This window comes from Artibeus jamaicensis, unplaced genomic scaffold (genome assembly GCF_021234435.1).
Source record: "Artibeus jamaicensis isolate MK-2021 breed Jamaican fruit bat unplaced genomic scaffold, CSHL_Jam_final contig_76, whole genome shotgun sequence".
NCBI classification, from domain to species: domain Eukaryota; kingdom Metazoa; phylum Chordata; class Mammalia; order Chiroptera; family Phyllostomidae; genus Artibeus; species Artibeus jamaicensis.
The window spans coordinates 18823537-18955420 of NW_026521954.1; the positions used below are offsets into that span (position 1 = coordinate 18823537).

Here is a 131884-nt window from a genome sequence, read left to right on the forward strand (position 1 = left end):
CACATACCTGGGTTGTGGACCAGGTCCCCAGTAGGGGGCGCATGAGAGGCAACCACACACTGATGTGTCTCTATCTTCCTCCCCCTCTCTAAAAATAAATAAATAATTTTTAAAGAGAGGTGTGTACACACAGATGGAAGAACAAAATTTCTGATCCCCTAATGCCCTTTCCCAGTCTATTTATTCCTCCCCCCAGAAATATCCACTCTTTTAAACATCAATTAGTTGTACTTGTTCTCAACTTCATGTGAATGGGATCGTGTATTGTTTTATGCTTGGCTTCTTTCATCAACATATGTGATTCATCGAGGTCTTTGCATGTATCAGTGGGTCCATTTTTTATGGCTGTAGACTGTTCCATTGTGTGAATTCCATGCTGCAATTCATTTATTCATTCACCTGTTGACATTTGAGTTTTTTCCAATTTAGGCTGTTATACCTAAAGCTGCCTTAACTGCTCTTGTCCCTGTGTTTTGGTGGGTATGTGCACTCACTCCTCTTGGGTATAATACCTGGGAGTCGAATTGCTGTGTCATGGGGTAGGTTATGAAGCAAAAAGACATCAAGGGAACTGATGAAGCTTATCTGCACCTTGTAGCAATGTGGGGTCTGGTACCATCCACAACAGCATCACTGAAGGATTATTTAAAATGCCTTTCCCAGACCTGACTGATTTGACTTAGTTGGTTGGAGTATTGTCCTATAGACCAAAAGGTTCTGGGTTTGATTCCTAGTCAGAGCACATAACCCAGGTTGCAGGTTCCATCACCAGTTGGGGTGGGTATGAAAAGGCAATCAATTGCTGTTTCTCTCTCACATTGATACTCTAGATGACACTTACATTTGTATTGTAGATACACCATCAATGATTTAAAATTTTTTTTAAAAAAAGTTCAGTTCCAGAAAGGGAAATTAAGAAACGGCTTTGTTGAAACACTGGTACTCATCCGTACATAGATCATCCACATTACAAATACTTAAGTTAAAAACGCTGGACTTTCCACTCAGTACAGAGCACTCTGCTGCTTTGTAAAAAATGGAGTGAAAAGCTTTAGTTCCTTCCTTTTTCGTGCGTTGGAGAGTTCTGTTGTTTACTTTGACTCTGAACACCAGAAAAAGACTAGAAAGACAACAGTATCCAGCTGCCAGATTCATTCCCTGCCTGTTTACCCTCAGGCGAAGTCTAATGTTCTTTGCAAATGGGTTGTTCAATTTTTCAGGTGTTGGGAAGAACTACTTCCTAGTGCCATGGACTGCTCTTAGCCCCGTACTCTCTTTTCCTTGTTTTCCACCTCTGTTACCACTAACAATTTTGGGTGGGAATAATGACTATCAAAGCTAGGATTCCTAGCCCCACATTGCCCCCAAACTCTTTTTCCAGAAACAATTTGTGGAGCTCATGGTGATCATACTACTGTTTACTGTAAGCTGGCTGTAGTTTCGCCACACAACATTTGACTCCAAGCTGTCGTGTTCCACTACATTGATGTAGTGTAGTCTCCGTGCAAACGTTGCTGGGTTTTGTTTTGTTTTTTCTCCTGTGGGGATGAGAAGAAGCCTTGATAGCAGGCTACCATCAATGAACCGCCAGGACTAGTTAATGTGGGTTAGATTATAATATAGTGCCAATTAAAGCTATGTGTTCATTTCTTGAATCATTCATTAAAAAAAAGAGATGTTTAACAGAAAACTGTAGCTTTCAAAAGTGACATAGGTACTTCACAGGAATGCAGAGCCATGAGACCATGGGCCATGCTGACTAGTCTGAAAGAGGAGTAGGACAAAGGCAGAGAAGGGAAAATAGATGCCTGGGTGCAAGGCATAAGTGAAATACCCAAGAATGTGGTCTTATTTTTAGATTAGTAGAAGTATATAACCAGGAATAACAACAATAATGGAGTTACTCATGCTGCTTAACTGATGAGGAAAAAAATTACTAAGCAAGAGCTAAAAGATGACCTTAACAGATTTCTACTAAAGAAATCACCTAAGGCAGCGCTTGGGCTATCAGTCTGGTAAAGGTGAATTATTCAGTACCTGTGGGGACAAACGCTTAGCCATCTGGAAAAACATAAATCTGGATACCAGCCTCACTCCATGAATCAACCGAAATCCCAACTATATAAAAAATGTAACTATTGTGTCTTTAAAAATAAAACCATAACAGTGCTAGGAGAAATCGGTCCTGGCTAACTGGGGGAGAGGTTTGCTTGTATATTACAGGTAAAGTGCCAAAAGCCCCTACAAAGAAAGATCCAGAATGTGTTAAAAGTGATTAAAGATCATTTAGGGCATAAAAACAAATTTTACTTATTTAGCCCTTCATGAAGGGGACAGTCTCCATTCAGAGAACTGCAGGATGGGGCAGAAGGCAGGCAGCTTTTATAGGATAAAGAATAAAGAACAAGGGAGAGACAGAGAAAAATGCCTGGTTGCCTGGGGTCACACAGTCAAGCTTGTTTGGGGTGAGAAGAAACAAGGAAGTAAGTGTAGAACCCAGAGTTGGCTTGGCGTTTGGAGATGGGCTGACTGGGTATGCAACATTTCTGGTCAAGCAGAGGAGTTACAGAAACACAAAGTTATCTACCTTTCAATTTGCTGACCTGGCACCCTGGGCAGGAACAGCTGCATCTTAGGTCTAGAGAGTTATTTCAACAGAAGGAAGAAAGGCAGCTGAAAGCAGTGTACAAAAGGTTTGATTCCGATAACTGGTCAGTTTGCAGAAAGGCGTTCCAGCAGCCCTCCTAGCAAACAGAGGGAGACATTTATCACTTATTGAAGATGTTTGAAGATCAGTAGTGGCTTGTTTGGGCAAGGACATGGAGAAATGTACATTTTTGTGCACTGTTAATGAGTGTGAATTGGAATGACATCTGGAGAATAGCATAGCAAAATATATCGACATTTAAAATTTACTTCTCTTTGAAATTGGTTAACTTTAGGATCTATTCCTATGATAATACTTGCACATCTGTGCAAAGATCCGTGTGTCATGTCAAGTAGGAAGTTGTCCTGATGCAATAATAACCCCCAGATACACTCAGGCAGGTCATCCCAGATGTCTGAGCCAGGAAACTTGACATCCCAAATTAAGATGCTCAGATCACTTGGTGTATTGAATCACTTTTAAGATGAAGTCCATTGGAAAGCATAGTGAAGGTTAAGACATGGAGGTGAGAGGTCCACGTTACCTGAATCCTGTGTTACTCAATGTCACGTCCATTCTGGGGCACCTGCCTGCACTTCTGATGGTGTGGTTAGGAGAACCACAGCTGAAACCGGCGGGGGGCGGAGCGGAGGACGGACGCGTAGATCAGTGGTACATGCTTGCGCTGTCAGAAGCGCACGGGGGCAAGCATGCCTGGTTAGCAGCCAGCTGAGAGCCACGCTTCACACCTGTTTCTGGGGCAGAACATGCCTGGGGCCCGCATGGGTGTCCACAGTGAATGGGTGCCCACAGTTTTAGGGGTGATGCAGCTGTCCGCCTGAAGGTGGCATTGTTTCCACCTCACAATTTATTCTTCCCATCTTTTTCGGTTAGTAACACTCTTGGTTCTTCCATCCTTTTTACGTAAATTCCATTCTATCTTTATCATGTCTCCCAGTGTACTGTCTGTACACATCTGAAGAATTCTTTCTCACGTGTCTCAGATCTTTTTCATTATTCCTGCTCTTTAAAACAATGGAATATTCTCATAATACAACAAACACAAACTATAAACATATGTTAAAATGTGCTTAAAATTTTAAAAAAAGAATTGTTCAACAGGTGATAGGCTAAGTCATCGTTGTGTATGATAGAGTACCAGCTGTTAATAATAGCAATGACCTTTATTGGCAAAAGAAAACAATGTATGTCAGTTTTTATTGAATGAATAGTGTTCAAAAACATTTACAGCACCCTGTTTACATGTTAAAATACATATTTGTATATAAAATTTTCTAGGTTGTACACTGAGATTCTTCCAGGATCTCAAAATATTAACAGTAATTTTCTTGGGGTGATTTTTGCTTTCTTGCATTCGTTTTTTATGTTATTATAGGTGAGATGGGGAGGTACTACAAAAAAAGCTTATGTTTTTATAAGCTAAAGAAAAATCAAACCAGTTTTGGTTTTTAAAAGTTTCCCATGGCCAGCATTTTGCTCTGGGGAGAATAGCTTTTGAAGTTGTACAGACACAGATCCATTTACTAGCTGCATAAAACTGGCTTCATAGCCTCCCTTAGCTTCGGTTTTCTAGTCTGTAGAATGAGATAATGATGCCTTAGTGGAGGTGAGAACACTTGCAAAGGGCATAGCACAATGTCAATATTACCGTAGCGCGCTAATAAATGCTCTTCCACCCCTGTACTTGGTAGAGTGCTGAATCCTCACCTTCCCCTCGATTTCATGCCTGATAGTGTGAAAGGACCAACTGAACGCAGTGCTAGAGAGTCCCAGCAGCTGCAGGGACTCTTCTCCAGCCGGGTCAGTTATGGTACCCAGACTACAGTAGATGTGGCCCAATGAAGCTGGTAAGGGAATCCAGTTCCCCACTGACTTCTGGCTTCCCCACTATAAAGCTGAGAGTATAATATACTGTTTTCTACTGGAAAACACTTTGGCCCCTGGATCTTATAACGTTGTATTTAAGGGAGTAAAACTTGGGGTTGGACTGCAGTTTTACTAAACTTCGGTGTGCACACGGTCATCTGGAGCGGTGGTTCTATGCAGACCCAACATCACCTTTTTTACAATGTTCATGTTGCTATCTTGAAATTCACAGATAATTTTTAAATTATTACACACACTTTTAAAATCAGTATAATTTCTTGACAGTAAATAAAGGAGAAATAAAAGGAAAGATTATAGCCATGCATTTCAATATAGAAATTCTCTGGGGTGATTAACTTTATGGCATCATGCTACTCAGATGTTTGCACATATAGGTAGACTCACCATGAATGTGGCAGTTATAATACAAATGTGTTGGGTTAGCAACCAAATACCATGAACCACATGGCCACTAATGGTCTCTTCCAGAATGGAGAACAGGGTTTAGTCAAGTTCTGGACCAAAACGGCTCATTTCCCTGTAGTTTATACACTGGTTGAATTCCTGTAAAATTCAGCATGTGTTAACACTCTGCAGAAAATACTCTAAATATGCAATTTGGAATTTATGAAGTAGAGAACTTGTGTAAAATATAGATCCCTGAACACCCAACTCCAGAGAGTTTTGATGCAGGGAGTCCAGGATATTTCTTTTAAAAAAAAACTTTTTTTTAGGAAGAAGGAGAGAGAGAGAGAGAGAGAAACATCAATCTGTTTCTTGCCCACAACCTGGCAGGCGGTCCCTGGCCCACGACCCAGGCATGTGCCCTGACTGGGAATGGAATTTGCAGAGCATTGCCCAGCCCACTGAGTCACACCAGTGAGGGCCAGGCATTCTCTTTTCTAAGTGAATTGGGGGAGGGGACTGTTCTAGAGAGGACCCTAAAATGATAAACTGGGAACCCAAAACTCAGATTGGTCATTCCTATGTAGTGTAATGTACTGAGATGAAAATAGGAATTTAGAATAAGAATATCTCAGTTTCAGACATAAGTCTGCTACTTGCAATTGCCTAACTTGGCACAATTTTTTGTGTGTCTATTTCCTCATCTATAAAAATAGTTATTGTACCTGCAGAGTGGATAGATGTGTGGTTTCTGAGACTCTCTGAAGCTTGCTTGCTTTATTTATCAAGATTATTAAAACTCAATGACGCTAACTCCACTTTAGGAAAATCTGGATGGGGTGCTGTCACTTTCCTAAAAGCCCACTGAAACCAGAGAAATTGAGCCATCAAAAAAAAAAATTGCGGGGGGGATCAGCCCGCTCACCTCCCCACTCACCAAACAAACTAACAGACACAAACTCAATCTGGGAGTGTGGATGAGGACGAGTCGCTTCACTTTCACTGGCCTTGGTTTACTTGGCTTTCAGCTCATCTGCTACTCAATTACTCTTCAGTTCCTCCTCCTTTCCCACACCTGCCACTGTCCTATCCACCTTTCTTTGAGCTCCTCCTCCTCCCCTGCACTGCGCCGTTGTCGCCCCCGGTTTCAGGCACCAGCTCGTGGGCCACCCCTTTGGCTTTTCCCTTTGGTGATCCTGGGCAATCCTCCCGCTACGTCTGGCTCCTCTCCAAGATGGGGGAAGTGGGGACTCCCCTTTGCAGACCCCACGGGGCCCACACTGCGTGCCCTGGGCCCCCTCACCTCCTCTCGTCCTGGACACTCGCTCTCACCTCCCTGCCCCGCTCTCATCATCTCACCCTCCCACCCCAAACAGTGGGTCGGAGGCTCCTGAGCTGCCTGCTGAGTAAGCTGGCGAAGGTGCCGGGTTCCCCGTCACTGCGTTCACCCTGAAGCATATCCCAGGGGCTCCTCCCCAGATCTTGCGCTCCGGCTGCGGGAGGCTGAGGCCGGCTCCTCTTCTTCCCTAGCCAGGGATGCCCACCACGGGCGGGGTCCGTCGCCACTGGGTCTAGAGCCCGGCACCACCCACTTGTCGGAGAGCGCCGCGCGGGGCCAGCGCAAACCTCTCCACAGACAGTGGCTCCTGCTCTCGTTAAGCCCTATCATTGCAGGCAAACACTCGCACCGGCCAGGGAGCAGGGCGTAGATCTCGAGCAGCACGTGCGGGTCCTCGCCCCCTGGCTGCAGGGCGCGGGTGCCCGCAGAGCCAGCGAGAGCGCCAGAGGGGGGAGAGTGGGCGCACGGGCGGCCGGGAGGCGGCCGTCCGGGGGGAGCAGGGGCCACGCGGCAGTGCGGGCGGCGGGACTGCAGTGCCGCCTCTCCAGAGAAAGCCCACACGCTCCCACACCCGCGCGCGCGCGCATACACACGTGCACACCGTAAGCAGCGAGAACACGAGCCAGAGCCCATAGGCTCCGGACGCGTTTTAGCGATGGCTTCTGCCCTCAACAGCAAAATTCACACACCCGGGACTTGCCTGGGCTCCAAAGCTGAGGCCCACGGCGGCGCCTGCTGGAGAATGGACTGCGACCCCGAGATGCACGTGAAAATGTGCAAGAAGATAGCGCAGCTCACCAAGGTAAGGTGAGGTGCAGCGAGCAGGCTAGCTGCACTCCCGGGGTTCCCGGGGTGGGGAGCGAGTGCGGACGTGCCCAGGGGAGGCCCAGGCCAAATCCAGGCTGAAACTTTGCCTCAGAGGCCAACCCAGAAGGAAAGCGGTCCTGAATCTTGGTGACTTGACCTTCTGGAGGCACCGTCCTAAAGCAGCTGAGCAAGAAGATCCTTGGCAAGAAACTGCTACAGCCTGCGTGCTGAGCAGGTGCTCTGTGCTCCCCAGGTGCGGATGCTAATCCAGCTGAAGCAGTGCGTGTGTGTGTGTGTTGGGCGGGGGTGGGGGGTGGCTGCTGCCTCTGCCCAAGTGTTTGGAATATTGTGGTTTCATTCATCGAGGTACTTGACAGTCACGAGGTCATGCGCACTCTCTGTAAACACTTGATTCATTTATTCCTTCATTTAACAAATATTTGAGTCATTTGTTCAGTGTCAGTAGCTTGCGTGGCACGGTACTAAACCTGGAAGGCAGCCCAGAGGACTTGCTAGCAAATCGGGTGTGGACGTGTGCAGGAGTGTAAATAAGCAAGTGCAGGCTTCACCATTTAATTGTGGGTTACAAAGGACCTTGGGAGGTCAGCCAGCCCGTCTCCTCACCTCATCCCAGGGCCCAGACTGAACCTCCAGAGACTGTGCTGTCCTCCTGAGGAACATCAGCAAGAAGACACCACTCTGCCCTTTACTGACCCTCTGTGGCTTCCCAGTTAGGAGCGCCTTGGGTAGGTTCCCCTGCTGTGCCTTGCGGGGAGATGAAGGACAGCCTCCCTCTCTGCCTTCCACCGTGGATCCCAGTGCCTGAATCTGGTTGTTTCCCCTGGGGCTGCCTTTTGACGTCATAATAAACTCCAGGCCCTGGTTTTGTGCAGTAGTGTGTGAGACACTCTCTCTCCCTCCAATTCCCCTGCCCTGGCCAGCTGTCTCTGTTGCTTGGAGCACCATCCCACGCACTGAGAGGTTGTGGGTTCAATTCCCAGGCAGGGTTTGGTCCTGGGTCTGGGCACTATGGGAGGCCACGGGTCGATGTTTCTCTTTCACTCTCTCTAAAAATCTAGAAAAACATGTCCTCGGCTGAGGATTAATAAATAAAATGAGGAATTCCTTAATTTATTTACAGTGCTGTGCACCTGCTAAACAGCTAACATATGTTAGTATAGTAAATAAATATTTATTTACACAGTGGTCCAAAGTCCAGGACGCATATTAAATCCACCTGGAGAGCTTTTAAAAACACACCAGTGAGAAGAATATGGGGACAGAGGAAATACAAATACTTGTATCAATGTTAAATCCACAGGCATTGACAACTACACTGAGGCTATGTGAGGAAATCTCTTTATTCCGAAGAAATGCATGTTGAAATGTGTCTTTTAAGAAAGTAAGTGTGGTGTCTTACTCTCAGAGCATTTTCCTTTATAAACAAAGTAGAGAAAATAAAATAGAGAAGGGGGAGCAAATGATAAAACAAGGGGTGCACAATGGTAAGACTAGATGAATCTGGATAAACAGTTTGCAGATGTTCACTGTACTTCTTTTTTTGGCATTTCCCCTCTATGCTTGAAAATATATCTAAATAAAAAGCTAAAAACAAAAGGCACAGGAGGCCCAGGTCCCCATCTCAGAAGGGGAGGGCAGAGTGGCAGGGGGGCTTCACTGTGTTCCCAGAGCGTCTGGAGAGCTTTTGACGTGAACACAGGTTCAGAACCGCGTGTTAGAAGCCCTGCAGCGTTCAGCCGTGGAGAGGGAGTTCGTCAGGACGGCGGCACTTCCACGTCCATTCCCGCCCATTAGCCACTCGGGGGCCATGGGGGTGTCCAGATGGACCGTGCTGGGGGTGCTGGAGTTCAGGTCACCCTCATGTTACCTAGTAACGGCCCACAGCCATTCACATAACTTTTATTACAATATACTGTTGTTATTATTCTATTTTATTATGTTATTGTCATTAATCTCTTACTGTGTCTAATTGATTATTTAAAATTTATCATAGGTATGTATGTATGTATAGGAGAAAACACAGCTTGTATGGAGTTTGGTATTGTCCTCGGTCTCGGGCACTCAGGAGAGGCATTGGAACGCCTTTCTGTGGATATGGGCAGGGGGGGCTCCTGTCTCTGTACACACTTCCTTTTTTTCATGGGGAGGGAGTTCTGGAGGTCAAAGCCACTGCTTCCAGCACAACTCAATCAAGGGAGCTGTTTCTCGTCATGTCCCAGAATCTGACCAAGGTCTGTCAAGACACTTAAGCAGAAACAATGATACTGGATGGGAGTGGGTAGGACTGGGTGGGGAGGTGGCAGGGATGGGGTGGAGGGACGTTGTCCTGGAGGACAGGACCGAGGATAAAATTAGAAGTATTAAGGAAAAAGAATTATACTTTCTACATGAAGTGATCTTTGAAATGAGTTTGAACTTGATATATTTCTAGATGGATACTTCTTACTCTTATTTGTACGGATATGTATAGATTTAAAATTAACTGTCGGTAAAAGTGAAGACACCTGCAGGACAAATGAACAATATTGGGGTTACCCTTGGAATGCTCTTCCTCCTGCTGAGGCGCCATCTCTTCAGAGAAGCCTTTCATGACCTTCTAGCGGAAAGGGACCAACTTTGCTCACCTTGTAATTGGGAAAGATAATTCCTCCTTCCTTGGTGATTTGCTCTGAGGTTTCGCTAATTTAGCTTATATCTGTAAGTGGGGCACCTCACCCAGGGCCGGACACAATGAGAGCTTGACAGATGTTGCTTTGCCTTTGCTTCCAGAACCGGAAGCCCTTCGGAGGGATAGAACTGCTGCCCGGTTGTCAAAACCAGCCCCCTAGGGCAAAGCCAGCCCTGCTGTGGGGCTAGAGGCCAGGGCAGTGTCCGAAGGCTGCAGCAGTGAGGGCTGTCGCCACAGGTGTCCCCAGCAACCAGCTGCCACTTGAGCCCTGTGTTTACAAGGCTTGAAAGCAAGGACGTTTTACTGCACCCACTGACTCCCTCAGATTTTCTGGAAAACCCTGCTGCTTGCAGGAGCTTGTTCTGGGAGCTGGTTAAGCAGTCTCTCACCAGTTTGCCTTAGGATTCTAGGTTTGAAAACTGCAGATCTGTTTTAACAAGGCCTCTCCATTGGAAGAGGTCTTTTAATTTAACAACATGATTCATGATGTAAAGGCAGCTATCTTGCAAAAAATCGTTTTGCCATAAACAGCAGGAAGAACACCTTCAGTGGGGTATCCTTGAACCCTACTGAGATGACGCCACTTTTCCATAACTGTTTAGGTCTCTGCACTTCTCCTTGGCCTCCCTCCAAACCATCCTACACACAGCAGCCGGAATGATCTTAAAACTGACTCCAACCCTCAGACACCGTGGGTGGGAATGTACACGTTGCAGCCACTTTGGAAAAACAGTCTGGCCGTTCCTCATGCAGTAAACACAGTTGTCATATAAACCAGCAGTTCCATCCCTGGGTGTATACCCAAGAGAAATTAAAACATACACCTACACAAAAGCTGCTACAAAGTATTCGCAGCAACATTATCCATAATAGCCAAAATGCAAATGAACTAGCTGTCCATCAGTTGAAGAATGGGAACGTAAATGTGGTACAAAGTGCAGTGGGGGTTAGTGGTTAAGGGGTGCACAGCTTCTCGTGGGGCAATGAAAACATTCTACAGTCAGGCATAGTGGTGGTTCTGTAACCCTGTGAATACACTGAAACCTGTTGAATCACACACTTTAAATGGACCAATTGTATGGTAGAAGAATTATATCTCAATACATAGAATTAAAACACAAAAACAAACAGGCTGAATCGTGTCTTTCTCCTGTTTAAAGCCAGTTCTGGAGCCAGTTCTGGAGACTGAACAAATCAGCCCACCTTCATTCTCCCTTCCCACGTCCGCCCTGGTCCCGGCTGCCTTCACCCCCACCCCTGCCGTGACCTCCTGGCAGGCCTTGCAGTCCACCCTTGCCCCTCCCACAGTGGCAAGAACAAGCTTTTGACATATAAACCTGAGCATCTCATTTCCCCGTCTACACCCACCGACCTTCCCCATTTCACCTGGGAGAACATTGTTCACGTGGAATGAATTGTCTGTCATGGTCACTGGAGGTGGCTGCTGCGGGTTTCTTGGCGTCAGCTCCGAGGCCACACCAGCTTCCTTCAGGCCTTCAGATGTGACTGGTCCGTGCTGCTTGGAACCTTGTCCTCTGGGTCCCTTCTGCCTGATCCTTGCTCACATGTCCCATCAGACAGGGCCTCCTGCTCCTGGATGCTGCTGTCCCGCACCTCTCAGAGGTCCCCTCAGCTCCATCTGCCAGTCACCAGCTCTCCCTCTATCTGCTTATTGCTTTCTCTTCTCCCCACAGAAAGGTCCGTGTGGGCAGGAAGTTCTGTCTGCTTTATTCTCTCCTGCAGCCCCAGCGTCTAAACAGTGCCTCGTTCCCGATGGGGCCCAGGTCACAGACAGACTAGTGAACACAGCGCTCCCTGGACCTCCTTCTCTCCTGGGATAAAATGTCACATTTTGACGCAGGCACACATGGTCCTTTAGTGGGAGAGTGGGGAGGCCCCTTTCTCAAGGCCAGAACTCAGGAAGTGCTGTTGTTGAATTTCTGGTTTTCTGAGCACGGTGGAAAACTGGACTTATGTGACAAGTGAGTGGACTTCCCCGTCCCCTCCCAGGCCAACATCTGCCTCAGTTGTCCCCAGCCCCTCACACCAGACACAGGGTTTGACCAAGCTTGGTGCTCATATTGGGTCAGATGCAAATTCCTTCAGGACACCAGTGCTGTAAGGAAAAATAAAAATAACAATGACCTGTTATGCAAAGAAAATGCCTATTTTAGAAAAATCAAATATACAGATAAACAAAAGAAAAAGATTTAAAAACACCCCCATCTAATTAGAACTCTATTAATATAATAAATTTCCACATATTCTGTATTTTTACATATTCTACTATATTGTTACCCATACAAATATAGACACATAGTTTTTAAAATAGAGTTATAGCACAAATACTATTGTTACTTGCTTTTTCCCCTTCACAATAACTTTTGAACTCTCTGACATAATTTTTAATGGCTGAGTTAGTACTCTGTCATAGGAATATTGCATAATTTCACTTCATTCATTTAGGAAACGTGTATGGATCACCTATTATGGGCTAAGTAAACCCTTTATCTCATGGGCCTTACAAGCAAGAGAAGTAGAAAGAATATGAACAAACAAAATAGAAGCCTCTCATTCAGTGTCATTTGGACATTTTAAATGATTAAAAAATAAAATCAGAAAAGAAAAAACCTAACATATCCAAACACAATACACAGAGTCTGGCACAAATAACGCCCCTTGTTCTTGCATAAAAATCTTTTATTACAGAATCATAAGCATGTAATCCTGTAACATAACAATATCACACTCAAGCGCACCCTGTGACCTGGTAGGGGAGATGCTGTCAAAGTGCTGGCCATCTCGTGCGAGGCAACCACGTACCTGCCAACCACACTCAATGGGTCCGGTGCTCCTTCTGCCGGACCCTGTATTTTCTTTTTAACATAAAACAGTGTCAGCAAACTGTTGCCTACAGGCCAAATACAGCCCACGGCCCATTTTTGTGTGGCTGTTAGTCAAAAACAGTTTTTACGATTTCAAATGCTTTGAAAAATATCAAAATGCAGAATATTTTGTGACATGTGAAAATTACATGTAATTCAAATCTGAGTTCCAGGTGCTAAACCTTTAAAAGTTTTCAGCTCCCTGTCATACCTAATTTGATGCCAGGTTTTTTTCTTTAGCAACTGGCCTTTATTGCTAAAGAATTGCTAAAGCATCTAGCCCAGCATTCATAGGAGCCAGAACTTCCTTTTGACATTAGTATATAGCTGACTTAGTGCGGTGTAAAATTGCATAGTTATAGTAGCAAACACCACTGGCGTTAACAGGCAACGATTAGTGAGAGCAGAAGTGTGGTGGATTTGCAGTGGAAGCATAGAAGGTATCAAGTAATCCTCGTGTTGGCTGAATAGAGACTGGTTTAAAGAGCTTCTACGGTTTTTATACAAAAAGTGAATTGCCATTTTGATACCCTACCAAGCGAGAAGTATGAAAACACTGAACGATCTTGGGGATTGAGGGAGGTTCCCTGAGGTAGGCAGGGAATATTATTGGTGGACATCGACGGATTCCAGCTTTGCACCAGTATCATCAGTGTGGTGATGGCATTCTTGAGACTGCATCCCCGCACACTTGCTGGATTATTTCCTTGAGATAGATTTCTGGGAGCAGAACTCGCCTGTTACAGGTAGACGCTCATGAAAAAATGTCAGGAGGACCAGGGGAGCGGAATATTTAGCAGCTGGTTGAGAGCAATCTGACAGACAAGATGTCCCGAGGTCCTGGCTCGTGAACTACAAAGCCTGCCATTTTAAGAGCCATTAACTACAACTCCCTTCTACAGTCCAAACACTGGCATGGATTCATGGGAGCAACCCTCATAGCTACAGAGACAATGGCATAATTATTTTCAAACTATAGTGACATAATCATGGGCTCAGGCTGTCAGCTCACATTGTGACGCTTTAATGGGCCTATTTGAAGTTACACACTCTATTCTGAGCCTCCAGGGCAAGAGGATGTAGCTGGGAAATGCTCCCACATTGCTCAAGGCATCAGGGACACCAGCAGCTCTCACAGCCCAGGGTCCAGGGTAACAAATGGCACCACACCAGCAGTTCTCCCGGTCTCGTCCCCACCCCACGAGAAGCCTTTTTCGTAGCTGTGGAAACTTCCTCACCCAAAGCTGAAAGACCTGCTGTGAACCTTTGATGTCACCGTCACACAGACTGTTGTTCCCAGTCTTCCGAGGCAGAATGGGTGTCAACTTTTCCTGGAAGGATGTGTCCCTGCCTGCAGAATCCTGGACGGCGACCATAATAACTTTACTCCTTGCACTTCAGGCTCTTGTTTTGTTAAAATTGCAAAGCTCGAGAGACTGTTCAGTCTTTCACTGCTTTGTACTAATTGGCAGATGCTGTCTTCTCTCGATAGTGGCTGTGATAGTCCAAAAAATGGCTCCTAAAAGTTACCAAACCCCCAGAACCTGTAAACACTGCCTTCTTTGGGAAAGCAGTCTTTGCGGATATGAGCAAGTTCAGTGTGTTGCAGTGAGCGTGCCTTGTGTCATGTGGATGCGCCGTTAATAAAGAGAGAAAGGCAGAGGGAGAGAGAGTTCAGGCAGAAGAGAAGACACAGAGAGGCCACGGCCGTGGGAGGCGGAGGCAGAGGTTAGAGGGACGCCATCAGCAGCCATGGGACACCTGGAGCCACCAGGAGCTGGAAGGGGCACAGAACAGATTCTCCCTCTGAGCCTCAAGAGGAGGGAGTGTGGTGTTGCGGTCACCTCGATTTTCGACTTCAGACCTCCAGGACCATGAGAGGACCCAGTTCCATTGCTTTAAACCACGAGTTTGTGGGGAACTGTGATGACCAACACAGGAGACAAACACACTACGTCCCTGTCACGATGCACTCTTGGTCATTACCAAAGGCGTCTTTCTTAGATCCCTGCTGAGATTCTTCCCTGTCATAATTGACAGGATCAACTCAGGAGCATTTTTAACAAGAATTAATACCAGTGAATTGCAACCTTTCAGTGGAGCTCAAGCAATAATGCATTTTTAAAACACCACTGGTAGCTATGGCTTTAGCCTCAAGCTGCTGCAGCAGGCCCGTGGCCTCTGGTCGGCATGATGGGTCCCGGTCCATTGTCCTCTCTGCTGGGAGAGAGAGTGTGTGTCTTATTTCCTCAGCTTCTCTAGAAGTTCTACAGCCCAGTTCCACCCACATGTTAAACATGAACGGCTGGGTCCACCTGCGGCATTTGTCCTTTAGTCCATCAAGGGTGAGGCCCGAGGATCTGCATTCTAAACAGCTCAGGCGACGCTGCAGACTACAGCTTGTACATAAGATAATCCAGACTCTGTTTTGCCTGCCTTGTTTTGGAACTTCCAACGGCTCTTCCCATAGTGCCCTGCTCTCAATAACATGCAGTCATATGAGATGGATTACTTTGAACTGTTAAACCCTTCGGGACAAGGACCTCATCTTATACCCAATTTATATATCTTTGGCACCTCCATTAGTGCCAGATTACAGCGGGCAGGGATGTGGTTGCTGGCAGAAGACATATTAGAGGGTGGGTGTGCCTGCAAAACTCCCATCTGTAAGGCTGCTAACACATCGCTGGGTGCCAATTCATCATAGGAAACGCCAATGTGCTTCAGTGAGCCATTCCCAGTTGGAGGTGCGACTTGGAAGGGCCTTGCAAAGTAATGAGATGAGCAATAAAGTGCTTCGTGAAGGAGAGCACCTCTGGTTAACCAGAAAGCTTCTGTTTTGCCGAGTTTGGGGCCAGAGCTGAATGGCTCCGGGAAATAAAAGGAAGAGTAATGTGCGGAGAGCGGTCTTCACGCTCCCACCCTCCCTCCGTGCATGCTCCTACTCTGCTGTCCTGCACAAACGCTCCTGGAGTTCCGCCGGGAATGCAGGCGTCAGCGGAGCGCAGACCACACCGTGACAAGCGGGCAGCCGGGCACGCTTCCCTGGGCCACCCTGCCAGCCTGCGATTGGCCAGCGCCTGGTAAGAAACTTGAGTGTGACGTGAGGAAACCCGCTGTGGGAAGATCAGTCTGTCTTTTAAAATTGGTCTACATCACAGTTTCCGTTAAGCCAGACCAGTTCCAAGAAAGTGAAAAAGAACCTGTTTCCGGTTTTTGTTCATTTTCCTGCCGCCAGTCTACCCTTGAGAGGCACGCCCCCGAGGCGTCTGCGGCTCCTTGCCCTTGCAAGCTCATTAATGGCATTTTCTCAGAGAACCAGAAATAGCAAATTCATTAAAAGGCTTATCCTTAAATACAATACAGGCCTTTATGTGGGAGAAGGATGGCGTCTGAATAAAGAGTCCATTAGAGCTGCGGGCTGGAAAAAAAATGGGTCAGCTGCCTCTCCGAGGAGAAATTAATACAGCAGGCCAGAGCCGGCAACACTGCCCACATTCATCCCGCCACGCTCTTCCTCCTCAGGCTGCCAGAGCGCTCCTGCCCAGACTCGCTATTCCTGTCCTCAGCCCCCTGGAGCAGGGCCCATTTGTCCCAAGGAAGGCTATCAAATTGGCGACAACCTAAATAAATACGAGGGAGGAGATTAGAGCTGAGCCTAGGGCTGCGTTTGCGCATGTGCATGCCCTCTGAACATGAATCTAAACCAGACCACAGGAAAGCAAGAGCTAATGGGTGACTCATTTGCTGACCTCTTTTCCCTTTGGCGGGTCCTAATGTCAGTTCCCAGGGAGGTGGCTCATGGCAGAGTCTGTGCTGTTGTCCCCAGAGAAGAGCCGGTACAGAGAAGCTCGTTTCCAAAGTAGGAGCAGAGTGCTCCAAAGGACTGTCCAGCGTCCGGTCTCCTCTTTGTGCCCTAGGCGAGCTGCAGCACAGCACATGGTGGGCCCTGGGCGGCGGGTTGAGAGTTGGGGAGAGAAGCAGCAGCAGACCAGCAGGAACTGGGAAGCGGATATTCCCCGGAGAGTAGCCGGGGCCCAGTGTGTGACAAGCACAGACAGCACAGGACTGAAGTAAGCACAGGTTTGCAACGGGAGAGAGCTCCGCCGTGCGGGCAGAGCAGTGCGCCGTCCAGAAGGCGCGTGATTCTGAATGTGAGATAGTTGGCAGTTAGGAGTAGGTGTTCTGTCCAGTTTCAGTAGGATCCCCTGCTAGTGGGATGTGGACGAGAGGACCCAACTCCACAGAAAGAGGGAGTTGGCAGAGGGTCAGGTTCGTGGCAAACAACATGGAGAATTCAAGGAGTTTGTAAGACATTCAAGCAGGAGGTGCCTTATAGAAAATTTGACGTATAGTTGTGTTAGCTTGGAGTTTGCATTATTGTTCTGCAAATATTCACTCACTCCTACCCCCCACACACACACCATAAGCAGAGAAGACTGCCTCGTCCCATTGATGACAGGCTGCTGCTGGACAGTTGCTTTGGTCTGCGGAATGTTGGAGGATGTGAACATGAGCGGAGGCCTTCACTGTGTCGTGCAGTTGGGCCATCACCAGGAGAAAAGCACAGGCTGAGTGGTCCCTGCCCTACAGCCTGGCCCTAAGGGAGCAGACCCGGATCCAGCTCACAGCCTGGAGCCAGGCCCAGAGGACCTGAGCCCCGAACCGTAAGCAGATCTCAGCCTTGGTCAGCTGCAGCACAGTTAACCTGCATGAGGATGCTTCTGGTTGTGAGTCCTCAAGTTCTGGAGGCAGTTTCCAACACGCCATTATCGTGGGCAGTCCCTGACTAAGACAGGGGGTGAGATATTTAGACTAGAGATATTTAGTGCTAGGAATTCTCAACTCATAAAGGATCGTTTGTTTATTTGTTCACTTATTCATTCAGCAAATATTTAGTACAAGCAGACTCTACCCTGGGTACTTCCATTCATTGGTATGGAGGAGATTGTCCAAGATCCTTATGGAAATAAGTCTCTTGGCAACTTTCCCAGGGAGAATTTACAGAGGGAGAAAAGGCGGCTGTCAAAAACTGAACCTCAGGGATGGCCAGCCCATGAAAAAGCCCTCAGAGAGGTACCGGGAGACACAGGTGAAGGTGGTTTCAGAAACCAAGGGAGGAGAGCCTTCAAGGGTGTTGACTGGTGGCAGGTGGTACGAAGAGGGAAGGAGTGTTGAGCCCTGAAAAAAGTCATTACAATTAGTCATTGATGCCCTGGGTATCATTAGTGGTGGGCCAGGATAGGGAGCCACAGGCATTGGCATCTGCATTAGTCAGCTCTGGCTGCTGTAACAAAATACCACGGTCTGGATGGCTTAAGCAACAGAATTTTGTTTTCTCACAATTCTGGAGGCTGGAAGTTCAAGATCGAGGCTCTGGCAGTGTTGCTTTCTAGAGAAGGGCCTCTTCCTAACTTGTAGACACCGGCCTCTTGCTGTGTCTTCATGTGGCCTTTCCTCTGCACATGCGTGGAGAGAGAGAGAGAGATCGCTGGTGTCTCTTCGTCCTCTCGTAAGGACACCAGTCCCATCAGATTAGGGGCCCATCCTTATGGCCTCATGTAGCCATAGTTACCTTTTTAAAGGAGTCACATGGTGGGTAAGGCCTACAACACATGAATCTGTGCTGGGGCACAGTTCTGTTCATAACAGCATCGGAAGCCTTAGTTTGGGTTCCAGCTCTATCAATGCCTAGATCACCCGTGAACTTCCTGCAGGGCTCCCTGTCCCGGTCTGTCTAGTAGGCACAGCGCCCTCCCCACAACCTGCCTGCCTCGGGGTTGCTGTAAGGAGACAGTGTGTCCAGGGCACACCCAGGAGTACAGCCACGGTTTACTTAGCCAGAAAAGGGTACTGGGTAACCACCTCACCAAACTCTGTTCTCTCTGTCTCTGTGGGTCCTGGCTGGGGCACCTGCTCTCATACTGGCTTTCCGCGCCACCACAAGGCTACATCTGGTGCCTGCTCCCCGCCCCTCCTCAGGAGGCGGGGCTCCTCAGCTGCCCTGCCTGTGCCACTCCCTGAGCTCACTCTCCTGAAGTGGGGATGCATCCCTCCCCTCGGGCTCTCAGCTGTCCTGTTGGGCCCTGGGGGCAATGACACCCTTTCGTTCCCTTTAGGGTCCCTTCAGTGGGGGAAATAGATACTTGGGTCTGATGTTTGAGGTCAGAGAACATCGAGGGATGCCACCCTCGGGTCACTTCATACTGATGATCAGCCCAGCGCAGGACGGAGCCCAGCACCACCTCAGGCTCCGGGCAGAGTCTCCACCTGGGCACTGGCGACGTTTGGAGCCCAATAGTTCCTCGCTGTGAGAAGCTGCCCCGGGCGTTGTAGGATGTGTACCAGCATCCCCGGGCTCTACTCACTAGATTCCGGTAGCCCTGCCCTGGTTGTGACGACCAAAAATATCTCCAGATGTTGCCAGATTTCCCCTGGAAGGAGAAGGATGCCAATCAGCCCTTGTTGAGAATTGGTGACTTAAAGTGAGGCTCTTGTTCATTTAAAGCTGGAGCAATAGTTGGACATTGACTTTGAAGAGCCTTCAGTTCACTTTGTCAAGACTCCATGGGAAGTCCCAGAATCCTCTGGGGAAAAGACGTTTCTTCCAGGAAGCCCAGCAGACTCTTACGTGGGCACGCAACAGGGTGGTGGTGCCAGCTGGAGTCTCCTAAGAGGACCTAGGGATTAGACCCCTGCCCCATTTTCCAGAAATATTTTAGGACTCTAAAGCGCCCTGACAATTAGAAGGACAACTCTCACATAACTAGCAATTTCTAACAATGTTCCACGCATTGCCTTTGCTTGAGAGATGCATCTTTGTTTGTTTGTTTGTGAAGACAGAGACAGACAAACTAGGGGCAGCCTAGAAGGTCACAGTTGCTTTGAGGATCTGGTTGACCTTGAATTTTCACCTCTTTGGAGCGTTAGTTCCTCATCTGTAAAGTGAGCATTTTATTTTATATTTTATTTTTTATTTTTTATTTTTATTGTTGTGCAAGTAGAGTTGTCTCCATTCCTGCCCCCCACACCCCAGCCATCCCTCCCTCCCTCCCTCCCCTGATCCCACCCCCACCCTTGGCTTTGTCCATGTGTCCTTTACAGTTGTTCCTGAAAACCCTCCCCCCTGAAAGGATGTGAATTCTTTCTGAACTGAGCATGTCATGAAAATCTGAGATGTTTGCGGGAAGCATCACCATGCAGGGAAATGAAAGATCCATAGCAGTGCAGTCCACTCACACAACACGCCTGCCGCAGACACCCCCCCCCCAACGGAGCCTTAGACGTTACCGTACTGATTGTTTAGCTTCCCTACCTGACACCTATTGGAAGCAGTACCCACATCGGCCTGTAGAACTGGGACTAAATGACAGCGGATGTAAAACATGGAGAACGGCTGAGGATTTTCTAGAATTATCTTTAAGAACCTGGGCGCTTACAAACTTTGAGCGCTTACTGAGCTGTGATATTCTGCAGTGTAACCTCCCCCTCCGCCCATGAGATGCCTCAGGCAAGTCTGCTGGCCCCGCCCCTGGCCAGGCGTCCTGTGGAGAGTAAAGGGGTCTGGGCAGTGATCACTGCTCCACAGTGTTTGCCCAGAAGCAGGACAGCACATCAGGACAGTGTGCCGGTCCCTGAGGAAAGGAGTCCAGCGGAAGCAGGAGCATGGAGCTAGCAGGGACTGAAAACCCAAAAGGTGGATGGCGATGGGATTCGCACCGTGTGTTTAATGCAGGTTCAAGTCCCCTTGCCTTTGAATCTCAAGGGCAGGACAGGGTGCCCAAGCAGACGTCAGACTTGGACCGCCTCGAGGACAAGACCGACTGAATTTAAAATGCATGATCTTCGAACAGTTGTAAGTTCTGAATTGACAAAAACATCTCATCCTCCTTTCGTCCACCTTTTCCCGATGATCTTTTATTCTCATTTAGATTAAGCTTACTCAACTTTTGTGCCCCCTTAAATCAGGTGAACCGCGTAGGCAGAAAGAGAAAGTGAAGTCCAGCACCACGGTCCGTGTGCCAGTGCCGAGCGCGTGGAACGAGAAGCGTGTCGCTGTGATCCCGAGCAGCGCGCGCCTGTCACTGGGGCCTCCCTCTCACTAAGTGCCATTCAGTGGCCTTCAAGGGTCTTATTCATGACCCCTCCTGCTTCGCCACGGGAGCACCCTCACTTATGCAATAAAAGTGACAAGTCGCCCTTCAGCAGATGCTTCAAGAGATACGTGAGGTCAGAACCCTCTCTTCCTCTTGCCTGGAAGAAAATTGCACCCGTCACAGTTCTGAAACAGACACAAACGCCCAGGCCCAGAGGAAACGGCTGTCGAATTATCTCCACAACAACAGGCAGCTCCTTGGCTGTTGCTACAGGGAGGCAGGTGGTCAGCCACTTGACTTGTTGGTCTTAGGACGCACAGTCCCAGACTGAACACAATTGTGGGCTACTTGAAATTTCAGCCAAATATACTGCAGCTGTCAGTATGGAATAAATAATCACTGATGGCTAAACTCGTGCAAATATTCATCATGAAAAGTTACTGCTTCTGAAAAAAATGTAGGCTAGGTCCCTTTTAAGGTACCTAATTTTTATTTATTTAATTTTGTTCTTTTTAAAAAAGATTTTATTTATTTTTAGAGAGAGGGGAAGGGAGGGAGGAAGAGAGGGAGAGAAACATCAATGTGTGGTTGCCTCTCATGTACCCCCAACCAGGGATCTGGCCCACCACCCAGGCATGTGCCCTGACTGGGAATAGAACTGGCGACCCTTTGCTTCATAGTCTGGCACTCAATCTACTAAGCCACACCAACCAGGGCTTAAGGTAGCTACGTTTTAAAAAACAATCTGTAATTAACATGGACAGAAGATACAAGTTTTAGTGCCATAGGTTCCTTGAGCTGGAAGTAGTCTAGAGATAGTTCAGACATTCCTTTACTTCACAGCCTGGGGACTAGAGGAACCAAGAGGTTACTCTGAGGTCACCCAGCTAGTTAGTAGCAAGGCAGGTTTAGTGGGGGCGGGGCGGGGTGACAGGGTGGGGAGGGCATGATCAGTTTTGTTTGGGGCATGCTGAGTTCGGGGGTCCTGTGAGACATCCAAGTCCAGATGTCAAAGAAGCCGTTGGATAGTTCTGATGGCCCTGTAAGAGGGAGGTCAGGGTTTGAGTTGTAGATTTCAGGGTAGACGTTATTGATCGTCTCACTCACACATATTTCGAACTTGATTCTAGCCTGCGGCGGCAGAGGCTACAAAGTGTAAAATTGCATCTCTCAGAATTCCTTGTAGCTGCGTTTCTCAATGTTATTCCAGTCATGCTCTCAAGTAAGAGATTTGTTTGTTGTCTTTATGTTACTTTTTGCTGTATAGCAGGTCCTCAAATAACATCATTTCATTCATCAGTGTTTCATTTGAAAGTTAATGAGATACCTAGGAACTTAATTCTAGTTTATGTCAATTAGCCTATAAATAAAATTGGCTTTATTATAGGTTGTTTTGCTTAAAGTCACAGAACCCATCCATGATGTTAAGTGAGGATATACTGTATGTACAACATCACAGAGAACAATACAATGTACCCCGTTGCCCAACTTCAGAAATGACCAACGCATGCTAATCTGGCTTCATTTAGACCCCTATCTAATCCCCACCTCTGGATTCTTTTAAAGCAATCCATTAATATTTCAGTGTATCTCTCCGAAAGATGAGCATTTTCACAGCATATCCATAAGACCATTATCACACTGAAAAAAGTGACAGTATATTCTAGTATCACGAAATAGTTGGTCAGTGTTTATATTTAATCTGTGTTTTCTTCTAGTACTTGTATTGTTTCATAGTTTTGTCTCATAAAATTTTTACAGTTTTCTTTTCAAATCAAGATTCAAATAAGGATTCATATATTGCGACGGATCGATATGTCTTTTTGGTGTCTCTTAATCTGCAGTTTCACATAGACACACACACCCCTTTTATTCTGCTTGTTTAAGAAGCTGGGTTATTTTTCTTGAAGAGTTTCTAAGAGTTTGGGTTTTGTTGATTGCATCCTACTGATGTCTTTTAACGTGTTCTTCTGTCACTTGTATTTCCTCAACATTGGTAATTATGTCTACAAGACTGGTTAGAGTCAGGTTCCATTTTTTAGGTAAAGAAACTGCATAGAAAGTGTGAACTTGCATCAGGAGGAGCGTACCGTCTGATGTTCTCTTTCAGGGATGTTAGCAGTCCTTGACGGCTTCTTAATTCTATCATTCCATGTCCATTGCATAGTTAAAATACTTCTATACAGAGAAACTCTGCTCCTCACTTTGTAATCAGCCCGTGCAGTCCGTATTGGAAAAGCAAAATAAATAAATGCTGGATTGTATTTCTTAGATTATCTACCTTAAAAATAATGCTTCTTTTCCAACACCATCCAAGGATGACTGATGTAGTTTTTTATTGCGGGAGGATACCATGGTGGATTCAGTGGAATTTATGGATTTAAACGTATTTAATATGTCTCCATTCACTGCTGTTATGATTCCTACTGAGAAGTTCATATTGACCCATCTTTGGGCTCAGCATCCACAGTATAGGGAAGACCTCCGTCTACATGCCTGGACCAGCAGCCTCAGGAAACTTCTTCTCTGCTCATATAATGTGTAAAAAAAATGTACTTAGTTACTTAGCGAATCCTTTTAAATTTTTAAATGAGGATGAACATCCGTTGGTTTGATTACTGCCTGCTTGCGTTTGTTTTTCTGTAAACTGTGCGAGTTCCTTGCCAATGTTCCCATTGGGCTCTACATTCTTCTTTTAAGATTTATATAAGGTTTTGCTGGGTCCCCAGTGGGTGGTGCGTGAGAGGAAACCACACATTGATGTTTCTCTCCCTCTCTTTCTCCCTCCCTTCCCCTCTCTCTTAAAAAAAAACAAAAAACATTTATACAAACTTTTGCTAAGTCAGGAAATCAGGTTTCTTGTCATATGTATTGCAACATTTTTATCAATTTATCATTTGTTTGTTTTCTCGGTTTATTATTTTACAGTCTTGGTTTTTTCACATAGAAGTTTCAACTTTCCTGGAAATGTCCATATTCTTCTTAATGGCTTCTGGGTTTTATGCTCCAGTAATATATTATTTGAAGTGCTCTTTAGGCAACTCATGGAAAACCTACCACAACGTGGTTTAAAGAGTTAGAACATTAATTATCTTCTTTAACAGACAACCTCCACGTAAAAAGAAAATCTAAAAGTAGGGAAGACTTTGGTAAGTTGATTGAACAGCTCAGCGAGATCGTCAGGAGCTGAGACCCTTTCTGTCCCTGCTGTGACATCTGTGGCATGGACACAATCCTGGGGCTGGCCCCTCATGAGACGGCTGCTAGCAGCGACTAGAAGGGCGCACTCCCTTGTTTGTACCCAGTGCAGGGGGGCAAGGGAAGCCTCTTTGTCTGCCGTGGGATATTAGTTCCCGCTTTCTCGACTGGACCACTTTAGATCCCTGACCGTTCTGGATCAGTAACCATCACTGGAGGGTGCTGTGGATCGATGGCCTGAACCAGTCAAGAGCCACCGCTGGAGTGGAGCTGGACACGGGGTCAGCTTACTCTGAGCCTCCCGGCCTGTAGCGGGTGGGGAGTGGCTGCTGGAACATCACTGGGTGCTGCTAAGAAGGAAAAGGGCAGGAACCTCTGTTGGGTAGTTTAGGTAGACCAAATAATCACCCCCCAAGATGCCCACAACCTCATCTGCCTTCTGGGGTATGAATCTGTTAACAGTGGCATCTGTTATTGACTGTCTAGTGTGATTGAAGAATTCAAAAATACATTATTTTAAATTTTTTATTTATTTTCAGAGAGAAGGAGAGAGAGAAAAAGGGGGAAAGAAATATCAGTTGGTTGCCTCTCGCACACTCCCAACCAGGGACCTCGCCCGCAACCCAGGCATGTGCCCTGACTGGGAATCCAACCAGTGACCCCTTGGTTCACAGGCTGGTGCTCAATCCACTGAGCCACACCAGCCAGGGCCAAAAATACATTTTGATGAGGACAAGAGGAGTACAAGATAGCTCTTGGTTCTGAAGTGGACTGGGGAGAAGATCGATGAAGGAACAAAGAGGGGGAAGAAGAGAAGCCTCTGGTGGAGGACGGCGCCTGGGCATCCGGACCCATCTCCATGCAGCCGCCAGGGCAGCCTTTATAGAACGTGGGTCAGGCCATGTTGCCCTGCTCAGAGCTCCCTGGGGCTTCCCATTGCACACGGGGTAAAACCAAAGTTCTTCTGTGACCAGCGGGACCTCCTGACCTGGCCCCATCACCCCATCTCCTCCCAAGGGGACCTCTCCTGCCATTGCCACTGCTCACTCTGACCCCGCCACACTGGCTCCTTGCTGGTCCAGGAACTGACACACACCTTGCACCTCCAGGCCTCTGCTCTTGAATCCCTGCCAGGCATGCCCCCCTTGCACACCTCACTGCTCACTCTTTTGTTTCCCTCAGACCTTCATTCAAACGTTAATTTCTCAACAAGACCTTCCTTGAGTGCTCTGTGTACAATTTTACTCCACCCCCTACATCTTCCTTCTTGCTTTATTCTATTTAGCACTTATCACTACCTAACAGATTGCTTGCTTTACTTGTTTAACATGTTTATTGTCTGACTCACCAGAATCTTAGCTTCTTGGGCACAAGGATTTGGGTCGACATTAAGCATGCTGGTGCCCCCACTACCATGAACAGTGCCTGACATACTGCAGGTTCTTGTTGAATAGTCTTTGAATGATTGAGCCAAAGGGGAATGTATGCATAAGAGAGAGAGGTTTTACTTCCTAAGGGTCATTTCTTTCTTCTTAAAAGAAATTTTTGGTGGGTGTATTTTTTAAGAAAAATAGCGAGTTGACTATTTATTCCCACCAGCTACAAAAACCCAGGGCAAGGGCCAGCCTGGTTTTGCAGCCTGTTTGCACGCAGAATCAACAGTGAAGACCACTGAGTGGGAAAGCATGACATGATATGAGACATAATTCCTCCACGAGGCTCTATGTTACAACCCCCCCCCGGGGGGCCTGGAGGTTGGCCCCCAGGGACAGTTACCTTTTTTTTATATATATATATATTATTGATTATGCCATTACAGTTCTATTTCCCCCCTTCATTCCCCTACACCCTGCACACCCCTCCCCCACCATTCCCCCTCCTTTAGTTTATGACCACGTGTCTCAAGTTCTTTAGATTCTATATTTCCCCTACTATTCTTGCCCTCCCCCCTATCTATTTTCTGCCTACCGTCTATGCTACTTATTTTCTGTACCTTCTCCCTTCTTCTGTTCCTCCCAGTCCCCTGTTGCTAACCCTACATGTGATCTTCATTTCTATGGTTCTGCTCCTGATCTAGCTGTCCTCTTAGTTTGCTTTTGTTTTAGGTGTGGTTGTTAATAACTGTGAGTTTGCTGTCCTTTCACTGTTCATCTTTTTTATCTTCTTTTTCTTAGATAAGTCCCTTTAACATTTCATATAATAGGGGCTTTGTGATGATGAACTCCTTGAATTTGATCTTATCTGAGAAGCACTTTATCCGTCCTTCCATTCTAAATGAAAGCTTTGCTGGATAGAGCAATCTTGGATGTAGGTCTCTGGATTTCATGACTTGGAATACTTCTTTCCAGCCCCTTCTTGCCTGCAAGGTCTCTTTTGAGAAATCCGCTGACAGTCTGATGGGAACTCCTTTGTAAGTGACTGTCCCCTTATCTCTTGCTGCTTCTAGAATTCTCTCTTTCATTTTAATCTTGGCTAATGAAATTATGATGTGCCTTGGTGTGTTCCTTCTTGGGTCCAACTTCTTTGGGACTCTCTGAGCTTCCTGGATTTCCTAGAAGTTTATTTCCTTTGCCAGATTGGGGAAGTTCTCCTAAATTATTTGTTCAAATAAGTTTTCCACTGGTGGTTGTTCCTCTTCCCCTTCTGGTACCCCTATAATTCGGATATTGGAACATTTAAAGATGTCCTGAAGGTTCCTAAGCTTCTCCTCATTTCTTTGAATTCTTGTTTCTTCATCCTTTTCTGTTTGGTCATTTTTTTTCTCTTTCTGGTCCACTCCTTTTTTTGAGTCCCAGTTTCCTTTCCATTACTATTGGTTTCCTGTGCATTTCCATTCATTTCAATTAGTTTAGCCTTCATATGTTCCTCTAATTGGTGGCTAAAATCAACCAGTTCTGTGAGCATCCTGATCACCAGAGTTTTGAACTGTGCATCTGAAAATTTGGCTATTTCTTCATCGCTTAGATTTATGGGCTCTGGGGCTCCGAGTTGTTCTTGAGCCATGTTTTGGTCTGTTCGTGCCTGTCAGGTATGAGGAGGTGTTCACCAGGGCAGGTGGTACAAGTCGCTGGTTTGTGACACTGTATGTGGGGCGGGGTCAGAGAGGGATAATGGCAGTCCCCTCTGCCACTTTCCGCTACTGGGGCCTGCACGGCCTGTCTCAATGCTTGCTCCTTCACCGGTTTATCTGAGCATGAATGTGTGTCTATGTTCAGCCCTCAGTCCACTGCCTTGTGCCCTCAGTGGGTCCACCTGCTTCTCCACACCTGGGATCCGCCCACAGCTGCTGGCGCACCTAGGCTGCGCTCCCAGGTCAGTCAGGTAGGTCCGGTGGATCTTTCCTGCCCGACCCCGCTCTGCTGCTGGCTCTGCCCCTCTTACCGGTTTGGCTGAAGGGTTCGTTGTTGTGAGACTTCCGTGTAGTTCAATTTTCTGTGGTTTGGCTGCGTTTTTGTTGCTAAAACTTTGTTGTTTTTAAACTTGGTTGTGTGAGAAGGTGCAGTGCTTCCACCTACACCTCCATCTTGGTGGAAGTCCAACAGTTATCTTTTATAAATATTAAATAAGGTTATTCTTGAAGCCACTCACTCCCCTGCCCGAGGCATCTCCCCACCTCCACTCTGCCTTGTCTGTCTATTGTGACTCGAACACCAAGGCCAGCCCGGAAGCGGGGCCCTCTCAAGAGCAAGGTCATGTGTTATTTCAGGAAGTGAAGAGTTAAGCAACAGCCCAACTGGGTCCTGAGAGCCACAGTGAAAAATCCCTAGCTGCCCCCCAAATATTCCCTGAACTGTAAATACCTACATATGTTTTACATATGTATGCGTACTATTCATTTTCTCTTGTCTTCATGCTGTGGGCCATTTAATGCATACTCATTTGTTGACAATTCATCAGGCATCTTTTACCAGCACCAATTCTGTGTCAGACACTATGTAAGATACAGGATATGCAAAAGAAAGCAAGAGAAAACATGGACTTTTTACTGTATACTGGGTTTGGCTGCGTGTAACAGCAAAACCCAGAACACATGTGAAATTTATTCCTCTCTTACATAAAAGAGGTGAACAGTGACAGAGTAGGATGGGAGATGCGTGTTTTTCCGTCTCTCTGCTCTGCCATGCCAGCTGCAGGGCTTCATCCTCAAGGTCACCTCATGGTCCAAGATGGCTGCTGGAGCTCCAGCCACGGCAACCACTTTCCACACTGCTGGAATGAAAAGAGTGAAGGGGGGTGCACCCCTCCCACTTAAGGAGACCTCCTGGAAGCCCACATAATACTTTTCTAAGATTTCACTAAGTAGAACTTAACCACGTGGCCATAACCAGCTGCAAGAGACTCTAGAAAATAGAGTATGTTAGCAGGATACCTACACAGTATTGAGATTCTAGAGACAGGCACCTTGTGGAGTGGAACACGGTTCACTGGTTACCAATACCAGGGGAAGACTCCAACTCCATGAGGGAGAGCAAGGATCATAACTATGCCAGCTGCCAGGAGTAGCAGTCCAAACACTTCTGCCCACTACAGCTTGGTGTTGGAGTTGCCAAGGGAAACACAACATGGTCAAGCACTGGGTAGAACAGCCAGCGCTTTAGCCCCGTAAAGAAGGGAGAGCAAGGTCAGCTCCAGTAGTGCACGCATGTCCCTCCCGGCCAGCGACGCTCCAGCAGCTGACACAATTGTGCAGCAGGAGGAGGCTCCCCGCTCCCTTGTGGGGTCTGAAGTACTGACAGCTGGAAGCACGCCTGAGCGCCTTTGACACGCAGGCTTCGGCAGAACACACGAACACACACCGACCCTAAATTGGCAAAGACCTTCTTGCACGAGGTGAAAAGCCTGGCACAGGCTGTGCAGGCCCTTTGTCTTTAGGGGAAGAGGGTTTCAGGCCCAGGGCCCTTCCTTCAGTGGTGGAGCAGAGGTTGAAAGATTGCGTGCCTGAGACTGCCTTTCCCGCCCCAGTAGTCTCTGCCACAGAACAGGATCTGTGAGGCTCTGAACATGTCATAGAGGCTCTGAAGAGAAATGGCCATGGGAGAGCAGAGAAAGAAGCCATAAATTTACCCCGACCTGTTTGAGAAAAGAAAGTAGGACCCATAAAACAGTGCACATCTCTTTCCCTGCCTTCATACCAGGAGAGACCTGTTCTCGGGTTAGGAGAAGGTAACTCATGGGGCCAGCTATGCGTGACTCAGTAAATGCATGAATCCTTGTGGGGGCCCCAGAGGAGCTCTTGGAAAGCAGATGGCATTGGCTCTGGAACTGCCAATTGAGGAGGATTTCCCCAGGGAGAGAATGGCAGGGGAGGCATTCCAGACAGAGGGAGACGTGTGAGCAGAGGTGGCAGGGTCTGAAAGCATGCAGCTTGCTCAGGAATCAGTGTGTAACCCAATGTCGCAGTTGCTTAGGGTCTGAGGGGGCGGTGGCAGGATTTGATGCTGGCTTGTGTGGAGCCTTGAATGTGGGCTGAAGAGCTCTGTGGTACCCAGTGCACAGTGGGCCCGCCCCCCCCCCCCCCCCGCCCTGGGCAGCACTGTGAGCAGCTGTCTTCAGTGCACTGACACGGAGGGCAGCGTCAGGAGACAAGGCTGGAGTGGGGAGGGGAAGAGTGGGAGGGACACAGCGAGGGGAGGGAGGGAAGTGAGGACTTTCCGGCGGCGAGCCTATACAGTCTCCAGTCACTGAGTGCGCATGTCTTGGGAGGAAGAGAAGAGGCTGAAGAGGACTTCTGGGCTCCCATTCAGGTTGACCGTCTCACAGCATCAAGAAGCAGGTTGCCGTAGCAAGAGGAAGAGAGTGACTTTACTGTGCTGTGATGCCTGGGTTACTGTCCTCTAGATTAGTGCCTCCTAATCATCTCTCTGCTTTGACACTGGTCCCCTGTGGTTTATTCTCAACCCAGCAGCCAGGAAGATCCCCTTCAAGTCAGATCACGGCTGCCCTTCTGATCAAACCCACTAGTCACTCTCATCTGTGGGTGGAAGCCAAAGTCCTAGACTCTACAACTCAGGCTCCTGATGACTTTGCTGACCTCACTCCTATGAGTGTCCCCTTCGCTCACTCTGTTCCAGCCCCACAGGCCTCAGGGCCCTGGCCCTGGCCCTGGCCCAGAACTCTTGGCCAGATGTCTGCCTGGCTAACCTTTCAGCTTCTTCTCATCTTTGCCCAAAGCTCTCAGTAAAGCCAACCTGAACTGTTCTGTTTCAAGTAATGTCACCCTCTCTCCATATTCCTGGTCTACATTTTGTTTTCCACTTTTCAACATCCATAATGAACTCATTTACTATATCTATTATCTGTCATCTAGCTCCCTGCTACTAGAATTCAATTCCAATGAGGGCAGATATTTCAGTATGTTGTATGTGCTGGCATACCTCAAGAAACTAGAATGGTGCCTGGCACATAGTAAGTGCTCAATGATGACAACCCATTGAATTCATGAACTCCTGTGGAGATGTTGCATAAGGGTCAGAAATGGTGGTCTTCTGCTCTGGACAGAGCTAGGAACTGTGGAGGCAAAAGGTGACTCCCACAATGGGGCAGTAGTCCTGGGGACAGGACCTGAGGTTTCCCTAGCTGGAGGTAGACTTCTACTCATGCTGCTCAAGGAAGGGAGGTCAGATTAGGTCAGAGACCCACCAGGAATCAACATAAAGGAGAAGCCATGCCCACGGTCAGTCCAGCCTGGAGGACCACGTGGTGTGACGACTTGAACCTAGTTCTGCACAGGAAAGGGAGGCCACCTGCCTCAAATCCAAAGTCTTTCAGGGCTCAGGGCTCCATGTTGCAATAGAAAGAAGTAAGATTTTAGAGTCGGACAAATTTGGGTTCATGGGCTCTCTCTTTAGCTGTGTGACCTATGGCCAATCATTTTTCTTCTTTGTTCCTTAGTTTACTCTTCTGTAAAAGGAGGCTAGTAATACCTTTGCATTTTATTAATTATCATTATCATTATTAAATGAGATAATGTCAAGTGCCTACATTTCATATAGGTAATGTTCCTGGCATAAGGTGAACACTAAAAATGTTCATTCTGATGATGATGGAGGATGATGCTGATGGCGGTGGTGGTGATAAGGATTTCTGCATGGTTACAGCTTGTGAGGATGTGATGACAGGAATGATGATGTAAGGCCCCAGATGTTTCTTGCTCTTGGACAGGCCTCTTTCACTCTTTCTCCCACTTGTATCTCTGTACTGGTCTGTGGGGCAGTGGCAGAGGCATTCATCATTTCCTACTAGTTGGGTTTTACCATGTCATGGAGGCCAAGGTCACAGGTCACTCTGTATTCACATCCTTCCAACCTTCAGACCCAATAGGCTAGAGATATTCTCTCCTCACTCAATGAATAAAGTCCCAGGGAGAACCCTGCCTGGCCTGGCTTGCATCTCATATCCACCATGTGCCACTCACTTTGGATAGAGGGATGGGATTCTAAGCATCAGCCCAGGCAGAAATACCTACTCACCCCTGTGGATGGAGAGCCCATCACAGACAGTGTATGGGATATTGCTTCCTGAAAAACTAAAAAAAGTAGCCATCATGCTATAGCCAGCCACTATGTCATTTTACACTACCTTGCTATTGTTTTTATGTATTTGCCACCAAATTGTAAGCTCCCAGCAAGGACCATAACTTTTGTATTTTTGCACCCCTCTGCCCCTAGCATGGTGCCTGATGAAGGGAAAATTGAATGGAGATTGAATCCACTCCATGAATGGAGATCGTTGCATTGAAACTGGCTTGTTGAATGTGAGCCAGATGAGAGAACAACATTCTGTAGCTAATGCCCAAGGAAATAGAAGTGGGATTTCCCAGGAGTCTCATGGGCTGCAACTGTAGGGGCTTTTAAGTCCTTTTATCCTTTTCATGAGGGTCTTTGAGGTTCAGTGGAAGGAACACTGAAAATAAAGAGGTAAAGGACCAATCATGACTCTTTCACATAAGCTGTGTGACCATGCAGAAATCAGTAGACTACTGGGGCCCAAGTTGCTTTATTTACAAAAAGAGGAAGATATGGTCTTGGTGATATCATGCTTACAATCTTAAAATTCTATGAATATATTCACCTTTCTTTTTGACATTTATTGACTCCTTTTGGGCAATCTCACAACCAGGTATCATTTTTTAAAGGTCGTCATGTTATTTTGGCACAAGTTAGAAATTTGATGGTAACTTTGGTTTAATCTGAAGACTCAATTTAGGAAGAAAAAAAAAAACAAACACTGGTCTAGAAATCAGGGAACAAGCTCTAGATTCAGTTCTGCCCCAGTGAGATGAAGGATATTGCTTAAACTCTCCGAGCCTTGGACACCTCCTTTACATATAATACAGCTGGAGTAAGTTGGGTGAAAAGCAACATCTAACTTTAACTTTCTAAGGCACTGGAATGGGAGAAACAGCCTGTCTCCCTTTTTGCTTTCAGTAATAGAACCATCTGTGCTTTCCTTTGTCGCATGGCAGCCTAGCCAGAAACTGCACCTCCCAGCCTCCCTTGCAGCTATGGAATTAAGTGCAGGCCATTGGGAGGTGAGAGAGGGGGTATATACACCAGTTCATTCCCAGCCTAAATGCAAGCTGCTTACCCTGGACCTCCTCTATCTCTCTTCTTACTGATGGGAATCGCAACAAATGTGGCAGTGGCCTTGGACCCAGACAACAGAAGCTACAGTTTGAGGATTGATGAAGGTTGAAGGTGGCAGAGCTGAGTGATCATAGACCAGAGCCTTCCACCCACTTCTGACCACCACTGGCCTTGAGACTGTTATGAAAAAGAGAGAAATAAATTCCACCATATTTAACCCTCTGTGTTTTGAGGAGTCTTTTATAGTAGCCCAGCCTGTACCCTACCAATCACAGAACTAGAATTCACTTTTACCTAACTGGCATTTCTGTTTTTCTTCAATGGTTTGAATGGTGGTAAGACCACAGGCGCTAGAGTGAGAATGGAAAGAGTCCCGGTTTGGATGCTGTCCAGTCCCGTAACCTCCATCACCTTATCCAGCCACTCCTTGACTTAGTTTGTCAATCGATAAAACTAGACAATAATGAGGCCTACCTGCTGTGGGATTATTATGGGAATCAGATGAGAGAGGGTGTGTAAGTCTATGACCCTAGCACCTGGCACCTTGTAAACTCCTGGGGAGTATTTCTATTATCAGTGTTGTCAGGATTGCCTCACTGGTAGCATAATCATCATCAACATCATCATCATCGTCGTCATCATCATCAGCATTTACGTCCTTTTAAAAGTGGCTTGTTGAGCACACCATTTTTGGAGACTGTGTAAGAATAGGCAGGCATCCTGAATCCAGCGCTCTGGGACCCTCTGCGCACCTGTAGGACACACAGTGGGTTCAGTACCGTGCATACATATGTGTCCTACAGACGCCTGCCGCTGTTGCATTTATGCTGCTTGTAATGTCACCCACAGGTTGATTGAGCGTGGCACTCACTTTGCCCTTGGTTTTGTCAGTTCAGCAACCTCTCGGGGGCCAGAGCATCTGAACTGAGATCAGGAGCAATGAGGAAAAATGAAATGGGTGGAGAATGGTTTATTTTTTATGATCATCATCCTTAGGTTTGCTTTTTGATTATTAAAAAATGCCAATGACAGGTGTCTAAGGAAGAAGGCTTCAAAGTTACCATTCGTGTGAATAATTTTCCCTTTGAATCAAACACAATGTTAGATATACAAAAGTCACATGGTTAGTTGGTTCATATCCTTTGGGATTTTACAAATATTTTATATTTTTCTTTTCCTTTGATCATCTTAACTTACCAAGTAATATGTACTTTGTAGGAAATGAGAAAATGCAAAACAGCAGAAAATGTTAGCAATTAAAATCCCCTCTAATCCCACCACCTGAAAATAACTGAGTCTTACGCCGGGATTTCTCCCAGCTGTCCAGGGGCAGCACTTGCTCCCCCAGTGCCCCTCGGCCCAGACTCTCTTCCCAGAGCTCTTGCTCGCACTGCCCCCAGTGCACACCCCCTGCTCCCACAGGTCCTGCCTGTCCTGACTGTACCTGTACAAGGAGCTGTGAGCCCTGAGCTCTTCGTCATTTGTTCTCACGTGCCTTCGACACTTTAACCCACAAGGGACAAAATCTGAAGAACTCCCAGCCTACCACATCCCAAAATAAGTGATGAGGGATATTAATTGGCATTATAATTAGAAAAAAGCTCAGTGGCCAAATGTTGGGGTAAAACCAGTTAAACAAATGTCTTTATAACAAAGGTGCCTAAACACTCCTCAGGCCCATTGGACCTTGACCTCTCTTGTTCGCATCCGTCCCCTTTGATAATATCAGTTTAGTTGGACCATTGCATTCCCAGGAGAGGATACTTAGTTTTCTCTGAGAGATTAAAGGACTTCTTGTCTCACTTAGGTCCCACTGCTTGAGAAGGGCTGAGCTGGGCCTTGGAACTCAGGTCCCCTGTCATCAGCCCTGCACTTCCTCCAACTTCCCACAGGCCATTCGTCCTGCATCCTGTTTCCACCTGAACATTGTGCGTGTGCCTGCGTGTGTGCACAAGAGCTTCTGAGAGTCGAGACCAAGTCCTAACCCGTTGTTCTGTTTCCTCTGGTGCTGAAGTTGGTGCTCTGTGAACCTTATTCGGCTTCCTTAGAAGGGTCAGAGTAGCAGCTGTAGTGGACTTCGGTTCTTGCTAACACAGCATCCATTCTTCTGGTACCAGATTTCCAATTTCCACTGAGATGCTGCTGTTTACCCCACTCCATTCCTCTGTCCTTGTGGTTGAGGAAGGTCAACCCCATTACCTTGGACCCCACGTGACCTGAAATTAACCAGTGAGTGTATTCTACCCCATTGACTGCAGGAATTAACATTAGACCCATGACCCTGCTTGGATGAGTAGAGTCAACTTTGAGACTTGTCAGAACTGTTGAGAAAAGGCAGCTCTCTTTCTGGGGACACACTAAGCTGCTAAAATTTAACCTTGATGCTTGCTGCCTGTGGCTACTTTGCCAAAAACTTGCTGGAGCACAAAGCGGACTCAGGGAAAAGCAAAACTGTGAGATGGAAAGAGACGGTCAAGGTGACATGCTTTAAGAGCCGAAGCTGCCACTGGCTCTGGGCTTCTCAGGCACATGAGCCAGTAAGTTGCTTTTTTCCCAGCCAGTGGATTTGGGTTTCTGTTCTTGTATCTAAAAGAATTCTGATGAATAAATCTGTACATTTTTTTAGGATGTGCTTTCTAACAGATTTTGTATATTTTTACTAAACAGGAAGATCAGGCCAAGAAATGCTGAATTTCGTAACCTGTGGAATTTGGTTTTTTTAAGCAAAGAAGGGACTTTCAGGAGTATGAACTAAATACACTTTCTACCCTCTAGAACAGGCAGATGTTAAAAGACTAGCTAAGGGAACTTGGCCAAAATAAAGGACAGTGTCACCATAAATGAAAACGGAAGTGACTTTATACATGATTTTATTATCAGAAGCCACCCGGCAACCCCCCAGATTTCACCTCCAGGATGTGCTGACAGGAGTTTAAGAGCCATTGGACTTGAACTGAGTGAAAAGAGATCTGGACTGGGTCTGACACGTATTAGGTGCTCACTCAATGTTTATTAAAGAATAATTCCTAAAGAATAGTTTCTGGTTTTATTGCCTGGGATGAGTAAAATCACCAAGTGGCATTTTTTGATCAGTTGGATGGGAACAATAACTGCCTGCCTTTCTCCTGACACAGCCCGGCATCATTTCACTTGCATTTAACGCGTCTGAATGGCGTCGGTCTCCCCTCTGTCACATAAGTTCTTGCTCGTTTCTTTTTTCATCACTTTCATTTGCCCTCTGATGAATTCCGGACCAGGAGTTCCGCTAGATGGGGAGGATACAGTGGGGTGTGGCAAACAGTCCCTGCTCATTCAACTCAACAGCCTCTCCCGCAAGACCTACTGTGTGCCTCCTAGTTTCCTGGCCCAGTGTTCCCCATCTGGACACAAAGTTGAGTTATATCCTGACTCTCCTCACAAAGCCAGTGGGTTCTGCAGTGGTGAGTCCCCCTAGACCGTGTCCTACCCTCAGGGACACTGGGGCAAAAGAAGGTTGACTGCCACCGCTGTGGGCGATGAGGAGCCTCTGAGCAATGTCAAGCAGGATTGTTGTATAGTTGGCTCTTGGATGTGCAATGAACACGCTAGTAGACAAGGGATGAAGGGACCCTGAAGTAGAGGAGTCATAGGCAGGGGGGGTTGGAAGAAGAGATTCCAGAAAAACAGAAAACAGGCTTTCCCTCGATTTTACAAAAGCCAGCTGCTCCTAGTCTTGCATGCCACAGAGATTCCCAGGAGCGGTTGATGAAGGACGAGTTCAAGAGCTTCCTTCTGAAAGTAGAGTAGCTGCACCCAACATGGTGTCTGTTATTTGTCAGGGGTCTGTTCTTGCCTGACTCCTGGATCGAAGCTTCGGACAGCATCTGTTGCACTTCATTCCCCATTCCACACCCATAGCAGCATCAGGACTCTCAGACTCACGTCCCCTGAAGAACTGAGGTCCTTAACGGAAAAGACAACACATGCATCATGGGGCTGCTGAGACATAAACTTCTGTTTCTCACTAGCCCAGTGGAGGCTGGACAGACAAGCCCAAATCTCCCAGGGAGGCCTCCGGACTGGCCCTTCCTGTCAGAATCTGTGTCTCAGGCTTAAATACTTGTGGATTAACTGATGCAGAACTGATGCAGTTAGATGGTATGGCCCTATCCCCCCCCCAAACTACATTTTTTCTGATTACAATTGAGGTATATACTCATCATAGAAAAAAAATGGAGAATGCACAAAAGCAAAAAAAAAAAGAAGAATCAATCACCCTTCCGTTTTACCATCCAAAAATAACTCTGCTCATGTTTTGGCATATTCTTGACCCTCCTCTTTGTTGATATGTCTGTATGATTTTAAAAAAGAATTGGGACCATGTTTTATCTTGAATTTTATGTTGTTTTTATTTTAACTTAAAGTAATTGACTTCCGACTTGCTGAGGTCCCCACTGTGTTGGGCTGGCATAGACTCTGTTCTTCCATGGATGCTTCTGGTAGCACAAGTCAGAGACAAAAGATGGGCTGGCCCATGAACTTGACCCCCATGGCCCTTCCATTTCTGGTATAGAGATTAAGTGAGCAACACCACCACCCATGAACTGAGAATAGGACTCCCTTGTGCTTATTAAAGGACCACATGTCACCAGAGCACAGAAATTCAGCCACGACTGGGAACGCAGTCTGCAAAGGTGACCAGACTATCATAAATGGATCTTTGGGTTTTGTTAAAGTGTTACTTGGACAAGAATATTTAGCTTGAAACACACTGTGTGTCTGAGGATTATGCAGAAGATACAATAAAAGATACAATAAATGGATTGAAAAACGTTTAAAGAGATCCCTCCCCCACCCCCCAAGAACAGTGGACAAAGTAAAAGTTCATAATATGGGCCTTCAATATATTCGCCTTTCATGCTGTGGGGTTTGCGTAGTAAAGCTGCTCTGAGCTTGGAAGAGAGAGTAACAGCCCTCAGGGTCCTGTCATTGATATGGAACAAGCGGACGTGCATGTCTACATAGACCTGTCCACAAAGCCTGCTTTCACAATTTAAATTTGCAAAGTCACAATCTGAACAGGTAGACTCGAAGAGTGGCCATTTCTGCTTTTGAGTTTACACAATTTTGTTTGGATGCATGCTTGCAAGTTTTCATGTTCCTACCTGGATTTCTTCTCTGTTAAAATATTTCCTGTGAGAGCTATTAAGATTTCTTCATACTGGCTTTATTCAGAGAAGAAGCATCATGCATGCATATGCATATCTACTGACCAGGTTGGCTGACCAAGGAAGCTATCACTGGTGTTCACTTTCCAAAAAGCTGTAAATGAGTCATTGAGATCTGAAAGACAGACAGGATGGCCTCTTTCCTGGTCCCGCATCTCATGCAGCTGGTCAGTGGTTCCCATGTGAGTGTTCGCCTGGGCTGATGAGAGTAGGGGCTGGAATCAAGAGCCCTCGGGGAGAGACTGCCCTTCCCTTTCAGCTAAGTCTCCATCTAGATGGGTTTGGGAGACAGTTGGGCTTCAGTTGCTCAGAAGCATATGCCTCTCAGCACAGCGCCTTGTGCAGCGAGGTGCCTAGCAACAGCTCTCTGATGCATAAGGGTGACATTTTTTTTCTGTCATAATCACATTTATTTGATAACCAAGAAAAACTCTGAGTTTTTTTAAAAGAAAGATTTTTTTCTTTTTTAAATATATTTTTTATTTAGTTATTTTTCAAGTACAGTTTTGTTTATTTCTCCCATCCCAGCCCACCCCACCCCATGCACCCCACCTCCCTCCCCTTTCCACCCCCCTTAGTTATTGTCCCTGTGTCCTTTATACTTGTTTCTCTAAATCCCTCCCATTTTTTCCCCTTAAATTCCCTCCTCTCTCCCTCTGGTCGCTGTCCCCTTGTTCTCTATTGCAGTATCTTTGTTTTTTTTTTTGCTTGCTTGTTTGTTTTGTTGTTCAGCTTCCTGTTAAAGGTGAGATCATATGGTATTTGTCTTTCAACACCTGGCTTATTTCACTCAACATAATGCTTTCCAGTTCCATCCATGTTGTTGCAAAGGGTAGTAGTTCCTTCTTTAAGGGTGATATTTTAATTAGCGTCTTACACTCCATCTAGAAATCCATTCCTCGGAGCCCAGGAGCCCAGCCTTGCTTGGGCCCTGTTCTGAGCCATTTCCATAAGGGAAGGGACAGCAATTGCGTGTCCTTCGCACTTCCTGGGCACTTCCACACCCAAATTCAGGGCTCTGACTATTCCTGAGTGCAGTAGGAATCCATCAGAAAGTTTTGAGCAGCGAAGGGACATAACTTTACTAACTTTAAGCAGATTCTGGGTGGCAAGACAGAAACTAGGATTAAGAGGCCGTTGTGATCCAGGCGAGAGGTGCCCATGACCCGGGCTAAGGGGAATATGAAATGATGAGGAGCGGAGAGGTTGGGGATGGGCCGATGGGGTAAATGTGGGATGTGAGAGACAGGGTGACTCCAGTAAATTTTTATTTTCCATTTTCTTATGGCGCTAAAATATAAATAACAAAGTCTACCATCTTAAGCGTATAGTTCTGTTATGCAACTGTTGCCACCACCTCTAGAAGTTGTTCATCTTTCCAAACCGAAACACAGTACCCTTTAAACAATGCACCCTGTTCCCTCCTCCCTCTGAACCCTGGCAACCACCATTCTCCTTTGTGGCTCCATGAATTTCCCTACCCTAGGAACCTCATGTACATGGAATCATGTGGCATTTGTCTGTTTGCAACTGGATTCTTTCACTTAGCATAATGTCTTCAAGGTTCATCCGTGTAGTGCCGTGTGACAGACTTTCTTTTTAAGGCTGAATAATATTCCTTTGTATGTGTATATATTACATTTAGTTTATCCATTCCTTTGTTGATGAACACTTGGGTTGTTTCCACCTTTTGGCCAGCGTGAATAATGCTACGAGGGTGCCCCTTCTTCCAGTTGTTTTGGAACCAAAACTCCAGAAGTGGAATTGCTGGATTATTGGTAAATCCACAGTTACGCCTTTAAGGAACCACGCATCAGTTTCACAGCAGCCGCACCATTTCAAATTCCCACCCGCAGTGCCCAGGGTTCTAATGTCCCTACATCCTCGCCAGTGCTTCTGTCCTGATTATTTTGTGCAATAACCATCCAAATGGATGTGAAGTGGTAGCTCACTGTGGTTTTGATTTGCATTCCCCTGATGATTAGTGATGCTGAGCATCTCTTCCTGTGCTTATTGGTCTGCTCTGAAACTTGACTGACCTGAGCAACTGGAAGAAGTACATTGCCATGCAGTGAGATGGGAAATATTGTAGGAAAACAGGTTTTGAAAGAAAAAGAAACAGTATAAGTTGACTTGCATGTTAGATATCCAAGTGGAGATTTTGGTAAACAATAGGAGTTTGATGTTCAGGTGACAGGAAGAGCCTGAGTCATTAGCAAATAAAGCAGAAAATCATGAAACCGGATAAGACCCCCCAGGGAATGTTTGTAGAGAGGAGAAGCAGCCTGAAGCCTGCTCTCTGGGCACTCCTATCTGGAGGAAGGGTGATGAGGAGGAACTAGCCCAGGAGATAAGAAGGAACATTTGGTAATCAGTAGGAGGGTGTTATATCCTGGGAGCCTTGAGAAGACACTGTTTCAGAGAGAAGGAAGTGATTTCTTACATCAAATGCTGCTGAAAAGGGGAACAGATGAAGAGTGAGAAGTAGCTATTGTTTTAGCAGTGTGGAGGTGTTCGGTGAAGCAGGGAGGAGCTGTTTTGGTGGATTATTGAGTTGGCTTGAAAGCCTGATTGGCAAGTGTTCTGGAGAGAAGGGGACGTGAGGAATTAGTGACAATGGCTATAAACCAAGTATTTGAGGAGTTTGCTCTAAAGGGTTACAGAAAAATGGGAGCATGGGATCAAAAGAAGGATTTTTGTTAATGATAATGTTACAGAACATCTCTGCATGTTGATGGGAGTGATCCGTTAATGATGATGCAGGAAGCAAGGGCGAGAATTACTGAGCAATACCTCCAAAGGTGTTAGTTGGCTTCCTTCTCTCTCTCTCTCTCTCTCATAATGTACATTGCTCACTCAGTGTTATACTCTGGGTACTCAACAAATATTGTTTGTTTGTTTGTTTGTTTGTTTTCTTTTCCATTTCATTCCTGACTCCTGCTGCCAGACTTGATGGGAAGTTTCCTCAGTATCTGGTGCTCAGAATCCATTCATTACAGCTTGGCTAAGCCTGCAGTGCTCAGCCCCTAAGACGTGAAAAGGCCCTCATCTGAAATTTTCTCTGAAATCAAACCAGTGTATTTCTAAAACCCTCAGGAAGTCTTGCTGACTTGCTCAGTATTTCTCTTGGCTGCTGAATTATCCATGTCCCTTGATGGATTCTGAACTCAGCCTCCTCCTGAGAAGGTGGATTTATAAATGAATCAGGGCCATGTGCTTTGATGTTTCAGTTTAGTAGGTGGTGAGCAAAAGAAAGCAAAGAAAGAGGTGGCAGGAGAAGGGTTGCCAGGTAACCTGTGAGGCACCAACCCAGAAAAGGGTGGATCCACTCAAAATCTGCTCAAAAACTTCAGATGTGGTATCTCCGAGAACAAGGGATGCTCCCTTTTGAGGGGCTAATGTGAGAGAGAAGGAAGAAACATTTAGTAAGTTCTTACCGTGTAGAGTACCACTATGTAATGAGTAGCTACTGTGTATGAGTACCTACTATGTAATGAGTACCTACTATGCACAAGTACCTACTATGTAATGAGTACCTACTGTGCACAAGTACCTACTATGTAATGACTACCTACTATGCACAAGTACCTACTATGTAATGAGTACCTACTGTGCATGACTACCTACTATGTACAAGTACCTACTATGTGTGAGTACCTACTGTGTGTGGTACCTACTATGTATGGGCTCCCACCATGCTCCTGCCTTCCTTCATTCTCTTCTCCACACTAGCAGTGCATCCCTGTCTTGTATCTGAAGTTATGGAGAAGAACTCAGTCTTTCCCCATGGAATACAACGTTAGATGTGGATTTTTCATAGATTCCCTCTATCAGGTTGAGGAAGTTCCCTTCTGCTTCCAGTTTGGTGAGTGGTTTTTATTATGAAAGGGTGTTGGATTTTGTTAAATGCCTTTCCTGGGTCTGTGGAGACCATCATGAGGCTTTTATCCTTTGTTCTATTCCACTGTCCTCTATTCCCTTCCTGCAGTGCATTACAGTAAGCGATTTTCAGATGTTGAATTAACTCAGCGTGCCCACTTGGTCGTGGTGTGTAATTCATCAATAGCTGAACTCCATTTTCTAGTGTTCTGCCTCCCAACATGTTCTTTTTGAACAAATCAGAGCTTTAAACCCCTTGCTGGATTCCCATGGCACCTTGCAGACGTCCCCTGGGGAACAATGCCACAGATGCCGTCTGGAGGCCTTTATATGATCCCACCCCCTTCCTTGCTTCTGCCCTGTCCTGCTTCCCTGTTCCCTTACTCATTCCTCTGGGGACAATCCCTAATAAATCATTTCCACACAAACCCTCTTCGCACGTGCTCCTTGTGGGGGTCGGCCTAAGTCGCCACCACTGAGGAGCGTCTCTGGTCACATCGTCCCTCCCACGTGCCTGCACTCCTCACACACACTGTGGCTTTTCCTGCAGGTGATTTATTCCCTGAACACCCGCCAGGATGAGGCCGAGGCCAGCATGGAGGCGCTGCGGGAGGCCCACCAGGAGGAGCTCTGGAATGCTGTGGCAGAGACCAAGGCGAGGTTTCTGCAGGAGCAGGCACAGGGCCGTGCAGAGGAGGAGGAGGCCCTGCTCCAGCGCATTCAGGCCCTGGAGAGTGCACTGGAGCTGCAGAAGAGACTGACGCAGGAGGCACTGGCCCAGTCGGCCACGTGCAGGCTGGAGACCAAGGAGAGGGAGCTGAGGGTGGAGGCGGAGCATGCCGAGCGGGTCCTCACCCTCTCCAAGGAGATGCTGGAGCTCAAGGCTGACTACGAGAAGAGGCTCCGGCACCTGGTGGGCCACGAGGTGCCCCAGTGGGGCCAGCTGTCCCAGGAGAGCCCTGACCCAAAGGCAGAGCCAAGCACTGGCCCCGAGATACGAGAGGTCCTGCTGGAGGTGGAGCGGCTACGAGCAGAGAACCAGCAGCTGAGCAAGGACTACGCCCAGAAGGCCGAGGAGCTGCAGGTGAGCTACGAGCGGGAGAACGAGGCCATCCGGCAGGCCATGCAGCAGTCAGTGAGCGAGGCCCTGTGGCAGTGGCAGGAGAAGGAGACTGACCTCCGCAAGAACTTCCAGGTGCAGGAGTCAGCCCTGCAGGCCCAGGTCCGGAAGCTGGAAGGGGACCTGGAGCACAGAGGCCGCAAGATAAGTGACCTGAAGAAGTACGTCCAGAAGCTGAAGGAAAGGATTCAGGTAATGCAGGATCCCTCCCTACCTCTTCCATGGGAGAAGCACGACCCCTAATTTTGAACACTGGCTATGTGTCCGGCACTGTGCCAAGCACTTGACTTCTACCAAAGTGAGCTCTATTATCTCCATTGAGTTAAACCACATTTATTCAGCATGCATTTATATAACATTATCTACCGTGAGCCAGGCCAGGGCTGGGGGGAGGAGACATGTGGTGAGCAGATCTTGGTCTCTGACCTCAGAGAGCTTAGACTTCCAGTTTACAGATAGGAAGACAAGCGTGACATTGAGAAGCTTAAGGACTGACCCAGTGGGGCACACTGCTGGTAAGTTTGTGAACTCAGGCCACCCTCATTCTAGAGACCCTGCTCATTCCATAACAACTCACCTGTCCTGATATCCTTGGGGCTTTGTATTCGTGGAGAGCCAGACCATCAAGCCAGTATGTGAGCCCCATGGACGCCCAGAGCCCCATCCCTAGAAGCAGCAGTGGATAATGCTCCCAAGACGCCCTGAGCATCCTTTTCTGTCCCAGATACGTTATCTCATTTTATCCTCACCACAGAAGGATTCAGTAACTTCACGGAGGTCATACAGCCAATCGGAGGATGAATGGGGAATTTGATGAACCCTGAGCCACTGAATCACAGAGACTTAAGGGCATATGCTTTGCATTTCCGTGCCTTTTAGATCTGATGTTAGTTCTGTGAACAAAGGATGTCTCTGCACAGAACTGTAACCAGAGGCATGAGACCCTGTCTGTTTGTGTAGGACCTGGATGTGCAGCTCAAGGAGGCTCGACAGGAGAATTCAGAGTTGAAAAGCACTGCAAAAAAACTTGGGGAGAAGCTGGCCGTGGCCAAGGACAGACTGATGCTACAGGAGTGTCACGTGACACAGAAAACCGGTGAGATGCCCTAGAACGATCTCCTTCCAGATGGGAGGTTAGACGCCAGGCGGGAGGCTGTGGGGGTGGGGCAGGGTGGAGGGGCAGGCCTGTTTGGTCCGACCCACCCAGCAGGCCAGTCCCGTCCATGGGGGACACAGGTGGCCAACACCTAGCACTGCTACAGGCCAGATATCAGAAGACACGAGGGAGGAGGACCCCTTTGTCCCAGAAGTTGCCCCATCAGGCCACCGTAGTGCCCAAAGCTCTCAGCACTGGTCTCTATCCCACACTTAGCACCTCATACTTTTTGAATATTTAACTCACTGAGATAACACTGGTTAATAACACTATATAAATTTCAGTTGTACAACTTAATTCATATGTCTGTACACTCTGTTGCCTGCTCACCACCTGGAGTCTGGTTTTCTTCTGTCACTGTATTTTGACCCCTCTGCCCTCCCCCCGCCCCTTTCCCTCTGATAAGCACCATACACTTCACACTTTTAACCGTATTGCATACGGTGCTGTTGTAGTAGGGTCTTCCCAACAATTTTGTGAGATCGGTGGTGTCAGTATCACGGGTTACAGATGAGGAAATAACTCTGAGAAAGGCTACATGGCTAGGTCAAGGCCGACCAACCTGGTTGTCGATGGAGCTGGTGTTTGTGTCTAAGAATATCTGACTCCAAAGTGCCTCCCACTAGGCTCCTTCATCAGGAAGTTCTTGATTACCTGCAGTGTGGCCAGCTTGCCACTGGGAGAGAGAACAAAGGCACGCGACCTACGCTCTGCCTCCGGGAAGCATCTAGCACAGTTATATGACAGAGTCCAGCTTGCTTTGGTGTCCTGGACGGGCCCAGGCAGCAGGAGAGTGATGTGTCAGGTAGAGAAGGAATCGCCGAGGGCTGGAAATGTGCAGGGGAGCGGAGGTTCAGATTGGAACCAGAGGCGTGTGGAGGGTCAGAGCAGTGGACTCAGAAGCAGGGAATGAGGACCTTGGGGAATAGCGGAAGAAAGGGAGCAATTTTAGTAATATTTATTTCTTCTCTTATCTTTTAAATTCCCTTCACTTTGAACCCTTTGAATGTACACATCTCCAGGAACATGCTCAATTTTTTTAACCTATGGAAAACACGATCACAAAATTAGAGGTGAGCAGTGTAAGAAGGGAGAGCACTCTTCGAACTCAGGGTGCTGCTTGAGCAAAGACAACAGTCACAGCCTTGACTGTGCTCGAGGCCCAGGGGGCCACAGGACAGGGATTGCACAGGGGAGTGGTGAGCAAAATCATTCAAAGCAGAATGGGGACCTGGCTGCAGAAAACCTCAGACTGAAGCCAAGGCCAAGGGCATTCCAAACGAAGTTGAAACTTTTGCTTATAGATGACATGAAGACAGAGCGAATTGCAGAGAATGAAATCTTAGGGAAAGCGAATGACCTGGAATCCCGCAGTCCTCGTGCTCAGCAGGATCGGAAGTTCCCCAAGGAATGTCTGTGTACGAAAGGAGGCACAGATGCACAGGTAGTGTGTGACCCGGCCCTGGGGGCGGGGAGGGCACGGAGGCTGTGCTGCGGTGCGGGTCGGGTAGAGCTCCATCTGCAGCCGCAGCGGACTCACCTGGGAGCAGCAGGTGCCGTGGCTGCAGGGGTGGTGCGTGGGTCTGAACTCCAGCTGACTTCCTGCCAACTTCATGTCATTTGAAACTAGGAGGCTGAGAATGTAGCAGAATTCCCCCAACTCCTTATCTTTGACTCCAGGCAAACTGGAAACTTGCGTAGGGTCCCTGCTGAACGTTCCCAGCCAAAACTAAGAAAGCATTCTTTAGCAACCGCTACCATATCTGATCCTGTGACAACAGAGACACTGTTCCAGAGGGCCCTTTTCCGATGGTGCATAAAGTCAAGTCTCTGACAAATTTCAAATGTACAGTCCTATAAACTTTACTGCACCTTGTGAGGCAGGCTGTAAACCAGCACATAAACTGTAAAGGTTGCACAGAGGAAAAACGGTCATTCCCTGCTCTTTTTATAGGCCAAGAAAGAGGCTCGCGTGGAGACGGAACACGTGAAGCAGCAGTATGAAGAGGACCTCCGTAAAATCAAGCGTCAGACAGAAGAGGAGAAGAAGCACCTCAAAGAGCAGCTGGTGAAGCGCCTGGAAGACCTGGTGAAGACACACACCGCGGAGATCAAGTCGGTCCGCTCGTCAGCGGAGGCCGAGAGAAAGAGGCTGCGGACGGTGAGACCCACGTCTGCGCTGTTCTGCTTCCTTTTCTTTACCTCCCTTCGTTCCTCTCTCTTCTTTCCTCCCTCAAACCTTTCCTGAGCTCCTACTGTGAACAGGTGTAAGTTAGTTCTCTGTCCAAAGGGAGTCTGGGGTCTTTGGAGGAGAGAAGGACACCCAAAGACCGCGGGCTGGGGTCATGGACAGGAGGCGGAATTTTGTCACCCGAGCACTTACCTTAGGAACATGCAACTGCACTCAGCACAGTCAGGGAAAAGTGACGAAGCAACCACTGGGGCCTGGCCCACTGCCTGGACTCAGAGCCCAGCCCTGCCTGCCTGAGCTCAGCGCCCACAGCACTTATCTAACCTGGGCCGTCCAAGAGAGCCTGCGGAAGCCCCGGTTCCTCGGGCATGAAACACGATGGTAACAGCAGCTCTCTGCTTAGCTGCAAGGATTAAAGGAGGTGATCCAGGTGAAAAAGCAAAGCACATCCTAGTGCCTGGGGCTTTCTAAGCACTGCGTAGAGGCGGGCAATGAGTCAGCTGCCTGGCGGTGTGGGACAAGATATTCAGCCTCTGGGTACTGTTCCAACCTCTCATAGAAGTGGGGGCTTTCTGCTAAGGGGGAATACAAAGCCTCATCTGTCCTATTTGCTGGGGAAAGCAAATAACATATGTGAATGTTTTAGGAAAACAATGAAGCGTAAATATTATTGCGAACATAGGTGATGCTTGAATTACAATCATTCCCCTTTATTCATGAGGGATGCATTCCAAGACCCCCCAGTGGATGCCTGAGAGCGTGGATAGTCCTGAGTCCTGGATGCACCGTGTTTTTTCCTGTGCGTACAGACCGATGATAAAGTTTAATTTATAAATGAGGCATGGTAAGGGATTAACAACAATAACTAATGATATAATAGCACAGTTATCATAATATACTGTAATAGAAATTATGTGAGTGCCTTCGGAGCCATTATTAAGTAAAATAAGCATCACCTGATCACAAGCCCCGCGACACCATGACGATGGGTCTCGTACCCCAGACGGCTACCAGGGGACTAGCAGGTGGCACTTGCACAGTGCGGAGACGTGGGACAAAGCAGTGGCTCACGTCCCAGCAGAGAGGAATGGGGTGGTGGCGTTTCCTCACACTACCCAGGAAGACACGCACCTTCAAACTGGAATGGTTTATTTCCGAAGGTTTGCATGTACTGTTTTTGGAACGCGGTTGGTGTGGGTGTCTGAAACCACAGACAGCAAAGCTGCAGGTAACAGGGAGCCACGTCTCACAGGAAAGCCTCTTCATAACTCAAGAGCCCACGTGCTCCACTCTGAGGGTTCCTGGAACACAATCATATGTCACTTAGGAACGCAGTGTTGTGTGATGGCTACGAGTGGTCGGTACTCAACGCATGTGTGTTGGGTAAATAAACAAACTCATGGAAGACCCAGGCTAGTCCTGGGTCCAGGTCCTGACTCTCCTACCAGCTGCATGACATGGACAGGTCACTTACCCTTTCTGAAACCTGACTCTGAAATCAGGATACATACTTTGAGGGCTTATTGTGTGGACTGAGTATGGTATTACCTATTAACTCTTAGCTCAGTGCACAGCTTGTAATAAAAGTTCTATTAAACAGTGGCTGTGATTAGTTACCATGTGCATTGCATGATATCATGTCTGATAATATTTTTAGTAGCCAGTATACTTGATACATATAAAGTACTTTATTCTTAGCAACACATTTAATCCTCCCAGCAATATTACAAAAGTGGGCATTCATATTGCCATTTTAGAGGTGAGAAAAAGGTTTCGTGTCAACTCACACAGACAGTGAGTGGTGGAGGTAGTATTAAAAATGGACAGCCTGACTCCAGAGCCCCTGGTTTCCCGCCCCTGTGCTGAGCAGGAAGCAGCCGAATTGAAAGCACTCTTCTCCCCTTGAGCTGTGGCTGGTCGCACAAATCCAGTTCCCAGACTCCAGCTGAACACTCTTTCCATCCCAAGCCACAGGCAGTGGGAGGTTCAGTAGCTCTCCCACAGCTGCAGGTTGCCCTGGTAACCTATCAACCAAGCCTGACTCGGTGTAGAAATCCCACTTCAGCTTTAATCAGGGCGCATGAGTCTGTTTGGGAGAAGAATCTAACGGACGTACATTGTGTTTCCTCCTGGGTTTGGGGGTTGCAGCCATGTGGTTGGTTTTTTTACCTTTTGGTAATTTCTATAAACTGAGGATATAAATTATATAAATTAGGCCCTTGAAGAGGCCCCAAATCTAGGGTTGTGGGCTAAAAATAGGCAACACTTATCCCTCTAGAGTTCAGAGTGCACTCTTCCTTTGAGTGCTTTGCTGTAGGTATTTTGTGTACCATCCACGTTACCTTACACTGAAGAAGACGCTATGGTGGATGGGCTGGAGTTGACCCGGGAGGCCTGTCTGTGTTCCCTGTCCATGGGATTAGATGCTATTATCACATAACCTTGACAGACAGAGCAGACTACACATGCTACAGCAAGCACTTGCCTACACGGGTTCCTAGCGAGAGCGTGGGAAAATGTACTGAGTCCCTCCCAAGCTGGGCTAATGCTGCTGCATCCCTGTCTCATCTGTATCACTTAGGGTTCTGGGTGGCAAGCATCACACACCCACCCTGGGCAGGTGAGGTAGAAAGGGAATTTAGTAACAAGTAATAATGGGTTGTTTTCTGGGAGACCAGGGAACCGGGCAGCTACCCAGTCGGGAATGTCCCAAATCTATTGCAAGACTGATGGGGACACCTGGCTGCCACCTCTGAGGCCAGACTTTGCAGTTTTCATGGCTGACACCACCAGTACTGGGCCCTGGACACGGCCTGGGGAACCACACTGTCTCGTATGGTGATGCTGACTCTGGCCCTCCAGAGCCTGTGTGTTGTGGATGCGGTACGTGAATTCACACGGACTACCAAGTCCTGTGGAGGAAAAGGGACCGCACAGCCACTCTCAGGGGAGAGCACCTCTGAGTGCCTCAGCCATTCTCTCAAGAGGAGAGCGCTCCGACCCTTGCCTAGACAGGCTTTTTTTGCTTTTCAGTCACATTACATCAAAGAAAGTTCTCATTATTTCTAGATTTAGTTAAGTGATTACTTCTTACAAATAACTAAAAAGGAGAAAGTTGCAAATGTAAGGTAACAATAAAGATGATTGATGTGGTTACATTTCATCCTTGGGACATCTTAGCACAGACTTTCAGGAGTTGCTTCAGAGATACAGATTAATTATCTGTAGTCTCAATTCGGGGTGAGGGAGTTTTAGCAAAAGCAAGCCTCATAGCAGCCTAGGTACCATACAGACCTTATTCCCCACAGGAAAGCCGATCTGTACACCTGACTGCTGTGTGCCACCTCGCATTGATCGGTTTTCCGGATCAGTACTGGGGTACATTCGCCATTGCCATGCTGATGGGTTCCCTATAGTACGGTAGCTACAAGACACACATGGCTATTTACAATTGAATTAATCACAATAAAATGTAAAATTCAGTGTCTCGGTGGAGCTAGCCACATTTCAAGTGCTCATAGATATGTGTTGCTGGAGACTCACATGTTGGGCCATGGTGCTGCGCGATTTCTCCCTGTTAGCTACAGTAGGTTTAGAAATTTCCAGCATCGCAGATTTCTGTTGGTCAGTGCTGCTCTGGAATGACCTGTCCTGCTGCGCTGGGAACTGAAGTCGTCAGATCTGCCTGCCTCCCACTTGCACATATCCATGGCTTCTGATTCACAATCTGGAATGGGAGTGTCCAAGGGGTGGGGCCTCAGCCACAAGCCCAGGCCTAGTTGCAAGGGAGTCTGGGAAAGCAGGTCTGGTGTTTTCAGGTTCTGTGGTGGAAGGAGGACTCTGACGTATTAGGGGGAGGGTTTCTCAAACACTTAGAGGAGGACCGGATGCTAGGAAGCCAAATGGAAGGACAGCTTTCCACTCCATGATTTGATCCTTATCTCAGCCCTATAGGCAGGGGTTTTCCTGTTCCACAGCTGAGGAGCCTGGGGAGGCGAAGTCACTTGGGTGTCACACAGCTAAGAGATGACACAGTTGGATGTGAACCAGATGTGCCTGACTCCTAAGCCACTGAGATTTGTCCTCTGTCTGTGCAGTGCAACAAAATCCCCATCCCCCTGTGCCTTGGAGCGTGGCCTGCAGATCCTCACTGCCTCTATCCATCCCCTGTTTATTTACCACGTACTGAGGGTGCCCTCGGCCTTTTGAGCAGCGCGGAGGCAGGAATCATGCCTTCAAGGAACTGGAAGTCTCGTAGGAGGAACAAGACAGGCCCTCAAGCACCAGACTCCAGCGGGTGTGTAAGAAGCACTGTCTGGGGAAACGGACTTACTGTCCGACCTTAAAGAAGTCGCCCCAAACCATTCTAGGCCTCCGCTTTCTACTTTAAATAATTATAAGTGGGAATGATTTTCTAAAAAAAAATGTGTCCAACTTCTTTCTATCAACTCCAAAAGTACTCTTGGGTATCTAGACCTATGTTGGTTAATATTGGGGCCTTTTCAGATGCCTCTTTGCTACTGATTTCTAATCAGTTCCCTGGTGGTCAAAGGGTGGGTTCTATAACTTCACTCCCTTTCAATTGTTTATCCTGTTTTATGCCCACATCTTGTCTAGCTCGAGGGATGGTCCTTACACACTTGAAAAGAACAGGCGTCTGCTGCCGTCAGGCAGAGTGTTCTGTAAATGACGGCTGGGTTGTGCTGGTTGGTAGTGCCCTTCAAGGTTTCGTTTCCTCATTCATTTCCTTCCACTTGTGCCGTGGATGGTTGGGGAAGGAGTGCTGAAGTCTCAAATTCTCCATTTCTCCTTGGCCTTTGCTTTATATAAATTCAGACTTGTTCATTAGATTATATGCACTTAGGATTATTGTGTCTTTTTAATGAGCTGGCCCTCTTTAATCCTTTGTGAAAATTCCTGTCCTGAAGTCTACTTTCATAAAAATATCAACATTGCATTGCTTTTATGGTTAGTCTTGCAGGTGCTTTAATCCATTTCTTTACATTTAATCTACCTGTGCCTTTCTAGTCAAAGTGCTATTCTGGTGTGTCTAGGTCTTACCCTTTCATTCATTTGGACACTGTTAGAGGACATTTAGACCATTTACACTTAACTCGATTACCATTGCCTACCATCTTGCCGTGTTTTCATTTGCCATTTCTATTCTTTTTTGTTCTTGCCTCTTTTTCTGTTTACTTTTGATTTATTTAATATTTTTGGTATTCCCTTTCTTACTCCACAATGACTTATTGGCTATTTTTTTTAGGAGAATGTGTTAGCGGCTGCTCTAGGATTTATCAATTTAACATGCAGCTTTCACTTATCACTGTCTGCCATCAAATACTATTATACTGCATCTACAAATACTGTTACATTTCATTCTGCCTTTAATGTGTCCCTGAATCTGAGAATGTAGTTGGCCTTTTGACTGATGGGACACAGAGAATTGTGTCAGTAACAAACATTCTCTTTTCTTATCTGATGCTGTAAAACTGAGAGCCAAGGGTCTCCCCTGCCCTCCCCATGTGTATCAGATCTCATGGTATGGACTTAACCCCTCTTTGACCTTCTCCTGTATCTCTAGTTCATGTTTGTTTGTACTATTGTGCCACCCTCTCTGAACCCTTTTGGGGACAAGGCAGCTTGTGCCCTGTCCATGGCCCGTGCCTTGCATGCCTGACTCTCCTAATCGTCATTTAGGAAGTAGAAGCACAGTTGGAGGAGGTGAAGAAGAAATCAGAAAGTGAAATAAAGCAGCTGGAAGAAGAGAAAGCAGCCCTCAATGTGAAGCTCCAGAATTCTCGGCTCGAGGTGAGTCCCGAGGCAGCGAAGTGCGTGGGCGGCGGGGCTCTGGGCCCCCGGAGTTCCTGGTGCGCCGAGATGCCAGCACTCAGGAAACTGCCCCGACCTTATCACACTCATTATCCTGGGGCGAAACAAAGGACTTCAGCGTGACAAGGGAGCTGTCTCAGGAGGCGTCAGTTTAGCTGCAAGTAGCAGAGAGCCGGGTCTATAGAGGCTTATCAGAGAGGCACTTATGTCTCCCATGAAAGGACCGGCGGGCAGGAGGCTGCTGGTGTTGATTCTCTGGCTAAATGGTATCAGGCCTGGTAAATCTGGCTTTTCCCAATCTCCTTCTGCCGGCTTCACTAGCACTTCTGTGGGCATTAGATACATTTGTCATCGCAGGGCCCCTTTCCTTTATAAAAAAAATTAGAAATTGTGTATGATGACTGAATTCATATAAAGATGAAAAGAGCCAGGTTGTATTTTTTCCTTCTGATTTTAAAATAAATTAAAACTTTCCATGGCCTCTAAAAGTATCGTGGGCCCTGGGCACTAGGCCTGCTGCATCGAATGGAGAGGCCAGCTCAATTCCAAGTGCCTGTTGCCGCTCCAGTTGTCAGGTCCAAGTATAAACCAGGAATCAGGGAGGAGCAGGCATGACCAGACCTGCCCACTTCATCAGGCATCCAAAGGCACTTGCGGAAGCCCAGCTGACTCCTACTTGTGTGGCTGACGTCGCTGTTGTGTGGCCAGCCTGGGAAAGCCAGGATTTAGCTGTCAGGCCTCCATGGTGGAGACAGACAAGGGAGAAAGGGGCAGGCCTTGGCCGTGGACCAGAACAAGAATTTGCCTCATGGGCCCACCTGTCCAGGCCACCGAGAGACCAAGGTCGAAGTTTCAAAGAGCTGTTGTCCATGTGACTAGGGAGAAGGGGCTGGAAACAGGGTTAACTCCTGAGCCTGAATAGATGAAAACAAAGACATAGAGGCGTCCTTGCTGCCCTGCCATCCCTCACACCTTCCAGGGGAGCCCCGCGCCTCCTACTTCCCAGGAGCCCACGAAATCGGTTCTGGGGCAGCTTTGAAAAATACAGAGCTGTGCACAACACAGTAATGATGCTCAGGAATGCGTGCAATGAAGTTCCACTCAGAGACACGCGGGAGAATGATACACCCAGATTTGAGCCTGTGGTTATTTCTAGAAGGGAGAGAGGCCGACGGACCAGGAGAGGCACAGGGGCCGCCACCGCCACCGTACTTGTGCCGTTGCTTCTGCAGCTGAGGGCTGAGCGCACACTTTATGTTTTCCTCCAACCTTTTGTCTATCTCACAAATTGCCATTTAAAAAGGACAAAGGTGAGCAGGCCACACCTTACTCTCCATATGCAGGGGCTCTACAGGCGAGGTCTTGATGGAAAGTCCCTGCTGTAGAGTTTTCTGTCCCACCGCAGCCCCAGGCGGCTGCTCAGCGAAGAAGCCGTGTCCGTCTCCGGCCCCTCTCCCTCCCTCCCCGCCCTTCTCCCTCCCGCCCTGCTGACCTATATGCCAGTCTTCACAGGGGGTCCAGACCACCCGGGAGGCTTCCTGTACATTTTGGGACCAACCCAGTTCTACTTCTGACACCTGGGCCATCCCCTCACTATTTCTCTGAATAACCCTTAGAACCCTCAACTTAAAAATAACAATGGTGAGCCTTCGTTAAGCACTTACTCTAGTTAAGGTGCTGTCTAAGAAGTATTAAAATATATCTGAAAGTATTGACAGTTAATATTTTTACACACGTTAACTTTTAATCCTTACAATCACTGGACTATCAGTGTCTCTGGTTTACAAATGAGAAAACCCCTCAGTGAAGTTTTCTCAGTGAAGACAGAGAAGATGAATCACTTCCTCAAGGTCACCACACAGGCACCGAGAAGCGGATCTGGGGTCCAGCCAGGTCATGGGCTCTACAGCTCCAATGCTGACCAGTGCGCTAACACTGCCCCTTCGATGCCTGGGCGTCATTCGGGACCCTGGTGTCTACAGATGGCGGGACAGACCGGAGTCCGGCCGTGGACAAAGTGCCTCAGGCCTGCCCTCCACCCCCATTTCTTCTGCCACCTTCGTGGTGTCCTTCCACCTGCTCACCGACGCCAGAAGTGGAAGCATCGCCCTCGACCCCCTGCCCTCTCCTGCTCTCCTGTCCTCAGCCCGAGTCCCCGCCCCCCCCCCCCATATCCCATCAGCCGTCAAGTCCCATGAGCTTTTCCACTTTAAGCCCCTAGGTCCTCTCCCCTCTCCTTCAACTGATGCCTTGGTCAAGACCCTCAGAATGGCTCTCCGAGACACATTTTCTTTTTACCTGCTTGTAAACAACCTCACAGAACTCATTTAAATATTTCCTCCACCTTAGCAAGATGCAGTGTACGTAGCCTCATGATCTTTGGGTGTTCCTTCCCCAAGCGTTCACTCTGTAAAGCTGAGAAGCCCACATCCTCAGGGCCTCGCTCTTCTTCCGTGACGGCCTCTGGAGCCTCCCGAGAGCCTGCCCATTCTCCCTCGGTCGGCTGACTCCAGAACTAGTGATCTAAACCCAGATCTGCCTGGGGCCCCACCCCTCGTTCCCTGAAACCTTCCCCTCCCGTGCTTTTCACGACCTGGACTGCACCTAACTCACCACCACTGCCCCGCAGGACTCTGCTGCCTCCTGCCTAGTCCTTCGTGATGGGCCCCCGGCAAGGAACCTTCCTCAGTCCTCACACACATCCTTTCCACCCTCCGCCACTACACCCGCTGTTCGGAAGGCCCTTTCTCACCCTGACACTGACGGGCCCCCATTCATCCTTCCGTGCCCTGAAGCTGCCTCGGACTCCCCGGGCAGAGTTGACTGCTGTGAGCTCTGCAGTAGCACCCAGTGGTACCTGCCTCGTAGCTGCCGTGCAGACTGGAAGGGTCAGTGCGGTGAAATGCTTAGGGCCTGGCCTGGCACGGCGCAGAGGCACCGTTAAGTGTGCTGTTCTGTACGTATGTCTGTTGAATGTTGCTGTGTGCCCGTCTTCTCCATGAGACCGCAGCTCCTTGAAGGCAGGGACGGTATTTCATTGTCTTACCATTTTTCTCTAACCCACTCCCTTCCCAGGCCCCCCTGATACCTAGCACGGTGCCTGGGGAGTATTAGCTTTTCTACAAAGATCTGTGAGTATCTACGTTTCCTCTGTGGTTACAGGTCTTATTCTTCCCCTTGTTCTGGAGCAGGGAAGCCAGTCTGTCTAACTGACACGTGACAATTAGTTGGTGAATAACAATGAGCATAATTAAGGCATTACAATTAAATAGCACCTGCTAGCTACTCTTCTCTCATATCTGTATAATTATTAAGTGTTGTTTCTTTTCTTTATCAATTAACTTTTTACAAAAGAAACAGTGCCCTGGCTGGTGTAGCTCAATGAATTGAGCACTGGCCTGCAAACCAAAAGGTCACTGGTTCGAGTCCCAGTCAGGGCACACGCCTGGGTTGTGCGCCAGGCCCCAGTGGTGGGCATGTGAGAGGCAACCAATCCATGTCTCCCTCGTGTCTCTCTCACACATCGATGTTTCTTTCCCTCTCTTTCTCTCTCCCCTCCCTTCTCTTTAAAAATAAGTAAATAAACATTTTTTTGAAAAAAAAGGACGAAGTAGTGGATGATGGTATGAAAGCCAATGAAAAACACCACCACGGCTCTAGTGGTGACACACAGATGCAAATAATCTTAAGGGAAGTGTGGACTCCTGCAGACCAGCCAGGCCAGTCTTCCTCCGAAGAGACGCTCACCAGACGTGGCCTTTCTGGAAGCAAGTGTGGAATTTGCCTGATGGGCACCGTCCCCAGAACTGGTGGGCCCAGGAGAAGGGGTTGCCAGATTAGTGACCACACCCAGGAGACGTGACTTGGTTTCATCACTGAGCACGTCTATTCTTCTGTTCTAGGTTTTAAGGCTGGAAGAGTTTATCCAACAGAACAAGGCCTATCCCCAAAGAGATGAGGAGCAACCCCAGGAACTGAACCACCTGCACCACCGCGTTTTAGAAACCCAGGTGAGCCCGAGCTCTTTCCGTTTTAGTTAAGGATACTTGTCCGTTTCAACACTTCAGCGTCCCCAGTGACACTCGCTGGCATTAACAGGCTTTTTATGTTCCACCTCAGAGCTGCCAATAGGCCTGGGAAAAGATCACCACAAAATCCTTCCGCAAAAGCCACGAACAAAACAGAGTTCTAAGTAATTATCCACACGGTCTGAAAAAGAACAGGGCTTGTCAGATGCATCTCCCCTCCCTCTCTGAGAGCAGCCTGCCTGGCAGATGAAGGGGCCCCGGGCTCCGTAGGGGCCTTTGGTCCTGTTCAGCACAAAGCATAACATCATAATAGCAACCCCTGCCACCTCCCTCCACATCCCCGGTCTCAGTTTCTCCCACACTGGCCCCTGGCACCCTGCCCTTCCAGGGACGCTGCTCCAGGGCAGAAACCGGGGCCTGTGTGCCTCTCGGTTCAGCTCTGCTAGGCTGTATGATCTTCCGACATTTGTCGTGATGTGCACATCTGGGAACTTACACCACAGACATGTGTGTAGTGTCTCACAGTTTCAGAGGCTAGAAGTCCAAAATCAAGGTGTCAGCAGGTGTTGGTTTCTTCGGGAGGGGCTGAAGGGGGTCCTGTTTCCTGCCTCTGCCCAGCTTGTCCCTCACGGAGCTCAGTTTCTAGAAAGAAGTACGGACCCTCGGCTGAGTAGGGCTGTAGCAGAGACCTCGGTGAATATCAGTTTCATCTGATTCAACTTAACGTCCACGTTATTCATTCCCGCACTGTCACTCATGGAATCCTAGGGTGTGCCGGCCTCTGAGCAAGATGTCACAGGAAAGAAATACACCTAAACAAATAGCTTTCAAACGACGAGCACACTCAGTAACAGAATCAGTCATCTGGTGCTGTGAATTCTACCAGGCAACCAGCGTGCACTTTGCAGGTAGAGTTCTTTTAAATTAAACTTCCTTTTCCAATAAGCCATCTGCATACCCAGTGCAGAATATGAAAGGCGCAGCCAGTCAGCGTGCAGTGAAAAGCAGGCTTGTCACCCCGTTTCCTACTGTTCGTTCTGTTCTGTTTTTATTTGTTCTTTGTTTTTATTTCTCCTTGCTGAGCCATACCTTGTACAAGCAGGCATTTTCCCCACAAATGATAGTATACTCTCCTCCATTCTGCTTTTTTCTGACTTGAATTTTTATAGCGTAGAGATTGTAATACGTCGGTACATTTCCATGTCAGTTTTATTATTTTTTTAAGGAACAACTGCCTGGCATCCTTTGAACAGAAAAACCGTAATATATTCAGCCTTCCCTGTTGGCGGACATTGAGGTTTCCCTATTACAGACAACACTTCAGTGATCATAGCTAATACAGAACTCCAGAGGGTTGTGGTGTAGTCCGGCGGCTAAGCGAGCTCGTTCCAAACTAGATGCCTGCGTTCGTACTGGCGGGAGACTCCTGGACAAAGGACTGGAGCTGCCTCATCTATAGATGGGGATGATGATACCACCAGCTTCCCCGGGTTTTCTGGGGACTCAATGAATTAATATGTGTGCAGTACTGGGAACAGCACCTGGTACTTGCAAATGCTCGACAGGTGCTAGTTCTTCCCGTCGTAGAACTTGCTGGGCCCAATGCGCATGCCCTTTTTTCTTTGTCACTTACAGCTGACCCTCCGTATGTCTTCTGTTACCTCCAGGTGCTGTGGGTGCAGTTTAACTCGGATGGACATGCCACACTGCCTCCCTGGCGGCCCAGCCAACACCAAGTCACAGTGTTGTAATCCCTGAGCTTAGCCAACCGGAGAATGTTTGTAATTTAGTTCAATATTGGTGGCAAGCCAGCTATTTTATACGCCAGCCCAGTGAGTCGAAGCCTTGCCTAGGTCCTGGAGATACAAAGTCTCGCAGGAGTTCCCAGGGTCACCTGGGTGGTGTGTGAGCAGGCCACTGCCACACACAGCACGGGACATTGCAAGGGGCAGGTCAGTCTGAAAGGAGGAGGCCTAGTGGGGCCTGAACAGTCCTGGGCTGACCTGGGGCTGGACACACGGATCTCAAATCAGGATGTAAATGGCCAGCTTCCCCAGTGACATTCTGCCTGGATTGGGCGCTATTAAGCTTGTTCAGGACTTGGCAGTTTTAGTTTATACCCTTAGCTGTTCTGCCAGAGCATTTCAGTGAGTCAAAGAAATATAAATAATAATGCCAACTGAGAGCCAGCTTTTTGCTCCACTAGCAGAACGGGCCAAGGGAAGGCTGCCAGAGCTGGGTGTGTCTCTGTCCCCACCCAGGTTAGCGGGGACTTTCCTGACCCTTTTGTCCTGGTCTCTTCTGCCCGGTCTCCTCGAGTCTCTTAGCAGCAAGCTTTATTCACCAGTTTCCAGAAAGCCAGTTCAGCCCTGGTAATCACAAAGGGAAATGTTGTTCCGGAAGACTTCTGGTGCCAGGGTCACCCTGAACTGGGGGCAAAGAACGCTGACATTTTCATAGATCTTCTTGCTTACATTTGCTACCAAAAAAAGAGAGTCGTTTGTGCTAATTGTTCTCCAAGGCTTCCCACCTCAACAAGTAGGTGAGGGCTGTTCTTCCACAAGGCACAGGGCTGAGTCCTGGGGCGAGTGGGGCCCAGGCCTGGTCCTTGGAGAACTCCATCTCACGTGGGAGAAACAACTACGTAGGTGACCGGCTGTATGAGAATGCTGAGATAATGACAAGAAGATGCCTGTGCAGCTAGTCGGGGAGAGGGCCACTTCTGCCCAGGGCAGTGACGTCTGCTGCCACCTGCCTGGATACTGAGGTTGCATGTGACTTTACCAGGAAGGGACATGGCAGAGGGGAGAAGCACAGTGAAAGGTCCCAAGGCAGAAGCCCTGAGGCCAGTGGGAAGGGAGACAGGGGTGTGTGGAAGCTCTCCCAGACCTGAGAAGTGTCCCCTGCTCTCAGGAGACCCGGCACGGTTTGCTGTGCGGCCGTCACCCTGTACCAAACCCGGAGGATCATATGAATCCCGGGTCGGCAACACCTGGGGGTGGGCAGACAAATGATCACTAAGCCCTTAAATACGTGATGTCCTCAGAGTCATCAGGCCACACGGGGCTGCTGTGCTCCATGTGGTGTGAGTTGAGGGGTCCGGTTCCATCCCACACGAAACAAGGCAGGCTGCCCTGGAGACCTAGTCCTTGGAGAGGTTCCAGGCTGAGACAGGCCAAGATCTGCTGGAGCCCAGGGAGGCAGCATAGGAGGGCAGCCACTCCTACGGTTGGGACTTGGATTCCACCCCAGCTGCACCCCACACCCCACCCCTGCATGGGGGCCTCAGGCAAGTCCAAGGCCCTCCCGGAGTCTGGTTTCCCCCTGACTCCTAGTGGCAGCGCAGATAAATCCCTGACCATGAGCCAGGGACACCACGCTTTACGCAGTCCCACAACATTCCTGTCCGGCAAGAGTCGTTATTGTTCTCGTTTCACATATGGGGAAACTGAGGCCCGGAGAGCAGCGCCCGGGCCCATGCTATCGGCCCCGTCACTCTAGTGCATCTCATTGGTAAAGTGGCAGTGACGATCCCGCCCCCACACCCCAGAGACTTGTGGCGATCGATGGAAGAAAGCACAGGAAGGCACTCTTCAAAACTATTAAACATTCTGTAAGTGTGGGGGGACTTTGTAGAATCCATTACAGTCCCCTGGAATCATTTCAGCAAAACCCCATTGCATTGGGTATTCTGTTTTCAGACCTGCATAACGCACCTTTGAAAGGCTGAGAAGGACTTTGAAAATTCCCTTCCAGGAGATTTCCTGGGTGTGGGGGTTCCTCTAAAATGGAGAGAATCCGGGAGAGGCCAACTGCCTGGAAGGTGAAAGACGAAGACTCAGTGTGAACACAGGTTGCAAATAATCAGCCGTGTGCTTGGGAGGAGTAGGGAGGAGGCTTTTGTCGTGGGTGGCTGGAGAGAAGGAGGACTATTTATTTTTCTGAGCACAGTTTACACTCAGGTCACTTTAACACTAGAGAGAGCGCCGAGCTGAACCTGAGAAAATGCCTGACGGGAAACCCGAGAGTGTGAGTTAGGGGCAGACCACTCAGGATACACCCACGTGGGTCGGGGTGACACTGGGAGGAACTCGCTGGGATGGATCCGAGTGGATGAGCATGAGCAGAGAAGAGTGAACCAAGTATCAGTGGGCTTCAAAGCCTTCTTTCAGCCAACTCTTGATCTCCATGGCCAAGTCCATTTGTGAAATGTTTAAATGGCACCCCAGCTCCTTCTGAATGATGTGCTTTGATCCAAAGCACAGGTAAACAAAATGTAGGAGAGAGAGGAGGGGACTGCATGTGTTGTTTACAAGGTTTGTTGGTCTCCCAACTGAACTGTAAGTTTGTTGAAATTAAGAACTATGTTTCATTCATCTTTATCCTTCCTGCACCTCACACACCTGCATGTGGCTGAAGCTTAGCGCTTTCTGGTACATAAACTGATACAGGGCATGCCAACTGAACAAGTAGACTGTGAGTACCATTTTGAGTCCTGGTAGTTAAAAGGTTAGATTAAGAACTTCAGAACTTTGCCTTGGCTGGAGGATGACTTAGAAGAGCATGGGGGCGTTCAGTTACTTGTGGGAGACCGTGGGTGGTGAAACTCATCTCCTTTGGGAAGAGCGCCCCTGTCCCTGGGGTCCTGGGGCCTGAAAACGGTGAATAGACACAGGATCGCTGAGTTCGCCTCCCTGTCGATGTGGGAAACAGCCTTCATCTCTCAGGTTGATTCTGAGTGTCAGTTGTGCGAACACTTCTCAGCAGCGCATTTGTGACGATGTGGTTTGAAATCGCACTCAGTTAGGTCCTGATTCCGGCAGCAGGCGATCATGTTAACACGGCACAGCCAAGTGCCAGACTGGTGACGTGGAATGACGAGGATGGGAGTCCCACGATCCAGGGGTCCGGTCCTGGTGCCACCTTCCCGTGGCCGTGAGACCTGAGAGGAGCCATTGAACTTTTCCCGTCCTTGATCCACATCAGCAGTCCGAGAGCAGCGGTGCCTTCCCCGCCCTTTCAGAGAGTCACGGCATCCACGAGTTGCTGTGGGGACATAGACCAGTGCAACGCCGCACGGCCTTTAAAGGTGGTCGATGGGATGGCTCCGCAGTCACACCGCACATTCCCTTTGAGGTCTGCACAGTGGCTTGGGGTGCGTCTGAAAGCTTTTTCATCTTCGTGATAACTGACATGACATCTTTGTCTATTATTCATGTCGCTTCCAGTTCCTTCTCTTGTTGGCTCTGACTAGACTTGCCAACGGTTTGATGCATTTTTCAAAAAGCCAGCTTTGCGATGTGTTGGTCAGATTTATCTTCTCTACGTCCTTAATTTTATCTTTCATATCTCTTTCCTTCTACTTTAGGTTTATCCTGTTATTCTTTTTCTAGCATCTGAAATGTTTTTTTACATATATATTTAAGGCTATAAATCTCCCCCTGAGTGTATCTCTTTAGTTGTAGTGCAGAGTTTTGAACTTTACCATCTTTAAAACCTACTTTCTGTTGCTTTCTAATTCTATGGCACTGTCACCAGATAGCTCGGTCTGCAGACTGTCAACACTTTGAACGACATTGACATTGCCTTACAGCCTGCTGTGGGGTCAGGTTTGGGGTTTTTTTTAATGTTCCCTACATAATAGAAGAAAGGCATGATCTCAGTTGGTGGTTAAAGTACACATATTTGGATTATAGTCCTGTGATATGCTCACTGTGTGACCTTGGGCAGGTCACGTACCCTCTCCTGCCTTTGTTTGTCGCCCTTGAAATGGGACAACAGGGCCCCCCTCATAGGTGGAGAACCTGGCACATCATTTAAATGTTAGCAGTGATTAGCAGGCTTTTTTCAGCTATTTAGTTTTAGCTTTTTAATCATGTCCAAATCTTGCATATGCTAGTGCTTCGTGTCTGCCTGATGCATCAGTTTCGGAGAGGAGTGTATTAAAATCTCCCCTTCTAGTTATGAATCTGCCCATTTTTTCCTTCAGTTCTGAACATTTCGCTGTATGTTTTCAGGCTGTATTTTAGATGCCTACATGTTCATTATTAGAGTGCTTTTGCTAAACTTTATTTATTCGGGTTTTTTTTAAAGATTTATTTATTTATTTATTTATCTTTAAAGGGGAAGGGAAGGCGAAAAATATCAATGTATGGTTGCCTCTCATGGGTCCCCTGCTGGGAACTGGCCTGCAACCCGGGCATGTGCCCTGACTGGGAATCGAACTGTGATCCTTTGGTTCACAGGCCTGCGTCCAATCCACTGAGCTACACGAGTCAGGGCCTATTTATTTGTTTTTATTTTGAGAGGAGGAAAGGGAGGGAGAAAGAGAGGGAGAAAAACACTGATGCAAAAGAGAAACATCCATCGGCTGCCTTCTGTATTTGCCCCACCCAGGGACCGAATCTGCAACCTAGACATGTGCCCCAACCGGGAATTGAACCGGCAACCTTTTGGTTTGCTGGACAATGTCCAAGCAGCTGAGCCACCCAGCCAGGGCTATTAGAGTGTTTTAATGAGTGATTTCTCTTATCACAATAGCTATCGATGATAAAAGAAATTAGCCAGTTCACGTGTTTCGTGATTGCTGCTACAATTTTATTTCTACCAACATATTTTATGCTTTCCATTTACCAAAATGTCCTTATAACTTTCAGTCTTCCTTTTGAAACCTGAACCTCATTAACTTTAATCATCATTTACTTGCTGACATTGTAGTATTATGCCATCCTGACTCATGGTGGTGGGGGTCCCACACATACAGTGCCATTTTGTCTGTATTGCACCAAACGTGTGTTCATAACTGTGTCTCCCAAAGCTGTTTTGCTCAGGCTGTGGTGTTTGCTTCTGGGTTTTATAGGAACCAGAGATCTCTGACATACTTTTGATGCCCAAAATGCCTTTTAGCCTCAGCTCCACACGAAGGAAGTAAGCTGGTCAGGAACATCGTTTCTGAGAGTACGCAGCCCTGAACCGAACTCGCTGGGCCCTGCAGCTGGGGACAGGGGAGCCACCGAACAGAGAAATGTGTCCCTAGTCTGTCTGGCTCTGCTGTTTCCATGGTCAGTAGTTACCTGACAAGGGGAAGAATCAAATCAAGAGAGTCTTTCTCACCTCCACATCTGTGCAAAGGGCCGGATGACATGAACCAATTGAATTCATAGAACATTCCAAAGCCTCGGTGTTAACTCACAGTTTCCATATTCTCTTCCCTCCACACCCCACTCCTCTCGGCAGGTGCATGTTTTCTGATTGTCTGTAATGAGTTGTCACAGACCGCCACCCGTAAAATGGGTGGAATGACAGTGAGCATGACTGTTGCCGGCACCCTTCTCTGATCCCCGCAACAGCCGCGCAGCAGACCCATCAAGGCCTGCGCCCTGCGGATCATACACGGAGTGCGTCACAAGGGGGATGGGCATGCAGGCCCCAGGGGCCCATTGCCTGATGGCACATCCCATTTCCACTACTCACAGATGGGGGGACCCTGGACATGTTCCTTACACTCTCCGCATCTTGGTTTCCTCAGCCCATGAAGTGCTCGGTCACCTGGAAAGCAGGATACGAGGACCTGATGCGGCTCCAAGGCCAAGCCACTGAGCTAGGTGCTGCTGCGTCACGGGCCTTGTCTTCCAGGCCTGCGAGCCCTGCTCCGGGACTGGATTGCGGGGGCTCTTTCTCCTCTGCTCTCTGGGTGGAGGAGCCATGGCTTGCATCAGGGAACTGCACTTGGTCTGATCTCGCGACTGTTTTTGCCTTAGGATCCATGCCTGATGCTGAATGAGCCTTCTCAGACCTTGCCCGGAGGAGAAGAGTATGAAGATAAGTTAGCAGCTAAAGAAGGAGCCAGCAGTGACGAGGAGGACAGGTACAGGAAGACATGCTCACTTCTGAGGACCCCCGAGAATGAGGACTCAGATCGGGAAGGATTTGTTCATTCATTCACTCTGTCCTCAAGGAATTATTGCTGCCCTTTGCGTCATGCTTAAGGAGGGGACAGGCATATCTTGTACATCTTCAGCACAGCTATGGGCTTTCCCTGAACTAGCATATGTAGTTGTCACACCAGCCCAGAAAGGCCATTTTATAGGTTAAGAACCTGAAACTTGAAATGCCAGTAAACCTGACCAAAACTCATGCATGGACTGGCCCAAACCTCTGCCTCTTGTCCTTCCAAGTGTCCCTTAACTAGGGTAAACAAGGGATCCTTGTCCCCAAGGAGATATCCTCCATCTGTATCACCTGAATGAGTCACCTTTTGCTGCGGTAACAAGCATTCTCAAAATATCAGTGATTTTTAGCTCATAAGCCGGCCACCTTGACTCTTGGCTCTGCCGGGCTCTACTGGGCTTATGTGGCTGAGGGTCAGGTGTAACTGCCTGCCTCGGACCATGGGTAGAGTCCTTCTGTTCCACGGGTCTTCTCACTCTGGGATGGAGGCGAAAGGGTTAGTTCCTGACCAGGGAATGTTGTTGTCATGGCAACGGGAAGAGGCTCAAAGGGCTGATGGAAATATGTAATCCCTCTTGAAGCCTACATTCAGAATGTACTCTCTTGTTCCTGCCCACATTTCACTGGCCAAAGCAAGTCGCATGGCTAAAACTAATATCATCAGGCAGAGAAGAATATGCTCCTTACGTGTCTTAGCTTGAGCTGCTATAACAAAATACCACAGACTGGGTGGCCTAAATTGACTTCTCGAAGTTCTAGAGGCTGGAAAACCCAAGATCAAGTTGTGGGCCTATACACTTCCTGGTGAAAGTTCTCTTCCTGACCTGCAGATGGCTGTCCTCTTTCTGTGACCTCACATGGCAGGGGGAGAGAGACAGAGAGAGAGATGTGTCTCTTTCATGTCTCTTCCTATAAGAACACTAATCCCATCACGGGGGCTCTGTTTCATGACTTAACCACTTTTTAAAGGCTCCATCTCATTGGACAATAGGTTAAAATGTATAACTGTTGAAGGACCACAAACATTCAGACCCTGACCCTGGGGAGCAGAATCTACACCTATACACCCGTCAAAGGCTGTGTTGGGCAGCCTCTAGTCAAATGAGCACTCCAGCTAACGATACTCCCATAGCATCCTCCAGACTCCAGGGCTGGGTGTCCAGGCATGCAGAACACCAGTTAAAGAGGGCAGCCTCTGGAGTCGGGCCTCCTGGGGAAGTCCTAGAACCGCTGCTTTACCAGTGGCAGCCACAAACACTGTCCTGTTTAGAACTCATGATTCCAGATGGAAGGATCTTTCTTCCCCTTTCTTTTTCCCAAGAATATCAGCAGCAATTTCAAAGAGGTCTTTAAGGAGCCCAGCTTGGGTCACATGTCCATTCCTGAGCCAATCATTCCCGTTTAGCAGATAGAGTGCCCTGATTGGCAGGCAGGTAACACATGTCCTTCCCTGGGGCAAACTGGGAGTGGGGCAGAGTTAGCCGTACCCACACCCTGCGGACTAAACAGGATCACTGTGGAAAGACTTTCCCAGGGAGAGGATGCTGGGCAGACCAGGAGAAGGTGGAGATTACGATAGCCTTGCTTCTTCTCCCATGGTGGCCATATTGGTGAGGGGGCATCCTCAACTGTAGAAGCAAATGAAGAGATGGGGCCCTGGAGGTTGCTCACACAGGGTTTTGGTGGGAGTTGAAGAGCTAAGTAGTGAGAGGAAGGAAGAGAAAGTCGTCTGAGATCTAAAGTTAGGGACTGCGGGACGAAACCAATGCGGTGGTTCCTTTGGGGGTGGGGTCGCATAGTCCCCAGTTGCCCCCATGAAGGATGATGGTGGCAAAACTGGGCTTCTTGTCATAGCGGCTAAAAGGGAGGCAGCTTTTCCATTGGCTGTTGACTTAAGGTAGGGGAGAGCAGGTCAGGATCGGTTGTCTTTTTTGCCTTTGTTTATTTTAATCCTCACCCAAGGGTGTGCGTATTGATTTTAGAGAGAGGAGACAGGGGAGAGAGGGAGGGAAACATCAATGGGTTGCCTCTCATATGCACCCCAACAGGGGACCAATCCTGCAACCGAGGCACGTGCCCTGACCAGGACTTGAACCTTCAACCTTTCAGATTATAGGAGGATGCTCCAACCAAGTGAGCCACACTGGCTGGGGCAAAATTAATTTGAATGGGTGCGGAAGGAGGAGGTCAGGAGGGTCAGCTGTGACTTGCTTTATGATGGTGGATGCAGGATGGGATGGGCTCCTTAGGATGTGAGGGAATTGGGGGCAATGGAATGGGATCATTGCAAATATCCTTCAAAAACAGGGTTGAAATAACAGCATTTCCGGGCACACAAAAGCCAAGATAAGTTTTCGCCAGCCAACCCGTAAAATGATAAATGGTGAAAGGAAATTACACCAGATTTAAACTGACATCTACAGGCAAAAATAAAGAGAATCAGAAATGGCAAATGTGTAAGGAAATATAAAAGACTACCATTTCTCCTCTTAATTTCTTTGAGGATGTCATTCTTTGAACGGCACTGAGCTGCTTCAAAATGATAATAGTAACACTAACGCTGTGTTCTGGGGCTCACAGTGCAGGCACAATGGTTGGAAAGTACAAAACCGCACCGGCCCGGAGCCAGCGGTGGGAGTGAAGGAATTATCCTTTGTAAGGGATTTGCATTTGACGTGAAGAGGTACCACATTAACATTACATAGATTGTGGTAGGGTGAGGATACAAATTGCAGAAAAGAAAGAACAGAACAACAATAAGAAAAGGGACTGAGCAAATGGAAAATAAATGGCAAGAGTTAAGCCCAACCATCTCAATAATTAGAATGTAAATGAAACAAACCCACCATCTCAAAGAGATTGTCAGAGAGGAGAAAATGGCAAGAGATTACTGTACATTACCCACAAAGAGACACTGAAATACAAAGACATTGTTATGAGCTGCATTGTGCCCCACCCCATTCACATGTTGAGGCCCGAAGCCTCAGCACCTCCAAGTTCAACTGTATTTAGAGATGGGGTCTTTTAAGAGGGGACTGAGTTAAAATGGGGTCACTGGGATGACCCTACTCCAATACAACGGGTGTCCTTATGTGAAGAGGAGAGTGGCACCCAGGTAACACGAAGGGCCACCATGTGAGGACATGATGGGGAGGTGGCTACCTGCAACCTTCAGAAGAAACCAAACCCACTGACCCCTTGATCTTGGACTTCTAGCCTCCAGAACTGTGAAAAATAAACTTGTACTTTTTCAGCCCCCAGCCAGAGGTGTTTTGCTATGGCAGCCCCCATGCTGGCAGCACACACAGGCTTGAAGGCAGGAGAGTGGGAAGAGTGGTACCAGGCTGACATCAACTGTGAGGAAACTCGTGCGGCTAGACTAACATCAAAGGAGGCTTCAGAACCATGAATAGTAGCAGGATTTTAAAGGGGCTGCTTCATAGTGGTAAAGGGACAACTCATCGGGAAGACGTAACTGTCCTATAGAGGGGGAAACTTGGGCCCAGACAGCTTAAACATCTTGCCCAAGGTCACATAACTAGTAAGCAGTAGAGCTTGAATGTGAACTTGAGCAGTCTGGCTCTAGCATGCATGCTTTTACCCATGTTGCTGGGCTGCTCCTGGCATCCTTCCAGTCCTTTCAGAGGTCCCTTAACCCCCAGCCTGTGCTGTGTCGCTGAGCCTTCTCGCTCCTTTCAAGTCAGGTTCCCCCGCTCCACCCCCACCTTTTTTATGGTCATTCTTTGTCGTCCAGGGCCCTGCCTTCCTTAGCTCTGGTCCCCTGGCCCGTGTCCTTGCCAGAGGAAGCAAAGCACCATTTACATTTCAGCGACCTCTGCCCTGAGACGTCCACCCCGTGGCCTCCTTTTCCATTGTTAGACGGGATAAATACTTAGCATCACAACCTCAGCCGGTTACATTTGAATTTCTCAGCTGGTTCTCAAGTTCAGAACTGGGGATCAGAAAGTCTCTCCAAAGACATTGGTGGGCATCTGTTCCAGAATGCAGAAATTACTTCAGTTTTAAATCAGCATCGCCCTGTTCCTGCTACATTGTAAAGGCCTGTTTATTATTCCCCTACATTTACTTGAGGATAGCCGGTAAAAGTTAAGAGCGTGCTTTGAAAGGCATAAAGTACTAGATTCAAGGGAAGCATTATTGTTGGGTCTTCTCATAAGCAGGAAGAGCTGTGCAATTAAACCATGGAGACCTCTTCCTCCAGAGGGGGGCCCCCAAGGACCCTGCATAAGAGACTAAGCTCCGTCACCCTGTCAGGTGATCGTCATGTATTAAGCACCCACTGAAACAGCTACCAGGAGGGTCCAGCTGTGTCCTGACTGTATCCCAAGGGCAATAACACTTCAAGTTTGTACATCAGGCTATTTTTAATCCAAAGAAGGTGTTTTTCACTCCACCAACTGCCGTGGGAGCTCCCTCAGCCCAAGTGGTCGAGATGTCGCCGGGGTGGCCATGCCATCTCTGGCCTAGGACCTTCTGTGACTTCGGCTTCCCTATCACCGAAGGATCACGGTGCCCCTGGAGGAAGGAGGGAGTCCACAGTCTCCCCTGGGCTCTCTGCTGAAGGAGAAGGCCCCTGAAATCCAGCGCCTGCGGGAGGAGTGGCAGGGCCAGAAGGCCAGACTGCAAGCCCAGGTAGGAGGACGGCTGTGATGGGGATGTGCCCTCGCGCCAGGCGAGACCTGCCTGCCCCTCGTCCTTCCTGACAGCCGTGGACACGCGTGCGGGGCCCCACTCACGTCCGTGCTGTGGCGGACATTCTAGGCCCCGGGCCAGGTGGGGTTCTTAGTTCTACTTATTCATTCCTTCCACACCTTTGTGGCTCCCGCTGTGAGCACCCGCTGTGAGCCAGGAAAGCTTCTTGGTGAGCAAACCAAGAAAAAGCGCTACATAAAAGTACCTGTATTTGAGCAGAGGACGTGGGTGCAGACCATACGTAATAGACATAAGAAATAAGTAAAGCCTGTGATATATGAGCACATGAGAAGGGCTCAGGACAAAGGACAAACAGCAGCGTGAAGGGGACTGGGGGCTGGCTGGTGATGAGGGAGGGGGTGTAATACCAGATGGACTTGCCGGGGAGGCTTCAGTAAGAGGCAGAACTGAGCAAGCAGCTGAAGGAGGGGAGGGAGGCCACTCTGCTGCCCCCCTGATCTCTCCAGGATGGTCTGTGTCCTAGTCCTGCACCGTTGTCCAGCATACGTGGCCCCAGGTGGCCTGACAGTCCCCAGATTCTTCCAGCTCGAAGTTCCCACCCCTCAGAGCTCCCACAGACAGAGGAGGCCCCGCTGGGTGGGGCAGGCATTCAGAAAGCTCCTCTCAAGGCGATCCCGGAGGTGGGAAGGGACTCAGCTGAGGGCAGGCTGCCCGGTGGGCAGGTGTCGCAGATGCAGCAGGCCCTGGAGCAGTGCACCAGCAACTACAGGCAGGACCTGCAGGAGCTCCGGCGGCTCTCGGACCAGGAGAGGGAGAAGCTGCAGCGGGAGCTCCATGAGACGGTCCAGCAGAACCAGGCTGGGAGGGCCCAGATGGAGGCGTCGCACCAGCGGGCCCTCCGCCTGCTTGAGAAAGCCAAAAACCAGGAACTCAAGGTAAGGGAGCTGATTGTGACGTCCACCAGTGGCTGAGCCCTGGCCACACAGCCTACGGGGGGCCTTTCCTACGTCATCCCAACCCTGACAATCACCTTCCAAGGTCATTATTATCATATTCCGTTTTCCAGTTGAGGAAAGAGGCTCAGAGTCAATCGTCTCTCTGGGTCACACAGCTAGGAAGTGGCAAAGCAAGGATTCAGGCTTAGGTCTGTTGGGCTTCTTGTACTGTTTTCCCAACCTGCACGTGACCTGGATGACGTAAGAGTAGCTTTCTTTCCTAACTTGGGCCGTGCTGGGCACAATGCACGCTGGGGGTTCAGGCTCAGCCCGGCAGCTAAAAAGGGCGAGCGCAGTCCAGAGCTGAGAAAGGCCAGCTCAGCAGGAAAGAGCTTCCCAAAGGCTTGGAGAGTGTGGTGAGGGTCAGGCCCTCCACGGGGAGGCTCAAACACAGTTCATCTGTCACCTCCTACCTTCTACCTTCTCAGAGGGCGAGGCAAGACGCAGCTGCACTCAGTCAGCTGCCCCAGGCCCCAGGATGCCTCAGTCCTCCCCGAAGGCGGGCCTCGGGCATTTGGTGAAATCCGTTTCTCACTGTTCCCAGGGGCTGCACCAGGGAGTGGAAAGGCTTGTGCCTCAGACAGTGCAGCCCCTGGGTCACCGTGAGGCCTCCACCGTGACTGCAGTTAGCAGGTCACTTCTCCTTTCTGAGCCCAGCTCCTCCTCCGTGTAAGGGAAAAAAAGGGGAGGGGAGGGGAGAGGGATTTATGATTTCTGCACCTTTTTTCTGTGTGACCTTGGAAAAGCAAATTGATCTCAGCCTCTGTTTGCTCATTTTAAAAGTGGGGCTATATATTAACTGAACCTCTCTTCTGGGAAACCAAAAAAAAAAAGAGAGAGAGGAAGGAAAAGAAAGAAGCCCTGGCTGGTGTGGCTCAGTGGATTGAGCACTGGCCTGCAAACCAAAAAGTCACTGGTTCGATTCCCAGTCAAGGCAAATGCCTGGGTTGCAGGCCAAGTCTCCAGTAGTGGGTGTGTGAAAGGCAAGCACACATTGATGTTTCTCTCCCTCTCTTTCTCCCTCCCTTCCTTTCTCTTTAAAAATAAATAAATTAACTCTTGAAAGAAAGAAAGAGAGAGAGAGAAAGAAAGAAAGAAGAAAGAAACTCTATTAGTTTCCTATTGCTGCTGTAACAAATGACCACAATGTTGGTGGCTTAACACAACACAGTTAAACTACAGTCCTGAAGGTCGGAAGCCCTGACATCAAGGTACCAGCAGGGCTGTTTCCCAAAATGTGTTAAACTCGAAGACATGGTCAGTGTCTGTCTGTTTCTCCCTCTTTCTTGTTCTCTCTCTTCCCACCTCCTAACACCAAATGGTCCAGCTTGGAAGAGGGGTCCACTCTGGTCCAGTCAGCTGCAGACCAGGGTCATGTTCACATGGTACAAAACGGCTGCTGTGGCCATGCCATCACTGCCATCCCAGAGAGGTTGGGGAGGAGGCTGATAGGCCCTTCACCAGGGAGTGTGCTCAGCTGGGCCCCAGTGCAGAACAGGAGCTTAGCAGAGGGGACAGGTCTCCCCTCTGTGGCCACTTTTATGCCTCCTTCCTTCCACGTTTTCCCACAGGCCACAGAAGAGCTCCTAAAAAAGGAATCCAGCCACAGCCTCCAGAGGCAGCACCAGGCACACCAGCTAGAGCTCCAGGCCTTGGAGGAAAAGGTCCGGCAAGAGCTCCAGGGGGAGCAGGAGAGGACGCAGGCTCAGCAGGCTCTGCTGTTAGGTATGCAACCAGCCACACCAGTCGGGTCCTCGGCGTGGCCAGGGGCAGCAGCGCGGGGCCCAGGGATCCGGAGGCACGCAGGCCAGGGCGACTCTCCTGGTTCTGCCACCAACTAGCTGTGAGCCCTGGGGTGGGTCACTCTCAGCCTCGTTTCCCTTTTCTATAAAATAGAGTTGCAATTGCCCCTACCTCATAGGGGCAGACTGTGGATTTGATGAGATATTAAATATAGAACACTTAGATTATAACATGGGCCCAGTGAATGTAGATCATTTTATCACCATCATTATTATTATTATTATTGAACATAAACCACATCTCTGGGCCTTCATTAGAGTTTCGTGGGATTGCCTCAACGACTCATTTCCATTCTGGAGATTTTTGCAAGTTCGGGGCGACTGAGGCCTCCAGGCTCCTGTGTGTTCTTTGCCCCCTTCGCCTGCTGCCTCGTGATCCCCAGCACAAAACTCACCTCCTCTGCAGTTCCCACACCAAAAGCCATTCACACACAAATCTGCAGAGCCAAAGTGCCTTGGCCAGAAGCCCGGCCCCAACACTCACTAGCTGTGTGGCCATGGGCAAGTTGCTTCACTGCTCTGTGTCTCTGTTGCTCAGCTGTAAAGTGGGAATAATAACAGAACCCGCCCCACTGGGCTGTCAGTAGATTTCCAGGAGTAAATACATGGCACACAGACTATACAGATGCTCACTGTCACTTTTCCTGCACATTCCAGCGTTGCCTGGCCACCCCAGGGGCCTCTCTCCATTTTGTACATCATCTTCCTTCTCACCGTTCAGAGCAACACAGCTACCTCTCCTTATTTCGTGCCTATCGTTCAACACCACGCTGGCCCCTTAGATGTTTTTTCAAACCCAGACAGGGACCCCGTAAGAGAATTATGAGGAAAGCAATGTCTTTACCTGCATAAGAGAATACGATCTACCTGCTGCTGGTTGAGTTTTCATTAGACAGTGTGTCCTGCTGGAGGAAGCGATGTGGGAATGGAAGGAGGAGAGTGCACAGATTCCCCGTTAACAGCTCCCCACGAGTGGAGGCAGCTGTGGTGGAAATGCCACCGCTAGCAGAATCTAAAGAAGACTCATTATAGAAGACAAAACTCAGGTTGTGCCACATGTCCCAGGTCGAAGACCCCCCCCAAGTTTAGGTCGGGACGCCTGGCAGCTGTTGGCATAGGTGTCCCTGCTGTCCCTTCTCGGGCCCTTCCGATTGCACAGCAGTTCGGTCCTTTCCTGACAAAAAAATTAGGAGAGGCCCTGGGGACAGGCTGGGATTCTCAGCCTCTCTCCGAAGAAGAAAGGGCTTTGTGGGGGCCATAAAGAAAACAGCAAATCGTAGGTGTCCTGGGTGGTACCAGGTGGGTGGGAGCACCTCCCATACAACAGAGTGATAGTACATGTCCCTGGGCCCACTTACTCCTGCTCCACTGTCTGTCTGCGTGAGACACACCTGACCTCAGGGCAGGTTAGTGTGAGGGCAAGAGGGTGAGTGTCCTGGAGATGCTGTGATACGCTGGGGCGGAGACCCAGACGTGCTGGGCGGATGGGTGGGTGGGTGGGTGGGTGGGTGTGTGGATGAGTGGGTGGGTAGATGGGTGGGTGGGCGAGTGGATGGGTGGGTGGGTGGATGGATAGATAGATGGGTGGGTGGGTGGATGGATGGGTGGGTGGGTGGATGGATGGATGGGTAGGTGGATGGATAGGTGGGTGGGTGGGTGGGTGGTGAGAGAAGAGGGGAAGATAAGGAATAAATACACTACAGATCATGCTTTGCTAAAGGGTTTTATTGCAACTTTGTGATAAAGGATATCAAAAATGGGGTTGTGTCTGCATTTTTTTAAGGAAAAAAGCTTCTGAAGTTACTTTATTAAAATTCTATTGGGGAGAAAAAAATGACCAAATACGTTTTTTCAACATAACGTCAACAGGATATATTAAGCGCTCACATGCCTTTGATAGACTTTGCCTTTGAGAGCAGCAGCACAGTAGGCGTATGGGAAATCTTTCACAGCTAATACACTTTTACTACATCACTGATTTTCACTCTAAACATCCTTTGTCTATTTCACAAATGTATACTGAGTACTTGCTGTGTACTGAGGCCCATATTAGGTACTTATTTTATGGCTTATGGAGTTACTGGAATAATATTTCAAGTTATTTGCAATAGCTAAAATATAGTCTCAAAAGTCCCTAACAGAAAAGCATTAAATTTGCTAGTCCTTCAAAGGTATCTTCTTTTTAAAAAATAGCTCAGTGAATAGCATGTACTCTATCAGAAAATACTCATTTTGAAATGATTGCTTCCTTCACCTTTCGGTCCTGCGAGGACACTACTAGAAATCGCCCGCCATCCTCAGAGGAGAAGTTCCGTTTCTGACCGTACTCTCCCCTGAGTACAGGGGGTGGGGCTCGTCCATTACTCCTGGATGATTCCGATTTCAATCCTCATTCTGTTCGGATGATGTGCCATCTCCTGCCTTCACAATCCAACCAACCTCACACCCAGGGAAAGGAGAACCTGTAAATGTTTTGTCTCCTTAAGAGTTGGCATAAATGTCAAAATTTCCAACTCGAGACTTGCAGCCCCAGAAGAGGCCTCTGGTCACTTGATAATTCCCTGTTCGCCGGGGTTTTGGACTTGGTGCTGAGGCCCAGACTGTCTCAGGGTTCTGCCCTGACTCAAGGCCGTCCCACCGAAACTCACTACTTTTCCTAATCACCTGGAAAAGGCTAAGGGCTGCTTCAGAGTGAAGAAGAACCACAGTTGATGTCGAATCCTGGCTCCACGACTTACCAGCTGTGTGTCTCTGGGCTACTTACTCAGCCTCTCTGAGCTCAGGTTCCACAGCACCAAATGGGTTGTGGTGATACTGGATAGGATGGTTGTAGGGCTTCAATAAACATTTTTCCAGGGTTTTAAGCACATTTAGTGTGCTGTACATAGAACTCTGTTATTTTGAAACAAGCTTGGAGAACGGGATCCCAAGCCTTCAGCAGCACCCACACCAGGGCAGACTTCAGCCTTCCCCTTGCCCCTTTGCCTGACCTTCGCTGCCCTTCCTTCTGCAGAGTCTCTCAGGCAGGAGCTGCGGCAGCAGCGGGCCGCCTGCTCGGAGCACCAGAAGGACATGGAGGCGCTGCAGGCTGAGCTGCGGGCTCTGGGCAGCTCTGACCGGCCGCGGGCCCTCGCCCAGGGTGCAGGAGACAGCGAGGACCACGTGGACACCACCGAGGTGTGTGCCCCAGGCCGCCCGCGCTGCACCCCTCTCAGAGCAGGCAGGGCCGCAGCCATCTCTGCAAGGGGAGGCCCTGGATACTCGATCCCAAACGGGAACACCCTTCTCCTCTGCTAGGGGACACCGGGCGGGCCTGCAGGCTGACCTTTTTGTAAAGAAAACCCAGGTTTTAAGTTCTACATGTTCTTTTTAATTTGGACACAACAGCATCGCAGGGTGTTGGTACCAGACAGGGCTCAGAGACAGCCAGACCAGGTCACTGCTTCAGATCCGCAGGAGACTGTCCGAGTCCTCCCCTGTGTCGGCCTCCCCGTTCCCAGGAGTCGGGGCGGCCTTGTCGCCGGAGCTCAAGGCCCCACTCCTTGAACTTCCGGGTCGGACTGGGCCCGTTGGCCCCTTCCTTGCACATCCATCATTCCTACCTAGCCGGGCAGCAGCCCGACCTCACAGCCCTGACCTCTGTGCCCCAGCCCGCGGCCCTGGGTCAGGTATTCCTCTGAAGTGCCCGTGCATGCGGCCTTCGGTGGCTCCCTCCTGCGGCTGCGGCTGCGGCTCCGGCTCCGGCGTGGGCGGCGCACACCTGGGGCCCTTTGCGCCTCCTGAAAACACCGCTCCTGGCTACCTTCTTTCCAGGAGGGGCGCGGCCCGAGCCCGACTGGCTCCCCGAAGGGCGCCGCTGAGCCTTCTCCCAGCAGCGACGGGGGCCTCCTCCGGGAGAACTCGCAGCTCAAGGACACAGTGCGGCAGCTGCGGGAGGAGGTGGAGCAGCACCAGCAGGAGGCGCTGCGGCTCCACGACCAGAGCAGGTGGGTCTGCGGGATCCCAGAACTTTCCCCCTCCTTCCCCTTGCTGCACCACCGCGCGATGAGCCCCTGAGATCTAAAACGTGCCTCCCCTGGGCACCTTCCCAGAGAAAAGACTCCCTGACATGCTAGCACTTCACTGAGGTTACTCCCTGGTCGCAGGAAAAGTATCTAGGAAGTCGAGGTCAAAACTGCAGGCGAGTGGTCAAGAAATAGAAGCGGAAACCCAGTTTCAATACAAATCAGGGAATTTATGGCATCAGGCCAAATGACACCGAAAGAATCCTCAAAAATAGCCTCGAAGAGACAATGCTGTGTACCTTTAGCCAGTGAAGTGGGGCGGCAACTACCCTCTCCAAGACTGTCTTCTGCAAAGTGGGGACAGTACCACCCGGAGCGGCTGCGTTCTGGCGCAGGGAAGTGACCCCTGGCCCGGAGGAAGCGCTGGGGTCACTGTTACCTAATCCAGGCCGGGCAGCTCACGATCAGTCCTGACTCCACAGCCTTGCTCCTTCCCCCCACTTCTTGGAAAGGTCACAACTACAATTTTAATGTCATTAGTAGGTACAGGACTTTTCGGGCTGTTTCTTGTTGACTGAGCTTTGGTAGTTCCCATCTCCCAAGACTGTGTCCGTTTTATCTCAGCTGTTCAAGTGAAAGTAGCTGTTCTAGTGAAAGGTTCACGTAAGAAGCAGCCCGCCTGGCCGAGGTGGAGACCTCAGATTCAGTCAGGGACTGGCCAGGCGGGCGACACTGGAATAAGGACATGGACCAGGGTGGGGACTCCTAACCATTTGGGTTACAGCCCCCTCCAGTTCAGAAAAGCAACGGTCCCTCTCGGGGGAGAAGGAACAATCACACAAAAATATGCAAAGCACTTGCCCTGGCTGGGTGGTTCCGCTGGTTGGGGCATCGCCCTGAACACCAAGAAGGTTGCAGAGTCCATCCCTGGTCCAGATGCATTCAGGAGGCAACCAACCGAGTCTCTCCCTCCCTCCCTCTTCCTGCTTTCCCTCTAAAATCAGTAAACATGGCCCTGGGTGAGATGATATCTATCTATCTATATGGCTAACTCTCTGAGGGTGACACACCCCGACACTTGTCTGTGGGTCGCTGAGGCCCCACACCTGGACTCTGACAAATGACAGCTGATGGTTGGACACACACTGTGTGCTGCGGACTGTCCTGGACATGTATGAACACGAGCTTCCTTGCAGTAAGGCTGCGAGGCAGACACTGTTGTCACCTCCGCCTAAAAGAGGAAGCTAAGCAGGGCATACCTTGCCCAAAGTCACACAGCTAGGAAGTGACAGGGCAGGCCAAGGACAGAGGTGGCAGCCTGGCTCAAACGCTGCTCTCCTAACCTGCCCACCCTGCCCCATCTCAGGGTCCCAACTTTCAGTGATCCTGCTACAGACTCTGTCTCCACCTCTCCCACCTGCCCCAGGTGAAGGGAGTGTGTCCCCAGACTCCCCTCCGGAGCTTCTATTCCTCCCCCGAGGGGCTGCTCTTCAAGCAGTGAAGTTTTCTCCCTCGTGGAATGCTGGAGTGAGAGGTGCTGAGAAGGGGTCCCACCAGCAAGGCTCATCGGGGACCTCACAACTCAGACACCCCGGGTCTCCTTCCCACCATGTTCTGACCTCCGATTCATAACCTTCCCTCACCCATTATCTCCAAACACGGCCACCCAGTAGAGTGAGGAGACATCCCAGTGCCCAGAAGGTGGGTCCCCAGAGCCCAGGCAAGCCTAGCTGTGCTTCTGTCCCCCCACAGGCAGCTGGAGGAGGACCAGCAAGCTCAGCGGGCCCGGGAGGTGGAGACTCTGCGCCAGGAGCACCGGAAGGAGATGCAGGCCCTGGTGGCAGACTTCAGCAGCGCCCAAGCCCGGCTCCAGGCCCGGCTGGCTGCCCTGGAAACCGAGTAAGTGAGGCCCCGGCCCCAAGTGAGGAGAGACGAGTAGATATACCGTTTTCTGAGGTGAATGACTTATCTGTGTTCCTGGGACCCTGCCGGTTTTATAACTAGAAGACCTGAGTTCCAGGAAGCTCCTCAGTCCCAGACAAACTGGTATGGTTGGTCACCTGCCATACTGTGACACTGCTGTCCCCTTTCGTGCAGGCCCTGGGAATCTGTGAGGAATGCAACTGCCTCTTGGGCATGGTTCTCCCCCCACCCCCAGGGAAGAAATCAGAAGGATCAAGGCTACCTTTTTATTAGCATTGGCCCTCTTCTAATGTGCAGCATCTCATTTAACCTTCGGCTGTCCTCTAAGGTGGAAGTTGGTATTGCTGTGGGCAGTCAGCACCACCAAGGGTCCCTTAGGCCAGTGTATGTGTGTTTACCTACCCATTCAGCAAACGTTTACTGAGGGCTCACTGTTTTTGGCTCTGGGTTGCCGTAGAGAACAACACAAAGACTGCGCTCTCATGGAACTCACAAGTTCTCATGGCGATTCTGACAAGAAACGAGGAAACAAATAATTTGATATCAGGTAGTGAAAGTGTGCAGGAAGAAAAATAGGATCTATTTCTAGAGAGTGGCAAGGGTGGGCAAGGAGGGCTTCTTGGTGACATTTATGCACAAGGAGCCAAGGGAGTGAGAGAGCCACCTGGAGAGAGGGCGTCTCAAACAGAACAGTAAGTGCAAAGGCCCTGGGGCCTGCTTCACAAGACTGAACAGCCTGAAGGCTCATGTGGCTTACGTGGAACGTGGGAGAGAGTGAGTATGACTCGGAGGGAGGGGAGAAGTCTTACAGTGAACGGGCAGCAGTTGGGAGGTAAAGCACCAGGAGGCCATAGCAAGGCCCCGAGCTGAAGTGACAGTCTGATCTATTATTTGATGGGGTCCACCTGGCTGCTAAGAGACTGGAGGATTGGAGTTAGCGTCAGCGAGACCAGCTCAAAGCAGAACTAAGTGAATTTAAATATCACCTGTCTGACCCTTAGCTTGAACTCTTAAAAAGTGTCCACTCTCTCTAACACAAAGCGAATCATCCAAAACCTGGAGTGGAAGCTTTTATTATCTCCTCTTTCGTGCATACTTACCACGTGCCAGGCACCCATTATCTCATTGAATCTTCACAACCACCATTTTCACGCCCATTTTAAAGGCGCAACAGAAGGTCACAGGTGGAATGCCACACCCAAGGTCACAGCTAGGAAAAAGCAGAGGTGGGATTAGAGCCCAACTCATCTGACCTAGCCTCCAACTCAAACTCCTAGTCTCCTATCAGTGGCAGTGTGGCAGCCGTAGGTCATCTGCAGTCCTAACTCTCCCTCTCACCCACCACTCCGGGAGTTCTTTCTCCAGCTACTCGCTGAAAGGGCCCTGGGTACCTACCACCTGCCCTCCCTGCTCAGCCCTCGCAGATCTGCCCAGGAACTAGTGCCTGCCAAACGTTATGTAGGCCAGCAGATGGCGCCAGAGCCACGTCTGTATCTGCAGAGCCTGTGGGCATTGGCTGCTGAGGCCTCTTCTCCAGAACATCCCTGGTTCTTGACCCCACTGGGTGCAGCATCTGCATGCACACACAAGCTGTTGTTTCCTGGGCCATAAGTCATCGGGGAACTGACAAAGGTCACAGTGGGGGGTGGGGGCCTGGGCTCCACCCCAAGCTCTGCAGCCAACTGTCTGGGTGGCCTTGGACAAGCTCTCTGGGCCTCAGTTTCCCCTTTTGTGAACCAAGAGAGTGGCTGGCCAGGCTGACCACGCAGGGGCGTCTCTTCCCCATCATCACCTCGTCTCCCTGCTCGCGGCTGAGTGCGGTGAGGGGCTAACGGCTTGTCTGCTTGAAACAGACTGAAAGAGTCCGGAGAGAAGCCAGGGAAGGGGGCGCCCAGGCCGGAGGACGCGCAGCTCATAGGCCGCCTGCGGACCCGCTTGAAGGAGAGAGAGGAGATCATCAAGCAGCTCACGGTGGGGCTGGCGGGGCTGGCGGGGCCGCTGGTGTGGGGAGTGGGCACCCGACATGCTACTGGTTCCTCCAGTAATCCTGATAAGCATAAAACTACCTTAGAAAAGACCCTCGGTTATTTTTTCTATTGTATAAAGAATACATACTCACTAAAGAAAAGTAACACAGGAACATAGAAAGCAAACAAGCCCCTCTACTCCCAAGCCCCACAGCATCTCCCCAGTACTGGTACTGACTTGGTTTTTTTAACCAACAGATTTAGGAAGACCTAGAATGGTTCACCTTCTGACTGAATCTTAATGGATTCAAGCAAGACAGTTATTCTTTAGTGATCTTCCTTCTGTAAACATGACCACTAATTTTCCTGTTGGCAAAGCCACCCCCTGGACAGCGCCCCCCAGGTCATTCTTTGAAACGCCCCTCCCCCACCCACTCCTGCCAATCCACACAGTCCACGGGCCACACGCTGATGTCCCCTTATACTTTGACCATTGCTTCAGGCTCTAACCCAGCCTCGCTGTGTTCCATGCTGTTCCACTGGACAGTTTCCAACGCCTCACAATCAACTCTGGGGACAGGGGTCATATAGAGTCACTCCTGTCAGTGTGGCCGGCGGGAGAGAGCTCGTCAGCCCCATCAGACGTCCAGGCGCTTCCCGCCATCCACCTCCGCAGCCCTGATCCAAGGCTGCACAGTGGAGAGTCCACTGGTCTCCCCTTTACTTGAGCCTCACCCCACCAGAGGGGTAACCTCAGAGCTACCAGAGGGGTCCTATGAAAATATTGGGTCACAGCCTGCTCTGTCCTGCACCTCCCGAGGCTTCCCGGCCCTTTCAGAGTAGAACCCACGACCTTCGGTGGCTGGCAGGGCCTCGCCTGTGTCTCGTCTCCCAGCCCCGCCCCCTGCTTTCTTCTCGAGACGTTAATGAGACCATCGGGAAAACTTTACCACTCACCGAAAATTATGATACTAATAAGGAGTCTTCATTTGCTAAGTGTGACGAAGATATTATGGTTTTACTTCATTTTTTTAAATTGTTCTTCAAGTATAGTTTTCTGCTTTTTACTCCCATCCCCCCCCCGTGGTTTTATTTTTGAAGAGTCCTTTTCTCTTAGAGCCGTATATTGATGTTTTTACAGATGAAAATGTACAATGACTGGAATTTGCTCTAAACACAACACAGAAGGAAAGAAAAATGTGGAGGATGGCACATATTAACAAGATTGTCCCTGGTCTCCTTTCTTTGCCTCAATTATTAACTTTCTACACCTTGATTACTTTCTTCAGTAGACTCTTCTCAGATGCTGAGGACACGGATTTCTAACTTCCCTTAAGGCATTCCGAATAAGCTTGTTCTTTGCTTTGTTACAAAAGGGGCTGGGGACACAAAGACCCCAGGAGTAAATGTGCTTCCTCAAAGCTTGGACAGGTGGCAGCTTGACTCCCACTGGCCGCCCAGGGCCCCCCACACTTTGCCCCACTCCCTGCTGCCCTGGCCCAACCCCAACCCCTGGAATTGCCCTGTCTTTGTATTCCACCCCCGAGCAGCAGCTAATCCAGGGCTGTGTGGCTGGGCTCATGAGGCTCAGCTGGACTGTTTTTCCAGGAGGAGAGAAGATTTCACTACGCAGCGCTCCCCAGCGCCATGTCGCATCGGAATCGGTCCTTCTCTTTCAATCCTCACCCGGGGTATCTGACCCCTTCCATGAAGGTACATTGGTTCTTCCAGTTCCAGTGCATTGCACGATTCTACTGGTTTCATTTTTCCTACAATAACCACAGCCTATTCATCAGTGGCTGGGATACATTCAAAGGGAAACTCATGGAAAATAAGACCCACAAAAAATAGTCCAAATGACTAAACAGTGTTTTTATTTGGCTAGGAAGATGATGTGTTTTGTGGGGGTTTTTTATGGATATTTTTGTATTCCCCCAGTATTTGATAAGTAAATGTGTCACTAGTAATAGTGGCTATAATAGCAATTGATGGTGGGAAGGAGAGAGAGAAGAGCAGAAGCAATCTTCCACTTCTTAACTTTTTCCTTAGATATTTTGGAATTCGTTACAATGAGAATATTCACATACAAATCTCTCATCTGTTCTCACAAATCCTAAAAGCACTTAAAAAGTTGTGTTTTTTTATAGCTCACAGAATAATAAACCTGAGCTGAACAGATGAGAAGTTATTTATCATCTTTTACGTGTCCCTCCCAGTGTGAGAAAATGCAAGTTTCATTTCAGAAACACGCATTTGTGGACAGGACGGGTCCTGGGTGCTGTGTGGCCTTTTAAAACCTACAAAGAGATTCTGAATTGCAAAACGGAAATTTAGAGAAGTGTGACCATCTGTGTTTTCTAAAACACAAAATAGATTAGAGGGAAACGTGCTTTAAAGAAAAACATGGAATTGTGTAAATAAGAGCATCGCCTCCTCCCTGCCACAGTTCTGGGTGGTAGACGTGGTTTGCTGTTACCGCAGTGCCTTCTGGGCGACGCTAAGAGGCCTTTCCTTGAACACAAGCAGAAAAAGAAGATGGAGGAAGTGCCCAGCCGAGTGGTCAGCGTGCCAAACCTCGCCTCCTACGCAAAGAACTTTCTGAGTGGGGATCTGAGCTCGAGGATCCACGCCCCGCCAATCACCAAGTCACCCAGCTTGGACCCGGGCCCCAGTGGGGGCCAGCCCTACAAACCCACCCAGTCTCCGGACGTGAAAACTGCCACAAGGTAGGGAGCAGAGGCTGCGACGCCAATTTCCCATAATGGGGGGGGGGGGGGCAGGGCGGGCGGGGGGGCCTGGGATTCCGATCTGGCACCTGTTCCATGGCCAGCTTTGGGGCCAATATAAAGAGTTGCACATTGGGTCCTGCCTTGGGAAAATTACAGCCCAACCAAATGGGAAGATTGTGGAAAAGCAGAGAAATACGCCATCCTTTAGAAGAGGGACTATTCCTGGTACCAAATTCCAGAAAGCCTTTTTTTTTTTTTTCCCCCTCCCATGGTTGATTAAAACAAGGGACATTGAAATCACCTAGCTGACAACTTAAGTATGGCCTTGGGATCTGGATTCAAGTTCTAGTTTTCACTTGGAGCTGTGTAGCCTTGGGCAGGTTACTTGACCTCTCTGAGTCTCCATTCCCTTGCCTCTAAAGCAAAGCTAATACAGCACCTACTTCATCAGGCTGATGTGACAGGTTAAAGGAATTAACTCATAGGATGTGCTCAACACGGGACCTGGCATAGAAGCAGTTAGTATATTTCCACTATTGCCATTAAGGGTATTTTTCAAGATTTATTGCATCCTCTTGGCATTTTGAGGCCTCTTGATGGGGGGGGGGGGTGGTCACGCATGACGATGTCAGATTCCGCCTTCTTACTCCTCCGGAAAGCCTTGCAGCACGCCTCTCTTCCACAGCAGTGCTTTTCCCTTTCACTAGTTCCCCCCTCTCATCCAGTCTTTACTTAGAGGTACAAGTTTACATTTTGGCTGTGAGTTCGCATTTCAGAGAGGGCCGCTGCTAAAACATTCTTTTTCCTGAGGCCCCGCCTACCCGTGGCTCTTTGGGCAAGTGGGGCGGCACAGGCGCAGATCTTCACAAGCACTGAGCTGCAGGGACCCCTGGCAGTTAGTCACAGGAGCCCAGCCCTTGGCTTCGCAGCTGAGACGTCTGAGGCCGGGGTGCCCAGCACATCCGAGTTAACTGCTGGAGCCGGCTCAGGGGTTCCTCTGTACTCGTATATTCCTGTTTACAGCTGCCTTCCCACTGTTTTACACAGAGCTCCAGCAGGGCAGATAAGAGACCATTCAGCCAGGTGCACGCCATACTTTCTTGCTTACTGTTCCCCTTTTCCCATTTATTTCGCTAATTTTATAGCCTCATTGTGATGCTAGAACACAGTAAATAACTTTTAAATTGTAACGCTGTGTCAATCAACCATTTCTCTTGCCTTTTTTTGTTGTTGTTGTTCCTTGTAAGAGTTTATTTGAGCCAAACTGACAACGTGTGCTGGGGAGCAAGACCTCAAATGCACCTTTTACCTTTTTTTGTATCTTCTTTATAATTCAATTTGTGCCTGAAATAAATTTTGCAAATACACCTCACTGTCTTAAGTGAAACAATAGAAAAACTTCCATTTTCAAAACAGGAATCAGACGTCCCCTCCCCACCCGTCCTTCACCCCTGGTTTGCAGATCCTGACGTTGGCGGTCATTCTCCAGTATGTTTGGAAGCGTAAAGAAGCAGTTATTTTTCCCTGAAAAGAGGGTGGGGCATGAAATGGTTTATTAAGTAATTTTTGAAACCATGTGAACCTTTCTGCTTGTGTTTGTAGGACACAGGATGACGAAACGGCCCCGCCCAAGGAAGTCCCGCAGAAACAGGGCTCTGCCCACCAGGAGTGGTTCACCAAGTATTTCTCTTTCTAAATTGATCCTTGGGATCCATCACAAAGGGGACGTTTGAAAAACATTTAAAACGTCTGATGGAGAGAATGAACTGAAAAAAACAATCAACCAAATACCTTGCTTTGTAACATGGTTTGCACACAATGGCTAAAGCAGATTTTGGCCTTGACATTTCATACTGTTTCATTGTGACACCAGTTCATTACAAGATTCTTGACCTTAGGATAAAACGAACTAGTGTTGTCCAAAAGCATCGTACGAAGGTGTTATTAATGTCACTAATGGCCTCGCCACCGTATGCCGGTGTCTCTGAGATCACCCTCCACACAATGCTAGCCATAGTCTACTTTGAAAGCGACCTCATTTCCCCTGAGGATGCAAAGCAAATGGACTGAAAACTGTTTTTGTGTAAGTGATACCATTCAAAATGCATATCCAACCTCAGTAAGAAGATGAATAAAACGAAGTTCCAAATAACCAGGAAAGCCAACTAAAAAACAAAACAAGCAAATCAAGACCTTGACGTACTTGGATTAAGTACTTTGACTTTCCAATCCAGGACCCGGAGTCGATAATCAAGAGGATAACACCTACCTCAACGTGGGGCTTCATGAGGATTAAGCAAAACGACCTGGGCGAAGATCCTGGCCAGGCACTGCCAGGATTTTCCGTGAATAACCAGCCCTACCCCGTCCACACCTCAGTTTTAGTGACTGCAGCATCATCAGTTTACCATTTGTGAAGGTTTCGAGATTATCTGTTCTTTCAAGTCAAAGATCTACTGAACCTTTGGGAAGTGGGAGTGGCCCTGCATGGTGCTGACCTCACCTCTGAGGTCACCTCACCACTATCTGAGCCTCTGAGGGAGCAGTGCGATTGGACGCGGCTTGATTCATCTCTGAAGGGGCGAACGATGCTCTGGGTCCTTTGGTGCTGGCCCAGCCAGGTGGCCCACAAACCGCCCTGTATTCTATGCATTGTCAGGTCTTTGCTCTTTGAATAAAACTTTTAAACACCTGGGTGATAAAAATGGTTGTGACTTGTGTTGATTTTCCAAAGGGTGAAATTAGATGACAACTGACCTTGGAAATAGTAACTTCACAGTGACGGCACTCAGATCTTCAAATGAAAAGTGGCTGCTTACATGCTCATGTCATTTTGAGAGAAATGCAGTTACAGCTCGAAACGCGTAATTGAAAGGTAAGTTTACTGTCAAATCGAAAACACGTGGCCCCAACATGATACTTTTTAAAATGCAAATACTTGTTACCGTACATGTAATATGCTGTAGTTTTCCAGTGTCAAGTATTTTTTAGTTGTCTGTCTCCTGCTTAGAGCAAGCCTTGTGATTGCGCCCGTATTTGGTGTTTTAAAGACTGCAGACAGGCAGTTCTATTGTGCTTTTATTCGTCGAGACATTTTCCCACAACCAGCTACCCCTCGTGCCTACCAAAGCAGGCCTCGCCGCATTCTGCTGTCCCGCGGCTCGCGGTAACAGCTGCTGATGGAGAATGGGATCCACACTCTGCGTCTGTTTGGACTCCTTCCCTGTTGCAGGTGAGTGAAAGATCTTGTAAATGTCTAGATTCCACCCAGTCATTACGTCTTTGTATGTGTCCACCATGTTTTCTGTAGGATGTATTATTATTTGAGCACTGGAATAGAGCTTTTTCTTTGATAAGACCAAATTTCCCATCTGGAGGGTTTCTAGCAATTTACACCTTGAGCAGTGAAGGACATCCCTTTCTGCACCCTAGATAAGATTAAGAAATCCGGTTTGAGATAAACACTCTCCTTGGTTTACCTTGCGTAACTTACTGCACCAGTCTCCTGAGCCCAGAGTGGCCATGGGATGGTGGTGCTGCTGGGGAGGGAACAGCAGCGATGAAGGGAAATGAACGGCCACTACGTGCCGTGCACCTGCGCCCTCGTTGACTGATGTGACACTGATGCAAATTCCACCAGAGCAGGTGTGGCTGCAGCTGTTGGAATGGTCTACACTCCACCTCCAGGATCCATCTGGGTTCTGCAGATTAGATGGAGCTAGGATAGGAACAGCCTCCCCTCAACCTTCCTAAGGTTTCTAAGGGCAATACTAATTGATCCCCATACTCATTGATCCTCATCACCACCAGGATGTATTATTTTGATCAACCTCCTCCTAGGAGCTACTCAGCAGTCTGCTCACCCCCTGCAGGAGAATGAGTTCAAGTAAAGGTTAAGTGTCCATTCAATATGGCCACAGTGAAGTGACTGGCAGCAGTCACCAGCACAGTGGTGGTCAAACAGGAGGGAGAGATGGCAGCCTGGAGTAGAAAGGAGCGGAGGGGAGAGGGTGGAGTCTGCAGATGACGGGCAGGGAGGGGAGGAGCTGCAGACTGCTGACAAGGGGCAGTGCTCAAGAGTAAGAAACCGGGCTGGGGCCAATCCTCGCAGGTAAAAAGATGCCGTAATGGGACTGAGAAGATGAGGGAAATTCCAGATGTTTTCTTGTGATTTTTCCCACTGCAGGAAGGTTTCCTACGATCTTCAACCAGCAAGATGTCATTAAAAGTTAAGAGATATTTACAGACAGACAAGATTAAAAATATTTATTTCCCAGATTTTTTGATTTAATAAACAATGGCAGTAACTGATACATACATTAATTCAAACTATTTTCACTAAGCACCAAGTGAAACACCAAGAACCTAATTATTGAAAGATGCCTAAAACTTAATCAGTTTATTTAGGTTTTTAATGAAGAAATCTAAAGCTGCCAATCAAGCTTGTAATTAGTGTGAGATGACCAGGTTAACAACCTTGAAGTCATAATGTGAGAAAAAACAATTCTTAAAAGCTTAAGAATTGAGGGAGTTTGGGGCTTCAACCTGTGACACACACACACACACACACACACACACGTAACACTCTAGGTAGAAAACAACAATCCCGATGTATTCAAGGGAAAATAATGCTTAATTCCCATGAAGGGCACAGAGACGGATGCAAATGACTAACCCTGGAGGGAGCACCGTGCGAGGTTGGTAGGAGACAGGACCCTGTGTCCTGGGGTGCCGCGGAGAGCATCTGGGAGCATCAGGGACCAGGCAGCAGCCAGGCCAGACCACATCATGAGTTGATGTGTGTGGGGAGGGGTCTCCAAGGCTGGAGAAAACAAAATGAGCCAAGAATCCAAGCCCCAGAGGTACTGCTTGTTCAACAGACAGGGGAGTGTAAAGGCGTGTAATTCAGGCAGGGACTAAAGCCGCTTCAGGGAGAGCCAGACACAGTAGCAGGTGAGTGAAGAATCGTGTTTGCCCTGTGTGACCAGCAAGAAGCTAAAACACCTTCCCAAACATGCTCTTTGTGGACAGTAAGCCACTCGAGGCCACGTTGCAGGCCACTGCCCACCCCAAGGCCCTGGCCCTTGGAATCACTGCCATTCATTAGCAAGAACCTTCCTTAATGGGAAACTTCTGCTCCTAAAAAGTAAAACACAAATGACACCAGCTAACAAAACCCAAACGGAAAGAGAGTATCACAGTGAGCTCTAACCCTCACACTTCCCCTCTGCCTAGGTCGCGTTACTGAGGGCAGGGTGGGTCTGTGACGTAAACGGATTCATCACTGCAGAACAGAAAAATAATCAGCATATCACAGCTCCGACACCGCCCAAAGTAAGTAAGACACAAAATATAAACTTAGCCCAAAGAGAAGTCAACATCGACTCAAAGACCCCACTGCAGTGTGGCTACCCTAACTTAGGCCACCGCACCCCCCCTCCATTTATAAAACACCCCCGTCCCAGGAGCTCTGGAAGCATTGCAAACATAGCTGCACTAGATACCTCCTCTTGAGGTAGTTCAAAGCCTTAAGACACCCTTGGCAAACTTACGTAGTTTTCCAAACTAGCACAAAGGTAGAGTGGTAATTAACACAAAAGACTAATAACCCCAATCCTCAGTCTCTGATTCACAGATTATATCATACAGTTTTCTCCTCACATGATACAAGTTCATCTAAAACTGGTAACACAGAGATTAAAGGTTAAACACAAGAATTAAAAGAATAAAAAAAAAGAAAAAAGAACAAAAAGGAATGTCGGTAGCATCATACTAACTTGCTAAAAACAAAAACATTTACCAGCTTTACAAAAGCTATCGGCGTTTTATGGAGTAATATAAAAATAAGAGCTTATACAAACGGGGGAAAACCTTACTGACGGCATGCAACCAGGCACCTCACCCTTTGGCAGCGTTCTTCCCAGACGCCACACCGCCCAGACGTGAGGCCCGGCACGAAGAACCCTGTGTGTGCGGACTCCCACGCCAGCTCACTCTGCAGCCGGCTCTGCCTCAGGTCTGCTTCATGGGCGCAGGGATGTTGGCAGACGCCTGCTCCAGGTAGGCCAAGGAGCCCTGGGGGATGTCAGCCGGCTTCTTGTGCTGCCCGTTGATGTCCTCCAGCACCTGCTGCCAATGCCGCAGCTTTGTCAGGTGCTTCTGGACCAGAGCATCTTTCCGCTGTAATTCATTCCTCAGCTCTGAGACATCCTGCAAATGAAGGCGGTCAAGTCACAGCAAACTCATGGAAAGTGAATACAGTTCCTGAATAACTAAGAACACTAAGAAGTAAATTCAAAACAAAATCTACTACACCATTCTAAGCCCATTAATCTGCTTGGCTCCACTATTTGAATAAGCCAATGCAACTCCTCCAATGGCAGACATCTGCCTAAAACTGAGAACTTTCATTTTAATTCACTTTCTTTTAGTAAGTGCTCAAGTTCCGACATTCCAAAGTACCCAAGAGCAGCCAAAAGAAACCGAAACCCGTCTCCCTCCCACCCTGCCCCAGGCACTGCGTCCACATCTCGTCCAAGGCCACTGCTGAGGACCCAAACTAGTGGGAATCTGAAACGCACGTGACAAATATGTACAAGCACCCACACCCACTGTCCTAACGGTTCAGACTATGAAGTGTTAAGACCTCACTTTCAAGAGCTTTTTAAATGAACACCAGTACTGTAATTCTTTATCAAGACCTGCCCTGAGCACACCTATGTTACTGCTCAGGCATTCAAACCAGGACGTGATCTGACAGGATGAACCGTGTGAATACCACCTTCCCACCATTCATTCACCTTCTCCCTGGCTGACATCACTGAAGAAGAAGAACTTTTACACTGGTCAGCTTGTGGGAGTAGTTACTGCAAAAACTGGCCCCAAACCATCATCTCAGTCTCGTGTTTCTCAGCAGTGGCACCACCGGCCTTTTGGGTGGATGCTTCTTCCCTCTTCCACATGCAGGCACAGGCCTGGCCTCACTTGGTAAATGCCCCTGAAGCCTCTCGTCGTCCTGGCAACCCCAACACACTTCCAAATGTCTGGGTTGCAAAGGACTGAGAGAAAGGAAATCCTGAGCTTCAAGGAGCCTGGGACAGAACATGAACTTCGATTCCTTGAACAAAGTCGATGAAGCCCTTCCGGTGTATACAGCACTGGGTAAGGCGACTGGGAGACGCGGGTCCTGGTTCCTGTCCGGAATGAGCTTATCACCTACACTAATGGCTTTTCAATGCTTTTCAAGCAGTGGAACCCTTCCTCTGAGAAAAACCTTCCATGAAAGCCAGCACGTGGAACTGCCGTTGGAGCCTGCTTCGGCCACCACCCATGCCTCCGCTGCGTGACCAGGTCGTCATAAACGCGGACAACTAGCGACGTTCTGTCCCAATCCACACCGCCCAACCGTAACAGGAGAAGGAAGGGCTTTCACTGAAAACCATTTAAAGCACAGACGGAACCCTGCCGACATGGGCTCTTCTGAAAGCTGAGGAGAAAGGGGAGCTCATACCTCTTTGATAACCTGCTCTGGTTTCTGGACAGATAACTGCAGCCTTTTCTGTAGAAAAAAACATTCTGTCTGTCTTGCAATATCCAGAAATTTCTGGATACACTGATCGACACCTTTAAAAAAAAACACAAAACATTAAATCAAGAAAAACCCTAGACACAAACATCTCTCTCCTTCGTACGTGAACAGTCCAACTATCACAACCGCACTTCCTCACAGATGTGATCTGGGACTCTGACCCCAGGCTCCACGTGTTCACCAGCATTAGACAGCAAATAATCTGTACTTGTATCAGGTGAAAGCGAGACCTCACTACACCAAGTTCTTCTGAAAAAAGACAATCGAATTCCAGCAAGTAACAAGATCTCAACTAAAATGTAACACTGAAAACAAAGTACAATGAAATCAAAAGTGCTGGTCACCTCCGAGGATAGAACTTGGGCAAGGAGGAGGAAGCATAAGAGACTGTTACAACCTATTCAAGAAACAACCAAAACTTATTTTGAAAAGCAGTACACACACCCTATCGGTCTCCCTTGTTCTAACACTGCTATGAAAGGTTCATCAGAAGTGGTTCATCATGAATGGTGTAAGATGTCAATTAACCAACCCAAGAGAACCAACAGCGTGGAGACCTGATCTGCAGGGATCTTACCCCCCAGGACAGTTCTCTCGGAATACAAGCAGGACTGAAATGTATCAGGTGCAAGTGGGAATCTTGCTCAAGGCAAGAACCCTGTCTAAAAAAATGGAATTCTTACCAGTTCGAATTTCTTCCTGATCCGTGCCATTCACATAGTCCTGACTCACCAGAGAAGCAAAGCAAGCCTGTTTCATGAAAACAGATCACAAAAGAAAAAAAATGTCACTTGCATGCCAAAAATCTTACTTCGGGATAAGAAGTAACTTCTCTTGAAGTCATTCAATGCGTCGACAGTATCTGGGTCTGCACCCCAGACGTCACGCCAGTGAAGAAACCTGGCGACCGACTCCACGAGGCCCACGGAGGAAGAACAGGGAGCGAGGCAGCTGGTACTGCCAGCACCCCCACCTTGTGCCACCTGGTCAGGTCTCCGGCCAGTCATCACCCGCTCAGAGAGACCGTCGCTCTCTGCTCCTTTGAGATGGTACCCCTCCTGCTTGTGCTCTATGCCCACACCAAGCTTTGTGGTTTTGCACACGTAACTGACATCATTCCACTCTTTCAGTCCATTATCACCTACTAGCAGGTGGGAAGTTTGCCTGTTCGTTCTGCGCCTAGTGCAGGAACACTGCTTGGCACAGACTGGCTGCTCAATAAACACACCCTGGTAACTGACTGGATGGCCCAAGAGAAGGTGGTAGGTGTCATGTGGATAAACAAGTCCCAGAGAGGGAGTCCTCTCTAAAGGGACAGTGATCCAGGTATATATGTGACTCAGTTGGGGAGGGGGGGGGTTCTACAAACAAGAAGGCCTAACACAACAAAGGGCAGTGGGGCCAGAAAGAGGACGGGATGGAAGCTGGGGGAGAGGGTCAGAGAGGAAACCTCACACCTCGGGAAAGCGGAGCCGGCAGTGGGCAAACCGCACCAGGCACGAGGCAAGTAGATCTGGGCCCCAGTCGGGCCATCGCCTAGGTTTGAGGGCCCTCCTGCCTACAGCTGCCACCATTTCATTTATCCTGAAAAACCACAGGATTCCCCAGTAGTTGCAATCCCTGCAACTACTTCATATGTCAGGAAACACAGGCTTCCCATACTGTTAAACAGTCTATAAAGTGGCTCCTGTTGGATGTGGGGTATAAGGCGGGCAGCCCTGCTCCGTGAATCCTGTGGCTGCTGGACAACATCCCACCCAGGAGGCCCACCAGCCACACACTGGCCAACACAGCTGGGCTGCTCCGCCAGAGCCAGTGGGCCAGCAGGCAGGGTGGGAGGAGACCGGGTATGGGGAATTTTAGTATCCTCATCTCCCCCTTAAAAAAAATTAAACACATACACCTTTGTAGAGAGTTAGGTGGGTGCACGGAGAAAACGCGTGGTGGTCCACAGGAAGAATAAGGTTTTTAGAGCCTCTGCCTGGAGAGTCGGGAGGCTCAAATGCTGGGCTCGTTCCCACACACTGAGGGTTGGTGAGCTCTCCTCCCTCTCCGAGCCTCTGTTTCTCCATCTGTAAAAGGACAGGATGCTCTTCAAGGCTCCCTCCCACAAGAGTGTGGGACCACGGTAAGCTCATTCCACCAAAGAGCATTTATGAAGCAACCAGAACGAGCAAGTCAGAGACCTCGTGGGTGGCACCAAAAGAGAAATGAACAGTGGGCGGGCAGGTGCCACCAGAGGTTGTGGGAGGCCCACACAGAATGAAGAAAGGGAACAGGACATGAACATGTGGCCTGGGAGCTGCGTCTCGACAGACGACTAGGGAATGCTCGCCCAGCACCAGAGGGGGTCTGAGCAGCATCTCCCACCCCCACATGGCCACTAAATCCCAATGCGTGTTTGGGATTCATTTCTCTGGACAGCCACGCCCTTACAGAGTCCCAGGCTTTTTCGATCACAGCACCGATCCCACAGCCCAGCAACTGCCTGCCATTTTTATCTGCTCCCCCACACTGTGCTGTCCCTTGCTCCTCAGAAACTAGGGCTGGTTTTGTGTCCTTAGCACCCAGGGCAGGGCCTGATACATTAACAGGCTCCTTTAGAGTTTAACAACATGCATAAGCATTTCCTATATACTAAGCTGTGTTAGTACTACCGATAAACTGGGAGGAGAAGGTGGGGTTCATGGGGAGCATGGCTTCTGACTTCACAGGGCCTGGTGAGTGTAAGTGCCCTGAAGGGCACCAGGGAAGGGCCACTGAGGAAGCCATGTGTGAGTTGGGGGATTGAGCCTGGAAGCGTGCAGGGAAATCAAATGGCCCAGGCGGAAAAAGGCTTGCATGGCCAGAGTAAGACCAAAGGATTTTTAAGCACGAGAGTGCTGGGGGTCAGATTTGGTCAGGGCCAGTCTTTCCGCAAGCACCTTAATGAGTGAGAGCTGCCTCACCTCAATGGTAGATGCTGCTCTAAAGCCCACCTGTCCCTCTCCTTTATGGTTTGTTAGTTTTAAGTCTGTTATCTCCAAACTTTTGAGTGTACACTTCATCAGCAAAGGATTTCTGACCATGCATCCCCAATAATACATTCATTTACAAACTTACCCGTGCACTACTGTGCTATCATAGAGGTACAGTACAAAACTCATGTGACTAGGATTTTAAAAGTTGAAAAGGTTACTCCAATTATCAGTTACTTTATTTCCATACACTAAAGGCTCAATTTCCCCTTTAAACAGACAGACCACGGGAAGCAACCAATGCCCTTATTTTTACCTCTCCTTTGCCTACTATCATTCCCCATCTTCCTAGTTACAGGCTACACTCCTTGGGGCAAACTATTTTGGGTCCGCTCTGCCTCCTTCCGCCCTGAGCCCCGGCTTTCCTCTTCCCTCGGCCCTTAGTATCAAGGGTCGCACAACTTTTAAGTCCATTTCAGCTCCAAGTCCCATGACTTCAGGACCCCGTAAGAGCGGAGCCCAGCGGAAAGGTGGGCTCTGGAGGGGAGGCCGAACTCAACACTGAGATGCGGCAAAAGGTGGTCAAGGACGGGAAAAGAACGGCCTGGGACCTGCTCAGTTGGCTGGGAACCCGGAACGGTCCCAAAGTCGAGGGTGTGCAAACTGCAAGCCCACACGCCACCAGAAACGTCAAGTTGACGCGCCTCCGCCGCCAGAGTAAACTGGGGGCCGCCACTCACTGTGGAGACTAAAGCAAGGCATTCCCTCATTCTTTGAGCCAGTCTCCTCATTTGTAAGCCGGCTGCGGGATCACTGAAAGAGAGAACCTGCGCGTGCGCAGCTTACAATTCAGGAAAGAAGGAAGGCTGGAAAAAACGCCCCCTCACTTTTTACCTCGAAAGATGACTCCAACTCATCCACCAAGGTGCTCGGAGAAGATCTCGGAGCCCCTGGCGCGGCCTGAAGAAGCGAAGCCTGGCCTGGCAGTCCCGGCGGGGGTGGCGGGGGCCCAGGTGGCTGCCCGGAGAACATACCGCCCAGTTGAGCGGCCATTTTTGAAATGGCGCGTAAAACCTCATTGCGCCTGCGCAGCAGCTGGCCCGCCGCTCCGACACGTGACATTACGTGACGTTATTAATCACGTGACGGCCCGAGAGTCTGGAGTTTGTCTATTGGGCGCCTGGGAAGCCCGGTTTGGTAGGTCTCCTCCTTCTTCGGGCGTGCAGCGTCTCTGGCTTTTCCTTTTATTCTTCTTGAGACTTGAGCACTTTGAGCAGCTTTGATGCAGTGTGTGGGAGAAAATCAGTAAATGCGTTTGGACCCAGCCCTCCCTGGGGAGGCAGGGTACTGTTGCGCGGGCCTGATTGTTCCCTTAACGCTCAGAATGAATTTGGTTGAGCCTTTCTCCAGAAGCAGTGTACCCGCTGCACAAGGACGGAGGCCCCGTTCCTTCCAACAACGTTAACTGACAGCTCACGGTGCACCGATTACTAATCCAGTCACTGCGTGTAATTCCCTCTGGGGAGAAAGGTAACAAAAACGCTAACATTGTTGAGGCTCCATCTGCGTGCCTGGCACTGTTTCTGTTAGATGATTGTTCTATCCGAGAAAGAGTAACTATGCTAATATATATATTAATATATTTTAAAAATTACATTATTTAAGTACAGTTGTCTGCATTTACCCCTCACCACACCCTCCCACCCCAGCCATCCCCACCTCTCTCCCCTGCTTCCACCCCCAACCCTTGGTTTTGTCCATGTGTCCTTTATAGTTGTTCCTGAAAACCCTTCCCCCCCCCTTATCCCCTCCCACCTCCCCTCTGGTTACTGTCAGATTGTTCTTAATTTCAACATCTCTGGTTATATTTTGTTTATTGTTCCTTTTGTTGATTAGGTTCCATTTAAAGATGTCATATGTTATTTGTTCCTCACCGCCTGGCTTATTTCACTTAGCATAAGGCTCTCCGGATCCATCCATGCTGTGTTGAAGGATAGGAGATCCTTCTTTCTGCTGCGTAGTATTCTATTGTGTAAATGTACCACAGTTTTTTGATCCATTCATTTACTGATGGGCACTTAGGTTGCTTCCAGCACTTGGCTATTGTGAATTGTGCTGCTGTGAACAATGGGGTGCATAGGTTCTTCTGAATTGGTGTTTTAGGGTTCTTAGAATGAATCCGGCAGTGGAATTGCCAGGTCAAAAGGCAGTTCCATTTTTAGTTTTTTGGGGAAATTCCATACTGTTTTCCACAGGGGCTGCACCAGTCTGCATTCCCACAAACAGTGCACAAACCCTCGTTGTTTGTTGGTTTGTTTATGTTGGCCATTCTGACTGGTGTGAAGTGGTATCTCATTGTGGTTTTAATTTGCATCTCTGATGGCTAGTGATGCTGAGCATCTTTTCATTTGCCTCTGGGCCCTCTGTATGCCTTCCTTGGAGAAGTGTCTGTTCAAGTCTTTGGCCCATTTTTTTCAAGATTTTATTTATCTTTAGAGGGGAAGGGAAGGAGAGAGGGAGAGAAATATGAATGTGTGGTTGCCTCTCTTTCGTCCCCTGCTGGAAACTGGCCTGCAACCCAGGCATGTGCCCTGACTGGAAATCAAGCTGCAGTTGTTTGGTTCCCAGGCCTGCGCTCAATCCACTGAGCTATACCAGCCACGGCTGTCCCATTTTTTAAATTGGGTTGTCTGTCTTCCTGGAGTCCCGTGAGTTCTTTATATATTTTGGAGATCAAACTGTTGTCCGAGGTACCATTGGCAAGTGTTTTCCCATATAGCTGGTTCTTTTTTCATTTCGATGCTGTTTTCTTTAGTCATGCAGAAGCTTTTTAATTTGATAAGTTCCCATTTGTTTATTCTTTTATGTCCCTTACTCTAGGGGACATATTGGCGAAAATATTGCTGCATGGAAAGTCAGATTTTCCTGCCTGTTTTTTTTTTTTCTTTTAGGACTTTTATGGTGTCCACATTGAATTTGTGTATGCTGTAAATTGGTGATTTTCATTTTTTTGCATGTAGTTGTCCAGATCTCCCAAGACCATTTGTTGAAGAGGCTATTTTTACTCCATTTTATGCTTCTTCCTCTTTTATTTACACCAATTATTTATGGTCAATAAATAATTGACCATAGAGACTTGGGTTTGTTTCTGGGCTCTATTATGTTCATTGGTTTATTTGTCTGTTTTTATGCCAGTACAAGGCTATTTTGATTACAGTGGTCTTGTAGTAGTATAATGGTAGTTTGATACAGAGTATTGTGATCCCACTTACTATGCTAATTAATAACTTGCTTTTAATAGTTGACTGTTCGTCTCTTCATAAGGTAGACACAGTTCTACTATATTTAATTTTCCAGGTACATGTGTGACAATGGAGGTACTATTTAATGATCTGTCTGTCGTAGCAGTCACTCCAAGTCTCTGCCCTCGTGTTTTTGTGGGAGAGAGACAAACACATAAATATATATAGCAGTATCATGTAGAGAGACACGCTAAGACAAAAACAATGTATCTCCATTAGGGGATTGCTAGTGATGGATTTGACAGGTGGTTGGAAAAGCCCTTTCTGAGGAGATGTGCCCTGGACTGATAGGAGAGAAAATTGAACTTGGAAAGCTTTCTAGACAGAGGGCCCCCTAAACAAGGGGCCTGCCTGATGTATTTAAGGAACCACAGAAAAGCTGGCAGGGCCAGAGTGAGGGAGGCAGAAGTAGTCAGAGGAAAAGCCAGGGTTTCCCTTTGCCTGTCAGTCTTGGATCAGATCAAAGGTCATCTTCCTAGCTTCCGTCTTAGCCCCACACTCTCAAGCCACTACTCTGTTTAATTTAAAAAAAAGATTGTATTTATTTATTTTTAGAGAGGAGAGAGGGCGAGAAAGATTGATCAGTTGCCTCTCAGCTAGCTCTCACACCCCCACAACTGGGGACCAGCACCCAGGCATGTGCCCTGAGTGGGAACCACTGACCTTTCGGTCCGCAGGCTGGCATGCAACCCACTGAGCCACACCAGCCAGGGCTACCCTGTGTAATTTTCCTCAGAGCACTGAAACATCATCTCCAATTATTTTATTGGTGTTCTTCATTGACAAAGTTGCCTCACACACATGGACACACTAACTGGAATTTGAGCCCCGTGACAGTGAGGCCTGTCTTCATGTGTGCTCCCAGCACCCAGCACTGTGCCCGGCATAAAAGAGACGTAGTAAATACGGCTTGCCAGCAGGAGCTAGTCTACGTCAGCAGTTCTTAAACATTTGGGTCTCAGGATCCTTTACATTCCGAAAAATGGGGACTCCAAATGTTTTTGCCTGTGTGGATTATGTCAGCCAATATTTACCTACTCAATTTGAGAACAGGTTTACCCATTACAGCTGAGAATTTAAAAATGTATTTAAAAACTTAGTACATTGCTCTGGCTGCTGTAGCTCAGTGGATCGAGGTTTGATTCCCAGTCAGGGCACATGCCTGGGTTGCAGGCCAGTTCCCAGCAGGGGGCAGGGGACACACGAGAGACAGCCATACATTGATATTTCTCTCCCTCTCTCCTTCCCTTCCCCTCTAAAGATAAATTTAAAAAACTACATTAACATAAAATATTGTTTTAATTAAAAATAAAAATTTTCCCAAACCAAAAATAAATTAGTGAGAAGAGTGACAGCTTTTGACTTTTTTTGCAAATCCCTTTAATGTCTGGCTCAAAAGATCATATGTATCTCATGTTTGCCTAACCATGAGTAAGTTGCCAGAGAGTGATCAGTGGCACTTCTCTCAGATTCATCCCAGAGTAGAGCACATTTGGGTTTTGCTGAAAACACGTTTCCTCATTTAAAACTGGGAGAACACTGCTTTGGAAAGACCATGAAGAAGAGATGATGTAGGGAAGTGGAATCCAGTGCTTGGCATAGACGAGTACCGCTGAGAAAAGACAAGTGACGTGATGTAATTTACTTAAAAAGAATCCTCCCCCAGGTAGAGAAGCAGAAGGTAAGCAAGGGAAGGCAGGACCAATAAGGCAGTAATGTAGGAGGAATCTGCCGATCCCCACGCAGACAGGGCTGTGATTTGTGCAGGACTAGGGCAGCCGAGGCAGAGGCAGAGGCGGTGAAATGTGGTCAGTTAAACTCCATGACCTGCTCAGGAGAAAAGCCAGCCATTTGGGAATGGAATGTGTCAAGGCATTTATTAATTCTGACTTATTTGAAGGGTTTAGGCAGCCCTTTCCCCAGGACGGTGATGAAAGGGAGCAGCTCAAAGTTCAAGAGTGGCAGAGCTGCAGCCATAGAATGTGGCAGGCGGTAGAGAAAGGGTCCAAGGAAGTGGTCAGGCCAACACGGTCTAATCGACAACCAAGTGACAGGGCGTAGCTTCAGCACTCTTAACGCTGGACTGTGATGTTTCCAAGGGCAGGGATGCATCTTGTCTAATCGGCCATCCCAACCACCTTCTACGATGCATGGCACAGGGTAAACGAGGAATAAACATTTGCTGGATCCAATTCTTCACTCCAAAACAGCAACGCTCCCTGTGTCTGTGACCATACAGGACATGAGGGCATTTCTGGATTTAATCTACTGTAATCCTCACCTTTTAATGCCAAGATTTCATCAAGTTCATTTTCTATCCCATGGTCTCCTTTCTCAGCCATTCATTCAACCAGTGCTGACCTTCTGTGCACTGAGCAGACGCACAGTAGCAGAGACATGGTACCGCCCCTCGCCGCACCTGCAGTACGCACAGTCCCTTTACAGCAGGGGCTCAGATACTGCCCTACATCCAGTAGCGTTTCTTGAGGGCAAGGCCATGTGTTGGGTTGTAGATCCATTGATCTGGGTTCTCACCTTCTTTCCTACTTTCTAGTTCACAAACATTAGCAATTTACTTCTCTTGAGATTTAGTTTCTTCATCTGTATAACGTGTCACAGAGATCGCCAATCTCCTGTCTTCTTCTGCCTTTTTTCAGCAGGGTGACAAGTGCATCCGGTTACTCTTCATCTCCCCAAATTATTGGCGTTAACGTGGCTTACGCTGGTTGATGATATAAACACTTTGTGTGGGACTTCAGTGAAAGGTCTTAAAAATGTGTTAATGGTGGCCCTGGCTGGTGTGGTTCAGTGGACTGAGTGCTGGCCTGTGGACCAACAAAAGGTTGCTAGTTCGATTCCTGGTCAGGGCACATGCCTGGGTTGTGGGCCAGGTCCCCAGTTGGGGGTGCACAAGAGGCAACTTGAGCAATGTATCTCTCATGCATTGATGTTCCTCTCTTTCTCCCCAGCCCCTCTACAAATAAGTAAAATACTAAAAATAAAGTGTGTTAATGGCGAATGTACCCCCTTTGCCTTGCTCCTTTTCCTCATGTTCATGTAACCTTCAACCCCCACAGCCACCTGGGACTGAGGGAGCCCGAGGCCATGGTGGGGATGCCGGGCCTGGGGGGCTGCTTGCGTTTTGGATTCCCCACTTCAGCTACCTCTTAACTGTTCTAAAACACTGCTTTCTTGGATTTGCTGCTGTCCACAGCCATGCCTATCCTCACTGAAGCAGATTCAGATGGGACCACCTGCCTCACTCAGATCGGGGCTCTGAGATCAGCCACGGGTCTGGGGACACCTGGCAGCCGGATGCGTGGGCATCGGCCAGATTAGACAAGCACTCGAATCGAGGGCTCTGCCGGGCCTTTTGTACCTCACACTAAACACACAGCGGTTCTACTGTCCTTTTCTTCATAAAAGGCCTTTGACAGAAAGCCTTCCGTCACATCCCTGCCTGGCCTTCCGAGTTACCCAGGACGAATCTCACTGACGCTTGTTTCCTTTCATAAGCTGGTAGTTCCACCTTCCGATTCCACCTTTTCTGGACACGGAGACCTGGAAGAACATGTTTACTGAACTCACTATTCCTGCCTGGATTTAGTCCTAATCACATGAACACACATAGCCATTTCCATTCCCCCCCTGTAAACCCGTTTATAAAGACAAACAGTATCTCCTTAGATGTCAAGTTCTAAAAAGTACTAAAAATGACTCCATAAAGAGCTTTTCCTGTCAAACTTTTCAGTCTTAAAAAAAAAACAGGCATCCATCCTAATCATATGTAATTTGATTCACTCCATGTAAAAATAAAACAGCGGAAAAGCTGTCTCAGAGAGCTGCACAAATGGAATTCTGTTGACTGGTTGGAGTGCCAGGTGGTAAGCGAATAGTTTACCTATTGGCAGTCCCTTCGTGGTCTCGTTTCGCAACTTCAGAGAAAGTCCACATTCCCGCAGGTCGCTGGACTGAACGGAGGGGTTACAGTGTGGCACGAACGCCAGTGCGGAGGCAAGGCTGCCTGCGCTTCAGTCTCTGCTCTCCCACTTACGAGTCTGGGACATCGCGGGCGTGTTAATACCTTCTCGTGCCTCCTCCTCATCTGCCATATGGAGGTGGCAGTGCCCACATCACAAACTGATAAGCTCGTCGCTGGGTGACCATTAACATTGAGATAATATCTGCGTCACGGCGCCTCAACTTACGCAGTTTACACAACAAGGCGGAAAGCGATGAGTCGGGTCACGGCAGTGTCTGGGTTTATAGAGCTATACGATACAAGGAATACCAGAGCCACACCGGGAGCACAAAAAGCTGGATTTATTGTTTCTGACAACTGCTCAACAACTTTCAATGTGTTCATGGTTCCTGGGATCACAAATCTGAAATACAATTTTTCTACTCAATTAAAAACATACTCTGAAAAGTGATTAGGTAGTTTTAAAAAAGGCAATCCATATACAGGATATCTTAAAAATCTTTGCCAAGCGATACACTAGCTTTGTATTTTAAAATCACGTAAAAATGAAGACACAAATGAAGGCATACAAGTTTCACTTTGTTCTATATTTTAAATACCATCCTTTGTTTCCCTTAAAAGATTTGCATCCCTTGCAGAATATTTTGAAGCTCAACCACCTATTTAAGACAAGGTGAAGAAACTTTCGAGTACCTGAACTACGCACTGTCTTGACTGAGCCGAACCAAGAACTCGATCAGAGTCCTTGTGGGCCTCCCGCTCATGCCTTTGCGCAGACACGAAACCTCGTCTTTGTTGGTCATCACGCCCGCTATGTCTAAATGCGCCCACTTCGGATGGGTCACGAACTCTCTCAGGAACGCTGCGGCTGTGCACGCACCCGCGGACCTGAGAAGACAGGAGTCACTGTCTTACCTCACGTGAATACACGTGGAACGTTTTGTTAAGATCCTCCACTCTTGCTAAGTAGACTCTATGACCACAGAGCAAAAGTCAAGCTTAGACACCTCTTAAGAAGTTAACCCAGAAATCACATCCAGGTATTTATCTTCAGCCACAGCTTTAAGTAGTAAAGGATAAATTCCAAATTCCCCTTTTCCCGAGGTAATGAGTTTCTGTATTATCCATCTCGTCCACTTACCGTTTGTCTACAATGATCTTTGGACTTGAAAACATGTAAAATTTTGAGAACCATTTAAGAAATACTTAAAAATTACAGACATTAGAAATTAATGTCTATAAGCACCACATCAAAAGAAAATTGGATAGTTCAGCCTTCTGCAAACGGGGCTAAAATTGACATTGGTCATTCTGGCAACCAACAATGACTACGAAAATGCACTTCGTAGCTCAGGTTACGTACCTGTATTTCCCGATGTTGTTAACATCAGCAAGCTGGCAGTCTACCACCTGTCTCGTGTAATGTTCAAAGAGAGGCATCCTCCAGACGCGGTCCCCTGTGTCAACACTGGCCTACGGAGGAATCAGGCACAACGGTTGGAAGGAGGAGGAAGGGGGTTTGGGGCAAACTCGCAGCACTGACGTGGAGTGTTCGGCGCGAGTAGAAGAGGGCTGTTCTGGCCTTTTACTCTACAACATTTAGCTACACGGCAGACTCCAGAATTATTTTATTACTAATTAAAACACTTAAGAATGATGAAAGAAACCAAGTGTGTAGTACAACAATCCCACAAATTTGTACAGCACTTGCTCAGAACATCGAATTACTATTAAGGGTTTCAGTTTGAATTATGAAGCTGGCATCCTGTAGCACGTGCAAGCTGTGACACCTGTCACGCTGGGGAAACGTGCCCAGGGACTGGACCACTGAGGCCCAGGGTCCAGTGCGAGGTGACCTCACTCATCCGTGTAATCGTTTACACGGACTTGTTCCTTCCACGTTGACTGAACTCTCACTGAGCACCACCATCAGAGAAGAGGGAATTCACTCTCTGCACCATCAGAGGGACCAGTGTTTCAATACACTGTGGTCCGAGATGAGGCTGGGAAGGGAAAAGTCAGAAAGCAGCCGTACAAGCTGAGTGGCTATCAGGTGAATCGGCCAAGAGTTGAAGGTGGCCGCCTCCAGGAAAACAGACAATTGTGGTAAGCAGTGGGCAGTTTTTTAAGTAATGCTTCTGCATATCACTTGGCTTTTTTCAAAGAAGCCTGCATTTTTTAAAAAACCGACAATGTCGTGGGTGCTGTGAGAGAGAGACGGGTACACGCGACACTACAGGAGAGGTCTGTGGCCCGGCCTGAGAGGAGACGCTGAGCTGGGATCGCGGGGGCAGGGAGAGGAAGGCTTCACAAGTGGCGAGAAGAGGAAGAGGAAGAGCAAGCCATTTAGGGTGACAAGAAGTTTAGCACCTGAAACCAACATCAGGAACTGTTCTGGGACATCTGCGTTTGTTCCCCACTGGCACACAGCAGGCTCCTGCTAATTGCTTGTGGAAAGAATGAGGTGCCACGTGGAGCTGTCTCAGGGTCACGTGGATGCACAGGGTCTGGGGCCGTGCGAGGAAGTGAGCTTCCCGGTGGGGCCTGGGAACAGCAGGACAAGCACATGGCCCAGGGCTGAACACCCACCAGAGGGGCAGACAAAGGAAAAAGCTGGCAAAGGAGGCTGAAACAAGTCAGCAAGGACGGGAGCCAGAGATTTTCCCAGAAGCCAAGATTGGGGAGTCACCAAAAGGTCACTGAGGTACACGCTGCCTCTAGATGGTCTTGGCAAGGCTAGTGGTATGGGGAGGCTGACAGCCGTGAGGGGGTGAGGGGAAGCGTGGGGCTGCTGGGGCGGGGCGTGGGGGCAGGAGACTGCTGTTATCCCCCTCTGGGAAGGGACCAGTGGCATTCTTTAAAGGCCACTCCTTCCTTTAGAAAGCTGTGCTCTTGACCTTTTCAACCTCAGCGACTCAACAGTATGGCCATGGTATTTGAGAGTCATTGTTACATCATGAGGTCACTGGAGGAGAGGAAGAAGGTGGAATCATACCCGTAATTTTGAGACAGTTGTAGAAAACCCAAAGCACACTGAATTAAGTATATTGCATTTTCAATTCAAAGGCAAATCTCCACATAAAAATCACTTTACCGTGGGGGATTCAAGAAACAGATCATTCTAAGGCTGGGACAGTCGCCTCCACCCCTTGGGTCTCCGTGCATCATTCCTACCTCGGACAGTCTGTTCCACAGCCAGGACGAGTTGGTAAAGACCCCGGTGGCACCGGACCCCAGAGCTACGTCCATGGCACCTGCGGGACACAACGCTTCAGGTCAGCGCCCCGTCACCCCACGCATGGGGGCCTCTCTGCCATCACACCGAAGCTCGATTTAAATATTTCCCTCATCTTCAAAAACAGGAAAACTTGTTAGCAAATTCTTACTGTGTGTATCTTTCTCATTTCTCAAGCTGGAATTCACCCACCTTCAATTATTAGGGAAAATACAAAAAATAATATTAAACATCACCAATAATCTCATCCTAGGTAGAACCAGCACATATTTTCAAATATTTCCGTCCAGATTTTTTCTAAACTTAAAAAATAAAAAAATTAAGACCATACTGTGTATGTCCAAGTATGTGTTCTTACTTTTATGCTTTAAACATTTTCCCTCTTTCAAAACAAATGTTTCAAAGTAGCTTTGATGATTTGAAATCCTTTGGGTAGAAATATCATAATTTACTTACTATTAGGTATTTAGGCATCTCAAATGTTTCAATATTTTAAATCAGTCTCAGTGAGGAACTGTTAGAAGAGTATGATGACTTTTTTTTAAAAAGCCTATTATTATTTTACCCTGTTTATCTGCTTCACGTTTGTTTCCTTCCCCAGCGAAGCTGTGTCTCACTGGCTGACTTCGGGGATAAGGGTTAGACCCACCACTCACGTGGTTGCTCTGGCTAACCCACTGGCCACACGCAGCACCACGGTGATCAACCCGACCCGTCCCCAGGGGAGGGAGCGGCCCTCGGTGTCAGCCGACTCTGTGCCTTTAGGATATTGGATTGTGTATTTTTTTTTTCAAGAAATCACAAATAAACGGCATTAATAATTAGTTCATAGTGAAAAATTGCAAACCATCAATTTACAACAAATCACTATTTTGGCATGGTGGCCATGTGCCAAAACCTGTGATTCTGTGTGACTCTGGGGCAACTCGGGTCTGTTTGGGCCACTTGTTCCTTTGGGTTTTACTACTTTTCACCTCCCAGTGATCTCTGAAACCTACACACACATCCGCCCACCACCACTGCTACCATCCCCTATCACTCGATTATGGTAATAGTCTTTTCTTAAAAACTTATTGTGGAAAATTTCAAATATGCACACAGCAAAGAGAATAACATAACGAACACACAGGTACCTATTAGCCAGCAGCAACAATATCAATCATATAAATCCCACACCCAACAGGTGAATTTGAAGCCAAGTGCAGATACTATAACATTCACCAACACACACACTTTAAGAGTCACCAGCTACACACCATTCACCAGTCACTGGCCTGCCAGTGTCCCCTCTGGCCCTTCCCGTCCACCTGCACACTGCCAGCCAGGGTCCCTTTCACGGTGCACATGCCTAACACTGCAGCAGCTTCCTGCTGCACTGGTTCAGGACGGAACCCCACAACATGCCACGGCCAGCCAGGGTCAGGTGCCTACCGGCACACATCAGCCTCATGGTGCCCTTCTCTATCCCACTCTCCGCTGCCCCTCTGGGCCCCCAACCGTCTGGTCCCTTGGCCGCTGGGGTGCTCCTGCTTCCCTCCTCCTCCACCCGTGATGCCTCCTCCTTCAGATCCCAGTGCTTCCCAGACGGGGCACCTGACCCCCCAGCCTGCCAAGCCCCTGCTGCACAGGCGCCCACACTCCTTTTACTTCGGCTTCTTGTGCTCATCACCGGGCAGCTTCAGACCTGACAGTGGGAGGGGCTGCTGATAGCCCCTGTCCACGGGGCGCCTCACATCTGTTCTGACCCAGCTTGGTCACCCTGGCCACTAACTGAGTTAAACACGTGCTGGCCATGTGGACGGACATGCATCTGGCAGCCACCATATGCCAGAGATTGTGACAGGTGACGGTCATTCTGTCTGTAGTCCACCCACATGTCTGTGGGCAGGGGGTACACACCAACTTGTATGTACATACTCATTAATACTTTACTTTTGAAGTCTATGGTATTTTCCCATACTTACTCATTTGTCCTCAAAACAGTCCTATCTACCCCAAAAGACTTGTTTCAGTAAATGTCTAAGAGAAAAGATGAGCACTAAACTCAAACAAGAATGTGATACGTTTTCTTAAAGGAATAGAAAATGACAGACAGGTATTTAATATGGTCCAACTGGGATCACAGCTCTGAAAACGACTTCAGCGCATCCTTCAGAACACCTCCTACAAAGGGGGCGCTATTACACCCCTTCCACAGGTGAGAAAACTGAGGCCTGTCCGAAGTTACCTGCTATTAAGAGGACAGCAAGTTTTAAAATCAGGTTGTCTCTCTCTAAAGACTAGGTACTTCCTTCTTCATTGAACTCAGGATTGGAAATTTGCTTATTCTCCCTTTTGACCCCAAACTCAGACGGGGCGCCGAAGTGAACTATCTACAGCCTCCGGCCAATGCAATGGCAGGGAGAGCCGAAGGCTCGCCATCAGGTTGCCCTTGGCAACCTGGAGCCAGCGTGTATCTTCTCAAATCCTGACGCTGGAAGCAAAGGGTGGGGCTGTTACTGCTCACTTACAGAAAGGCGTGCTACCACCACTCACCTCGTCACCGCCCCAAAAGCCTGCGCCTGCACCTGCATCGTTCAGCCTGAAGGGCCTGCTGAACTGCACAGGGAAACTCGGGCCCACAGAAACACCGTAATACAGTGCAAGCTTAAAAAAGGGTTCCACAAATACATCGTGGACTGCGGCCCGGCACACAGCTCTGCCAAAGACCAGGGGAAGGATTAAGAACAAAGGCTGAAAAAAGACCAGAATGTTAATCCTACCCGAGGCACAGACAGAAGGAATCCCTAGACGGAGAACTGCACAGGGGGTCTGCAGGGAGGCAGCGCCTGCCCTGCCCTCAGCCCCTTAGGAAGTTAACCCCCCACACTGCAGAGCCGGTGGTGGTCCGCCCTCTCCCCCCGCCCCTGGGCCCACCACACGCACATGTGGGGTTAAGGGGGCCTGCCACAACGTCCTCCGGGCTTCACAACTCTGCCAGCAGACCTGCCCCTGGCAGAGAGGCTCCAGGGGTCATGCAGGCTGCCCCAGGCTCACAGAGTAGAAAGTGGCAGGGCTGCGCGCCACCCCCGGGTTGGCCTGACGCCAATGTGCTTCCCACGACACGTGACTCTGGCCTGACCCTCTCAAGTGAGAATCCTGCCCAAGTACAAAAAGTTCAGAGCACTCAGTGGGTATCAGATATAGCGTAATTTTAAAAATAAATATTGGTTTTGGGGTTTATCACTCATCTTTTCATAGCTGTATCTGAAGGTCATCGTAACAAACACCTCCTAGTATCATTTTCACATGCCACTCTGGAAGGGCCGATCTGACCCCTTGTTATTTCTTGTTTTGAAGCTACAGCCTGGTATGTGTTAAAACAACAAACCAAACACTCGAAGCAGTTCCCACCGGTGGCACGAGTCCACGCACAGGGAGCGGGTCAGACTCCTGCTCGGCCCCACCCTGAGGGCGGTGTGCACACTCACACCGGCACGGGAGACTGTCTTCCCGCACAGGCAGGAAACCTGTGCCGTCTGACCTGTTAGGGTGGCAGCATCAATGATGAGCTTGGGGTTAAAGGTGTGCGCGTAGAAGAGTGCGTCGGCCAGGATGAGTCTGCCCTCTGCATCCGTGTTATCGACCTGCGAAGGGGGGAGTCAGGGAGGGATGAGAAGGTCAGCTGGCCCAGGTCACGAACAGCAAAATAAGGCACACCGATGGTCAATTCAGAAGTGAGAAGACGGTGGGCCGCTTGTCACTGAGCATTGAAAATGTGAGATATTCCAGTTAGAATGGAGTGCAATTAATCTGAAAAGCAAATAAAATTTAATAGTCCCTGTACCAGAGCTGATGACTTTGGAAGCTGAAATCATCAGAGAATGTCTGGTCCATTTCACCAAGTTTCTAACAGAATGGGAAAAACTTCAAGATTTTGGAAAACAAGTAAGCTGAAGAGCTTAAGGAAATCAAAGGAGAAGGTGGCAGCCTAGCCCTCCAAACACAAGAACCCTGCCGCTTCAGCTACTTTATTTGGAGGATGTCTCCTTTTATCACAGACAGGCCCGGTCCTCACGGGCAGCCGTGCACACACGTGCCCGAGCAGAGGACCTGCTGCCTCGTCCCAGCAGCACAGCGCCCATGACCCAGGACAGTGTTTCCTCCCGACACCTGCGTGGGAAGAGCCCATCACAGCACAGGTGCGTTCGGAGGCCGCCTGCACTCCCCCTGCCTTGCCATGCTCTGCAGGGCTCGCTGCAAATCGATGGTAGTGTGTGTGTGTGGCCTACACAGTGTAGGGGGAGCAATACAGTGGGAAACAATTCCTAAAATTCCCATAAAGAAATACTTTTGACTTGGCATGAAAACCCACTTGGAGTAAAGACTCCGCCCTCCCTTCACGAGCCTGCGCTCTACACCCATCCAGGTGTGTCTGTGAGGCTGCCAGGGTCCGTTTCGGAACTCCAGAATGGGGGGGGAGGGGGCTGCCTCTTCCATTCACAAACCTGTATGGTCTTCCCATTCTTGGCTCTGACGACATCCCCAGGCTTGTTGGCTTTACCGCTGGGCATATTTTCACAAAGAGGGGCCAACCCTATTGGAAAAAAAATGAAGGAAGGAATATGGAAATGTGTGGGCCCAACTACGCCACCCACAGCAGGCACGCCACTGGTGGGCCACCGGAAGTGTGCCACACAGACGTCACCTTAGCCAAGCGATCGAATTTAGCATCACCCGTGACCCAGCTGACATTATATTCATCAGGAACAGAAGTACACATCACCTAATCTGAACTATCATGAAGAAACACCAAATAAACCAAATTCTGGAACATCACGGGCAAGCCTGGACCCTTCAAAACCGCCAGTGAGGAAAGGGATAATAGGTTCTGGATTAAAGAAAACCAAAGAGACGTGGAAGCCACATGCAACGTGTGTTCCTTCACCGGCTCCTAGATTTTAAAAAGAGAAATAAATAGGTGTGTGTACACACACACACACAAAATGAACATTTTTTTAGACAACTGGGAAGTGCGAATTAGGTTACTGTGTCCTTGTTCTTAAGAGACACATGCTGAAGTATTCAGGGGCGACACGTCATGATGTGTGCTACTTATAATGTAGGGGGAAAAAAGGACTGATATTCAGTGGGGTGGGGGGACGCCAGGCAGACTGGATCCCCGTGCCAACGTCCTGTGCTATGGATGTGACGCGCTGGGCATGTCATTTCATGGACGTCGCCCCCCCCATCCCTTCTCTGAAACAGGGCAAGCACCCAACACTGTGTCTGCACCCCGTATCACACAAAGAGCTGCCACGCACAGAGGGCTTGTTCAGCTCTCCTAGTATTTTCTGTGCGTAATGGCATTTAATCAGCCACAGCCCGGCCTGCAAACCACTATGTGATGGGCAATAGCCTCCCGCCGCAATGATGGGGCACCTTCCACTGGAGGAAACCCGAGTCAACCTCACACGCCCTGGCTACCAGCCACTTTTTGCAGAAGTAAAACAAATCACTCCTAGTCACCTCCCATGATTGTGAAATGCACTGAACTCATTCAGTTCAGACAAGAAAAAGCACTACCCCAGCTAAGCAGCTTCCACTTGATAAAGAGCTGTTTGAAGACCATGTTGTGATGTGTTCAGATCAGAGGACACCACGCGCCATCTCACGCGCACATTCGCCCGGGGCCCAGTTCTCCACGACGCCCCCACCCACTCACCGACGATGTTAAGGGGCAGACCGAGCTTGGCAGCAGACACGATGGCCGAGCAGATGGTGGCGGCTCCTCCCATGTCAGCCCGCATGAGGTCCATGTTCGCAGATGGCTTGATGGAGATGCCACCACTATGGAGAAAAGGACGAGGTGCAATGAGCACACAGAGAAGAGGCCCCGGGCACCCACACACCCAATAGTACAAACACGCACAGAGCATCCGCCGAACTATGAAGCACAGGTGCAGTGAAGACCCACCTGTCAAAGGTGATTCCCTTCCCGACAAACACCAGGGGCGCGTCACTTGCATTGGGGCTGCCTCTGTAGTGGATCTCCAGGAAGACTGGGGGCTCATCGGACCCTTTGGCCACACTGAGGAACGACCCCATCTCCTGTTCCTCAATCCAAGACTTGGGTCTGCACGGCAGAAAAGGAAAAAAGTAGATACATTTTCTCATCTCTATGTCAAAGTAATCTAGAAAAAGCTCATCCATGTATAAAAGAGTGTTACATACAAGCTCTTAAAGCATACGTGCATCAGTGTTTCAGTGAACACATCCTATCTGCTCTCAGTTTTGGGCCAGCTGCTTGTTCCTGTTTTTCCGGCTATCAAACTAGGTGGCCCATGCTGCCGTCCAAAGACTGTCTACGGAATTCCTAAGAGAATTCACACCCGGAACATAGCAAGATGTCAAGTAATAACGCATAGTCAACAAATAATTGATACTTGATTTTCTTCCCCTAACCTGCTCACATATTTTTTGAAGCTTTAGTGTAAAGATAAGACTCTGAGGTCACAAAGGATCTATAGAGACAGTGGAGGTGTCTACTGCTTTACTTTCTGGTATTTCAAAAAAAAGACAAAAACAATGGACAAACAAAAAACCAACAAAGCCACAATTCCTAAGTGAACAAAAACATCCTGATTCCTTGCTTTTTTTTAGAATTGCTGGAATCCAGTCTTTTCAGTATTGTCGCACCATTTCTCACGGCCTCAATCCCAGTTTGAGACATTTATTAACTTAATAAACACAGGGTCAACAGGGGCAATGCAGGGGGAACAGCCGTGTGCCAACCAGACAACAGAGGCCATATCGTCACTCCTTCTGTGCTGGGGTACGTAAGGGCTTAGTACTGCGTTCTGACCACTGTAACTGGGCCAAGAGAAACCCGACACTCCAGAGAGCCCAGCAATGACCAGGTCCAAGGCCTGCTTCTCCTGACTTGCCTATTCATTTGTTGAAACTATTAAACTAAAATTGCATTAGGGGGAGATGGCCACCGAGCTTCAGAGGGAGATGAATATAAAAATGGACAGTGTGACAATAAAAAAAAATCACTTCAAAAGAAACAGGGCTGTATCATGTGGGTACATATAATCACAAACTCAGCCCTCAGTGTTACAGGCAAGCCCCGCCCTCTGGCAGCACTGTGTGTTGCTTTGATCTGTACACACCCACACGCGAGCAGGTCTGGCGCCGCTGCCTCGGTTTAATGGGCTACTCAGTTGAATGGGTTACGCTGCGCCCACCGGCCCCTCCCACGTTCTGGCTGACCTCCCTCTGCTCCGTCACAAGCCTGGAGATTCATTCCCAAAGGGTCTCTGCACGTGCTCCCCACCTGAACCACCCTCCCGGCTCTCTGCTAACGTCCATGCGAACCTCCCGTGTCTGCGTGGGCGCGACCTTTGTAAACCTTTCTGGCTCTCCTGGTTTCCTTCACCTCTCTGCTCCTGGGGCCCCGCAGGCCCCTTTCCTTGCCCATTCCTCCCCACCCAGTCTTCACTGCTTTGAGGACAAGGATCCCTGCCATCCACCTCTGGGCACCAAATCCCCGTGTGCACAGGAGGTGCCGCCACTGGTGTGTAACCGCACAGCCACCATCTGCTGACACAAACCAGCCCTGCTGTCTCCTCAAAGGGACAAGACACTGGACTGGAGACTAAACAGTGCCGTACAGTAAATGCATGCTAACCACACAGAACTTTTACCGAGCTCTAAGTCCTGTGTTTGCTACACGTCTCACTTTCTGTCTTCCAGTCTCTGGACCAGAGGGGTTTCCCTGAAAAACTCCACACACAATTAAATACTGAAGAATTCTCAAGTTCTCTTGACAAACAACCTTGACAGTGAAGAATTCCTTATGCAAAGACCCCTCAATTTAATGGAGCCTAGAGGGGCAGCCTTGTGGGGCTGATGAGCCCCCAGGACAGCCTGAGAATGTCAGCACTGGTACCTGTCTAGCTCAGAGAACCTCCAAGGCCTAGTGAGGTACTCTGTGTTCTTTGCTTGTGTCCAAAAGAGAAAAGATAAAAAAGTCACTGAAACAAAAAAAAATGGCAGTTCCTCAAAGTTGAACAGAGTTACCATTTGATCCAACAACTCACCCCCTAGGCACACACATGCCCAAGCGATACCCACATCTGTCCACATAAAAACGTGTAACTAACACTCGCAGCCGCGCTATTCACAGCATCCAAAAGGCAGAAATAACCCACATGTCCAGGAACTGACTGATGGCTGGGGCAGGGAAGGAAAGGAGCAGTGACTGTCAGTGGGTACAAGATTTCTTCCTGGGGCAATGAAAATGTCCTAACATTGATTGTGCTGACAGGAGCACAACTCCGGATGCAAAACCACTGGACGGCAGTTTACCTGGGGAGACTACGTGGTACGTGAATAACATCTCAGTAAAGCAATTATTGCACGTGCGCGCGCGCGCGCGCACGCACACACACACACACACACACACACACAGAGTATGTGGTCTGACGTCATGGCAGCCTCTCAAAGCTAAGGAAAGCCCTAACAGAAAAACCTCAAACAACCCTCCTCTCCCTTGTGTGTGGCCACTGGTGAGTCACCTCACCCCTCTGGTCTCAAGTTACAAGTCACTCCTCCGAGCAGTGGAGCAGTCGAGGGATCTAGATTTTAGGGCCCCCCCAGCTCCTCCTGGCTGTGCTGGCCTGAGTCTGAGATGTAATCCCGAGTTACCTGATGTGGACTTCTGTCTTACTGCTAGCACTTTTGAGATTCTTCTCAATAACTTCGGCAAATTTGGTTGGCGTCATCTCGTTGGCAGGAGTCTCCATCAGCTGGCGTGCCAAGTTCTGCCCGGAAGCAAAGAGGACCCCTCTCTGCCAGGCCTCCTGGTCCCCGCTGGCAGAAGGAAGCGCAGGGTCACAGTCAGACAACCTCCCCGGACTCCAACCACGCTGCAGTGACCAAGATGATGGACACACGGGACCTGGTTTCCCTGTCTGGGGTCTGGCCCAGACTGGAGCATGGCGCGCCCACTATGTGAGCTGGGGGACCCGGGCGAGCCTGTCACCTCACCATCCTCATCTGTACAGAAAAGGGGTTGAGCCGATGGGTGTGGGTGGCCCTAAACCTCCCACACAACTGATGGCGGCGGCTTCCCCAAGAAAGGCCCACTTTGCCCTCGTCTGCGTCGGGAGTGACACAGCCCCAGGCGCTAACTGCAGGGGGCCCTGCGCAGTGCGATGGGGAACCGAAGGCCTTTCCACCTTCGGCCTGGGACAGGGCTCTGAACACCGACCAGAGGGCAAGAATCCACCCAAACAGGAAAAATGACGGACATGAGTCTCGAGCCTGGCTCTTCCTGTGCACGGCAGGAATGGACGTGGGTGGCACGGAGATGGTGGGACGAGAGTCAGGGTCTGGTGCAGAGGGAACTGTCTGGGTGGAACCCGCTGGGACGCAGCATCTTGTTCCTCCCTTCTCCAGGGAGCCAGCTGGGTGTGGCCGCCTAGTGACCAGAAAGCGTGAAGGGGCCCAGGGAGCCACGGGGGACGTGCACATGACGAGAGTCAGGAGCTGAACGTGGGGACAGGTGCCACACTCTTCAAACGGTGCAGCTGATGGGGGCGGTCACAGACAGGCCTTGCGGCGGTGCCCGGAATGGGGAAGGCGGCCCTCGGCTGGGCTTCGTTCCCTCACCTTCCATACAGCTTCGCCGACACGACCACCTTCTTCTTCTGCTTCAGGCTGTCGTACTCGTAGAGCCCGAGCACTGCCCCTTCCGCAGCCGCCTGGGCATCTCCACAGGGATCCACCTCCACGCAAGAGATCTCCAGGTCTTGAACCTGCCTGCACCCCGCTTCAGAAGGACAGAGGAACCAGAAAAACCGGAGCCATTCAGAGACAACCCGAATAGCAAAAGGCCGAGGCATGATGTGGTGTGCCGGGAAGCAGCAGGACCGGGGTTTGGATCCAAGCTCTGCCACTTGACCTTTCTGAGCCTACCTGAGCTCCCATTTCCTCTTAGGTAAAATGAGGGTGTACACACCTCACAGGGCACAGGAGGACAGACTAGACTGACAGATAAAAAGACTGATCTGGCTCCTCACAGAGTGGCCATGGTTACTAATGAGTATTACTTCTGAAACACTAGAATTTCCTGATGAAGTTGGCCGGATCTCCAGGTACTTACCAAAGTAAAAATGACAAAGTGAGTGGAATCAAATTACATCCAACAAATTGAGCAAAGTCCAGTATTAACCCAGCATTTTATTAAGATCAGCGAAAACTCCCAAATAAAAGCTCTGACATAGTCCCTCACCGTGAACATTGAAAGGACATTTAACACGCGTGTATGATACACACGGGGCCGAGGGCCTCTCAGCCTGGCTCCCACGCCTCCGCATCGCCACCCGGTCTCCATGGTGGAGGCCTCGTCCTGCACTGAGCCCTGCAGGGACTTCGCGGTGTCCACCTCACCTCTTACACCGGCCGCAGGACAAACGGGGACCTCTGGTAACTAGAGACAAACAAGCACCCCACTCTTTGCAACTGTTTTCTCTGATTTGTGATGACTATTTCTCTGAAACATGATGACTGCATTGGCTGAAAAGGTAGGCATTACAAAAGGGAAAAAAATCCACACACAGAGCCTTCTAGTAAAATAGGGCCTCTGAGGTCAACACTGCGAGAGTGAATAAATGGCCGTGAAGCCTCCAAACACAAGCTAAAGAAACGTAAAAACAAAATTCCGTAAGCTAACCACCTATGTCTGATATAAGGCCAAGCTCACTGGGTGGCGGAAACTGAGTATTCGGGTGAGTTACTGCTCTGTGAATGTGGTCGGTGCGGATGGTCAGAGGACCACCGCGAGGGGAACAGAGTAATCTTGAAGAGTAGATCCTCAGGAATCTCCATCGATGTTTAACCTCAAAAGTAAACTCACCCTCCCTGGCAGGTGTGGCTCAGTTTAATTGGAGCGTCGTCTCATAAACCAAAAGGTCGCGGGTTCAATTCCTGGTGGGGGCACATACCTAGGTTGTGGGTTCCACCCCTGGTCGGTCGGGGTGTGCACTGGAGATAACCCAGCGATGTTTCTCTCCCACAGAGATGTTCTCTCCCCGCCCTCCCTTCTCCTCTCTAAAACCAGTAAGCATGTCCTCGCGTGAGCGTAAAAAAAAGTCAACTAACCTGCAACGGCCACTCTGATGTTTTCTTTGCCTTCGTGCCAGTTTTCCTGGTCATCCACTCCAGCCCCCTTTTTGCCGAGGCCAACCACCACCACACTGGGGAAGTCCTGTTCCAGAAACACGACATGAGCCACTTCATAGCTTGAACGTGTCCATTTCTAGCCGAGACCAGTATCCGAGATCAACTGCCTTGGCCTCAGCACGCGGCCAAATCAGCATCAAAGCTGGTTGTTGGATTTTTTGAGCCCTGTGTTTTGCTAGAATTTTACAATGTGTGTGTTTAAAAGGTAAAGAGTGTGGAGAACCCTGCAAATAATTTGCTACTTAAAAGTGCTCCAGCTCCAGCAACTGAACAAAGCCTCCAGTTTAAGCAATACAAGAGAGGCAGTCCCTTCTGACAGCAGCTCACCTCTTTACGATCTTAAACAATACGTATGGCTTCGTACTAGGATAGAACTACACTCAACACGATCCAAGTTTTCCTGCACTCACAGTCCTCGGCACATAGTAGGTGCTCACTAAGGGTTTGCCAAATCTTATCTTCATCTCATACCTCATGCAGACCGTAAAAGGTTCGGGTTTTGCCTGCCTTCAGGGGTGGTCCAGATCTGAAAATGAGGAAATAGTTGTTTAAATTGTTAGTTTGCTCTATGCCTTTGAGAAGTGATATGTACATACCTTCACCATTATTAAAATACTCTGCTGCTTCTGTGAATTTTCTGCACTTACATTTTTTATCAAAATACAAAATTTTTTTCAGGCCAGATTTCTCAGATGCCATGCTTCTAATTCTAGCTCAAAAACTACTTAGCATGCTTCCAGATTAGATTTAATGCAAACGTACTGGAAAACCAACACGGAGAGCGATGCCTGGAGGGACACTGTGTGGCCGCAGAGGGGAGCTGAGCATTGATGAAGGCTGACCCGGACCTTAATTCTTCTGAATAGAAGCTGTCAGACAGCAGGCTGAGGGCTCCCGACTGCCGAGAGTTTGGTGTAGAGGACATCTACGGGGCTTATGGGCAAATGGGATACCGGGCAATTTCCAATCAAACCAGGTGGCAAGGCAGGACTGTAGCCAAAGACTGGATGTCCTGGTGCTGCTCAGTTACCAGTCAGGAAGCCCAGGTTGTTCCACACTCTAGCGGGTTAGCTTTTGAGTTAACAAATTGATTAAGGCAGATGAGAAGGTGGTCCACTGGAGAATGACTGCTAATTAAAAGGGAATGCAAATTGTTACCCACTACCTAATAGTGATGGACAATCACTATCACTACCAGACTACATGTATTGGGTCCAAGACATTATCTATAATCCAAATAAGATGTAGCTGCAGAGGCTTATGGTGACACTTCTATTTCTGCCAAAGGTGGCCTTATTCCCAGAACTGCAGACCCACCAGTAAGAAACCCAAAGTACCAAAGTGCATTCCAGAGACATGAACTTTCACTTTCACTAAGCGGGGTCTAGAGTGCTTCTGAGAATTTATGTCTACTAACAATAAAGCATAGAAAAAAGTATTGTTTTGTTTTCAAGGCACTTAGAAACCGAAACCCACAGATGAATACTTACATGTTCAAAATTTCTCTCAGCTTTCCAGACACCAATTTATCAAAATTCTCTCCTGCACTTGTAAACTGTGGCATGTCATCTTCTTTTTCTCTGGTATAGATTCCTAAAACAAGGCCCTGAAAATGAGCAAAAAATAATAATAATAATAATCTGGGTCCTCAAATTCCAGAAGGAGCAAATAATTCTACCTGAACCATGTCCCTATCAGGGGACATGCCAAGAAAAACAGAAGAACAAAGCCAAAAAAGCAGGTGTTGGGCGCTCAGCTACACTTACATTCTGCCTAATGTTTCAAATTCCTGCCAAGGCAAGATGGTAATCCCTACCTGTCCTGGGTCTTCACGGTCCCTTGCCATGAAAGGGTTCTCACAACTTAACACTTTCAAGCAAGAGAGGTGTGTTGTGTAAGAAAACAATCTCACTTGTAACCAGGTCAAAGGGGTTCAGAATATGCCACTCAAGAATAGGCCCAATATGTCATACTGATTACTTTGAGCTGCCAGAACTTGAGATAAGATTTGGCAGACGTGGGAAGGGATCTCTAACTTCCCGCATTCTACTGAAAAGCAGCTCATAAAATTTCCCACGAGAAAGACGCTGTCCTGGTACTAGGAAAAAGAACATTCTTATTATCAGAGTATGGGAGCTGACACCCAAATGGACCTGCACAAACAGACCTACTAAAATACCCCTTATCTTCCATCATTTCCCCTCCCCCATACTTCCTACTCACTGTGTCCTGATTTACTGCCCCCCTGGCTCAAGCCTGTTTTTCTGGTCACCTCCCCACCATTTTCTGTTCTCTGTTTAAAAAGGTTTGTAAATTTTGGGACCTAAAGGCTTTTGGGTCTTTATCTTCCTTTTGAAGACTCCCACAATCCACTGAAATATCAGATAAAGTTTGTATATTTTTCTCCTGTTAATCTTTTGTCTGTTTAATTCTTAGGTCCAGCCACAGAACCTAGGACAGTAGAAGGAAGTTCTTCCTGCCCCGCGACCTTCGAATGCACATCTCAGGAATTCTGGGATGCTACCCCAGTGGTGCCAATGGCTGCGCTTGCCAACACTGGAACGAACTCAGGGCAGTTCACAGGCTGAAAGAGAAAAAGGATGCAGCCTCTCCAAGAGGGGCAGAAGCAGAGCATTCTGCCCAACACCTAGTGACTGACCCCCTCGGGCCTTGAATAACTGAAATAAAGAAGTAAACCTAGAAATCACTATTTGCTTTTGCCGGGCAATTTGTGACTTTAAAAATGTTTTCTGCCTTCTGGCGACTCTGTGGGATGGAAAGAACTGTGGTCTTCTCACCTGACAGATAAGGACACTGAAACCTGACACGGCATGTACTAGCCTGGGTGCCACTAACCTGCAGGGGAACCCTGCGGCCTTCCTTCCTCACAGCCCTCTGTCCTTTCCACAAAATCATACTGGTACTTGGACCAGATTGTGTCTTTTCTGTCCTTTCTGTCAAAGAAAATGGGCTTTCTTGGGGTTGGTAACCTTTCCAGGCTCTAACTTTCCTAAGGTTACTCATTGCCTGGATTCCAAGAAACCAAGCCTGGAACTGAGAAGAGAGGACCTGCATGTTACCTGGGTGGGGTGTCGCACAGCACGGGAAAGTGCTGGGACACGACCGGTGACCCAGTGACCCGAGCTGAAGCCTAGTCTAGAACATTCCTCTCCGGGAACCGTCATTTCTCCCTGTTTCTCCGGCCTGAGCCCCAATCTTGTGCACCTTCCACCACCCATTCTCCTTTCCAGACCCTTCCCATCCCAATAGCGATCTTCATCATTTTTTTGGAGTTCAATTAGGTGAAGAAGGCTTTTCTTCTGGGAGACACTCTCCTTTTAATTTCACGAAGAAAGAGGTCTCTTTGCAACGCCCTTTTCCCTAGAGCGGTATTGTTCTCCTGGCCTTCCACTCCAGGGAGGAAGGACCAGAGGTGTGGAGTACTCGTGACCGACTTTGGGACCGGAGATGACATTCCGCCTCAGCAAACGTGGGCTCCCTCCTAGCTAAGGTGGGAAGGATACTGGCACCGTTCTTTCCAGGGTTACTGCGAGGACTAAACAAAATAATGAATAAGGGCATGGCACAGGGCGCAGCTCAGGAAATGGCAGCTACGGCTATTCTCTCTCGCCCAGAGTTCGGATCCTAGGACTCTTCCAAGCAAGAAGAGGAAGGAGGGCGCACCCTCGGCAAAGATAAGGCTGCAGAGAGCTCGCGGTACTCAGCAGCCCGAACCCACGGCTGATGGCCAGGATGAGCTCTGCAAAGGGAAGGAACTTTGCTTTTGAGCCCATTTTTCTTCAACCTGGGGCAAAGCGCGGGTCACCAGGGCCTTGACCCTCCCCACAGTCCCGGTCGCCCGCGTGCAAGGCTGCCGGGGCGGTCTCAGACCCAGCCACGGTGTCTCACCTTCGTCATGTCCGCGGCGACGAAACCTCGACTCCAGAAACGTTTCACTCCAAGACGTCGGATGGCAAATAGTCCCGCTGCCGGAAGAGGCAGCCAGAACATCTTGTCGGCTCGGCCCCCAGCACCGCCCTTCAGGGAGCACGTGGCACTTGGGGGAAGGATGGGCGCGCGTCACCGGACCAGGCTTTCCGGGACGGCAGCACGCGCCTAGGGGGCGGGGCAGGTGCCGTGGAACGTTACAGGGGCAGCCGCCAGAGGCGTGAGGGGAGGGAGTCTATGGGCGGGGCTCTTCGGGAGGTGCAGGCTTGAGCGAGCGTGCTGGTGCCTTGGAGGCGGAACGTAGGCCTTGGGGGCGGGGCGAGGGCCTAGGGGGCGGGGCGAGCGGTTAGGTTCCGGAAGACTGTGTGGTGCTGGCACGGAAGCGAGGTTGTGGCCATGACTGAGGGGCATCCCGTGGTGCGCAGGCACTTGCGTGAGGGAGCCAGGAGTCGGGACCTGCACGGGCATACTAGAGAGGGGCGGGGTCTGGGTGTGATGTAAACGAGGGCCGGTGCGGAGGCGGAGCTCCAGGAACACCGACAAACGGGGAGGTGCACGTGGGTTCACGGCCGAGGAGTAATGTAGGAGTGAAGCTTCTATTAAGTTTTATAAGAAAGTACCTATCCTTTTTCTCCAATTTTTTCAAACTTACATCTGATCCAAGGGTGTAATATTGTAGGGTAGTTAACCCAAATACTGTTTTTGAAGATAGCTTTGTGAGTAGTGCTCAATGTTTTAATATATTTTTCTTTTTAGAAGGGGTTTTGAAATACTTGGTTATGAAAAAGTAACACGGTTAAAGAAAAAGAAAGATTACACAGTTGAACCCTACCTAGAGAACATGTGGAAGCTCAAAGAGGGATACACGAAAGCCATGATAGATATTACACCTGGTCCTAGTTACAGCTCCATCTTTGATTTTAGCTCAGGGCGTAGGGGTGGTGGGGATACGGAACCCAAGCACGCAAAGTCTTCCACTTGGTCTCAGTCGCAGAAGGGAGAGACTGTCTATTTCATTCTCCAACGGCTGGACACAGCAGAGAGTTCCATGGTTTTTTCTGTATTTCTTTCGTTTTTTGGGGGGGGGAGAGGGCACAAAAATTCTTTATTTTTATACCGGGGAGAGGGAGTAGAAAAGAAAGCCCCTATAGTGGGCCCTATGCGGTGGCAGTTTCCTGTTCCATAGGGTTAAGGAGGAGTTTGAGGAAATAGGAGTTGTTTGGAAAAATCCAGCTGTAGTTGCTTTACATGTTGTGATGGGTAGAAGAGATGAAGTGAAGTGTGAAGACCCCTCACATCCTCTATCTTGCCTCAGACTATTTCCTGGAAGCCTGGGGTGGAGAAAGGGCCACTTTTATTCCTGCTTCTTGGGATTCTCCATGGCCGTGTAGTGACAGAGAACATCAAGCAGGGAGCGCGACAGGCCCAACATGTTGGCGAAAACGGCGACCTGCACGTCTGTAATCTTCCCAACCAACGGGACTCTTTGTGGACGGGGGCTGAGCACTAGTTCAAGGTAGGAGCTGATTGTCTTTTCTTGAAGGCTGGAAGAGTTGGGGATGATAAGTCCTCCTTAGCTTGCACTTCCTTCAGATATTTAGTTGCATTAGAAACTCAATAAACTCTCCAAAATTCGTTTATAGTCACTTCAAAAAGAGAGGAATCTTTGTATTTACTTTATTGAGCTTTTCTTGTTTCAACAAGATCAAATTACAGTTTCCACAACCAAAAATTAAGTGCTAAAATCTGTCCCCCAAGCTTGTGTGTGAATGGAGGGGTGCTCTGCGCACTTCAGAGACAACTGTGACACGGAGCTACTGTCCCTGTTTCTGTGTACCTGAGTCTCTTTCCTTGGTTTTGTCTGCTGCTCCTGCAAGGAGTACCGTGCTTCCTGGCATATTCTTATTTACTTCTTCTGTTCAACGACCACAGCATTTGCATTTTCATGAGCCTAATAGGAGATGGGAGAAATACATTTCACAGCCCCCCAAAACTTTTGTCCTTACTGAACAGTATTATTGACCACTTTAAGATATAAGATTTAATCATCCATCAAACTCAAAATGCAAAGTGTTTACTATGTTTTTCTGTTAGAAACCGTGAAATATGACAGAATTTGTGTTCCTGGCCTTAAAGACTGATCTAATAGAGATCAGATATATGGTAACCGTCTTACAGAACAGACCCAAGGCGGGTATACGATATACTATTATTGAAAGGACCCCCATTAGGTTCACTATGCCCAAAGCCAGAGGAGAGACGTCTCTCAATGCCAGAGATTTGTGAAAAGGAAAGGAAATACTTATTTAAAGCTATACAGACTTCGAGTAGTGACCCAATGTCTTCATTAAAACACTAAAGTCCTTTAGGATACCCACAGATGCACACAGTGCTTCCTTCTCCCGCAGCCCTAATCTGGGTACCGTATCTCAGGAAAAGAAGTAGAAGTCCGTGATTCAGGCTCCTGGCACCATCAGCTGTGTCCCTGCCACAATCTCCAGTTAATCCAAAGCCATGTGGCACCTTCTCATGGCCCACCAGCAAGAGGCCTTTCACCCCTTTTCTTCCAGGCAAAGTCTCTCCTGCTTCCTAAACCACGTGATTCTCCCTCCAGCATGGCTGCTGCATCTGGATTTAAATCCCTGTGCCAGTCTTCCTCTGCAGCCCCATTTCCAACTCCTCCTACAATCAGTTACACCTGCCAGCATTCCTGTATCCTTCCAGGTTTACTGGGCTGCCATTGTAAGTCTGGGCAGGTGTGGCCCCATGGTGTGGAGCCAATCTTCTCCAAGCTCTCACACAGGCGCTGTAACCAGGGGGAGCTGCCCCCCAGTTACATCTTGGGTGGAAGTCACTTCCATCCCCTTGACTCAAAGCATGGCCACAGCTATTTAACATATTTAGGAAACCAGTTAAAGGTTACAGATATGTTAAATGACCATTCTAGAGGGGAGATGGAAGAAAAAAGCCGCAAAGCTGTTGCTGTTCAAAATAGCTCTGCATATTCCTGCTCCATGTGTCCCTTCCCCCAACTCACACCTATGGGGGGAAGGGGTGAGGACATCCTATATATCTTTCTAATATTTCCTGGACACCTTGAGTTCTGGACCCCATTCCAAATCCCTATTTGGGGCTCCCCTCTTTGTTGTGCCCTGTTACAACTGTAAAGACATAAAAACCAACAGTGTTCATACAGTTATATGTACACATGCTTCAGTTCCTCCTGCCCCTTCTCTGCTTGACCAAGACTTTGGTCCGATGCCATGTCCTCCAGGAAACATTCACTGATGTTCCACATCTGGGTACTGTGCCCTCCCTTTGCTCCCAAAGCAGCGTGTCTCAAAGGACTGAACACCTGTGTGCTCACTGCTCACTGTTTGTTGCCCTGAAGCATCTTGGGAGCCATGACTTTCGTCTCTGAGATTCTAGTGCCTAAGTCTAGAGTCTAGACTGTGGCTGACATGTACACCATTGTTCATAAAATGTTTGGATGCATGATCAAGGTCTAGTGGCTGTGACATTGATAACTAAAGCACAGGATGGCTCCCACTTTTGTCCTTTAGATAATAACTGCAAAATGTTAAAAAGCATGAAGCGAACCAGTAGAAGGAGAAGGATGCAGATAATGAGGAGGACCTCAGGATATGGAGGCGTGTGCGGGAGGGTGTTGGCTTGGCTTGGGGTGGAGGGAGTAAACGGTAGTTATAAAAGACAGTGATGCTGGATTAAAGAGTATTTTCAAAGGCTGGAAGAGTTTATTATTGATGTGGGAGTCAACACGGACTCAAGGATGTTTCTTTGTAGAAGCCGGGAAGAGGTAAAAGCTCTATTTCAATATGATTGATAGAGACTGGAGTCAAGGGTGGAGAAAGATTGATGAGTATAGGAGAAAGCTGTGTTTCCGTGGAAACCAATGCATTGTTTCGAGACTGTGAGGAGACTTCTCTGGGTTATCTGATTCAGATTCCAGGGAAGATCTTCCACAAACTCTGTAAATTGGTGTGCAGTGCAGTGCAAGCCTGATCGGTAGATACGGAAATACATCCTGTCCAGTAGAAGTTCGACTGAGAGCCCTCTACTGTGGAAAAGCCGGTTTGTCCCCATTTGCACGTTCATGTCAGTGTGCCTGACCTATAAATATACGGGTTCTCAGAATTCCCTTTTGAACCAGTTGGAACAACTGTCTGTTTCAGAAGTTAAAGAAAATCTCTAACATGTATTCATTTTTACATCTGTAGGAAAGTCATGATTTTAACTTTGGGGGTAAATTCTCTTTTAGCAGCAGGTAAGCTGGCTGGGGGCACGTGCTTCTGACGGAACTTGCTAGATGACTCCATCTGGGAAATGCAAAGCAGAATCAGTGAGATACAATTTGTGAATGTGGAAGAACACACATCGCTGCCCTGCTCAGGGCCCTGGCGCTCCCTTCTTGCTTAGGGAAGGAGAAGCTGTGAAGGTGATGGGTGACGGGGAGTTTAATTAGAAATGTCGACTCTGCAGTAACAAGGGACCACTGAAGGGGATGCAGGTGGGAAAAATGTCCAGTGAGAGCTCCAGGTGATGCTGCAGATGCAGGCTTTCCAGGGTGAGTTCAATAGCCAGGAGTCTGATGCTCCCCTACAGGAGCCATCACAGAGCAAGAGGAGAAAAGCGAAAGGGCAGAGCCTGGGGAAGACACCCTCTGTCAGGAGGTGGAAGTGCCTGAAGAAGAGGCAAAGCAAGGGGCTGTCGGAGAGGCGGGAAGAGACCTAATTCTATGAGCATTGATGAGTCGCAGTTATTTAGCACTTCCTGGGTTGCCAGCATTTTCTAAAAGGTCTTTCAGGGCTATCAAAATCAACCAGTTTCATAAGCTGAAGATTATAGTGCATTAATTTAGTCATCAAATATTATAAAGTGCCTCTTACACTGTATGCTCCATCCTAGGTTCCGTGGACACACGAGGGAACAAAATCTCTTCCCTCATATAACTTACATTTGAAGGAGGATGGGGTGACGGACAATAAAGTGAGTAAATAAAATAGATAATATGTCAATGGTGACAAATGCTATGAAGAAAATAAAGTAGGAAAGAGGGATAGGGCTCGAGTGGGACAAAAGTGACTTAGATTGAGTGTCAGGTAAGGCTGCACTGAAAGGCACCATTTGAGCAAAGACCTGAAGGAAGCCAAGGGGTGAGTTTGACAGAAATCTGGGAGCATCGTGTCTGGCAGAGCAAACAGCAGGTGCAAAGGCCCTGTGGCAGGAGCCTTCCTGGCATTTTAAAGGCACAATAAGTAGGCAAGAGTGAAAGGAGCAGAGATGTGTAGGACAGGAGTTCCAGGAGATGGAGAGAGAGACCAGGACACTTGGCTGACGTTGTAGATCTGAACAGTGAGTGATGGGAAGACCTTGGTGAGGATGGAAAAGACCTCTGAAACTGCTCTTGCCAAGGTGAATAATCTCCCTTGACAGGAGGGTGTGCCATAGGAACGGAAGGTCAAGGGAAGGAGTGAGGTCAGAGGCAGGTGACTTTATAGGTTTGGGGCAGGAACAAATAGCTTCTCTCCTCCCATTAAACAGAGAATGCAGGCCACACTGACAGAAGTGCTGACATCAAAGGACTTTGTGGTCAGACAAGGTTGGGACATGCTTCTTCTTTTTTTTTTTTTAACTCTATTTCTTGATTTGAGAGAGAAAGAGAGAGAAACATCAATTTGTTCCACTTATTTATGCACTCATTGGCTGGTTCTTGTTTGTGTCCTGAGCAGGGATCACACCCGCAACCTTGGTGTATTGGGACAGTGCTCTAACTACCTGAACTACCCAGCCAGGGCCAGGAAATGCTTCTTCTTAATGCAGCTGCCTGGGTATTAGAACTGAACAAATAAATTTATGTGGCGAAGTGTTAATATTTTTCCTCTCCACATTTGTTTTTGAACCCTCCCTTACCCCATACCCCATACCTTCAGAGAACAATTTTCTCTTCACAGACCTTTGGAAATCTCTAGGATAGAGTATAGCTGCAATAACACATGCATGGAATTTCACTATTGGAGGCATATATCACAATTGAAATATGTGGGAGTAGAGGATTGTGATCAGATTTTTAGTAAAATCTCCTAATATTGAAAAATATTCCGATAGAATTTATTTTAAGCACTAGTTATGCTAAACTGATATTGAAAATGAGTTAGCATTCTTATCTGAACATTTGAGTTATTATAAAGGTGGTACTGCAGGGCTGTGGACAAATAACAGTCTCTTTAATAAATGAAGCCCTTTGGTCTCAGTAAATGAAGCTGGATGAACTAGAAATCCATAAGGGAAAAAGTGAGTTTTGACCCTTACCTCACATGAAACACAAAAATCATCACCAGCACGGGAGGTGATTTTGAGGTAGGCAGAGATGCCTTGAGCAGGGTACCAAAAAACGCCACAGTAAAGGAAAAGATTAGTAAATTCGATTACATTACAATTAAGAACTTCTGTTCAAGAGAAAGACATTGAAAGAGTGAAAAGGCAAACCAGACCATGGAAAAGATACTTGCGATCTGAACAGCAAAGGATTTGTGTTCAGAATCAATGAAGAAGCACCACGGATCGGGTAACCGCCCACGGACACTGTGGTGGGAAACCGGGCGGGACAGCCAGACTGCTGACCGCAGAGCAACTTCCTGGTGTGACCTGGGCACAGTACTCAATACTTCTCTGCCTCCATTTCCCCATCGTAAAAGGAGAACAACAGTACACCCACCTCCGAGGGCTGGTGTGAGAACTAAACTGACGAATGATGATAAAACACTTTGAGTACAGCGTTGTCCATTAAAAGGGTCAGCCAAGGTCAGCAGTTCTTCTGTGTCCTCTGCTTCTTCACGGGTGAGCGCTTGGTGCAGAGAACTTGGTATACGTTCGTCATCAGTGTGACTGTCACTGACATGCCTGACATCACATTTCCCATTGCGCAGAAGCCCTGTGTGCGAGAGCGAGGTGCCACTCCATTTAACAGGACCACCCCGCCCACCGTAACTGGGACGCATTCTTGTGTAACCTGCCTGCAAGGATCTTGGCTGTAGTCATCCTCGCCTAGTAATTTTGGCACCTTTATAATTCCCTGACATAAAATCACAGCATCAATTGCAAAATTGTGCAGCTTACTGCCTCCGCCAGTTTTATCTTTGGACAGTTTTCTGGCAGAATTCCTGGAGGACACAGAATGCCTAAGATTTTAGGCTTAACCTGCGAGTCACTGTTCTCCTCTCTGGGTGGCAGAGGCTCGAGCGCTGGGTGGCCTGCCTTGACAGGGAAGCATCACCAGGCAACTTCCTCCAGGTTCTGCCCCGCTTCAGCCGGATGTCATTGGCACCGCTAGTGTAGCAGAAGCGCTTGTAAAGCCAGCACATCTCCGGGCCATTCCAGTGAATCCCTCTTCACTTCTGGGAAGGCGGCTTGACCCCGGCTGAGAAGGGATCACTAATCACTGGACTCGCGCTTCTCAGAGTGTGGTTGTGGCCCCGGTGGGGAAGATTTCCCTGGGGTACTACTCAGAGCTCTAGGTCTCAGCCCAGGCCCTCTGACTCAGAATCTCAGGGAGTGTGACCTGAAAGTTTGTGTTCTTTTTTTTAAAAATTAATTTATTTAATTGTTGTTCAAGTACAGTTTTCTGTCTTTTACTCCCATCCCAGCCCACCCCCCAAGTGCTCCCCACCTCCCTCCCATTTCCACCCCCCTTAGTTTTTGTCCATGTGTCCTTTATACTTGTTCCTGTAAACCCTTCCCCTTTTTCCCCTGAAATTCTCTCCCCTCTCCCCTGTGGTCACTGTCAGCCTGTTCTCTATTTCAGTGTCTTTGTTTTCATTTTACTTGCTTGTTTATTTTGTTGTTTAGCTTCCTGTTAAAGGTGAGATCATATGGTATTTGTCTTTCACCACCTGGCTTATTTCACTCAGCATAATACTTTCCAGTACCATCCATGCTGTCGCAAAGGGTAGGAGCTCCTTCTTTCTTTCTGCTGCATAGAATTTCATTGTGTAAATGCACCATAGTTTTTGGATCCATTAATTTACTGATGGCCACCTTGGTTGTTTCTGAAAGTTTGCATTCGTAGAAAACTTTCCAGTGATGCTGAAATTTGAAAGCTCTAGAAATGTATGTATCTGCCTCCCACAGAATCTACTTCTAGAATTGGAAAATCGGCGCCCAACAATTTGAGTGGCATGTAGTTTGTAGATGTGGAGGCCAGTTGAATCTACGCACAAATTAAATTTGAGGACAAGGAGATTTGTGAAGGGCGAGAAAGAATGTCTGCAAGGCTGTGAGCACGCAACGTGTGAGGTCATGGCTCTCCTGGAGCTGAGGGGATGTCTTGCTTTGTCACGGAGCAGTGTAATTCACACACACAAACAACGGTTCATTTCATTTTTATCTATTCAACCAATGAACACAACTATAACTAGAAATTTCTATGTCTTGAGCACTCTGTTTAAGATCTGGGTGTGCTTCTCATCTACGGGGAGTGTATTGTCAACTTATTGATTCAGGACCCTCGGGCAGAAGGTCCTCCTAAGCCAGAGATTTTCAGCCTTTTTCATCTGATGGTACACATAAACTAATTACTAACATACTGCAGCACACCAAAAAAAATTTTTTTTGCTAATCTGACAAAAAATAGGTATGATTTTGCTTCACTCATACCAGACAGCTATTATTGTCATTTTTGCATTTGACAATCTGAGGGAAAAGAGGTTAGTGCCCCCCGATGTTTTAAATGGTCTTGCGGCACACCAGCTGAAAACGCTGTCCTCAGGTAGCGAATTAACGCATTTGCCGTGGTCCTTCTTGGCGCCATTCACTCACCCCTGTGACTGGGTGGTCTACACTACCTAACCTGAAGCACAGAGAATTGCCCAAGGGTGTTGTGAAACTGCAGTTTCTGATTCAGTGAGTCTGGGGTAGGGTCTGAGATTCTGCATTTCTAAGAAGTTCTCTGGTGATGCTGAGGATGCTGGTCCATGAACCACAATGAGTAAGTCCTTTTTTTTTTTTAGACAGAATTTTAAAACAGGGACCAAGGAACATAAATCAGTTATCTGCCCTTTTCCATGGCAGACAGACCTCCTTTCCCATGGGTTTAAGAAAGATGAGTAGGCAGTGAGGAAGGCAGGCCCGGTGCCCAAGCCCAGGGGAGGCTCGGAAAGGCCCTGCCAGGTACCCGGGGGGATCAAGTGCAGTCCTTGGGCTGCAGGACTCGATGGCCCCTGGGCTTACTGCTTCTGGGAACAAGGTTTCCTCTTCCAGAATTGCCGTCTGTCTGCAGCAGCTGGATGGGACAGGGTTCAAACAGGAGTGTGCCTGGGGCTTCCAAAGGCAGCAGCCTCTGACCCTCCCCTTCTCCTTGGCCTAAGCCTTGAACACCTCAGGAGGGAAGGGCATGGCCACAGGGAGCAGCAGTCTTGTGTAAGAAGCACCATCTCATTTCTGAGCTCCAGAGAGGCTTTTCTGGGGCTCTGTGGCCCTGGGCATCTCTGAGTTGGACTGCTGAATTTGCTGAGTTCACCCGAGACGGGTGAACACCCGAGGGGGTCTGCCCTCAGCAGCTCCTGGCGGGAGTGCCGTGCTGGCTGCCTGTGAATCGTCCCAACCCTCTCCCTTCCGTGTGGACACAGGTCTCACCTGGGAATCGTTCTGACCAGCTAGTTCTTTCACTGGGGACATAAGATTAGAATTTTGGTGTTTCTGTCCTCACCTGTCTCCCGAACTATTGACAATGACCATGAGTGACTTTAAGCCTCTCCTAAGCCTTCCATGGCTCAGTGGTGTCTTCCTTGCCAGGATGGCTGTATCTCTTTACTTTTCAATTCTTGTCTTAGCTTCCAGGCGCACTTGAGCTTTCTGTTCCTCCAACACCTCTGGTCTTAATCACTTTTTTTTTTTGGCAGGTGTCTCACCTGGGGAGACCGGCCTCTATCTTCCAGCTCCCCTGTCATCTGGCCTTAGCAGGGAATCCAGTCCTGCTGACAACTGAGTGTCAAGTTCTTTATACTTGAATGTGGGCCCACATGCCTTTTAAATAAGTTCCTTGCATTCTTCTGCCTCCATGAGCTGAGAGTAAAGAACACAGATCCTCTTACTCTCACCTGTCAGGTCCAGGGTCTTTAACAACCCCCGGACCTTTCCCATCCTGGAGCAGAACCTTCCCTATACTACGAATGCCAGTCCTGAGAAATGCTGTGGGTGCATTTTAAAACCTTTTTACCTTGAAGGTCTGTAGTGTGTGATAGTGCTCACGTCCTTGTTCAGCAGTTTGTTCTCTATACACACTCAGAGACAGACTGTTCTTAGCAGTGGAGGTTTCAGAGAGACGCCTTTCTCTAATACAATATTACTGACTTAAAAAATGAAGTATTATTAGATGCCAGTGTGCCGAATGTATGCCTTCTACAACTTATCCTATTGCAAAATTGATGCAGACCCCGGCTTGTGGGGTCCGTGACATTGTGGATGAGACACGAGAAATTCACACAGAGTACTGAGTCCTGTGGAGGAAAAGGGACAGCACGGCTTCTCTCTCAAGGGGAGAAAAAGCCTCAGCACAACTTGGCCACCCTCTCAAGGGGAGAGCGCCTGGACCCTCGCCTTGACAGGCTTTTATTGGGTTCAATTTGCGCAGGAATGAAGCTCATCAATCATTGTCAGGCAGAAATGATTAAACAAGAGATAACATTCAAAGAACTCTGAGGGCTTATTCTGAGTCAGGGTCAGATAGTTAAAGGGCCATAAAAATTGGGGGAAACAAACTTATTTCAGGCTTGGACCCTTGATGACCCTTATCATTTAAATTGAGAGTATTAGCAAAAGTAGGTTTCATAGAATTTTACTCATTCTTTCTTAGGTCTGATTGCCCTAGGGAACCTGCCCTTTCCAGCACGGGGTGGCACCCACCTCCAGCATTGTTTCAGGCTGAAGTCAGGCAGGGGAAGTAAAGCATCCAAGAGATTAGGAGACTTCTCCCAGACAGAATGAGGACTCAGGCTATGTCAAAGCCGAGGGGCAAGCGTCCATCATCCCCTTTTTCTGTAGCCCCCCGAGTTCTTCCCTGGGCTCCCCCCCCATGATCATTCCTGTCTTCATTGGATTTCCCTCAAGGGATCATCCCTCCCTTGAGGAATCTTACCCATCATTAGCTAACCGATCAAGCACTGGGGGCCAGGCAGGGTGAAGTAAAAGGCAGAGGTGGTGCCCCTGCCAGGGAGATAAGCTTTGTCTCCTTATGGGCTGAAGGTCACTCACTCAGCCTTAGCCATGGGGGGAGTTATAGCTTCTGAAACCAGGCAGGGGGGTTCCCAACAAAAAATCATGTCTTATTTTGAAAAGTACTTAAATTCCACGGTTTGGGTTACTTAAATGTAAGTGCTTAACCTTGCAGACACTGAGCGATTTCTGTGGCACCACCCACAGGCTCAAGTCCATCAGCAGTTCCCAGTGCCAACTCTAAGCTTTCAGCTGGACAACTCAGAACACACACACACACACACACACACACTTAGGAATCTACTACCCTCTCCCCTCCCCCACACCAGGAGATTTTGATTTAGTTATTTTAAAGTTCACTGGGTACTTTTGGCCATCAGCCAGGTTTGGAAACTGTTGAGCTGGTTCCCGAGTATCCGTCCATCCATCTGTTAGGTAGGATAGGTAGCAAACCAGGGCAGGGAGGAGGCCAGAGACGTGTCTCACCTGCTAACTCAGCAGGACTGGGCCTGGCCCATCATCTCGCCAGGTGTTCCAACGTCACAGGAAACACTGTGATAACATGGGGGAAGGGCAGTCCTTGAAATCCTACGAACCTTCTCCACTCTCTGGGAAAGGAAGCCTTAAAACTGTGTATTCATCCCAAGGCATAGAAGCAGGAAGAGAAGGGGTCCACAGTGCCCAAAGAAGAAGCCCATTAGCCAACTTTGGTTAAGAGCCTGCCTCTGGTCACTGTTTTACAAGGGGGTCCGTAAGGCTTGCAGAAAGAGCCCACAAATAACTTTGAGTAACTGCCCCAACTTTAATTAACTGTCTCCTGTCACGTATGTGTGTTACAAGAAAATGAACAAATAGAGTCTGGAGCAAGATAAGGATTTGGGCTAATAGACCCCCCCCCCCCCACATACCTAAGTTTGGGTAGTCACGTACTGCTCCCCCACCCCTTGAAAGCTGGCACCACCTTTACCTGTCAATCAGTATGTAACTTAGCCCCATCCCGCCGACTGTATAAGTCCTCAACACAGAGGACCTGATGCCTTTGGCCGTCCTTACCTTGCCCAGCCCTGAACCTGGCCTCTCAGCTCCCACCTTAGCTAGGCCTGTTCTCTTCCTGGAGAACGTATCACTAATAAACCCTGCTTACAGGCTGATAGACGTACTGATCTGTGATTCTACTGCGTCAGCAAGAAAGACCAGGTTTCTTCCATAACACATCCATCCATCCATCCATCCATCCATCCATCCTGCTTCCCTTCCTCCAGAAAAAGTTTAAAGTATTGACTTAAATAAAGTAACTTAGGAAATCAATCATTAAAAAGTAAATAAATACAAACGCTAATGGTGAGTTCATCTTTATCTGCTTTCTCATAGTTTTGTTCCCAAATTTTCTTGGCATGTTATTATAATAACTTTTAAAGAGTGGCCCTTTGTAGATCAAAAAAAATTAATCCAGTCAGGGTGGCTGTTTCTTTTTATATTTGGTGAGCTATCAGTTAACTGAATATTTTATTTTTAGATCTCGCTTTCCTCCACAGGACCGAAAAGAAAACCTTCAATGGCTGTGACTTTACAAATTACTGGTGAGAGACAAGACCCCTGAAGTTGGTCCTGCAACACCTCCTGGAGAAATGATACCTGGCAATATTACATAAAATATAAAAAGGGCTTTCACTGTGTTGCTGAAGTTTCAAGTTGGAACCTAGCACTTGAGGACTGAACGGATGTGAAGTGGCTGAACCAGTTGAGGTCTCCGGTCCAGCCCTCTGTTCCCGCTCAGGACACAGTGTGATTCTAGCCAGTGGACTGCTTCCACCTAGTGGTGAAAAGTGGTCATACTACTTCAGGGGTTTTTTGTTGTTGTTTTTTTTAGTGTTTCATCCGCAGAATTATGGTTTATAAACATCAGACATTTATTTTTCACAGTTCTGGAGATTGGAAGTCTGAGGTCGAGGTGTTGGCAGGGTTGGTTTCTCCTGAGGCCCCTCTCCTTGGCTTGGGTCCTCACCTGTGTACCTAGGTCCTAATCTCTTCTGACAAGGGTACCAGGCATCACATTGGATTAGGACCCACCCTAATAATCTTGTTTTAACTCTTTGAAGACCCTTCTCCACACAAGGCCACATTCTGAGGTGCTGGGGGTCAGGACACTTCCACACTGCACGTGATCGCTGTTTGCATGGAATTACTATTCATAATTTTATTTACAAACCCATCACCAGCTGTGTGAGGCTGTGTCAGGAACCAACTTTTTTTGTCCACCGCCCAGCCTTATGCTGTAATAAAAGGGTGTTTGTGTTTCTCATTTCTAGTCTGTAAATAGCCCAAACAATGTCCTGTTCATCTTCACATCCTCCGAACCCAGTGCCTGGCACAAGGTAATGCTTCCAAAACATCTATTGAAAAATAAAGTTAAAACTTC

At 48.5% G+C, this 131884-nt stretch overlaps 3 protein-coding genes across 5 annotated transcripts; 1 reads left to right on the forward strand and 2 right to left on the reverse strand.

The window, feature by feature from the left end:
- The first annotated feature begins 6933 nt into the window (after window positions 1–6933).
- Window positions 6934–84687, forward strand: FAM184B (family with sequence similarity 184 member B). The gene is made up of 18 exons (XM_037132740.2): window positions 6934–7080; window positions 42175–42936; window positions 43705–43840; window positions 45205–45344; window positions 45855–46061; window positions 51792–51902; window positions 55826–55933; window positions 63712–63818; window positions 68425–68554; window positions 69298–69510; window positions 71142–71295; window positions 74386–74549; window positions 75186–75358; window positions 77129–77275; window positions 79153–79270; window positions 80875–80979; window positions 81793–81992; window positions 83598–84687. Exons 1-18 carry the CDS (start codon window positions 6934–6936, stop codon window positions 83689–83691), a joined length of 3216 nt encoding a protein of 1071 aa, XP_036988635.2. The 3' UTR covers window positions 83692–84687.
- A 1559-nt stretch (window positions 84688–86246) lies between these two features.
- Window positions 86247–93608, reverse strand: MED28 (mediator complex subunit 28). Of its 2 annotated transcripts, XM_037132751.2 has the most exons (5): window positions 93435–93608; window positions 91485–91655; window positions 90267–90333; window positions 89506–89618; window positions 86247–88205 (listed from the first exon to the last, which is right to left on the reverse strand). In XM_037132751.2, exons 1-5 carry the CDS (start codon window positions 93591–93593, stop codon window positions 88008–88010), a joined length of 708 nt encoding a protein of 235 aa, XP_036988646.2. In that variant the 5' UTR covers window positions 93594–93608; the 3' UTR covers window positions 86247–88007. The 2 variants fall into 2 exon arrangements, with proteins under 2 accessions (XP_036988646.2, XP_036988647.1); XM_037132752.2 differs by lacking the exon at window positions 91485–91655.
- Window positions 93609–100149: 6541 nt separating this feature from the next.
- Window positions 100150–118378, reverse strand: LAP3 (leucine aminopeptidase 3). Of its 2 annotated transcripts, XM_037132748.2 has the most exons (14): window positions 118198–118378; window positions 115779–115894; window positions 114760–114814; window positions 114208–114313; window positions 112717–112876; window positions 111751–111915; window positions 109016–109174; window positions 108764–108888; window positions 107547–107635; window positions 106583–106685; window positions 102999–103078; window positions 101188–101297; window positions 100518–100712; window positions 100150–100227 (listed from the first exon to the last, which is right to left on the reverse strand). In XM_037132748.2, exons 1-13 carry the CDS (start codon window positions 118297–118299, stop codon window positions 100523–100525), a joined length of 1560 nt encoding a protein of 519 aa, XP_036988643.2. In that variant the 5' UTR covers window positions 118300–118378; the 3' UTR covers window positions 100150–100227; window positions 100518–100522. The 2 variants fall into 2 exon arrangements, with proteins under 2 accessions (XP_036988643.2, XP_053528375.1); XM_053672400.1 differs by having other exon boundaries at window positions 100150–100712.
- Between the last annotated feature and the right edge of the window lie 13506 nt (window positions 118379–131884).

Bases quoted from the DNA above. Each gene is read 5' to 3' on its own strand.
- FAM184B (XM_037132740.2), top strand. From the start codon at position 6,934: ATGGCTTCTGCCCTCAACAGCAAAATTCACACACCCGGGACTTGCCTG. The intron at 68,555-69,297 runs GTAGGAGGACGG...CCCGGTGGGCAG, and splicing joins AGGCCAGACTGCAAGCCCAG to GTGTCGCAGATGCAGCAGGC. The intron at 81,993-83,597 runs GTAGGGAGCAGA...TTGTGTTTGTAG, and splicing joins GACGTGAAAACTGCCACAAG to GACACAGGATGACGAAACGG.
- MED28 (XM_037132751.2), bottom strand. From the start codon at position 93,593: ATGGCCGCTCAACTGGGCGGTATGTTCTCCGGGCAGCCACCTGGGCCC. The intron at 91,656-93,434 runs GTAAAAAGTGAG...GTCCTTTTACAG, and splicing joins AGTTGGAGTCATCTTTCGAG to ATGGAGAAACAGAGGCTCGG. The intron at 88,206-89,505 runs GTATGAGCTCCC...CTTCATTTGCAG, and splicing joins CAGAGCAGGTTATCAAAGAG to GATGTCTCAGAGCTGAGGAA.
- LAP3 (XM_037132748.2), bottom strand. From the start codon at position 118,299: ATGTTCTGGCTGCCTCTTCCGGCAGCGGGACTATTTGCCATCCGACGT. The intron at 112,877-114,207 runs GTTAGTTGACTT...GTCCTTCTGAAG, and splicing joins CATCAGAGTGGCCGTTGCAG to CGGGGTGCAGGCAGGTTCAA. The intron at 100,713-101,187 runs GTACGTAACCTG...CTGTCTTCTCAG, and splicing joins AACAACATCGGGAAATACAG to GTCCGCGGGTGCGTGCACAG.